General features: G+C 42.0%; 1 protein-coding gene across 6 annotated transcripts; it reads right to left on the bottom strand.

Annotated features, from left to right (window-relative positions):
- Positions 1-1,452: 1,452 nt before the first annotated feature.
- On the bottom strand, positions 1,453-74,504 carry EZH2 (enhancer of zeste 2 polycomb repressive complex 2 subunit). 6 transcript variants are annotated; one of them, XM_075921706.1, is made up of 21 exons: positions 73,965-74,501; positions 72,291-72,356; positions 56,046-56,169; positions 53,874-54,002; positions 47,372-47,488; positions 40,996-41,116; positions 33,047-33,190; positions 28,938-29,040; positions 27,865-28,028; positions 19,832-19,923; positions 18,299-18,539; positions 17,731-17,900; positions 17,258-17,352; positions 12,082-12,122; positions 10,433-10,558; positions 8,282-8,460; positions 7,558-7,653; positions 4,150-4,231; positions 2,816-2,896; positions 2,548-2,632; positions 1,453-1,764 (listed from the first exon to the last, which is right to left on the bottom strand). In XM_075921706.1, the coding sequence occupies exons 2-21, from the start codon at positions 72,326-72,328 to the stop codon at positions 1,704-1,706; spliced, it is 2,289 nt and encodes a 762-aa protein (XP_075777821.1). In that variant the 5' UTR covers positions 72,329-72,356; positions 73,965-74,501; the 3' UTR covers positions 1,453-1,703. The 6 variants fall into 6 exon arrangements, with proteins under 6 accessions (XP_075777821.1, XP_075777823.1, XP_075777820.1 ...); XM_075921708.1 differs by lacking the exon at positions 72,291-72,356 and having other exon boundaries at positions 73,965-74,504; XM_075921705.1 differs by lacking the exon at positions 73,965-74,501 and having other exon boundaries at positions 53,901-54,002.
- Between the last annotated feature and the right edge of the window lie 47,392 nt (positions 74,505-121,896).

The raw sequence follows: 121,896 nt of genomic DNA, 5'->3' as shown, positions 1-121,896 counted from the left end.
TCTATACTGGCATGATTTTCCACAAATGCTTTTAATGGAAAAGATTTTCCGTTAGAGCATTTGTGCAAAACTGCATCTAGATTGGCACGGACGCTTTTCCGCAAAAGCACTTCTTGCGGAAAAACGTCTGTGCCATTCTAGATGCGGTTTTGTGCAAGAAAGCCCTGATCGCCATTTTTGCGCAAAACAATACCGTGTTGTCTACACTGGCCCTCTTGCACAAAAGGGCTTTTGCCCGAACGGGAGCAGCATAGTATTTCCACAAGAACACTTACAATCTTACATGAGATCATCAGTGTTCTTGCAGAAATTCAAGCAGCCAGTGTAGACAGCTGGTACGTTTTTCCACAAAAGCAACTGCTTTTGCAGAAAAACTTGCTAGTCTAGATGTAGCCTGGATGTTTTCAGAAAACTATGCACACTGATTCCATGATCTGTTCCCCCCACATCATTTTATACCTATAGTTGGGATTGTTTGCCATGTTGTTGCCCTGTCAAGTTTCCAAGATCCTTCTGAAGCTCTTCTTACTTTGCACGTAACTGTCTTAAGCAATTCTCTCTCAGATGCAAGTTTGCCACCTCACTGTTTACCCCAACCATTTATAAATATGTTGAAGAGGACTGGTCCCAGGTACACTCCTGGGGGGCAATACTAGTTACCACTCTCCATTCTGAAAATTGACACTTTATATCAGGTACCAGTTCATGAGGATCTTCCTTCTTATCCCATGACAGCTTATTTTACTTAACAGTCTTTGGTAAGGGACCTTGTCAAAGGCTCTACAGGTAGATACAGTATATCAAGTGGATCCCCACTTGTCCACATGCTTGTTGACCCCAACAGAGTCCTGGTAGAGTGGTCAGACATAACTGCCCATTACAAATACCATGCTGACTCTTCTCTGACACATTATGTTCATCTATGTAGCTGAGAATTTTCGTCTTTACTGATGCTGGACTTGCCATCCTGTAACTGCTAAGCTCACCTTTTTAAAAATTGGTGTCACATTAGCTGTCGCCCCCAGTCATTTGGTACAGAAGATGTTTTAAAGGGTAGGTTACAAGCTACAGTTGTTCTGCAATTTTGAGTTTCCAGAACTCTTGGGTGAATACCACTTGGTTCTGGTGTCTTAGTACTATTTAGCAGTATTCAGAGAAAGTGGCCAATGGAAGCTCTGTGTTTAAATACACACCTTTATTTAACTTTGAGTGTCACTCAGAAGGCAAATAAGTTGCACATTGGAGGCAATAGATTAATAAAGGCAGACCATTTTTCCATTCTAAAGGCTTCCAACTTAATCAGTTTAAGTGACTACATAAGGTTCAGGTACTAACTTGTCCTTAAACCCCTGGTGCTGATTTACTTTTGCATTAATCCCACTGTATCCTCAAAAGCTTCACCACCAATATCACAGTTAGGTGAACTACCATAACTCAAATACACTCACAGTGAAGCAGTTCAAGTATCCTTTATTCAAGGTTGAAAAATGTACCACACCGCATTATTGCAAAAGTTCATTGGTACAAAACACTTTGCAGCTGGTGACAAGGCAATAAAAAGTTGATTTTGAAATTTACTATAAATTACTGTTACAGTACTTTGCAAATTCAGAATTTCAAATTGCATCATTTTTCTAAATTGCCCACAGTACTAGAAAATTCCTGGAGATAAGGCAGCTGTTCAGCAGTAGAGGTAGCTGGTATCAAGGGATTTCCATTTCTCTTTCAATGCCTACATATTTAAGTGCATCGGCCTGGCTATATCTGTGGGGGAGGGGAAAAGACATCCATATCAATACAAGATTAAAAAAAGTTGTAGCATGCTGTGCACCAGTTGATTTGGGGAGGCTCAGCCTCTCACAAAGATCCAATCACAGAAAAGGTTGAACACAATTCTATCACTTATGTGCCCTTGCATTTGAAGTTGTTTCTCTAGAAAAAAAAAACAACAGAAGCAACTTTGTTTTTTGTAGAAGTGTTGAGAGGCAAATTCACATGAAGAGACACTGGGGTAGAAATTGGTATGCATAAGGTCCAGTGGTTGGAAGTCCATTCAACTGATAATGCTTGTTTTGGAACATTTAGTTACGTAACATAAGTTTTCAGCTGTAGGAAATGAGGGGCAGACAGACAGTGTCTGCTTATCAAAGTAACTATCCTGAAATCAAACACGGTCTCAAACAGCCTTTTTTCTCTCTGAGCCTATCTGGGAATTTTTTCTCAACAGTTTGTGTATGGACATACAATGAAATACTTACTGAAATTTACCAATAAGTAATAGTTTCAAGCCTGAATATAAACTGATCATGAAATTTAGACTGGACATTAGATGTTTCTAAACATTAGAAGAGTGAAACAGCCCTGCACTAGCTTGATACATTTGTAAAAACAGGACAGATGATGGCATTCCCTATGTATAGCAGGATACAACTTGCTAACCAACATTGTTGTTGTTTTGTGTTCTTGTGACTGGCAGTCAGTGAGCCATAAAATCAGGCTTCTCCAATGTCCCTAGAATGAAAGAATATCTTGCTATACTCTACCAACCTGTAGTCAAAAAACAGCTCTTCACCCGTCTGAATGGCTCTCTTAGCAAATATACCTATTCTGTGATCTCCATTAACCATCATAACTGTTTTAAAAAGAGGAAAGAGAGAGAGTGTAAGTATACTGTCGGGGCCTTACGCTTACATTTGAATGACTTATTTGTATTTACACATTCTGCCACTACTTAAAAATGTGTCCGTAATCAGCATTTTACAGTAATGTTTCACATATTGTTTGACTAATCCTAGGTTTAACTGTCTGATATTACCTTTTGCATAGCAGTTCGGATTTACTGAATGGTTTGCAAATCGGATTTTGTTACCCTTGCGTGTTGCATCAACCACAAAATCTAGAAAAGAAAGCAAGCAGTTAGAACAGATTGCCTCTAAAGAGCTTTCTAAGCACCTCTGAGAAAATGCTATTTTACTTACCTGCCAAGTAACCACGTTAGTGTATTCAGTTTTACATGCGAATATCATTTTGGAAAAACCTCAGATGTTCATTTTTCCCTCAGAAAAGCCTAACAAGTTGCCATATCAAAACAGTTGGTTTTGCAGTTCTAAAATTGGTGTTTTCACTTGCTGAGAATGCTAATAATTGACATCATTTGGGCGGGAGATGGAGGTGGAATGTAACAATGATGTTTCTAAATTAGATGGAACTCTTTTCTTTCCAAGTACATAAGCTATCTAAAAATGTGCTGACCTTTATGTGAAAAAGGGTCCTGTATAAACTTTTTGTAGCACTTAAGACTAGATCCACAAAGGGACTGACGCAGTACAACAGTGAGAATTGTGAAAGCTAACATTTAAGCACCCTACTGTAGAATCTCCAGCCACGCTCCCTATGCGGTGCACAGGAATAGTAAGGCTCCTAATAGAATTTCTCAGAAGCCAGCAAGCTGAGCAGGGAGGGGCCTAAATTAGTAGGCAATTTTAAAGGAATAGCCCCACCTATCACAGGATTTTAGGCACCTGAGTCTTGGACAGACACTTGCACAAAAGACAGTTTCAGATGACTTTCTGCATGCATGTAAGGCCCAGCATTGTAGGCATGCTCTGAGAATGCCTACTGGATCAACGCCAGCAGGCAAGAATCACTTACTCAGAATCCCATATGGACAAAACAGTTAACTTCTGCACTCAGCTGTCACAGAACTTAGCAAGTTTTGTGTATGCCCGCCAACAAACTCAGGTGCCTGGAGGTTAGGTGGTAGCTAAGTGGAGATTTTGAAAACCTGTGGTGTCAAAATATTGGACTTAGGGGCCTATGCCCTTTTTTTGGATCCAGCCCACAGTGTACATAGATTTTAATAACTGAATGTTTTATTTCCCATGTGTAAGGAGAGCCCGAATTATCCCAATTTGCTTTCTCCTCAGCTACAGTACCTTCTCTGTGGACCCCAATGGGTGAAGGGAGCTGCATGCCATTATTTTCAATGTACTTCTTGTCAATTGATTTTGACAACCTTGTCCTTCATGCCTCATTGACACTGTTGTGTATGTGGAATCATGGGCCAACTGAAGCCAATATATTTAATGGCATCTACAGGCACTTCTTCTACAGTGGCAGTGTAAATTAAAAATAGCTAAACATACGTACCATTATTCAAATTGAATAAAAAACTGCACATGTACTTGTCATATACCTTCCCTCGCCTATCAGCCTCATCCTGGGAAATAATCTGAAAGAAAAATATTGCATCAGAAAAATTGACTTTCTTCTGGTAACAGACCCAGGCGATGTCTAGATTATGGGTGTTTTCCAGGATACCGAGAATATCCCGGAAAAACTCTACCACGTCCAGGGAACGCATCTGCTCTTCTGCCCCCCCCCCCTTTTTTTTTTTTTTTTTCAGAAGAGCAGATGCGCTCTTTCAGAAGCCCTGTCTTCCTTCCTCCTCCCATGAGGATAAAGGGCTCTTTCGAAAGAGGGGTTTTTCCAAAAATTAGCCCAGTGTAGACGAGCCAAATTTCAGAAAAGCCTCTTCCAAAAAAATATTGGAAAAAGGTACGCAAATTGCAGAGTGCTATTTGCGTACCTTTTTCCGATAAAGCCCCATAGTGTAGACATAGCCCCCAAGTATGCCCTTCTCTCATACCCACTCAGACATTGTCAAACTTGCTCCACATTTAAAGTCCTAACTTTTCGAAGACATATTCCATTCTGGAATGAAGTTTTATACTGTAAGGCTACGTCTACACTGCCATTCTTGTGCAAAAACTTACGGAGCGTCTTCACTGCATGCACGTTCTTGCGCAAGTAAATGTACAAGAGTTGTTCTTCTCCCCACAAGGAATAAGCCCTCTTGTGCAAGAAACCCCTATGGCTAAAATGGCCATTCGAGCTTTCTTGCACAAGAGAGCGTCCACACTGCCATGGACGCTCTTGCGCAAAAGCACATGGCAGTGTGGATGCACTCTTGCACAAGACCTCTTGTGCAAAACAGTTCTTGTGCAAAAAACTTGCAGTACAGACATAGCCCAAGTGAATTTTAAGCTTGGGAAAACTTTTTAACTATAGCTAAGGCTGACAAATGGTTATAGACAATGACTGCAAGACTAATACAAATCTACAGTTATCATCTTAGAGCTCTAGTTAATATAACTTTTTCTGAATTGGAAATGTCTCCCTCTTATTTAGTAGCCCAAACCAGTAAGTGACACTCACCACTCAGCCTAAAAGGGGAACAATTTCATTTAACTAAAGATATATAAAGTACTCCTGTCAAGTGATCAATTTTATAATCGCAGTTAATCATGTGACTTTTTTTTAAAATCACAATAATGCAATTAGTTGCACTGTTAAATAATAAAATGCCATTTATTTAAATATTTTGGATATTTTCTACATGTTCGGATATACTAATTTCAATTACAACATGAAATACCAAGTGCATATAGTGCTCATTTTTTATATTTGCACTGTAAAATAGTAGGTTTTTTCAATTCACATCATACAAGTACCTAAGTGCATTCTCTCTATATTGTGAAAGTTAAACTACATTTGTACATAACTGCACTCAAAACAATGCAAAACTTCAGAGCTACAAGTACTCTGTCCTATTTGTTCAGCAAATCACTAGACTAACAACTTTGTTTACATTTACAGGAGATAATACTGCCCACTTCCTATTTACAATATAATGGCAGCTACAATGGTTCCATTTTTGTTCTGATTTTTGGATGACAAAGTAATTTACATGCCAGGTGTTAAACCTTCGTATACCCCTTTATGCTCTGGCCACCATTCCAGAGGGCATGCTAATGACTCCTCTTAAAATAATTGTGTTAATTACATTTGTGACTGAACTCCTTGGGGGGAGAAGGGAGGGAATGTTATGTCTCCATCTACTTTACTTGTATTCTGATGACTCAGCATGTTTGTTTCAAGAGCTTTCATTGCAGATCTGACAAAACCCAAAGGTTGGTAATCCAAAACTCTTTAATACATTTCAGTTGGTTTTTATGGTTTAAGTGTGATTAATCATGATTTTTTTTTCAGTTAATTGACAGTCCTAATATAAACTTACAGGACCTTCATGTATAAAAAGTAAAGATTTTTAAATCACAAACCAAATTGTATTTAAACAGATTTTTCAATTCAACTCATTTAAAATTAATGTTGAAGTAGATATTTTATTAAAGTCTAAGCTTATAATTATTTAAATACATAAAATAATATTAAGCAGTACATGTTTGCTCTCACATGTAAGGAAGGTCAAATGACGGAACTGGCAGAAGTCCCTAGCTAAGTATTTGGAACCCGTTTATTGACCTGCTATTCTAGCTTTTATCCCTAATAGTATCTTCTACTATTGCAGTTTATTCAACTAATTTAGTTCAATGACAGGTTCATTCAAAGTTAAGCTTTTCTGCTGTTTCAGCTCCCAATAGGTTTCTTGTTTTCCTCTTCAAGTCTATGAATAAAATCTTAAGTGTGAGAGGATGTAATCTATTAAGTTCTGAAAGCTTAAAGGTCAGGGCCATCAATCAGTTTTAAATACAAAATATGTTTTGATACATTATGTGCACTTTCAATCAAATCAGAAAATAGAGCTAGATATAAAATTAATGATGTAGTAGAGCAGAAATGCATTTTTAACATTTTCTAAAAGTATTAAAAATCTAAATGCAAGTTAAGCTGCATAACTGCTAAATAAATGTGTACAGCTATAGTGTAATTTCCTAGGTAGCCAAAAAAGCACTAAACTGACAGATAAGATTTAGTTACAAATCAATACTTTACATTTACCAAAAAAGGAGAATCAACCTCTCTTTAAATCGTGTTGTACTTTAGTTTTTTTCCTAATCATATTGTGATTGAGAATGACAATTTAAATTGCTTTGATATAAATCCATTCACTCACTTCTGGTCCTTAGCTCTCCCTTTCACATAGTGGGATATCTGCATTCTGGCAATGTGTTATGCTGGAAGTCAAATGATTTTGCAGGACGCTCCAGATATGCTTGAACTGGGACTTGCTCCTTTGAGCCACCCTGTCTTCTAGCCTCATCCTCACAGGCACCCAAAAGTCAGGAAAATATCTTGCCAGTGGGAAAAGCCAGTATCAGCTGTGGATTCAGCTATGTATACTAGGTGCTAGGGAAACTTATTCACTTGGCACTATCAAGACCTTGACACCGGCTGTGAATTACTGTGTAACATTCCTTTATTCCAAAGAAGGCTGCTAAGTCTACAAACAAGCTAGTTCCCAAGCCTGGAGGCATTATTTAACCAATTTTGCTGTATAATTAGTCAAGGACACAAACTGATACATCGTTGAAGAAAGTAACCTTGAATACTTCAGACACACATGTATGTATAAACAAAATTTCTTCCTCTTTTACCAATGTACAGCTGTAACAATAAAACATACATTTGAAGCAGCAGTGTTCAACCTGTGGTCTGTGGATTATTTTAAAGATTTACCACATCTGAAATTTTGTATGGGTCTGCCAATAAAAAAGGTTGAAAACCACTGGGTTGAAGGATACGATCTTTCCTCACCTCACCACAGTACTCAGAGATAAATTCATTCTTCTGTACGGGATCTTTGATGAAAATTCCCCAGCCTGCCACATCAGAAGGTGCCAACAGCAAATGCTACAGGAGGAAGATATAAGAAACTTATCACCTGACCTGGGTTTTCGGGAATGCTCAGTTTAAATGATAAACATGCATAATGCCTAAGATGTGAGATGGGATACAAAAATATTTAAAAAAACTACAAGCTGCACACTATCATTTGGGAAGGAGGCAAGGAGGGAAAATATGTACATAAAGGAGGCCAGATACTTTGCTAATGAAAAAAATTGATCAGATATTTTAGACTGCACAATTCTGCTTGTACAAATGCAATTTTTACCATTTAAATTATATGATTAATTATCTGGCTTGTCAAGAGAGAGTATGGCAATTTTTTCCCCCTCAACCTACAAGACAAGGGGTGAGAGGCTCAGCTTAAATGAACATATTTTGCACACAATTTAGTATTGAAGAAAACAAGAGTTGTTCCATTCCATAGTAGTCAAGAGGAGTAAAGTGGTGCACAACTCAAAGGCAAAATTGGTGGAAACCACAGCAAAGAGAGAGATTAGTTTAAAAGGCAGAGTGCAAACTCCAGGTCATGGGATTTGTAGGCAAGAAAACAATAGTAGGCACCCTTCATCATTGCAGAAGGCAAAAAAAGTGGATCCAGGAAGAACTGTGTGTAGATGGTAAGCGCACACACCTTTTTCGATCCCCTCTGAATGCTGCAGTTCTTGCAAGAAACATTTTTGCTGTCCCAGTGATCAGCTGCTCCACATGTTAAACAGAGGTCTGGATCACATTCTCGTACAGCCAAATAGCAAGGACACTGCTTAGTATTGCACTGTGCTTTGCAACGGCATCCAGGAAACCTGTTTTGGCCTATGACGAGCAAAAATAAATAAGTAAACATGAAAAAAGACTCCATATACATCCTAAAATTTAGCAAATATACATTGATTCCTTTCTCCTGCTGTCAATTCCCCAATACTTACAGCGAACAGTTCAGGCCTGGGTACATCTACACAGCATGGAGCTGCAAGCCTCCCAGCCTAGGCTGACAGACTCATGCTAGCGCTCTGAAATTGCAGGATGGGCTCTAAAGCCAAGGGAAGGGAGTGCACTTCACAGCCTGATCTTGAGCCAATCAGCAACCTCAAAATACAGTCTCCCTAGCTATTTTTGAAGCAAAATGCTTTGTCCACATATTCATTCTGCTGATACCATTATTGGACCTAACCAAGTGAGTTATAAGATCAAGAACACATATTCCTGCGCATCCAGAAATATAATCTATGCTATCATGTGCCGAAAGTGTCCGTCTGCTATGTACATTGGACAAACATCTCAGACACTTCGCCAAAGGATTAATGCCCACAAAACAGATATCAGACAAGATCACAAAGAAAAAACAGTTTCTTGCCATTTTAACCAGAAAGGACACACTCTCAATGACTTAACCACCTGCATTCTGCTACAAAGACCTTTTACATCTGCACTTGAAAGGGAATCCTCTGAACTGTCATTCATGTTAAAATTCGACACTCTCCAAAAAGGAATGAACAAACACTCGAACTATCTTACCCATTACCAAGATAGCTTCCCCAATTATCACCTCTAATACCATTAACTCACAAACATCCCACTCTCCCCAGCTCTAATATCATCAATTCACAGACACTTTCCTTCCTTCCTCCCCCACCCCCCGCATCCCCCTCCTGTTCTGCAATGTGATTTGTCCTTTTCATGTGTGTTCATTTTTTTGAATTGTATCCTTTGGTATATATGGTTGTGACTATTTTCTTCCACTATTTGATCTGAGGAAGTGGGTCTGGCCCATGAAAGCTCATCATCTAATAAACCATCTTGTTAGTCTTTAAAGTGCTACATTGTCCTGCATTTTGCTTCAGCTATCCCAGACTAACACGGCTACATTTCTATAGCTATTTCTGGAGCACTAGCTTGAGTCAGTTAGCCTAGGTTGGGAGGCTCATTGCCATGGGCCAAATAGACATACCCTCTGGGGTTTTTCCCTTTGCAGTCTTCTACTAACTGAATTAATGCTCACTACATGTACTAGTTTAGAAACTTCTTTTAAATATAGATACGGTAAGTTACTTAGAGGTTTTACATGCAAGAATAACCAACTCACTGCTCCTTAGTGTCCCCATCCTCGATCATTTAAACAAGTTTCAGAGCATGCAGTTTCATTAAAGTCTACATCATAAATATGTATTTGAAAGATACTTTGATGTTGCAGTACTTGGTGCTGGTAACGCTTAACTCATTCAGAGTTTCTTGCATCTTTATAAATTCTGAGAAGGCTCAGAAAGCCAGGGTAGGGGTGTGTGCGCACTCTTGTTTCTTATCTTAGAAATATCAGTAAGGCAAAATCCGGTCTTTTCTGGTTTTGCTGGAGGACCACTTGGAGGCAGAATATTTATTGTGAGCTCTTACCTCCCTAGTTAAATGGGTGAGTGTGCTGAATTTCTAATAAATATTCAAAGTGTAATCAGTCATTAAAGTTAAAAACAAAAGTTAACATAACCAAATATGTTAACAGCCTAACTAAAAACCATTTTCACACCTTTCTTATAATGTCATTCATTCTAGCTAGCCTTCTGGTCACTTAGATGTAACCTCAAATAATTCTTTAAAAAGGGGGGGGAGGGAAGGCTCTCTGAAAAAACTTTCCAGGCCTTTTTTAAATGTCAAAAAAAAGCAAAAAAGGGCATACGCCTTTTTTTGACCCTGTTTAAGCCTTTTATTTAATATTAGCAGTAAATGTGTCTACAAATAAAATTAGTCTACAAAAAGACACTCAACTGCAGCACCTTCCAAAATTAGTACTTACATTCTGAGCTGCACTGACAAAACTTCTCACAGAAGTTCTGAGCAATTACACAAGGACATGAGCTGTCACAAGGCTGACGAGGATGATCACATGGCTGGTAGTTGTAAACATGATTAGATGACCCATCTGAATAAAAATAGTAATAAATTTGAAAAGATTTAATCAAAAATTTCAAAATTTCAAAAGGGAAGCCCTTTCTTAAAATTCACTTAAATGATAAAAAAACCTATCCAAGCCTACTCGTAAAGTATTAATCATAGAAAAGTACACTAACCAGAAATAGTGGCATTAACAAGATGCACTTTAGCTTTCTTTCTGAGTTGCTTTGCTCGTGTTGCACCTGACCCCTCATGTTACTCATCTGTTCAGTGTATTGAGAATTTAAGAACTTATCTACAGTGGAAAGTGACAAGCAAAACTATAGCAATATAATAGTATTGGCATAGGTGCTGAGACTGTGGGTGCTCCAGGGCTGTATCACTCGTGGAAAGATGCCACACTCCCCTTCCATGACCCCCCCATCAACCAACTTCTCCCCTCCCTCCTGCACACCTTGGAACAGCTGTTTAGTGGCATACAGGAGGCACTGGTAAGGAAGGGGAGGAGAAGAGACAGAGCACCCAGGAGCAGAAAGATGGGGGTGGGAAAAGGCAGGACAAGAGTGGGGGCACTAGTGAATGGGTGGAGTGGAGGTGGGGCAGAGCAGGAGTTGAACACTTCTGGGGAAAATTAAAACAGCAGCTTGTTAATACTATGTCGCTCTGTGTGGACTGTCTAAACTAAGGTAATTTTTATTCCACAAGGGGAATTATACTGCTTAGCAATATTATATTCCTATATTTCTGCTTGTCAATTTCCCTGTGTTAACAAGCCCTAAACTCTGAGGGCAGCTGGGTAGACTTTGGGTCCTATATAAATTAATACCTGCCTTCAATCCACTAGTATTTATGCTGGTTTAGATGCATTTGTATAATGTTATAGGCCATCCTTGTTATAAGTCCAAGATACGTCCCAAAAAACGGATAGAGAAACAACTTAAAGCAGGGATTTTTTTCCCATGGCTGACTTCCATTCATGCAAAATGGGGTTGGGTTTATTTATTTATTTGGCGCGACTTACAGGGGAATAGGAGGACTTATAATGCATCAGTTCTTACAAGCGTCCATGACATTAGTGCGGAATGGATATATACCAGGGCAACTGATAGCAGGGACACCCTGTACATTTGTTTCAGTTAACAACCAAGCAATAATAATACATTAAAAAATAATCTGTTCAGAGGTGGATTTATTTTATCACAGTATCTCCCATCCCCACAAAGAGAGCATATTTCAGAATTAAGAAAACAAAAAGGCTGCAAACATGCAGCTCATCACAGTAGGAGTTGTGCAGTGTTATTCCAAAGCCTTCCTAAAATGTTATGAATTCACAGCCTCCTTCCTATAATAAGCAATGTTTTTTTCTCAACAGCTGCATAAACAATGTGGAATATCCCCTATCCCTGCCGTATAACTAACTTATGGTTACTATTCTTCCGTCTCCTTGTGACTGCTGGCTCCCCACGAAAAGTATAAAATGGCCTAACTTCATTCAGAAAACAGTAGGATCTTAAAAATTCAGGACAGAAAGTTGAATGGAAAGATGCTAACCCTTTTTCAGCTGTATCTTTCTGCAATGAGCAGCCCATAACCTGCAAAAACACAAAAGAAACACAAGAAAGTTGACAGGAACTCCTCCTGTAATGGGCTGTGGAACTGGCTGCCGTTCTAGGCACCTACAAAATTACTTTTAACTGGGAAATTCTTCTGGAACAAGAATTCCTAAACCTTTTAAATCAAAGTTTTACAGACGAACCTCCACACTAGCCCAGGTTAGTAGTAACATTTGGCGATAACATGCTTCAGACAATTTACAACCTCCTAAAAATGATGTTAGAAACCAGTGTTTTTACTTTTGCTTTAAAGCTATAGTTCCAATATATAATTTTCTTTAGCAGTTAAAGCTAATTGAAATACCAGGTTTAATAAATCCTTTCCGGCCAAGATTTCCTAAATTTATGTTCCCACACAGGTAATTCGTAGATTTAATTACCAACATTCAATTTGTATTGTTTAACTATGGGACAGATTGTCAATTTGTTTCTGTACAGATGTCCATTTCTAATTACTGTAACCGGCTCAAATAATGCAGCATATACTATGTAGTAAGAAATTCTCATGTAAGGGTCAAATGTTTCAGAAACAGAACCACGTATCTGCATTTTTTTCCTAGTGACTACACCCAGAAGTTGTTCTTTAAAAACGTAGAAATATTTAAATATATGTTTAACCGAACAGGAATTTCTACACCTTTTTAATTTCCTTTCTGCATTAGGGATTTTAAAATGTGTTTATTTGTGTAAACATGTAACCACTGAAATTTTCAGCAGTTGCACATTTACATGCCTGGGCCAGGAGAGCAGGGAGAGAGGTGGGAGCTGGTGCTGCCCGTTCTCCTTGAGTGCCACTTCTTGTTCCCCTACCCTCTCCCTGTAATGGGAGAGGGGGGCTCCACAGGAGTTGGCATGTGTGGGGGCTTAAAAGCTGGCTCCCCACGTGTACCTGTCCCCCTGCTGATACAGAGGCAGCAGCGTGGGGTGGGGTAGAGGGAGCTGCATGTAACTGTGTACTTGGGTATTCGTTCACATCCCTATTCTGCACAGCATTACATCAAATTGGATTCTAGAGGATTCATATTTTTTCAAGTGTACCCAGCAGCTTTAAACAAACACAACACTATTCTCCGTACAACTAGCTCACATTAAATACATTTCTGAAGTTAATCTGTTCTCCATCCATTTAGACTTTTGTCAAGGTAACTTTATAACTAAAAGTTATCTTTTCTTCAAAAAGTATTATACAAAATAGATTCAATTCCTTTTCAAGGTGGAATACTCCAAGCAGGTATACAGTAATGCTGCAGCAAAAGGATACTAACAGGTAAAAATGCCTCCCTCTGCACTGTATTACTTAAATTCATAGGCATGAAACCTCTCTAGAAAACTACTTCTCCAACTACTTAAAGGGAGAAATAAGATTTCACTTCAGAAAAATGTAATATCCCTCATATGGTCACATTACATTCTCCAAACTCTCCAGACTAGTTAAAAGTAGAAAAGACTACATAGCTGAACAATACTTCCTCCACAGAAGCTATCCTTCCATACTGTCATCTTGGGCCAAAATAATAAATAAAACTCTTGAATGCACAACTTAAATCAGACCTTTGATCATCATGAAATGTCAAAGAATTAAGTAGTTCTCCAGTTTTAACATACTGCAGAAGTATGCCACCTTCTTTCTAAAGGTTAAGTCAATTGTACACCATTTGGCGAAGAGAATGGATTCAAATTAAAGATAACACTTTGGGCAAGAAAATCAGAACCAAAATAAACTGTATATGGTAGAAAATCAGATATAGTAGTCGTGATGAATTCTGCAAGTTGACTTTTCTCAAAGAGACTAGGGCCATCAAAAGAGCACTTGGAGAATAAAGGTATATCGTGACAATAAGTTCAGAGGGGGAATTAAAGATGACATTATGGACTGAGTGAATGCTTCAACGTTAGTCAACTGGGATAAATAGAAGTCTGATTAGTGCTCTTGGCTACTGGCAAGGTGGCAACATAAACTTTAAGATTAGCATGTGGCTTTCAGAAATTGTCTGACTAAGAGGTGGAAGGTTGCCTAGAAGCACTTTGCCTTTCCACTAATGACCTCAATGAGTGAGTGACTGATGCTAGGGGAAGTGGTGGGAGTAAGATTTCGCTCTTTTCCCATCCTACTTAGTAACACAACACAATGTTATAGTTTCAACGACTAGGAAGTAAAAAGGCAAATGCGTCAAATGGGAGAATTCCACAGCAATGTACTAGTAGGATAGTATAAAATAAAGAAATGTCAAGTGACATGGAATGGAATAAATATTGAACCATAATAAACACCCTATGTGCAATTTCCCTTACTATTCATGCCATTTCTCCTTTTCTCCCCAGTAATAGTCCAGAGATGTTGCAAACATCAAGCCAGAAGAGGTAGGTTTACCAAAAAGTGGTATTTGAAGAATCTTCCAGGCAAAAGCAATTTCAGTATATAAATACATGTTGGAAACATTCACAAGACTTGTTCCTGATACCTGGATTTAGGAACAATAGATCAGTTAATGATGACTAATCTCCCATAAAGTGGGAGATTAACTGACCTCTACATCTCATTCCTGCCTGCCTGTGCATTTAATAACTGACTGCTTCTGAATTACGTTCACTTCCAATAGCTGAAATTGTCTTACATATGTGTTGACCTTTCCTGCTAGAAATCCAGAAGTCAGATAGCAACGATAGGCATTTCTTAGGAAACTGCTACAATCTGTCCTTAGTAAAGGTTTGAGGATATCACGAGTATATGAATCTGTCTCTTGAATTTAGAAATGAAAATTCAACTGATGTATGCAGTTTGATCTGTTGGAAAAGCAGGTTTTTCCTACTGTTCTCATTAGACTCCTTAAAGATGCCTTGTCTAGGCTCTCTCTAGAGATGAGGCCTTTTACAGTGGAATGCGAGTAATTTATGTTAAGACTTCAGCCACTCTGCTTGCCATGCTATCATGATACTAAGATGCCTTTGAACCAAATCTTATATTATTTTGGACAGCATAATATAGAAAAGCTATAATTAGATGCTGTGAAGAACCAGTCCCTGAGGAATGAGGGCAGAAAGAAGAATTCAAATGAAGCTAACTCATAGGTGGATAAAAAAAATCATCAAGAATATTTCTCCCCTAAAGTGAAAACAAGTCAAAGGAATCAAGTCCCATTTAATGAGGAAAAACTCATTACAGCTGTAATTATTGATTCAGTGAGATCAGAGGGAGATAACTATCTCCTAGATATGAAAGACAAAAGTATCAATTTTTTCTCTTCTCCATTTGTGATCACATTTTTTTCAGAGCTGGCGGAATTGTTGCTCTTTAATTGTTGCAGTCTGGCTCAGTATGGTAGAGTCAGACTGTAAACAATGTAACACTTTTTGGTCTTCCCTCTGAGTGTTTCAGCCACTTGTAAACCTCTCGCTGCATCTCTCCCAAGGAGGCAAAGAAATAGAGAGACCCACAAGGAATAAGTGTTGACAATATTATTTTGTTTTACTCAAATGCTTCTTATATAGGTCAAAAAGTATTCCATTAGTCTGATCTGACAAAGTAAAATGCAGATTCCAGTGAGATGTTATAAAACTTTAAAGGCATCTTGCAATAATCTATTACTGACACAGTAACTTTGATATTGGCAACCTGTCAGAAAGAACACTTTGGTACATAGCACTTCCCTTCTCTCCCCTCTGTCTTTCCAAATTAACCAGAACATCACAGAAAACCATAACAATCTTCCTAGGTCTAGCTGCCAACAGGACAGTTTGGCTGGACAATTCCAGGTTTGGAAAATCTTGCCCAACAATTGCCCCAGGACAGCTGATAGCTATGCAGGAAAGAGGGAGCAACAGCACTACCGTGATTTGAACAAAGCAGGATTTCTTCCAGCAGCTCTGACTCCCTGTTCTACTCTGCACTGATTGTGTCTCTACACTATAAGCAGTCTATTCATTTTATCCCTGCAGCAGCTTCTGCACTAAGATCAATGGAAGGCTCTCCTTGAACAAGAAAATTATGACACAGATGGATAGGAACAAAAAAAGTTATACGAATTATTTGTTGGGAAAATGAGGGGGTGGGGAAAAGCAGGTGGCCATTTGGGAAAAAGAAGGAAAATATTTTCAAAGATTTCTTGATTACTTGTAGTAAATGAGAATTTTTCCCTTCCTTCATTCTCCTTCTGGGAATAAATACATTCACCAGAACACAGAGAACAGTCCCATGCTTGGGGTCCTACTGGACCCCAGATTTGAAGTTAAGATATTGTCCCTATAAAAAAATGTTCGTATGTTATAAAAGACATAGGGACTGGGCATTTTTTAAAATGTATAGAAAGTTAATTTTGGATGAGCTTTTTGCCCTCAGAAGGAGCCTTTTAACACTTTTCCTTGTCAAGAAATGTAGAAAAGCTGCCATATGATCTTTGCCTTGTACTGGAACTTTAGTAGCCTGACTCTTCAACTGAATAGCTTGTGGGTAAATAAGCTGTGATGTATGAATCTATGTAGGTGGTCAAGAATTGTTTGTTTTTTAAGGGAGGATGTCTTTCTCCTGAGTATTGTGGTTATTGCTTCCAGTGCTTCAACAAAGTCACACATTTTACTATATGGACATACTGTGCATAGTAATTTGCAAGAGTATCTTCTATTCACTACTGATTCAGTTTATTCTTAAGTCATCTATTGAAGTCACATGACTTCATTAGTGTTATTTCTAAAAAATTACCCATGGTATCCATTTTTGTGGAAAAGTAACCAAAATAAAATCTTAGTAGTAGTATCTCTTTTTGCCTCTTATTCAGCAAAACCTAACCTATTCTACACTAATGTGATTTTTTTAACATTATAACCAATTGTCTAGAGTAATGTGAATCTAACTAACTTGAATTTACTTGTTGCATTTAGCCTATAAGCAACTGTGAAGAAGTTGACTATTTTTAAAGGTGGAACAGATTTGTTTTTGAAGTGCTGTTTGAGGCCAAAACATTTGTTAAGTTGGGCAATTTTGTTTCATTGAAGCAGGTTTTGCTTCTTTGAAGAAGAGACAAGCAGCCTTTTCTTAAGTCCTTATTTTGCATTGCTGGTTCAATAAGTCTCCTATGGCTTATGTTTGGCTTCTAAAGGTTATTTAGTAACAGATTTACCTGTGTTTCCTCTTCTTCTTCCTTGGAGGGGTATCAACATCTTCAGCAGGAACTGGAGCAATAATACTAGATTCTTTTACTCTAAACTCATACACCTAGCAAGAGATACCATAACATACATCTCACTTACAGAAAATAAAGCTTTCTATTATGTTAGAATGATTTCCTCCAACACCTTACAGATTATAAGCCACAACACTCCTTCCCTTTACAGTTATTGCTCTTATCTTATTTGATCTTAAGTGAACAAAAACAGCTGTGCATTTTAAACTATATGTAAACTGAAATTTCAATGATACACTGAAAACACTAAACTCCATTACACAAATTTATAAAAATCAGAGAAGACAGCATTCTCAGAAAAACCAAGTTGGTTAACAACACTCATTTTAACATGACAATTTAATATATATTTTCTCTCCAGTTTTGAAAATAGCATCCTGCCACTTAAATAAGCACTTTTCACTTCTTACCTGCCTACATGTTTTGGTCCCAATTAATCTAGCAATTGCACAGAAATTATCATAGTAGGTGCCAATGAGAACTCTGAACATCGAAGCTTCTGCACCACTCCATTCCACGTTCTCAGGAGGCTCAATATTTGGCTTCATCTTTATTGGTGTCTGACACCTGGAATTTGCCTCTGCAACATCAAGAAGATCTATTAGGTTGAGATTTCTCTCTCAATTTACCTAAGTTCCCATGATCCTTAAAAGCACTCAGTTATGTGTGAAACTATAACAGAACAAAGTTCTGTTTTTTTTGGTGGGGAGGAAAGAACACCATTTACAGAAGTTTTTACACATCTATAGACAAGAAGCTATAATCAGTGGGAAGAATGCAGATAGTATAGTCTAGCTTCTGAAAGCATTCATGAAGTTTCATTATCATGCTCTGTGATAAAAGCACTACTCCATATAATCTAACTAGGTCCAAATACACTCAAAATATGTGCCTTCTAAAGTTGCTTGCTTAGACTTTGAGCCCTCTCTTTACAATCACTACAATTCATTTCTTATTTAAAGCAATGATTGGCCTCACCAGAAGAACTGGATGTTTCATCTTTCTTCTCCTCTTCCTCTTTATCATTATTTTCACCTCCAGTTTCTCCTCCTGCTTCCCTGTCACTATCTGTGTCCTTGGATTCCAACACATTTATTGTTGGTGTGCTTGGCCTGCTGGTGTTATTTGGAAGTCTTCCTCTTCGGCGGCCACCTGGGCGCTTTGGTGGTGTCTTTATTCTCTCAGCAGTCAGAGCAGCTGCAAACTCCTTTGCCCCTTCCTAAATAAAAAATACTAGCATCTTCAATATATGGGTTTGAAATGTTTTAATTTGGGTAGGTGAGAATGGATGCTCAGTCACTCGAAGCCAAACCTTGACATATGAAAAATGCATAATTTGCACAGCAGGTGTCCGATAAAATATCCTATTTACATATTTTAATTTTATCCATGATATTTTATGAGTCTTTTCACGCTCATGAATTTTACTATGTGCATCAGTAAAGTACACACAGTTTGAGATCAATTTATTTAGCTTTGATATTAGTACCCAAATTCTATTTCTCTTTGACTGAAAAGAAATGAAAAACTATTTTCATCTTCTTTGTTGATGGCAGAAATGCACAAAGTCCATTGCCAAAAAAAAAAAAAAAAAAAATGTTGGGAACCGTTAAGATGTAATAGAAAAGAGATTTAGTAGTTCAGGGAAAGATGAATACAGCATAGTATTTTCTCTCATTTTCTTTGAGACGGAGATGGTTGAGAGAACATATAGCAAAAAAATTTTTTATTGGAAACAGAGTTTGCTGTTCAAAGAACTGTTTCCACATCCCAACAACCACGGCTGCTGGATCCTACCCAACCAGGTCCCAGCTCCCAGCCCTGAGGAGGGAGAGAGGCAGGAAGATGCAGACAAAGTGCAGGTGCTGTGTCCCAAGCCTATGCCAGCTGACTGCCACCATTACAGGGAAAGACGCAGCTCCTCCCCTTCGCCGCCGCCCCCTCCCCCACACCTGGAGAGTGAGATCATAGGCATCCTCTCCTAGGACTCACACACCTGCACCCCCCAAATACCCATCTCTTAGTACACATACACCCCTACTGCATCCTCAAATACCCACTCTTAGTATACTCGCCCTTTCAACTCCCTCCTCCCCTTCAGTTCTGCCTCTAGTAGCGTCTTTTTCTGGGGAAACTGACATAGTGCAAGTACAGGGTTACCATGTTTGAGGTGCAAGCTTTCATATGAAATAATTCAACTTCCCAATTTGAACTTTTGCCTGGTCACTGGAGTCACTATCCCTACTTACTTTGTGAAAAGTACTATGAAAGTGTTGACTACAAGTTGCCAGTACCTAAATGTTACATTTTTAATAACACAAGATCTGTTAACATGATGTGGGACATTAATTACTAACAGAATTTCCTATAGTACTGCATAGTATAGCTTTAGTGAATTCATTTAACTATGGGTTTAACCTGTTTCAACACTTGATTTTTCTTTTTTGCTAAATAGAAAGAAGTACAAAAACTCTCAAATCTCCATCTACCTAATGAAAGAAATTATCTTACCAGATGCTGATAACAATGCTGCCCACAAGGCTTATTATCTATTGCTGTTTCTGTATTCTTCCGTTTGTAAGTGTTAGGAGTTGCATGGAATGCTGTGAAATAAAAATATTTTCCAAATAAGCATTTTAAAATGTGTTTCACAAACAAATACTTGCAAAATTAAAAACGTATCTGAATTTTACTAAAAATAGCCTGATGACAACCATAATAATAGCGAAAGAAAAACCTAATGACATTTTTGTCATTTAAAACATAACGGAAATAGAGTGTACAAGTAAGACTGTGCAAAACAGATAACTTATAGTTTCTGTTTCCACCTGTTCAGATAACTATCCTACGTAAAATGGATTAATTATCCTTTTCAGCCTATCATACCAGAGGCAATTTTCTGGGGGAGTTGTGTTTCTATCACACTCTTTCAGACGTAGCATTGGTACAACCAGTGGGATTAAAACTTCTTAAAATCAAGGACTCTGTACATCAAAAACATCTTACTTCAAGACCTCAACAAATAGTAACTGTTACCTAGTCTCATTTTGTCAACTGTAAGTCTAAATACAATAAGAAAGAAAACCCTTTCAAATCTGTCTGGATTCCTAGCTATCAAGTGTACTCGACACTTCAAAAGTTAATGATAATTTTTTTCTGGCATGCAGCTAGAAACTTTTTTTTTTTAAATATAAAACTTGAAACTATAAATAGTGATGCTAGCTTCAAAAAGAAGGCAGTCTGGACTAAAACAAGAGGATTAAAAAGAAAAACAAATCAAGCCGATAATTTGCATTCTCTTCTTGATTTTCTTGTGCCATTCCAGACATTTGGACTTCCCAAAGTAGCATTCTGATTACTATAGTGTGAAACTAGCTTCCAAAATAGGCTACTAGACGTTTCCTTCAAAAAACGCATCTACTGAAGCCTGGACCTCATCCTCTAGTTTTCAGCAAAGGTAATGAAGGTAGCACACAAGGCATTTTAACAAACTTATCAGAGATTCACCTGCTTTCTTTGAGAGGCAAATCATTCATATTGAGTGGACCCTAAACTCTGCCAACAATGTCTTCTCACTACTGAAGTAAACCTTGCCAATTAGCAGTTTATTCACAATTCAACAAGGCTAGGTGTCCTTTTTTACTACCTCCATATAAAACAAAAGATGTCTCAGACAATCTGAATTTCTGGATTCTTTGAAAATACATTTTCAAGTTTGTATTGTTTGCATAGAACTAATCTTTGTGGTGTTGTTGCTGGGGGTATAACAAGGAAAGTAGCAGTACATCCTGCTTCTAAGGGGGGGGGGGGGGGGAGAGACACTTCATTAAAAAACACGTGATACGATCATAAATGCTACCTTGTCCTGATAAACTGTGCAGGAAGGAAGCTTTCAAGGTAGGCTTTGAAGCTCTATGCTTTGCATAGTCAAATACACATCAACTAAAAACAGACCTTTGAGGGATAAGTGTCTTAGTAAAATCCTTCATAATGGCTCAAACTGATTTAAAGAGGTCAGGTAAGACCAAATTACACTTTCACAATGGCTTGATTAATGCCTCAATTTCTTCAGTCTTCTAAAAAAAATCCCAAAACTTTGTAACATGAGACTCCAGTGACATATCAGTATGAACCTGTAATATTACAGTTCCTGCTGAATTAACTTTCAGCAAGCCAGCATTCAATTCCATGTTCCAACTTTCCTGCAAAAATTCCAGAATATATGATCTTCCTAAACAGAAGACACATACCATTTGTATTGCCACACTGCCTTCCAAATTCTCATACTCTTACGTGATATATTGTTTATCAAGATTAAAATTGTATTACAGGATATTCTAAGGCTTACAGTCATGCCATATCCTTGAAATGAGTTTGATCACTATGGGTGACTGGAGATTTATTACTGGAAGCCAAAATGATAATTGCAGATTCATTCAGACTATGAACCAGTATCATTTTGGCCAGTCCTCACTTATGTGAATAATGCTGTGGTGTCCAACCAATTCTGAAGCAGTAGCCACTATAGCGGCTACTGCTATAGCAAACTAGACACACTGAAACAGCCAACTAGCCACATTGTTCAAGACAACTAGCCACATTCAACTGGCCAAACAGCCACACGTGGCTAGCAACTAGTGCACAGGTAGCCAACCCGTTAGAGACAAAGAACCAAAACAGCGGTGGATAGAGTGCAAAGACCCATGTACCCCAGGGCGGACAATCTGAGCAACAAAACAAAGCAAAAAAACCCACACTACCGCGCCAAGGGAAAATAGGTGCCGGTACACTGTCCCGGGGCATACCATCACAAAAAAAGTACTGGGAAGAGATGAGAAGTGCAAGCTCTGGGAGGGAATTTAGGTGCAGGAGGAAGTAGAGAAGAGGTTGCTGGATCAAGGAGGGGGCTCCCAGCTGGGGAGTGTTGGGATCAAATGGAGAGTTGGGGTGCTGAGCAAGCTGCAGGCTTGTGGCTGTGAGCGTGCAGAAGTTTGGTCTGGGGTGCATGAAGGGCTCAGGGCAGAGAGGCTGGGAGTACGATGGGCACAGATTTTCAGTGTGTGGATGGTGCAGGAGTGTTGTGGCAGGAGACTGGGGATGTGGGGGTGCAGGAGTTTGGGGACGTGAGACGCTCAGGACAGGGGGTTCCAATGTATGATAGGCCCAGGTTTGGGATCTTGGGGGGGGAGCGCAAGGGGTGCAGGAGTGTTATGATGCTGTGGCCAGATGGGGGCTTGTTGGCCAGGCTTCACTTTTAAATAAAGTATTATGTCAAACACAAAATGTTTCAGCGTTGTCTTTATTTATGAGAGGGGTGGGAAACCTGTTTGGAGTCAGGGGTCACTGACCCACAGAAAAGTCAGTTGGGGCCACACAAGTGAGATGCAAAAAAATAACTGCTCCAAAACCTCCCAAGCTTCACTAATGTGACCCCAACTGTGCTGGTGGGGGCAAAGGACAGGGTGCTGGGGCAGGGTACTCGGGGGCGGAAGGGGGGAAGGGAGAGGGGGGAGATCTGGCCAGGAGGAGGGGACAGAGACAGCTGGGGACAGTATCTGGCGATCCCGGGTCTCAGGGAGCGTGCTGGCTGCTCTTCCCCTCCCGTCCCAAGGGCATTCCCCCTGCTCTAACCCAATCCCCCTCCCCTTCCCCAGAAGCAGGCATATCCCCCAACCCAATCCCCCTCCCCTTCCCCAGAGCCAGACACCTCCCCTCCCCACTCTAATCCAATCCCCCACTCCCACTAACTTTATGCCCAAGTCCTGGAGCCACCGCTGGCACCATCACACCTTGAGCCCCTGCCGCTGCCTGCGCTCAGCAGCCGGCTGCTAGCACGTGCAGGCTGGGACACTGTGTGCAACCCAGCCTGCACATGCAGGATATGATGCAGTGTGCTGGGGGCCGTGAGCGGAATGGCGCGGGCCATGAGCACGCATGAGGCTCACAGTGCCCCGGCCGTGAGAGCAGCTGACCTGAGCAGTTCCGGGTTCTGTCCCAGTTCTGTCAGGAGCCACAATTTTATTTCTTCGCAAGCCGCATGCGAAGGTTGGCCACCTCGGACTAGTGTGTTGGACACCATGAGAATAATGTGTTCTATGCATCTGGCTCTCTCTTGAAGTACCTTCCTCACCAGGAGCAAGAGTGAGAATTCCTATGTCAAGGCAAACTCAACTTTTAGACATCTATTATTTCAAAACAGAATACGGAACAGCAAATCTCTTCTCAAAACTTCTGGAATACTCATGACATCCTGTTGCTCTGGTATTAATTAGATCAATATTTTGTTTTCCATATTGCCCTGAACAGCTTGTGGCTTATTCCTCATTCCACTAGACATATGTTTTCTGCTTAGCTAGTCTTTCATGTTGTTTCCATTCTCTGCGAGGAGAGTGTCTAACAGTTCTAGTGGGTGTTTTTCCCACATCAACACTATATTCAATTCTTTGGCCATCTTTTTGCTTCTTGTATCTCACCGCCTCTTTATGTATGCAACTGTGATTGTGCTATCAAACTGCACTCCAAATGGCTACTTGGCAAGGTTGTGTATCAGTAGTCTCACCAGCTTCATACTGAGGCAGTCTATTAACCACGTCTATCAACTTTCCCCTTGGAAAGATGGGCACAGTAGCACATTCCAATAGACTCAAGATATATTCAAAGGTCTCCCATGGGAATGAGCCAGACTACATCCCTTCCCTTCCCCTAAGTTAATGTTGTCAACCAGCACCTAAGAGAGCCACAGCCAGCATTTAAAAAAAAAAAAAAAAAAAAGTTACATTCTGCTCTCTTACAGGGAACCAGAAAGCACTACAGCACTTTTCTACAGAAGCAGGCTCAAGCACCACTTCCATCTTCACCACTATAGACCCCAGTATGTGCAATGCTACAACCAATGACTGAGGTTTAAAAAAAAAAAAACATGTATCTGAAACATGCCTATCCTGTGCTAAGAGAACACTTCCAGCTTCTGAGCTGACTTTGGTTCCCAGGCAGACTAACTGCTGAGATAAGGATAGGGGCCTCTTTGTTCAAATAATCCAATTATGTTTCTCTAGGAAGGTGTACAACCTGGCAATGACAATCTATTAGTTTCCTATCCTAATCTGGTCAGCTAGTCATCCCAGTATATGCTTTTCTTTCAAGGCTGCTACAAGTACCATCATCACCTTGGTAAATATCTGTATGATTGTTTACAATTTAGGAACATAAGTGACTTGAAAATTTTAGAAGTACAGGAATCGCTGAAAATGTAACAGAAGTTATTCTGAGTTGATTGAATGGGCCAGTGACTTCAGGAAAATTTGCTACATTGTGTATAAATTGTATTTTTCTGGAAACTAAAATGTTTGACTCCATACTGGGTTCCCCTTTGGTCTGGGAAAACAAGATTTCCAACAGGTGAGCCAAAGTGTTGTAGAAGTTCTGCCTTTCTGTGAGGCAACAGCAAGTGAACTCTGGATAAGGTATCTGGGTTTGGAACTACTACTACTACTACTTGCATATAAAAAATGTGCTGAGATAGTACATATCCAAGATTCATCACTTAATTTAGTCTGCTGGCTGGATCATCATCTTCTCTGGCCCAGGTGATAAGGAGTGTGATGTGAATGCTGATCCACTCCCTTCCTACCCCATTCAGAACTTATGTCTATTGAATAACCTATTTTAAAGACAAGAGAGGTCAAAAAAGTCATGTTGGCCAATCTGCTGAGGATGAGACAAAAGCTACCAACTATGGTATCTGGCACTGCATGGATCAGCATATTTTCATGCCAGTCTGACCGAAGGTAAACAAAGAGCTCCTTAAAGGCAAAAGGAATTGTCTTTACCCGGACTCCTTTTTTACTACATTGAGCTCCCTCCTCTGCATTGCCAACAACTACTTAAGTTTAGACTGAAAGAAGTAATGCCATTTCTGAAGCTTGTTTTGTAGGGAACCCAGATTTCATGTACCAGAGTTCTTTGTCAAATAGAAGTGGCCACTGAAGGGTAACAGGTAGATCACAGCTTCAGCCAAAGGAATTCCTTACAACTGATGTGGCCTCTGTGATAGAAACAAGTGATATCATACATAAATTGCACTGCTACATCTAAAAGAGCCTAGTGCACAACAACTTCAGTGTTCATCTTCAACCTTAGAGGTTTTGCAAGGTTCCACAGCCATCTAAGTGCTGCACTAGATAATTCTGCTTGAAGATGGGTAGCCAGAGTACCTTGATTTCTCAAACATCTATTGTCCCATCGAGAAAATAGCCATCTTTGAATGTCAACATGTACTTCGGGGGCTTCTCAGTGAAGACCTCTGTGTCCTCTCTAGGTAACACACAGTATTTTCATGAACCCATTCAGAAAAGACTTTGGGAATTCTCATTTCTGGTCTATCAGTTCTTCAACATGTAAGCGCAGAGCTAATGATTCCAGTGCTCATTATGGACTCAAAGAGGCACTGGATCTACTGAATTTCCTGCTTTAGTTTTTTCTGTTTTTAGTGATCAATCTGATCAGACAAATCTTTTTTTAAAAAAATATAATGGTCTCTTTTCCTGTGGGGTTAGAAAACTATTGGCCTAATCCTCCATGATTTCACCATCCTCAAGTGGGTCATGTCCTGAAGAGAGTTTCTCAAAGCTACTGGCTAATGAGTCTCTTTTCCTCAGTTGACTAATAAGTAGACTGTATATTGGAAGGCTGGACCAAAAGAAACCTGATGAGGTTCAACAAGGACAAGTGCAGAGTCCTGCACTTGGGATGGAAGAATCCTAAACATTGTTACAGGTTAGTGACCAACTGGCAAGTAGCAGTTCAGCAGAAAAGCACCTGGGGATTATAGTGGATGAGAAGCAGGATATGAATCAACAGTGTGCCCTTGTAGCCAAGAAGGCTAACAATATATTAGGGTGCATTAGGAGAATAATTTCCAGCAGATTAGAGAAATTATTATTCCCCTTTATTTGGCACTGGTGAGGCCACATCTGGAGTACTGTGTCCAGTTTTGGGCCCCCCATTATAAAAAGGATGTGGACTTACTGGAGAGGGTCCAGCGAAAGGCAACCAAAATGATTAGGGGACTGGAGCACATGACCTATGAGGAGAGACTGAAGGATTTGGGCTTATTTAGACTGCAGAAGAGAAGAGTGTGGGGAGGGAAGGGGGGTTTGCTAACAGCCTTCAACTTCCTGAAGGAAGGTTCCAAAGAGGAAGGAGAGAGGCTCATCTCAGTAGTGACAAATGGCAGAACAAGGACCAATGGTCTCAAGTTACAGTAGGGGGAAGTCTAGTTTGGATATTTGGAAATACTATTTCACTAGGAGGGTGGTGAAGTACTGGAATGGGTTACCTAGGGAACCGGTGGACTCTCCATCCCTAGAGGTTTTTAAGTCCTGGCTTGACAAAGCCCTGGCTGGGTTGATTTAGTTAGAGTTGGTCCTGCTTTGGACAGGGGGCTGGACTAGATGACTTCCTGAGAGCTCTTCCAACTCTATGATTCTATATTGTTCACCCGTCAGTGTCAAATTCAGACAGTCTAAAACGCTTTGCATTCATTCTCTAGTTGCTTCTTGCATTCTGAGCCCTTGACGTCAGGATGAAGAAATAGAACAGGGATGGCCAACCCATTCCGGACGAAGAGCCAAGATCCAGCGTGAAGAGCCGGGGCCAAAAAATGGTAGAGCAAAAAAAAACCAACCAACCAAAAAAACCCAATAGTGACTGGCCCTTTAAGAAGGCTTTTTGGCCTCAGCAGGCTTCCGTCCGCAGCCACCATTTTGGATCCAGACAGCTCCCCTGCCCCCGGTGAGCACAGGGGAGCCGGTGGAAGCGCCTGAAATAGAAGATGGTTCTCAGGAAAGTTCTTCATTGTTTCCACTTGAAAATGGAAATTAACTGTGTCTCAACACTTTACTTTTGAATAAACCTTTTACAACAGGCAATAGGAATTATAACTGAAGAGGACATTCTTTCTGAATGATTTCTAAGACACAACTGTTTAATTTCACTCCGTAGGACTAAGATGGCTAGGAGTACCATCTGGTGCATTCTCAGAAGGGGGGGGGGGGGGGGGGGAAGAGAAGCAGATACTTGTTTCCCTAACTAAGTATCAAAAAATCTTAACGGGAAAAGAACAAATTTCTCCAACACAAATCTGGTCAGTTTTCAATCTCTCCATGATTTAAAAAAAAAAGGGGGGGGGGGGGGATAATGTATGGAATAGTATTGAAAAACAAAACAGGGGTTTTTTTGTTTTGTTTTGAGGCTTTTTTAGAGAAAGTAAAAAATAAACAGTACTATAGGATGGTCCAGGTCAGGTACTCTATTTAAAAATGCAAATGGAAAAAAATAAATCAAACTACAGCAACAATATAGCCAATATTTTAAAAATCAGAAAATTTCTACACCACAATGATATTAGCATGTCTATTGTTAGCAGATGTTATTACATCTATTGTTCTCTTTTCTTATTCTGTATTGTACTCTGTGACTACTTTAAAGTTTCTTACAGTCTCCTAAAATGAAATGCAGATTTACAAAAAGGCTATTGAACTTACGATGTAAGAAGCAATCATATTTAAAACAGCGCCTACAGAAGAGTGTATGAAAGGAGTGTAGACTCTGCTCCCTCTGAACAGATTTTGCATTTGGTCCATCTATGTTTGGTGTGCACTCAGGAGGAAGAGCTCCAGGAAGCTGCTGCTCTGTGAGTTCTTTGTATCTTCAAAAGCAAAGTAAATAAAAAACATTGTTTATTCTATTCATAAAGGGTCACGTTTTGCTGTATCACCACTGTAAATCCAAAGTAACTCCTGATTTCAGTGCGTCTATTCTGGACTTACCGGTGTAACCAAGAAAAGTCTGACACCAGATACCTGCAATGAACTCTGCCTGCTTAAAAATATTGTATTACATGATTTTTCTTAACAAAAATGTGACGTTATCTTTGCTCTGTAATACTAAAGCAAACTACATAATATTTGATTTACATAATTTTGCTTTTAAAGTATATCAATAATGACAACATTAAAAGGCATGGAAGTAACTCTACTTATTAATCCTGGGAGAGGCAGGTGGAACACAGGAGAGGGATGTGTTTACTTTTCGATAGGGATGTTAAACATTTGTTTTTCTAAATGTGTAACCACTGAAAATTACATGCAGGGAATCAGGTGCAGAGGCAGCAGAACAGGAAGGAGGCAGCTCCGCAAAAGACAGTATGAGAGGGGAGTCTGCTGGAAAACCGGCTTCACGTGTGTACCAGGTCCCAACTGCCTCCACCCTGAAGCCTCTGTGGGAGGCAACTGGGGGAGAGGCCAGGGAGGAAAGCACACATGGGGAGCCGGCTTAAAAGCCAGTTCCTCGCACTACTGCTCCCCGGGGCCGGAGCGTGCAAGGGAAACCTTGGTGCTCTGAATTGCACGAGGGAGTTGCATCTCTTTTTTCTACTTCTTCCTTGGGAGCTAGGTCAGTGAGGGTTTTGGTTTGGGTTTTTTGGGGGGGGGGGGGGGGAATTCTCACTTCTGTATAGCTCCCAGCCCCTAAACTATATCTCTTTTCTAGATGATACAGAAATCCAACTCTGCACATTATGCAATGCACTAACACTTCTTAAGAAATTAAATCTTACTTCTCTTTCAATTCCTCTGCTGTACCCTTGTCCGGAAACATTGAGGAAATGGCTTCAAATATCTTGTCAGAAGGAAACTTTCGAGGTGGATGGCTCTCTTTGTCTGCAAAGAGAAGCAGAAAAATATGAAGATTAACAAGAAATATTTTCTGAATAATAGCTGCTTCTTTGGTATTTCGCACATAGATTAATAAATGTTAATCTACTTGTAAATGTATCAGTTATATAAATATTTAAGGATGAAAAAAGCTGACCAACAACCTAAATTACAAAGCAAATAATTTTAAAAAAATCTTAAGATTTTGGTTTATAATTTCAGAAAAGTTAGATTAAGAACTGTGGCAAATCTAGTATGCTTTTGGGATCAAGAAATAGCAGGTATAAAATCTCTATCCTCTGAAAATCTGAGAAACTTCCAACTAGAGTAGATCTTCTAAAGGAGAACTTCTTTGTAAGAGTGGTCCCTGAAAAAAAGGGACAGGAAAGATGGAGAGGGGAGCAACAGAAACATACTGAAACTTGTATCCTAATTCCACCATGCTTACAGCAAAGCAGTCCTTGACAAACAACAAAATGGTTGCTCAAAACTCCCAAGTTGTCTAGACAAACTGGGTGTTAGTGTAAAAGAAGGTGGAGAGGGTGGTCTCCTCCTATAACCTCCGCCCTTTTTCCTAAATAAATTCTGGTGTCAAGGTGTAAATGATGGAAAGTGGTGTGACTGCTGTTTTTTAGTACAGATGTATAAATGCCCTAACATCTGAGGGTAGTCCTGGAGTCCTTGAGGCTATTCAGCTTGTTATTAGTCTGCATGGAGAACAATGACAGCCCCTCAAAAAGGAAGATCATGAATGCTTGATTGGTTATCTTCAGGAAGACCTGATTAACTAGAGCCACTAATGTGTGCGTTGAAATGGTAACCACTAGTCAGAAGCAAAATTCATCTAAAGCAAGGTACTGAGCACCAACTTCCTTTCAACCACCATAGCAAGGAATTCTTCCCCTCTTGTCCTCTAGCAATCAGTCCTTAAAACTTTCAGCTATCACAGAGGTAGCACCCCAGCAATGCCTGGTGATTAGCAATCCTCAGCCGCAAGCCAACTATTCAATAACATTTTCTGACAAAGATCAAGGGTTATTATGTTATTTGTTACGGGATATATGTCTGCTGACCCTCGCAAACTCTGAATGGCAACCGAGAACACCACTGATGCCAGAAGGGAGTGAGTGAGTCAATGCTCCACACCTGTGAGGAAACATAAAACCTGCACTCAGCCTGTTTTGCAGTGAAAAAGGGAAGATGGAGTCTGTTAGTGCACTTTAGTGGTCTCCAGAATAGGTTAAGTAAACGGAAGCACCACTGGAGGAGGTCTACAGTGGCTAAAACATCAGTCGGTTGAAGCCTCTATTTCCACGTGGATAGCCAAAGTGTAAGTCATTCTCTTTAAACAGTCCCAAAGGGCTCGATAATCATCAGGGGAGTCAAGGGAGCACCTGCTCTGTCACGTAATGAAGAAGATGAAAACAAGGCTGCATGTGGTGGAGCCTCCTCTGATATCTCCAAAGGGAGATTCACCTGCTCGGTATCAAGCCCAATACCAGGAGCTGCACTTAGAGTGGGTCTCTGGCCAACTGGCCTAGGGCCAGACGGCCCGCCTGAAGCTGTCTAGACTGCAGGCTTCTTTTGGAAATACCTTTTTTCGGAAGAGATCTTTGGAAAAAACTTCTTCCGAAAGAGATCATCCACACAAAAAGCACATCGAAAAAAGCACATCGCTTTTTCAAAAGAGAGCATCCAGACTGCTTGGACTATCTCTTGCATAAAAGGCAACCCGGAATCACTTCAGGCAGGGCTTTGGGGTCACCAGTTTCTTCTGAGTGTTGGTGCAGAAGCCTTGCAGAGAAACTCACAAAGAGACACCTCACCCCCACCCCTCCACAAGATAGTCGTTTCTCTGCTTCTGCTGCATGCTTGCCTGCCTTTTCGAGGGACAGCAAAGCCTTGGTGTCAAGTGTATTTTACTCCCTTTCTCAGCATGCTTGCTAGACTTCGGTGCCAGGGAACTCAATCTTCCATATTCTGAATATTTCAAGACCACCTTCCAGTGCTTCTTCCTTGGTACCAGAAAGATGACAAGCATTGGGATACAGCCAAAATAGGAGAAGATATCATGTTTTTGATATCTGCTCCGAGCAGTGTGGTTCTGATGATAGGTACAAGGCCTCAATCAGAAGAAATTTACGTCCGGATTCCTTATCTTTCTTGGTTCTATATTTAAAGTCCCTGCAAATTTGGCATTAATTCCTGAAGCATGATTCAATGACACTTCATGAAACTGGAGGGCAGGTCGTTCGTTGGCATTGGTTTCTTGAGAGAACAGGAGGTTTTGAGATCCAGCGACCGAGGCATATACCAGCACCAGTACTGCTGCCCAGCAATGAGAACAAAAATATAAAGAAAACACTTTAAAAAAAAAAACCACTTTGACTAGAAGCACCTAACACTAAAACTATGGAGAAAACCAAGTATCTATAAAAATCGACAATTTAAGAAAAGCTTGCAATAGCAAGATAACACACTCAATAACCATCATGAGTAGTTAAGAACCATCAAGCGGAATCAGGAATGGCTCTGCCCTTTACACCACTGCACATTGGCACAAGACAGCATACAGCATATATGCTGCCTCAATGCACAACGTTGAGGAAAAGCCTCCCACAGTGCACTAGACATGCACCCCTGAAGCAGAATGGACACATGAAATCACTAGAAGAAATGATATTGTTAACTGCACTGAACACAAACAAAACAAAAACGGACTTCTCATCCATGTACAGACAGTCCCCTGGTTACGTACAAGATAGGGACTGTAGGTTTGTTCTTAAGTTGAATCTGTATGTAAGTTGGAACTGGTGTCCAGATTCAGCCGCTGCTGAAACTGACCAGCGGCTGACTACAGGAAGCCTGAGGCAGAGTTGCTCTGCCCCAGGCTTCCTGGAATCAGCCGCTGATCAGTTTCAACAGGCTGAATCTGGACGCCAGTTCCAACTTACATGCAGATTCAACTTAAGAACCTCAGGCGTCCCCCAAGTCAGCTGCTGCTGAAACTGATCAGCGGCTGATTCCAGGAAGCCCGGGGCAGAGCAACGCTGCCTCGGGCTTCCTGTAGTCAGTGCTGGTCAGTTTCAGCAGCGGCTGACTTGGGGACGCCTGAGGCAGAGCAGCTGGGGTGCTGCTGGGTTGCTCCAGTAGCGCCACTCCTCGGCACTACTGGACCAACCCAGCAGCACCCCAGCTGCTCTGCCCGAGGCGTCCTGATTCAGCCGCTGCTGAAACTGACCAGCAGCAGCTGAATCAGGACGCCTGGGGCAGAGCAGCTGGGGTGCTGCCGGGTTGGTCCAGTAGTGCCCAGAGCGGCGCTGCAGGACCAACCGGCAGTGCCCCAGCTGCTCTACCACAGGCGTCCTGAGAAAAGCCTGGTCTGCTGGGGGGGGGAGGGGGGAGGGCGGCGCACTAGCTGTGGCCCCCCCCCCCCCCCCAGCAGACCAGGGAGACGCGGGCGGCGGACCGAGACGCACCGTGGTCCCGCTGCCCGGGTCTTCCACGGCTTTGCTCCGCATGTCCCTGGTCTGCTGGTGCCGCTGTCCCGCTGCCGGCGTCCTCTGAGGCTTTGCTCCCTGTCTCCCTGGTCTGCTGGTCTCCAGCAGACCAGCAAGACGTGAAGCAAAGCCGCGGAGCACGCGGGCAGACCAGGAAGACTGAGAGCAAAGCCTCGGAGGATGCCGGAAGCGGGACAGCCGCAGCGCGTCTGGGCTGTCCCGCTGCCCGCGTGCTCCGCAGCTTTTCTCAGCATCTTCCTGGTCTGCTGGGTGGGGCTCCCCCCCCAGCAGACCAGGGAGACACGGAGCAGCTTTTCTCGCCCCGGAGGACGTGGGCGGCGGTACCGTGGCGCATCTGGGCGTCCCGCCGCTCCCATCCTCCAGGGCGAGAAAAACCCCATTCGTAACTGCGGATCCGACATAAGTCGGATCCGCGTAACTCGGGGACTGCCTGTACTGAGGAAATAAATACAGGAAAAACTGTTATAATAAAATCCACTGGACTGACATACCCATTCTGCTGCCTTCTCGGTCTTTCTGTTTTTCATCTTGCTCATCAGGATTGTCATCTCCATCATCATCGTCTTCATCGTCACTATATTGACCAAGTGCATTTACCAGCTCCACAAATATCTCATCATTGATAAAGCCGCATTCTGAAGTTCGGCAAGATTGGAAATGAACCAAAAAAGAAGGAAAGTGCACACAAAGTATTTATTTCTACCCATATTTCAGATTTTTAAAACAAACATGTTACATGTTTAGTTATTAGATGCTGTGCTCAGAGCACATGATAATCTACAAACTCAGTACAAGACAGGAGGTGCTCAGCAGGAGGATGAATGGGCATCAACAATTTCTTAATTGTTAATTTTGAGAGATTTTTTTCCCCAAATTTCTCTATACCATCCAAGAGAGAGAATATAAATCATTTTGCCAGCGAACAGGAACAGAAAAATAAAGTTCTAGTAAAGTCACACTTCCTACAAGATAAAAGGACCGAACTGGCTGGGTGATTCAAAGGGAAGTGGTTGGTAGTTCACTGTTATCCTCTCCCCAATCATCCACACCACCTACCAAAGAAGTATGCCAGAGTAATTTATCCTAAGCTCAGGCTATGAAGGTAGATATTTTCAAAGGGGAAACCATTATATGACATTCATCTGGGTTGTCAATATCTTGGTTTAGTGAGTTCTTTCCTCCCAAAAACAGCTACAGCTCTTAATGCCAACTGTATTTCTAAGCCTGTTGAAACATCCACAGAGAAAGAGCCACGGTCTTCTCTGCATAAGACAAAGAAAGAAGGTATCAACACAGGTATTCTGAAAAGGGCTTCCATACAGAAACAGCATCAAATACTCCTTTGTTGAACAAATATTTTATTTAATGAGTAGCACACTAAGTGCTTGTAAAAGTGGTGCTTACTTCCTCCTCAGAGTTCCAGCCAGAGGGCTTACCTTTCCCAGATATTTCAGTAGTCATAGAATCATAGAATACTAGGACTGGAAGAGCGGCAAGGAGTCCTGTGGCACCTTATAGACTAACTGCAGTGTAGGAGCATAAGCTTTCGTGGGCAAAGACCCACTTCGCCAGATGCATGTAGTGGAAATATCCAGAGGCAGGTACAAATATGCAGGCCAGAATCAGGCTGGAGATGACGAGGTGGATCCAATCAGGGAGGATGAGGCCCACTTCTAGTAGCTGATCTGGAGGTGTGAATTCCAAGAGAGCAGAAGCTGCTTTTGTAGTTAGCAAGCCATTCACAGTCTTTGTTTAATCCAGAATTGATTGTGTCAAACTTGAAGACGAACTGTAGCTCAGCAGTTTCTCTTTGAAGTCTGGTCCTGAAGTTTTTTTGCTGCAGGATGGCTACCTTTAGATCTGCAATTGTGTGTCCAGGGAGATTGAAGTGTTCCCAGGTTTTTGTATGTTGCCATTCCTAATATCAGATTTGTGTCCATTGATTCTTTTACGTAGGGACTGTCCAGTTTGGCCGATGTATATAGCAGTGGGGCATTGTTGGCACATGATGGCATATATTATGTTGGTAGATGTGCAGGAGAATGTACCAATGACAGTATGGCTGATCTGGTTAGGTCCTGTGATGGTGTTGCTGGTGTATATATGTGGGCAGAGTTGGCACCGAGGTTTGTTGCAAGGTAACCATCCGGCAGCAAAAAAACTTCAGGACCAGATTTCAAAGAGAAACTGCTGAGCTACAGTTCATCTTCAAGTTTGACACAATCAACTCTGGATTAAACAAAGACTGTGAATGGCTTGCTAACTACAAAAGCAGCTTCTGCTCTCTTGGAATTCACACCTCCAGATCAGCTACTAGAAGTGGGCCTCATCCTCCCTGATTGGATCCACCTCGTCATCTTGGGTTGATCGGGCAGAAGCGGGACAAGCAGCTCTTGTTGCTGCTAGGTCCGGTGATAAAAGCACAGCGGCAGCAGGGGACACGGGAGAGGGATCTTGGGTTGATCGGGCAGAAGCGGGACAAGCAGCTGTTGCTGCTGCTAGGTCCAGTGGTAAAAGCAGAGCGGCAGCGGGGGACGTGGGAGATGTCTGAAAGGGAAGCGGGGAAGGAGCCAGTGTCTTTGCGCGCCGGGCTCCTCTGTCTCTTTATGGGCGGGGGGAGGGGAGTGTTCGGGTTCTCGCGGAACCCTTACGTTCGCTTCACGGAACCCCAGGGTTCCGCGGAGCACCATTTGGGAAACACTGGTCTACACTACAAAGTTTATTTGAACTAACAGTCGTTAGTACGAATTAACTTTAATAGGGGCTACACATGCAAACCGCTATTTCAAATTTAATTCGAAATAGTGGAGCACTTAATTCGAACTAGGAAAACCTCATTCTATAAGGAGTAACGCCTAGTTCGAATTAAGGGCTGTGTAGCCACTCAATTCAAACTAGTTGGAGGCTAGCCCTTCCCAGGTTGCCCTAGTGGCCACTCTGGGCCAAACCAGGGAAACTCTTCTACCCCCCCTACCAGCCCCGGAGCGCTTAAAGGGGCACGGTGTGCCCACAGTGCCCATGCCAGTTGCAAGCCTGCCAGCATCCAGCCAGCAGACCCTGCACTTGGCACGGGATGAGCCAGCCACCCGCTGCCACCCAGCCCTCCACCTCTTCCTAGGACCAGGCTGGCAGCTCATAGGATCCTGCCCGGGGCCGCAAAAGGCGAGCGTCCGCCTGGTCTAGTGTGGAGATCGCGGACCTCATCAAGGTTTGGAGGGAGGTCTTCAGCATCCATGATCTCCACACTAGGCACGGGAAGGCGGACATCTACAGCCGCATGGCTGCCAGCCTGGCCACCAGAGGCCACATGCGGACCCAGGTGCAGGTCTGCATGAAAATCAAGTTGGAGAGCCTAATTCGAACTACAGTACCTACTCCGTGCCGCGTGTAGCCGCGGGCACAGAGTCCGCACTAAGGGGGATTTAAAAATGGCAGCACCCGGCAAGATGCAAATGAAGCCCAGGATATTTAAATCCCGGGCTTCATTTGCAACTTCGAATGCCTACATTAGCCACCCTAGTTCGAACTAGGGTGGCAGTGTAGACATACCCTCAGATTGGTTTGACTTGATTTCATAGAATCATAGGACTGGAAGGGACCTCGAGAGGTCATCGAGTCCAGCCCCCTGCCCTCAAGGCAGGACCAAACTCCGTCTACACCATCCCTGACAGATGTCTATCTAACCTGTTCTTAAATATCTCCAGAGAGGGAGATTCCACCACCTCCCTTGGCAATTTATTCCAATATTTGACCACCCTGACAGTTAGGAATTTTTTCCTAATGTCCAATCTAAACCTCCCTTGCTGCACTTTAAGCCCATTACTCCTTGTCCTGTCCTCAGAAACCAAGAGGAACAAATTTTCTCCTTCCTCCTTGTGACACCCTTTTAGATATTTGAAAACCGCTATCATGTCCCCCCTTAATCTTCTTTTTTCCCCAAACTAAACAAGCTCAGTTCATGAAGCCTGGCTTCGTAGGTCATGTTCTCTAGACCTTTAATCATTCTTGTCGCTCTTCTCTGTACCCTTTCCAATTTCTCCACATCTTTCTTGAAATGTGGCGCCCAGAACTGGACACAGTACTCCAGCTGAGGCCTAACTAGTGCAGAGTAGAGCGGCAGAATGACTTCACGAGTTTTGCTTACAACACACCTGTTGATACAACCTAGAATCATATTTGCTTTTTTTGCAACAGCATCACACTGTTGACTCATATTCAACTTGTGGTCCACTATGACCCCTAGATCCCTTTCCGCCATGCTCCTTCCTAGACAGTCGCTTCCCATCTTGTATGTATGGAACTGATTGTTCCTTTCTAAGTGGAGCACTTTGCATTTCTCTTTATTAAACTTCATCCTGTTTACCTCTGACCATTTCTCTAACTTGCTAAGGTCATTTTGAATTATGTCCTTATCCTCCAAAGAAGTTGCAACCCCACCCAGTTTGGTATCATCTGCAAACTTAATAAGCGTACTCTCTATCCCAAAATCTACATCATTCCCAAAACAGACCCTTGTGGAACTCCACTTGTTATCCCTTTCCAGCAGGATTTAGCACCGTTAAAAACAACTCTCTGACTACGGTTATCCAGCCAATTATGCACCCACCTTATCGTGGCCCTATCTAAGTTATATTTGCCTAGTTTATCAATAAGAATATCATGCGAGACCGTCTCAAATGCCTTACTAAAGTCTAGATACATGATATCCACCGCTTCTCCCTTATCCACAAGGCTCGTTATCCTATCAAAGAAAGCTATCAGATTAGTTTGGCATGACTTGTTCTTCACAAACCCATGCTGGCTATTCCCTATCACTTTATTACCTTCCAAGTGTTTGCATATGATTTTCTTAATTACTTGCTCCATTATCTTCCCTGGGACAGAAGTTAAACTAACTGGTCCGTAGTTTCCTGGGTTGTTATAATTCCCCTCTGTAAAAAGGGAAACAAGATTTGCCCTTTTCCAGTCTTCTGCAATCTCTTCGGTCTCCCATGATTTTCCACAGATGATAGCTAGAGGCTCAGATACCTCCTCTGTCAGCTCCTTGAGTATTCTAGGATGCATTTCATCAGGCTCTGGTGACTTTCAGGCATCTAACTTTTCTAGGTAATTTTTACTTGTTTTTTTTTTTTTACTGTATCGGCTAGTGGGAAGGGGGTAGGTTTAGAATTCACTATGCTAGGCATTCCTTCTTTGTTTCCGTCTTCACCGAGAAGTCTGAAGTCATTAAGCATCTCTGCCATTTCCAAGTTTCCTGTTACTGTTTCTCCTTCCTCACTGAGCAGTGGGCCTACCCTGTCCTTGATCTTCCTCTTGCTTCTAATGTATTTATAAAAAGTTGTCTTGTTTCCTTTTATTCCTGTAGCTAGTTTGAGATCATTTTGTACTGTTGCCTTTCTAATCTTTCCCCTGCATTCCTGTGTTGTTTGCCTATATTAATCCTTTTTAATTTGTCCTAGTTTCCATTTTTTAATATGACTCCTTTTTTATTTTTAGACCATGCAAGATCTCGTGGTCAAGCTAAGGCGGTCTTTTGCCATATTTTGTATCTTTCCTACGTTGCAGAATAGCTTGCTTTTGGGCCCTTAATGTCCCTTTGAAAAACTGCCAACTCTCCTCAGTTGTTTTTCCCCTCTCAGTCTTGATTCCCATGGGACCTTACCTATCAGCTCTCTGAGCTTACCAAAATCTGCCTTCCTGAAATCCACTGTCTCTATGCTGTTCTCCCTTCTACCCTTCCTTAGAATTGTGAACTCTATGGCTGCGTCTAGATTGGCAAGTTTTTCCGCAAAAGCAGCTGCTTTTGCAGAAAAACTTGCCAGCTGTCTACACTGGCCGCTTGAATTTCCGCAAGAACACGGACGATCTCATGTAAGATTGTCAGTGTTCTTGTGGAAATACTATGCTGCTCCCGTTTGGGCAAAAGCCCTCTTGTGCAAAATGCTTCTGCGCAAGAGAGCCAGTGTAGACAACGCGGTATTGTTTTGCGCAAAAAAGCCCCAATCGCGAAAATGGCGATCGGGGCTTTCTTGCGCAAAACTGCGTCTAGATTGGCACGGACGCTTTTCCGCAAAAAGTGCTTTTGCGGAAAAGCATCCGTGCCAATCTAGACGCTCTCTTCCGCAAATGCTTTTAATGGAAACACTTTTCCATTAAAAGCATTTGCGGAAAATCATGCCAGTCTTGATGTAGCCTATGGGGTGTGTCTAGACTACAGGGTTTTGTTGACAAAAGTCCACTTTTGTCAACAAAACTATACCTGCGTCTACACTGCCGCTGAGTTCTGTCAACATAACGTCGACAGAATTCAGCAGTTTTGTCGACGGCTGTAAACCTCATTCTACGAGGAATAACGCCTTTTGTCGACAGAGTTCTACCTACAGAAGGTGTTATTGCATCTACACTGTCCTTTGCGTCTACACTGTCATGTCGACAAAGCGGCTTGCTTTGTCAACAGAACTGGAAGTAGTCCAGACGCTCTTTGTCGACAGAAGCTTTGTCGACAGTATCTGTCAACAAAACTTCTGTCGACAAAAGCCTGTAGTCTAGACGTACCCTATGATTTCATGATCACTTTCACCCAAGCTGCCTTCCACTTTCAAATTCTTTGGTAGTACTTCAGTATTAACCTGAAGTACTACCAAAGAGCAGCTTTCAAGACATTACTGGGTAACAAAAAGAGGAAGGGAGAGAGAGAAAGAAGGCTTAACAGCTGTGAAACCAGTGGATCATACAAGGAATTTACTATGGGAGAAGAGCCACTGAATACATCTTTACCCCACAAGCTGAGGCTCTGCTCTTAGGATTTAGTAGAAATCAAATATGAAAGGAAACTTTGTTACAAGAATAGTAAAAAACTAAGAGAGGCAGAAGACATCACAGCTAATGGATCAACTCCCCAGCTAAATACTCCTGGAAGTGAAAGAAGAAAAATACTACAGTAACTTCTCGCTAAACTTAGTAATTATGTTCCTGAAAAATGCTACTTTAAGTGAAACAATGCTAAGCAAATCCAGTTTCCAAGAATTTATGTAAATAGGGAGGGTTAGGTTTCAGGGAAATGTTTTCTGCAGAGAAAATACAGTATATACATGTACAGTACAAGTTTTAAACAATTTTAAACAATTTAATACTGTACACAGAAATTATGATTGTGAAGCTTGGTTGAGTTCATAAAGCCAGAGGATGGAATATTTCCCAGGGAATGTCTTGCTACTAAATGACAAACTAGCACTATGTGAACCCTCAAAGATTAACACTTTGTTCTTAAAGTCGCCTTACACACTTACAAGGCAGCATGGCCGGGACAAGGAGGGAGGAAACAACAGACCTGTTTTGTGGAGATGAGGCATAAAGTAAGAGGGCTTGATCAGGTAAAGGGTGACATCCTCACATCAGCACCCCTCTCCACTTTCCCCTCCTCCAACACACAGCAAGCAGGGAGCTCCCACGAGCAGCTTGAAGGCAGAGGGCAAGGAGAAACACAGAAGTGGGGGGAGAGGCAACAGAACTGCTACTGGCAGCTGTCTAGCCACATATAGTACTTTACAGGGAACTTAGGGGAGCTGTTGGGAAGATAGGGGCGTTGCCAGCCTATTCTGGTTCCAAGCCCCAATAAAGGCAGCCTGCTTTTCCAGAAAATCCTGCAAGTAGTCGGCCAAACAACATAAGCAAGCATTACGTATCTTTAAATGAGTATGTGCTCTAACAGATAAGCCATGTAACAATGAAATAATAACCGAGCAACATTAAGCAAGGAGTTACTGAATTACAGAGCACTCTACACATTAAAACACTATGCAAAATACTGATAAAAGGACAGAACTAGGGACGGTTTTACCTAAAGGGAGACAAATGTTATTAGAAACCCAAACATCCACATTAGTCACAGAAAAAAGTCATTTCCTCCTTGCAGAAGAAAACATTTTAACTGCCTTGACCGCCCATCCTCATTTGCAAGTGTTATCACCACAGCTTTGCCTTTTTATTTGGTGGGGGGGGGGGGGGGGAGCTTCCATATGCTAGGAAAAGTGGACTTAAGAGATAGTATATTTTAGTGGCCTAACTGCAAGACCATGAACTTTCTTGCTTTCAACCCCAGCTTTTACAATAATTAACTGTATATATAGGCAACAAAGTCACCCTCACTATTTCACCTCTGTAGACTGGTGTGAAGATTAATTTTATATTTTCAAGCTACTGCAAACATATTAATCCATATACAAATACAAAAGTTAAGAACGATTGTTATACTCGCTATTTGGCATGGCACAGGGGGATAATAGAGAATACAGTAAATAGTATATCTTCAGGAATAAGACTTCAATTTTGATACTTAACTCAAACAAAAACGTACACTAAAACTAATTTCTACATAAGCAGCTGTTAATCATGTTTAGGTAGGAGGAAGTGACAGATATACATGGTGTGTTAGACTCACCTCTGTCTCCATGTACTTTTCCATCATAGTTTTTGATCAATTCTTCAATAAAGGTTCCATCCTGATCAAGAACTTCATCTCCCATGTAAGGAATGTTATGTAAAACCGTTTCATCCTCTACCTAAAAGTAACATGGGAAGGTTAAGGTTACAATAAAAGCAAAACCAAAAAAAGCAGTTATGTAGCACTTTAAAGACTAACAGGAGAGTTTATTAGGTGATGAGCTTTCAAGGGGCATCATAAAAGCAAAGACATTCTCTCAGGGAACACACAAGAAAAATTACTTGCAAAAATTACCAGTCCCCCGTTTCAGCAGTGTGACTATCCCAAACCTCTGATGACATGTGGCATTCCACATAAACATACAATTACTCTGAAATAAAGTCACTTTTTTCTGGACTACTATATTCACATGGGCTGTTATTATGGTTATTGTTATTTCACCATAACAATTTCCTTCTTCACCCCTCACAGAGACAAGCCCTTATCCTTGACAGAACACTCATGTTAACAGATTAAATATTTGTTGATAAGAATCCTTTTACAATAATTTAAATAAGATAGACCTATCTTACCTTTGGTTTTAAGGGATAGAGAAGTGAAAGCAAGTTCCTCACCCTGTGCAGTAATGATTATTCTTCAAGATGTATGTCCCTATGGATGCTCCACTGTTGGGTGACAGATCATCCCGGAGCCGGAAATTGGAGCTTTTCAAAGCAGTTGTCAGTTGGGCCACGCATGCGTGAAAGGTGCCTTACGCACGCAGCTCGATCTTCCTTCAGTTCCCTGTCTATGCCCAAGTAAACAGGTACTCCAAAGCAGAGGGGAAGAGGGTGAGTTGTAGAGGACCCATGGGGATAAACATCTCAAACAACAGTCAGTACTGCACAGGGTGAGGAACTTACTTTTCTTCTTCGAACGTGTCCCCATGGGTTCTCCATGGTTGGTAACTATAAAGCATTGACCGATCTGGGCGATGGGCTTCAGTCTCACCACTTGATGGCCGAGGATAGGACCGCTGTGGTCAATGCATCATGAGATGGTAATTGAAATAGGCATAATGTTTAGCAAAAGTATGCTTGGCTACCAGGTGGCTGCCTGGTAAATACCCTTGAGGGCAACATTATAAAGAAATACTGTGGATGCAGTAGCACAGATGAAATGTGCTCTTGGAGGAACTGGCAAAGTCTTCACAAAGCATACCATCTCACTATACATAAAGATATCCAATTGCAGATGCGTTGTATGGAGACTTGCATACCCTTCAAGTGTTCTGTGATAGAAACAAAAAGATGCTGAGACCTACAGAAATCTCACGTTCAGTCTACGTAAAAAGCAAGAGCTCAAACATCCAAAGTATGTAGAATAGCATCTGAGGGGAGACACATGGCTTTGGGTAGAAAGCAGGTAACACACTGGGTTCATTGATATGGAATGAAGTACATACTTTTGGTAGAAAAGTAGGATGAGGTCATAAAGTATCTCTGTCTTTTGCAAAATCTGTAAGGTGGGTCGACAATCAGAGCCCCGATCTCACTGACCCTCCTGGCAGAGGTAATTGTGACCAGAAATGTTACCCTGATAAAGAAAAATGGAAGGGAGTAAGTCTCCATAAGCTCAAAAGGAGACTGCATCAGGGAATCGAAGATTAGGTTTATATCCCATGCAGGCACTGGGACCCTCTAAGAGGAATAAGAGTTCTGAAAACCCTTAAGGAACCTTCTTGTAATCGGGTGCAGGAAGATAGAAACTCCTTCAACTGGTTCATGAAAGGCTGTAATTGTTGCCAAATGAACCCTTATAGATTAAATGGATAAGCTTCCAGTTTTTTGTTTGAAAATATAATTGAGGAGGATATGAAGTGGAGAGACGCAAGGGTCAATCTGTCTCTGCAGGCATCAGGAAGACAAACGTAGCCATTTGCAGAAGCAGGCTGTGTGAGTGGAGAGCCTCCTGCTATGTAGGAAAACATCCTCCTGTTTGAAACAGGAATCATGGAACCTGATAGAAGCCAGGTGTTTAGGTGAAGAGTATGGGGTTGGGGGTGCAGGATTGTCCTGTGACCCCAAGAGAATAGATTGTGGCAGTCTGGAAAAGGGTATGGCAGTAGAAGAGACGTGTGATGGAGGATGGAAACCAGGTCTGCCTGGATCACAAAGGAGCTATCAAGATGACTTGAGTGCCATCCAAATGGATCTTGTGCAGAACCCTCAGGTTAAGAGGGTCAAGGGGAAAGCCGTAGTGAAGTGGTGCATCCCATGTCACCAAGAAGGCATCCCCCATAGATCCTTTGCCCAGACTCCCACGAGAGCAAAACTGGGGGCACTTGGCATTGAGGTGTGATGCAAACAGATCTCTTGGTGGGAAACTCCATCGCCGGAAAATTGAAGTGAGGACCCGAGGATGAATTTCCCACTTGTGATCCGTGGAGAAATTGTGGCTGAGGGAATTGCCATAGTATTGTTCACCTCGGGTACGTACAATGCCACAAGGAGTGTGACCTGATATCAAATGCACCAGTTCCATAGGAGAATTGCCTCCGTATACAATGAGCAGGAACGTGTACTCCCCTGTCTCTTTATATAAAACATTGTGGTCATGTTGCCCGTGAGAACGTCCGCTTGCGGATGTTGGGAGTAAAGTGGATACAGGTGTTCCTTACAGCTCTGAGCTCGAGAAGGTTGAGATGCAATCTGGCCTCCTGTGGTGACCACCTACCTTGAACCACGTGAGGTTGTGGATGAGTTCCCCAAACCAATAGGGAAACAACAGTTGTGATCTGGCCTGAGGACTCAGGTTAGTGAAAAGGGACTCCAGCAAGGAGGTTGACTGGGGATGCCCACTACTGAAGTGAGGTGAGACGGTCTCAAGGAACAGTTATGGACTTGTGCAAAGGGTGGCAGGATGGGACAGACAGATACAAGCCAATGCTGGAGAGAATGGAAATGCAAGTGAGTGTGTTGAACTACATATGTAGTTACAGCCATATGACCCATGACCTGGAAACAGATAAGAACTGTAGTGGAAGGGCTTGAGGATAGAATCATGAAATGATGGTGAGATAAGTATGCTTGAGCTGATACTGAATCCAGGAGCTCCAAAGAACTCTATGGCTTGAGCAGGTTCGAATGTGGATTTCTGTTCATTTATGAGAAAGCCTAGCTGACTGAATAACTGTCTGGTTCTGTGAACCATGTTGGCAGGATTGTCCTTTTATAAGGCAATCATCTAAATAGGGAAAAGTGATAACTCCCTGCCTGCAGAGGTAGGCTGCAGCCACTGCAAGAACCTTTGAGAAAACCTTGGGGGCAAAGGATAGTCCAAAGGGCAGGACTGTACTAAGGATGTTAAAATACAGTTAATTGACTAGTCGATAGGTACTTGTACATGTCAAAGGAGGAATGCGAAAGAGCCCCTGTTGGGGCTCTTGTACATTTCAAAAGAGGAATGCAGAACTCAGTACAGCCCGGGGCCAACGGGAGGTCTTGCCGACTCTGGGCTGCACGCAGATGCCTTCTTTGAAATGCACAAGAGTCCTCACCATGCTGCTAGAAACCCGGGGTCAGCTGGGACTCCTCAGCTGATCCCAGGCTCCGCATGGCATTTTGGGTTCTGGGGAAATGCCACGGGAGCCCGGTGACTAGTGAGTGCCATAAGGGCAATTGTGTGGCCTTCATGACTGTTAGTTCTTAGGATCGGTCTTTTGCCATCAGTTCTGCCAGTTTGGAGTAACTGTCAAAATCATGATTAGCTAGTAAAGCTGAGTAGTTCACAATCCTCAGCTGGAAAGTGAAAGAGGAATAAATTTTCTGACCAAAAAGATCCAACCTTTGGTTCTTGTCATTAGCCGTTGCTTTGAACTGTGGAAACTTAGCCCTGTGCTGGGCTGCTTCAATGATGAGGGAGTTTGGCTGCAGGTGTGAGAACAGGAAGTACATATCCTTAGCAGGAACTAAATACTTCCTGTTTGCCCTCTCGGCTGGTTGGCTGAATGGAGGCAGGGGTTTGCTATGTCTTGTCTGATGCTTCCACTATCACCTCGTCAATAGATAGGGAGATTTTCCCACGAACCGTAGGCTGGAGTATTTTAAGGAGCATATGCTGCTTCTCCTGCACTTCCTGGAGGGGAACTTCTTGACTAGCGGCTACCGTTTAAAAAAGTTCTTGAAATTGTTTTGAGTCTCCTGCTGACCCATCCCCAGCAGATATCACCGCTTCATCAGGTGAAGAGGAGGAACTGTCAGCCAGCAAAGCTTGTGGGTCAGCGGCCTCCTCCTGGATTTGGCCTTCCTCTACCACTGAGTCCTTCGTGGGAGGAAGATAGTGGGGAGACAGCCCTCCTCTTAGATGTTTCAGACTGGGCTTGAGGCAGCTGTTGGGGCTCTGAAAATTGCATAGCCTTGCCCAACAGCATCATTCTGAGCTGTGACTCCCTGTCTCTCCTCACTCTGGCTGTTAGGCTGCAGCAGTGGTCACAGTTCTGAGAGACATGAGTGCCCCCCAGACATCATATACAGGAAGAATGGCTGTCCAAAATCGGCATGGAGTTGTAAAGTGTGTCACATTTCTTAAACCCGGTGAGCCTGGTATAACTGTGGGAAGGCTTCCAAGATCTTTGCTTTGCATTTCCTTCTGTTGCTCCACTCTTTGCTGTTTTTGTTGTAAATGTTGAATATTAACAAGATGATTGATTAGATGACAGATTGTCAAGAAAATGTTTTTGTTGTAGATTGAGTTTCTTGTTGATCAATGACTGATTGTTTTTTTCCCTAAAAATCACTTCTCATAATAGTAAATCACTTTGAGACACAAAGAGTTATTTGTAGATTTTGTACGTTTAGTGTAATCTAAATAAAAAAAGCTGCCTTCAGTATATTAAAAATTTTAAAAATAACTGTCGAAAGTGCAGTTCTGAAAGTAATTTAAATGTTTGTTTATAAGTAGTCAGGTGATACAATAAATCCTGGATCTCTGATGGAATTAACATATAATGGATACAATAAGAGCAGATTATGCAAGAATCATCACTAACTCATTAGAGCTTCCTTCGGGACACGTAAGGCATTAGTCCTAATTTCTAAAAATTTAGTTCAGATTTATTTAGATCACAAAAGAGATGTTCTGGTGAAAATTTAGACTTTACCTGACGTCTGTCCTCAACACTTAGCAATTGTACATAAATCAGGATTTCTTCATTGGTGAGGCAGAGGATTAGAATAACTTTTCACTTTGCAATACCCATGTTATGGAACACTGGAAGATTTAGGTGGGAAAAGATAAATCTATGAGCAGTGCTCGAGCATTAACACTCATCAAACGTAATGACAAATCTTTAAAATGTCTTCTTTCTAAAAATGAATCAGTACTAAAACTTTTGTCTGCTCAGAAAAATCTGTCATCCTATCACCTTTTTAATATTTACTTCATATGTTTTCCAAGTTCACGAAATAACTGGGAAAAATAAAAGAGGCAAATGGATACAGCAAGAAAACAAAACTGATGCAAAGTAGTACAAAAAGCAATGTTTCAGATATTTTATATAGATCAGAGTATTTAAAAAATCTGTTGCATTTGTTTTTTTCTTTTGGATATACTAGTTTACAGTTTAAGTGAAAATGAACATTTATCTCCTCAAATGTACACAGTTTCTATTTGTTTTAAACTTACTGTAACAGATATTGCAACTCCATGCATTATCTTTATTAAATTTATGAATGGTTAATGTATCGTTATGTTTTATTCCATGGGAGAAGGCTAAAAACTCCTCCATGAGCTAAAATACAGTGAGCACTAAGACTAACCAATTCCATGGAAGTTCCAACCCTCCAGGTAGATTGCATATTCTAGACCAGGGTGGGTTTTGCAATTACTAGGAAAGAGAAAAAAGGTTTTTGATATAAAAAGAATGAGCTTCAACTGGTTCAGCTGCTTCATTTTGATTGAGCATATGGACATAACTGTCCAAAGGGAAGCCTCAATTCTTGCTAAAGGGTTAGAAGGAATGCTAGCCTATCCCACTCTCCATATGGAAGATAGGTGGTATATTTAATGTGGATTTAAATCTGGTATTGTTTTATCTGTAATGCTTTTGCTCTTTGAATAAATGTGCTTGGTTAGAAGAACTATATAGTCACTGGGAAAAACACTATCAATTGTCATCTGAAAGAAAGCCATGCAGGAGCTGACCTTTAACTACACTGGCTTGCTAGAAGTATCACAGTGGATAGTAGAGATCTGTGTAGTCATAAAAACCCAGTCAGAAAGTGCAAGAAAGAGTCCTACCAATAAAAGGGAGATAGAGACCTGAGTGCCATTCCTGGAGTGGAATGCAGGAGCAGTAATACAGGTACACTTAACCTGAAACCATGACACTTACCATAAAATTTTGCTGAAGGGGAGACCAAGAATACATTATGGGTACTGAAGCAACAGCATTCAGAGTCTTGAGCGGGATGACTTGTTTTGGAAAATCTAAGTCACTGGTAACAGAGCACTGAAATGAGAGGTAGAAATTACACTTCTTTCCTGGTAGCAATTTCTGACAAAATACAAAAACATGTTGCAATGCACCAAATTTAAACAGCATAATTAGATAAGTCTGCCTTTGGAAAAATGCATCAGTTTTGGGTGGTGGTATCAGGAACAGGTTTAATAAGCAAGAGCCATATTTTATTTGCAGAATATTTGCTAATAGTTTCTATAACATGGTGTTTCTGTTTCCCATCAAATGCAACGATATCCAGGCTCTCATGTACCAGCCATATACTCAGCCTACTTAACCAAATACAATCATGTTTTTCTATCATCTAAAACAGATTTAATATTTGACGATAAATTGTCTTATCTCTCATTTACAGTGTATTAACTGCAGGTTGAGCCTCTCTAGTCTAGCACTCTCTGGTCTGGAACCATCCATGGTCCAGCATAATTTAATTAGCCAAAAGTCCACTTATGAGCATGGCCAATTTTCCCACAGTCCCATAAAGTTTGTTTACAGCCGCTAGTGTTCTGTGCTGTTATTTAGCTCTAATTTACTCCAAAATATCTTCTAAGAGCCAAGTATGCATGGAAACATAGGCAATGCTAGAAAATACTGACTTCCTGAGGTCCAACAAATCCTCTTGTTTGGCACCAGTCAGATCTGGAGGATGCCGGACTAGGAAGGTTCAACCTTTAGTTAATAAATTGTCTCATCTGGCATCTACAGCGCATCATCAAGTATTAAAGAGAAATCATCCGGGTTTCACACTAAAGCACAGCTGAAATCAAATAAGAATTGCTTTTTACAAATGTTGATATGTTGAGCTTTTAATATCAGAGAGCTTACTTCAGCAAGTTATCACTTCAACTTGTCTAAGTCTTGACCTGCATTAAATCTCGATCCTATCCCAAACACTTTGACTATTTGTATTGTGTGCAGGTCCACAGCAAAGTGAAATTTACTCTAATACTGAACTCTGGATTGACAAACAAGGTTTTTAAATGACATTCTTTTAAGATTCACTTTTCTGCAGAAAAGTATCTTTTCCCAAAACAGAAAAGAATAAATACTACAAAAAGGGTGAGAAAGGACAGAACATTCACAATGTGAAGTGAGAAATGGTTTTAAAAACTAAACCATTTGGATAATTAACAAATTTGGTTAGCCCTAGAATACATAATCATTCTAAGCCAGGGCCTGAAAAATGTATTAACTCTTTTAATCGGAGGCACCTACATAGACAATTTCTATAGGCTCTATTTTTAAAAAGTTTCTAGCCCTTATAATTGCAAAGGTACCCCAATTATAGGCAGAGATGGTAACACTTAAAGCTGCTCAACATTTCCCCTTTGGGAACCCTGTTTAGAACTGCTTATAACTTTACCAAACTTTAATCATTCAGGCTGAATTTTTTCATGCCAAGTATAAGCCTGGCTGAAGGGCTGCTGGTTTGTTTCAGCTCAAACAATTCAGCCATTTGTCAGAACACATTTAGAGAAAAACACAGAGTTTTGCCCATGTTAAATTACCCCCCCCTCCCCCCCCACACACACACACAAAAAAAGCTTCATTGAGAAGCTGTAAAACTTGATGCCACAAGCTGACATTCAGCAAGGATAGAAGGGAAGGGATTCCTGTGTGTCATCGTATACCATGTACATTCCAGATTGAATGTCCCAAATCTGGGACTCTGATCCAGCAGCATCCATGGTCCAGCAGGGCCAGGGATGTTGCTGGACCCAAGAGCCCTGCAGCAATGGAGCGGCTGGGCTAGGTGACATCTGGGGAGCCCCCGCCCTGACCTGGAACCTCCAGGATCATCAGGGCCAGGCAGTGACCAGGGAGCCCCATACCCCGGCCAGGGAACGCACAGCAACAGCAGGGCCAAGCAATGGTCGGGAAGCTCCTGCCCAGGCTAGGGAACCCCCAGTGTTAGTTGGGCCACATGGCTCAGGAGTCCTGACCCCAGCCGGGGAACGCCCAACTGCAGCTGGGCTGTCTGTGGCCTACCAGCCCTGGCCAGGAACCCCAGGAAATCCCCAGGGGCAACAGGGCTGGGATGGCCAGGCAGTTTCTGCTAGGAAACCCCAGGGCTGGTGGAGGCAGGCAGCTGTAATCCCCAGCAGCAACAGAGTGGCACTAGGATCAGGGTGGGGAACCTCCAGTGGCTGGGTGGCCTCCGACAGGAACCCCAGAGAACATCCTGTGGCAACAGTCCCCACCAGGAACCCCTGGAAACCCTGAGGCAGTGGGTGGACAGGAAGATGGGGAGCCCCGTGGCTGGCCAACCTTAGCATGGTCGGCGGCAGGGTAGGGAGACCGATGGAAAGGGGCTACTGACCTCCCCTGATCCAGGACAGCTCAAGTCCAGAGGATGCCGGACCAGGGAGGTCCAACCTGTACACAAAAGACTCTCCCCCCATTATATAAAAGCACACATAAAATAACTATGTTTAAAAATACCTGCCTTATTCAGTATACAGGACTGGCAATTCACCTGGAATGACTACCTATTCAATATTTTGTTTTATTTTCAGTGTCCCCGTGCCTTATTTACTGCACACTATTCAAACACTGCTTAAAAGACAGCAATGCTAATGTCCTCGCAGGCTTTCCTATGGCACTCCTCACTACATTATTTCAGTGCTTCACAAACATACTTTTTTCCCCAAAAAATACACATTGAGTCCAGTTGTAACTGCAAGTCCTCAGCACTTCTTCAAAATCAAACCCAAGATCTCAAGCTAGGAATCCAAAAAATGTGGAAAACTTCATCATCAGCCTCTTGTGAAGTGTAGCACCATACAGGAACTTTGCAGCACAGACAGGGACAGAGTCCAGTTTTTCAAAGGAGGAATGCAGAAGTGCCTATTGACTAGTCGAGAAGTTGATGGAAATTCCATCGACTACTCGACTAGTAAATTAACCGATATTTAACATACTTAGTCTGGGGCAAAGTGGCAGAGAATCATAAAGGGGATTTAAAAATTGACTTCATCCTCTGAGGCTCTTGTGGATTTCAAAGGAGGAATGAGGAACTCCACATGAAGCCCAAGGCCAGTGGGAAGTTCCGCTGATCCCGGGCTGCATACAGTTGTGCCAGCTTTGAAATGTACAAGAGTCCCTAGTGGAGGCCCTAGCGGGAGCCTGGGATCAACTCCTTGCAGCGCTGCTTTGAAATGCTGCAGCGGTGTTTCAAAAGGACAGCGCCAGACAGCTGAGCCCAGGATCAGCTGTGTGGTGCTGCTGCTTTGAAGTATCCCCTCTCCCCCCCCCCCTTGCCGCCGCTATCTGATTGAAGGGGTGGGGGGGAAAGGGGAGAGAGAAATCCACTAGAGAATCTCTTGTTAACATGAGTCATTATGCCGGGGTCAGAGAACCTAACCCATCAAGGGGCTGGGGCACACAGTCTACTAGCTGGGCCTCCTTAGGCTCAGTCAGGGGCCAAATCAGTGAAGGGTTTTTGAGGGGTTCCCCCCCCCCCCTTCTCACGTTTGTGCAGCCCCTGACGGATTTTTGTGGTCAAAAGCCCCCAACCCAAAAAAGATTCCCTACGCCTGCATTATTCAAACCAAGAACAAGGCAGCAGGGTCATATGGCATACGAGATGTACATGTTTGGAGGTAAAGAAATGGTAGAGGAAGCACGACAAACTTTTTTCTTCATATCTACTATAACAAGAAGATTTCAGAAGACTTGAGAAATGCTAACATTGTCGTATCTCCTTTCTTAAAGATTGTAACAGAGTGTGGAAACCACCATGTCATCAAAACTGGGACTACGCAAGGATATGTTACTGCCTCATTTTGTTCCTTGCTAAAGATCATCTCTCCAGTGGAGTTGACATCCAATATATAATGGATGGGCAGCTCTTTAATCTTAGAGGTCTTCACAGAAGTATAAAATCTTCAGGGCATCTTTTACTCATCTTCAGTATTCTGATGCATACTGCTCACACACACTGAGAATGAACTTTAGTCCATACTAGATTTCCTTACACAAGCTTACCAACATTTAGTAGTCTCAAAATTGAGAAGACTAAAGCGCTCTATTAAATCTGCTTTAGGCTTTGCACATGAGCCACCACAAATCACCATCAAGGGTCAGACTTTGGATACAGTTGAGTACTTTTGCTACCTCAGCACCCAAATTTCTCAAAATACAAGAAACAGCAGTGAGGTCCCTATGTGATTCCTTTCGAAATTACTCGGTCGTGTTTTCATGGACCGTGACCTATGGCAGAGCACCAACACAGAGGCTCTACAAGACAACTGTTGTTCCTATACTCCTGTTCAAAACTTGGGTGACTTATCAACAGCACCTCAAGAGTCTGAAAGGTACCATCAACTATGCCTCCAGAAAATCCTCCATCTCAAGTGGCAATAAGATGCACTAATGCCAGAATCCTCTCTGAAGCCAATATCATCAGAAATGAAGCAATGATCCTCATTCACCAACTACCTCTGAGCTACACATTTTGTGCAGATAACAGACTTTTAGCTCCCCAAAACAAATCCTCTCCTCTCAGCTTACCCATGGTCAGAGATCCAGTGGTGGTCAGAGGAAATACGACAAAGACACACACAAAATATCTGAAAAAAACCTGATGTGGACATCACCAACAAACCCCTGTGGGGAAGGGAGGGGACTTTCTCCAGTTGGCTGCTGGCCTGTCATGAAATGTCTAACTATTGCAGGCAGAACTGCCCCGACGCCATGCAGTACTTCTGCTTTGAAGATGGGGAGCCCCATGGCTGGCCATCCTTAGCATGGTTGGCGGCAGGGTAGGGAGCCCGATGGAGAGGAGCCACTGACCTCCCCTGATCCGGGACAGCTCAAGTCCAGAGGATGCCGGACCAGGGAGGTCCAACCTGTACACAAAAGACCCTCCCCCATTATATAAAAGCACACATAAAATAACTATGTTTAAAAATACCTGCCTTATTCAGTATACAGGACTGGCAATTCACCTGGAATGGCTAACTATTCAATATTTTGTTTTATTTTCAGTGTCCCCGTGCCTTATTTACTGCACACTATTCAAACACTGCTTAAAGGACAGCAATGCTAATGTCCTCGCAGGCTTTCCTATGGCACTCCTCACTATTATTTCAGTGCTTCACAAACATACACCCCAGCACCCTCACCACTCTCCCCCCACCTTGCTGCCTCTTTCTGATAGAGGCAGAAAGGAGTGGGGTGGAGCAACTAGTTGACTAGTGTGTCAACTATCTGATAAATTTTTGCTTATTGGATAGTCGACTAGTCGCTTACATCTCTACTCTCCTTTTCATCAAATCATTTCACACCATAAAGTCAGCATACTAGTAGGGATGTAAAATACCGTTTAACCAATTAAACTACATATTTAACAAGTTAACTGGCCCATGTGGCATATCATGAGCAGCTAGAGCACTCCCCACCCACGGCACCACATTATGGGCCCAGCTGGGCTGGAAGGCTCACTGCATTACAGGCAGTGGCTGTTTCAGCCTGGTCAAGCACAGGTTAACAGTTTACACTGATAAGCATGTCAGTAAGGCAATGATTACTGGGCAATCAGTTAATCAGTTACCCCTTTACATCCCTAACTACTATTTTAAGTACGCTGACATTATAGTTTTACAGTTCAAACTACACTCATTTTCAACTTACTTATGTCAGGTCTACACGAAAGGAGAAGTTTGAATCAAGATATGTAACTCCAACTACATTAATTATGTAGCTGGAGTCGACATACCTTGATTCGAGTTTCCCTGCTGTTTCTACAACAGGAGGCCGATGGGAGTAAACACTCCCGATGGCTTCCTTTACTCCTCATAGGAACACTAGCCACCAACTGGAGTGTCCTCTGAATTCGATTTAGTGGGTCTTAACCAGACCCACTAAGTCAAACTCCAGAAGATTGATTATGGCAGTGTCAATTTTCACTGAAGTGAAGCCATAGCCTTAGTTAAGCCAGTGCAAATACTGTAATAGAAGCAAGGGTTATACAAACTAATCTATTCACTATTTTCTTTTATTTTATGAAGCGTAGCCCTGATACAGTTCTCATTTAAGCCAACAGTTTTTCTACTGACGTTATTGACAGCTAGATCACATCCCAAGTGACCATGAGACAAGGCAGCCTGATTAAAGAATGGTAATATGTGGCCTAAGCATTTTAAGCAGCAAAACGAGTCTTAATTTTATGTATGTTAGGATCTTAACTAAGTAGCATTGTATTGATTCCCTCTCAGGAAGCATCTGATAGGAGTAATAATCAATAGTTCTTAGAAAGGAGCTAAGGTTTCATATGAAAAGAACATTAATGGCTACCACATGCTCTGCCAGCTGACTTTTCACCAGTAAAAGCTCACAACCTTGTAACTAGAATTACCACAACACGTTAACCAACCTCCCTGGTCCCACGCAATGAGCTCACAGAAGTCATGATGTGTACAGGCTGTATCCTACGTAGTTTCCATTCTTGATTTAAGATTTCTGTTCTTTCCAGTATCTTCTGACGATTAGAATTAAACATACTCTATTAATGAAAAAATTGTGAATGTTGTAAGCAAATTAAGAAAAAAGTCAAAATTCATTTAATAACCTCTTCAAGTAGTATCAAATCTGCTTTATTAAAAAAAAAATACATATTTGAAAACACTAAGAGTACATCTAATCAGCAGTGTTATTTCAGAATAACTGATGCTACAGGAATTCCTCATTTAACACTGGAGATATGTTTCAGAAAATGATCGTGTTAAGTGAAAATGTGTTATGCAGGGTCAATTTTTCCATTGAAAATAATGGAAAAGGTGGGGTTTGCGTTTTAAGCGGTGGTGTCTGTTAGGACCAGGACATAAGGTTGGGGGAGAAAGGGGACTGGGTTACAGCAGGGAGGGGAGGTGTTTGGCTCTGGGGAAGGAAAGGGGAGGGGAAGAGAAGGGAGGGGGATTGGGTTGGGCGTATGCCCCTGTGACAGGTCTGACGGGACCCGGACTGCGTCTGGCGACGGGGGGGGGGGGTTGCTGGGGAACGGCATGGTGAGCGGCGAACCCTCCTCTACTGTGCAGGGAGGCGGGGGAAGCCCCGCGCAGCTGCCGGCAAAGGGATGACTGGGGGTCACCCAGTCACCAGCCTGCAAGCGGGGGCGGAGGAGAGGGGACAAGGCGACCGGTGAGGGGGAGCAAGCGGCGAACACTCCACCGCTTTGCAGGGAGGTGGGGGAAGCCCCGCACCGCTGCCGGCAGCCCCGCACAGCCGCCAGCAATGGGCCAGCTGGGGAAATCGTGTTATTCCAGTGGCAGTCATGTAATTCAAAAAACGTTTCAAAAAAATCGTGCTATCGCAAAAACGTGTTAAGCGGGCACGTGTTAAATGAGGAATTACTCTATTTCAAAGTAACACAGACTACATCTACACTACAAGCAGTTATTTTCACATAATGTCAAGATAATGTCAAGCTGGAGGACTCATTTTATAACCCCCATTTTACGAGTAGTAAGGGACATAGGAGGAAGAGTGTTCTCTCAGACTTCTGCTGTGTAGACTGTGCCAAAATAAGCTATTGCAGCTTAAGCTATGAAACTGACATAACTCAAGTTGCATTGCTTATTTCAGCGTTAGCCCTGCTGTGTAGACATGCCCTAACTACACTAAGCAAGAATACATAAAATTAACACCACTCATTTTCAGCACTTCTATCTGTTTTGAGAAGTATTTTCCTCTAAAATATCTAAATAAAAAATTATTTAAGTTATTTTTCTTTAAAGTAGTCATGTTCACCAGCCTATATTCCCATTATTAAACAATACAAAACCACAGAGAAACTCAATTGTAAGTTATTCAGGCTTGATCTCAACCATGATATTGGGTTTGGGGTTTTGGGTTTTTTTTAATTGAAAAAGGATAGTCAGTCATTTCTGAATTATGGGAAAGTGTAAAAAAATTGAAAGCTTTTATTTATTTTATTTTTTTGTTAAAAGGCCAAGCCATCTCAGCCCTTTCCCCCTCTACATTAAAGGAATTAAACAAAAAATGGGGGGAGAAAGAGCATGGTACAAAAGCACCGAACCAGTTCAATGTTTTCTGTGGACAAGTACTGAAACTAACTGATGTTTATCCCTCTTTCCTTCTCTTCCATGCAAGCCATTTCTGAACGTTTGGAGATCTGGAGTTTCACAGTGGTGCTGGAGAGCAGGGAGGATATGGCAACTCTCCACAGAAACAACTCCCCTAAAACCTGCAAGAATTTTTCAAGCAAAAATGAATACTGATCTTTGGCATATCTAGATTAAATTCAATGTGTAACTAAATTTGTTATGTAATCATCTGCCTACAAATTCATAATTCTACACATTAACACAATTTTTGGTAGTAGCTAGTTCATGTTAATTGAGATGTGAAATACCTTTTATTTAAAAAAAGTGTTTAAATTTGGTTAAGAAAAATCATATTTTCCAAATATATACATATAATATATTGCTATGTGCACAAGTTTAATTCTAATTTATATTTCAGAAAAAAAATCCATTCCAATGCCTACCATATAAAGACTTCAATGAAGGTGATACCGTTGACATACCTTAACTTCATCTGCCCGGCGGAACCTCTTGAGCTGTCTCAGTCTCATGTATTCCGATTTTACACGCTTCCGCCAACAAATTGGTCCCTTTTCAGATTTCTTTCCTGTCTGACCCATGATTATCCTGTAACCAACGATGTCACATTAAGATTCACTGACCTAGACACTATAATTTCGATAGCGTCTTATAGATAATTTTAGAGTGATGAATAGATTGACAACAGTTAAGGGAAAAAAATCAGACATTTACAAAAAAGAGTTAACCTTTCAGGACTTGATCCTGTAACATGCTATACAGTCTGGCCCCAATGTAGCAAAGCAGTTAAGCATGTTTTTAATATTAAGCATGGGAGCAATTGCAAAGGAGTTACTAATGTGCTTACAGTTAAACACATGCTTAACTGCCACTCTGCTCAGCACCTTGCAGGATTGAGCCCTTATTCAGGAAATCAATGGGAAAGTACAGATGCTGAAAAAAAACTCTTCACACTATGAAGTAACTAAAGTTTTTGGAAGTTAAACTTTCTAGTTATAATTCATATTTTAGGTAAGCATGTCAGCAGTTAACCGGTAAGAATCTCCCCTATTAGGCAATGCTTAGCGGTGAACCCAACCAAGCCCACCATGGCTTGGGCTATAACGTTCCAGCCCAGCTACGCCCACTGCACTGCATCGCAGGCACTCCAGCAAAGCTGGAGCAGCCTCCTGCCTGCAGCAGGCCCAGACAGGCTGTAGTAGACCCCCGTCTGTGCTGCACCACAGGCAGGGACCCACCCCAGCCTAGTCCCTTACCCACAGGATCCAGTTTAACCGCTTAACTGATTAAACGAGTTTACATCCCTAATTTGAATATCAAGCTGGAAACCACGTTACTGCAAATATCACCAAAGACAGAGGAAACCAGAATAAGCTATTTAAACTACTTACCACTGCAAAATGTTTTAACTATAACAGCATTATTGTATAAACACGTATTATGGAAATAAGAGTTTAAAGGTGAATAAATCCACAAGATAGACAAGAAAAATTCTCCAGCTATAGTAAAGGAAGCTATTTACAACAGGAATGTAAAATCCTAGTTAATCAGTTAACAGATTAAATGTTATTTTTAACCAGTTAACTGCTTAAATAGGGTCAGAAAGGGCTGCTCTGGCAGGGCCGCCGGTTAACCGGAGCCAGTAAGTATCACCCAGTAAGAGTGATGCTTACCGGTTAACCATTCATGTCCCTAATTTTCAACTGGTCCTAAACAGTGTCCCCTGTAAGCTAGGCATTGTGTGGCCACTTAGGAAAGATTCAAATGCCACCGTGCTGATAAAAAGAGCTCCCACTGCTAGGTTTTTGTTTCTACTGGTGGTGCACATTCACACATGTCTAAGTGCACACAAAATATTTATTCTTCAAATGGGTGGAAAAGATTGAAGGGAACATTGGTTCTAAATCCTGGATAGAAAAAGTATCCCTTTAATTTATAAGATTTTTTCAAACAAATATTAACAAAACGAAAAAAAAATGAGATGTATGTGTGCTCTATTAAAACAAATGTGCACATTTTGCCAATATACCCTTGTAATGGTCTCATAATGCCAAATACAGCTGTCATCATTTAAAAGTACATTGCGCTTCCTGGCTACCAACAGTGCTAGAACTTCTAAAATAAAGCCATTCCCTCAAGACTTACATACACTAAAGAAATGAATTGCTACAACCTATTGTATTTTATTTGAAGTACTTTTTCTTGCAGCAGTCCATTATATTGACAATAGACACCCTGTCCAGCAGAGCTGAAAAAAAAAAAAAATCTACTGACCTGACAAAAATAGCAATCTCTTTGGCAAGTGTCATCAACTTCTGCAAAATCATTTCTAGCTTTTGTGGTTGTGAAGATAACCTTCTAAATGTAAACTAATGCCAGGTCTACATTAAAAAGTTAGGCTACCCTTGCAATGTCACAATGAGATGTGAAAAAAAAAAATTGACCACATTAGCTCAACGGAAGAATTCTTTCGCTGATCAAGGTATCGCTTCTCAGGGAGGTGGATTAACTAGAGCAGCGTGTCAACTTTTTTTTTTTTTTTAATAAAGTATCACTTAAAAAAAATATTATAAGTATCCCCAGTACCTACAGTTTTCAGAGACACAATTTTTTTTCTACCATTGCAACACATTTGTTTAAACAACTTAATCATAGCAAAGCAGGCGATGAAATTTTTGGGTGTAAAAAGTACAAAAATAAGAAAGCACTGTAAAACTTAAAACAAAAATTAAGTTTTCTTCAAATTTCAGTTGTGTTGATGTATCCCCCCAGACTTCTACTCTTATCACTGGTTGAGAAATACTGAACTAGAGGGATGAGATCTCTTTCCATTCCTTTAATGTGCAGCTGCACCAGGGGTCAGCAATCTTTCTGAAGTGGCAAGCCAAGACTTAACCCTCCTACCCTGGGCCATGTCCCTCTCCCAGGAGGGGTCCTCTCCATTACGCACCCCATGGACCACTTGGGTCAATGCAAACCTTTCCACAGACTACCAGTTGCTAATGGAAACACACTGTTAATTACATAATTATGCACAAGCAATTGCTAGTGTTGCATCTGGGGAGAACGGTTTAATTTAAATTATTAAACAGATTAAGCATTTTAGCTTTCTCATGTTAGTTTATTAAAATTCATTTTAAATAAAGTTAAATATGTCCAACACAAAAGATTTCAATGTTTTGTTTATGTCTGGCAGGGGCGGGGAAACCATTTTTGGGTAAAATTGTGTCCACCCCTCACATCTTCCCTCTGCTCCAGACTCACTATCCTCAGCCCTATGATCCCCCCGCCATCAGATCTTCTGCATCGCCCCATGCCCCTCAGTGCAACCCCTACCCCCTCCCATCCTGCCCCCGCATCCTTCTTCACCCCGCTCCTGCCCTCACAACCCTGGGTCCCCAGCATACTCACCAGCAGGCCAGCAACGCTGGATTGAGGAAGATATTGCATAAATGAATAGTAGTGCAACAGCATGAAATCTTAGCAGTTACACGACTATTCGATAGCCCCCGGGAGATAGCAGCGCGGGCTGTCTGGGGGCTCCCCAGGAGTGGGGCCAAGAGCGCACTGGCTGCCAGCCCCACTCCCGGGGGCTATCGAATAGTCGTGTAACTGCTAAGATTTCATGCCTCTGCTACGGAGGCAGCAGTGCGGGGTGGCAGCAGCCCCTACCAGCTGCCTCTGTCTGCGAGGAGTTTGGACACCCTGTGGACAGGGGCTGCTGTCGCAGACTATCCTCTGTCGCAGACTATCCTCTGTCCACAATGGGCCCAGGCTTACCATGGACAGAGGCTACTCCATGGGCTGCCTCTTATACCATGTAGTTAGCAAGATTAACCAATAATCCTAGACTTACCGGTTAATCATGTAGTCTATTACACGGTGACATTCCTAATGTCAAGTTTAAATTTGTCTCCCACTACCACATGCTACTTTAGTAATTTCCTAACCATCTCTTTTGTAAGACTATCACTTGACCCTCATTAAAACTTTAGATGAAATTGTATTCGTAACAGGAAACTAAAAATCGATTAAAGTGCAGTTACACCCATCCTTCTTCACAAACACACTGCAAAAATAGTATCCATGGTGAACTTCCAGTTAGTATCTAGAATAGTCTTTTGTTCATGGCCCTTGCCTTTACTTCAAGAATTTGGCAAGCTGCTCTCACAATATATGCAGCAGAGCATTGCCCAAGATGCTGAGATGTTATACATGTTATGCTGAAACATTCCCATGAGTATCAAAAAACTTCCCTCTGCTACATCCTCAAACAATTCAGATACTGGGAGAAACGGTGGGAAGACTGGGAGCACAGTTTCCCACTAGCATGTGGATAAAAGAGTTACAATAGAGCGGTCCAACGAATTATGCCAAAGCATACCTTTTCCTTGGCACATCTTTCTGGCCCCAAAACCGTTCAATTTTTATTTCCCTTCACCTTTTAATCTCTGCTGTGACTGTTAAAGCCATCGTACCTCTCCTCTGCCTTTCTTAATATCAGAAGTAAATTCCTTTCCCTCAGAATATGAAAATAACATGTCACACTCTAAATTTTCTTTTTTTTTTAAATTTAAAGGCAAATTTAAGACTCATACAATAGTAAAAAAAAATACACCTAAACAAACTAAAATTGTATGTATAAAACACTGAGACACTGTAATAGTAGAGTCCTCTCACCGCTCTGCAAGCTTGGAAAGTGTCTCTCCTCTCACAGGTTTCTCAATGTCTTTTCTCTTACCATAAACAAGTAAGAGAAAAATCCACGTTTGTTAAGCCAAACCCACACCTCTCTGGGTTGTCATTATGCTAGAATATGCTGTCAACCTGCATCTCTTTAAATGCACCTCCTTTCTGGCCCTTGGGTTATTGTCATAGTGAAATCCTTATTGTGACACTTTCTGGGATAAGAACCCTTTGGTCTGTGCACAAAACCTCAAACTATAGATAAGGCTCCAAACCAGGGATGTGACTGACTAGTCGACTATCCGATAAGCAAATGCTTATCAGATAGCTGACATACTAGTCGACTAGACACTTTCTCCACCCTTGTTGCCTCTATCAGAAAGAGGCAGCAAGTGGGAGGGAGGTAGCAAAGGAGGAGGTGCTTCAAAGCAACAGCACCATATGGAGCCCAGGTGCAGCTGGGGACTCCCCAGCTGACCCTGGTCTCCACCCAGGGCTGCCACTTTGAAACACCACAGGGAGCACAGGGCCGGGGGAAATGCTTAAGTCCCCCGCTGGCCCCATGCTCCCTGCAGCACTTTCGTCTTTGAAGAGTAGCAACAGCGCTGGGATTGTTGCTAAATTTCAAAGGCAGAGGCACCCTTATCGACTAATTGAATAGTAGATGCAAGTTGCATTGATATTCAATTAGCCAATTAATCTAAATTTAACACCCCTACCCCAAACACCATTTCCCCATCCCTGTAAGTCAAAAAAGATTTTCTCTGAGTAACATACATTTGGGGTAGCAAGAAAGATATTTCCTATGCATCATCTACTCTAACCCTTTTGTCAGAGACTAACTGTCAGGAATTAATTTCCCTCCCTTAACTTCAAGGGTCTCTCTAATTCCTCTTTCCTCCAGTCCATAGTCATATTTGCCTGTTTGACACTGTTCAAAGATGGCTTACCGAGTTCTGATTCATTATACTAAATTATCTTTCCTCTACAGTCGCTTATAGGCCACCAACTTTTATAGGTGATATCCATCACATTTTTTCTTATGCCCATTCTCCTGCTTAAATTGATTTAAGGAGACTTCTTGGTTCTCTGGTTCCTTTTCCAATGCTTATCAGAAGGGTCTAGTCACTACAGTATATACAGTCCATGTTTACCTCTTATCTCTTTCTCTGCGTGATTTTCTTCACCCTGTGTTTCAACAGTTATACAAATTCATTGTCTTACAAGAGACTTTTTTTCCACCTTTTAAACAAATCAAAGTTACTGATAATTATTGTCTGGTCTACGCTTACAAAATTAAATCAACCTGGGTGTAAAAATTTAAAAATGAAAAAATGAAAGACTGAGCCTTGAATGATAGACAGGTTGTCCAAACTCCCAATATAGTTATTTCTTCTACCTAGCTAGTGCTTCTGGAAGAAGTAGATTAAAAATAATAATGGAAAAAACACTTGTAGGAAGTATTTATACTATGGCACTACAGTTGCACAACCGCAGCTTCACCATTACAGGTTGCACCTCCCTAAACCAGAACTGACTGGTCCAGCAACATCCATGGAGGTGAGTCAGGCAGCAGAAGGGCTGGCAGCTGGGAGCCCTGCTGAGCTGGGAGCCCACTGCTGCCAGCAGCAGCAAGGCAGTCGGACAGGGGCCATCAATATGGGCAGGGTGACCAACCAGAGAGGAAGTGGATCTGGTGGCAGGGGACCTCCTCTAATCCAGCAAATTCCCTCATTCAGGACCAGTCAGGTCCTGAGGGTGCTGGACTAGGGAGATGCCACCAGTACCACCATTACACTAAAATCATTTACTGGAGAACAATATTAATTGAACCTTTGAAATGAAGAAGCATCTGAGCAATGCTCCTTTGAAATGAAGGAGCAAATGTCTGACATATTTACGAATATACTGTACCTTAGACAGTGGAACCAGCCAAAAAATGGTTATTTAGCCAAATCACAGCCTAAAGTTTTGAAACACAGACTAATACATGGCATTCTGTTCATACAAAGTATGGGTATAAGCCTGATGGATTAAATCCTTCTCCCTCCAAAATTCTATTCTCTCTCTCTCTCCCCCTCGTATGTTCAATATTTACATAGACAAATAAGGAAGAATTACTTTCCTCCAAAGGAAAAAAGAAACACTTTGCTCAAGATGCTCACTTTCTCAAGCTGCAAAACTAAATTACCAATAGTGGGAAATCCAGGTGAGCAATTATGTCCCAAAAGCATGGTGGAAGACAGCTAAACCCTGCTCCATTGTACTTAAAATAGATCTTTTTAGGCAGAAAGGCCAAAAGTGATTATATATACTATATTCAATAGTAGTACTGTATACAGAAGTTTTCATGTAGGAACAAATTCAGTCGTCATTAGTTTCCCTTTTGTTGACTGATCTAAGATTACAGGAGGCCCCCCCCCCCCCGACTCACGACTGCCTGAATTTCAACCCCCCACACTTACAACCATTTTTTAAGTGTGCAAGGGGCTGGAAACCCCCGACTTACGTCTTTGGCCCGCACCTATCATAAATGAGGGTTCGAGTTACAATGCCCCCGACTTGCGACGCTTCCTCTGAACCAATCGCATCGCAAGTTGGGGGCCTCCTGTACTTATGAATTTCCAGTTATTGCCTTTAGGATTGACAAGTCCTTTGTCCCAGGATCAGTCCTAGTATAAGTATTCTAGGATTGAAACCTTGATGTTTACAGTAGTGTAGTCAGTTTGCCTGTCCGGAGGGGTTCCTCCTCCTCCGGCTCAGTGGGCGGCCAGTCCGCCCCACTGCGCTGCCCCTTTAAGGCCGGCCCCGTTAGTTCACTGGGCACAGTCCAGCCCTTAGCTCAGGGGGTGACAGTCACAAACCACCATTGTCAGTTTATAAGGGGTGGTCAGACCCTTGGTGCTGGGTGGGGCAGTAACCCAACACAGTCAGTCATAAGCAGGGGCCAGGCCCTCAGTTCAGGGCGTGGCAACAAACACTCAGTCAGGTAGCTCCTTGTTCAGGAGGGGTGCAGACGGATCGCCTGTGGCAGTGGCGAAGGGGGAGGCTGCCACCCAATACATGGGTGGCGGGGGGGCGCAGGCCCACCCACTCCACTGCGCCCCGGCCCAGGGCCCTAGGGCAGCAGTGCTGGCTGCTTTGGCTCAGCGGGGGCTCCCGCCCGAAACGTGCAGGCCTAGGGGCCTTTAACAGCCCCTACTATCCTGGGCCACTTCTGTTCTCCCCCTCAGGCGGTACCTGGGTGTCAGGCGGTGGAGGCAGAGAGTCCAGGAGAGTCTCGTCCCACCGGGGCGGTCCGGTCCGGTCTGTGGCCGCTTGCAGGTCACCGGGACTCAGCTGGGCTCCAGATGCGGGCAGGGTCGGGCGGTTGAGCCAGGCCTCTCGGTCAGGGTCCGTGGAAATCCTCAGCGGCGCCTCCAGTCGAGGTAGCCGAGGCCGTGGCTGGTGCCGCTTCTCCCGGTCCCGGGGCCGGCACTGGGGCACAGGTTTGGGCTGGCCCTGTGGCTCCGCCGTGGCGTCCGGGCAGGTAGGCTGGCTGTGCTGGGCCTCCGCTTCCCAGGCAGGGAGCCAGTAGTCTGCCTCTGGGCCCCGGCAGGTAGGAGGCCCAGGCCAGGCCTCAGTCTCCACTCCCCAGGCTGGGAGTCCAGGAGAGGCCTCTAGCCGCTTGGCAGGCTCAGCCCTGACTGAGGCTGCTGTCTGGGCTTTTATAGTCCTGGGCCCGCCCCTTGGCTTCCGGTCAGGTGACAGGGCGGGGTTAGCCTCAGCCCAACATGGCATCCGGAGGGGTTCCTCCTCCTCCGGCTCAGTGGGCAGCCAGTCCGCCCCACTACAAGTAGCAACACACACTATAGGAACTACAGTATATTTACAAATATAGTGTATTGATACATTTAGCACAGTCACTAACACCCCAATTTCGTAAGATATATATAGGCAGGGCTCAACAAATCACATAATCTACTCGCCCATGACAAGTAGATTACAAGCCGGCACAGATCTGCGCATGCGCAGCTCGCAAAACCGCACGGCTGGTGAGCAGGGCTCGCCGCCGCTTGGCGAGCCCTGTATATAGGGACTGTATTTCCATACCATATACTGACACCATTCCTTCTAGAACAAGTTGAGGAATTAGCCATCGTCCTCACCACCTTCATCTTCCCCATTGCAACAAGTAGCCATCATTCTGGCACCTCTCAAGGACTTCTTCATCTTCTCCTATAGCCCCTAGGCTGGGATATCACTTTTGTAATATTGCACTGGCGTTATGTTTAATGCATATTCAGCAGAGGATATTTCCCTTTTCTCATTATTTGTAGTTTCTTACCTTACTAATGATAAACTTTTTTCTATAGGTCAATATATCACTGATCTAAATTTATTATCATATACATCAATTTGTTACTGTGGGCCTTTTGTGGTTGTCTATTACATTTGTTATTTCTCTCCTACCTGGTTATTCAGTCTGGTCTTAACCAATTATTTTGGATATTTCAAAGTAATGATGTACCTGCTAAATTTGAGGGTCCTCATGGAAACCTCTATGCCACTGAAGGCTGCTTTATCTAGATCAGTGTTTCCCAATTGGTGTGGCACTCTTAAAGTGACAGTCTATTTTGCGGGCCGTGGGATTGGGTTTTTTTTTGCGCTCAACCACCAATTCTGGCAGGGCTTTTTTTGTTTTCTCGATAAAAATTCTGAAGAGGGTTCCGTAGCCAAATAAAATTGAGAAACACTGATCTAGATGAAAGGTCCCAAATACATGTACACTGACTTTGCTATTTGGGTGAAAGGTCTCAGGTATGTGCATGCTAGCTTTGCTTTAACTCTGCATACAGGATGTGACCTGTAAGTCCCTTGTTATATCCAAACTGCCAATATAAACTTACTCTAACCTACTAAAATGAACATATCATCAAACCCATAAGGAAATAATAAATCTAAGTCCATATTTACAGCACAGTACAGTATGTATGTGTGTGTATATATGTATGTATATACAGAGAGAAAGAGACAAGCAAGCAGGTTAGCCTTCTAGGCTACACTTTCCCATGGTTATGGTTAAATCACGTTCTTCGGAAATGTTAATTTTGTCCTACTCTGACTATACCAGTCACATGCACCAGCCAAATACAGCTGGTTGACTTTCAGATAGAGGAAATTACCACACAGACTAGAAAAAAATAATTTTAAGCTGCACTTCAGAACCTGGAAGATATAATTGCTTCAAGCAATCTATTTTTTTGAAATTCAAACAAGACTACAGTACTTACTAACAATTGTGACTAACAATTTGTCTCAAAGTACAATTTTGTTTCTTTAAGTTATATCAAATAGTTTTGAGGGAAGAAAGATAATGAAAAGATGTACATTTTGAAGAGAGAGGTTGCAATGTACAGAAATTGTTCCAAACTTAGGAGAGACATCATGAGAAAAGGAAATAAAGGCAACACAAAGTGAAATTAACAGAGCAATGGTCTTAGATCGTAAATGAAGATGTAAACATATAAAGGAGAATAATCAACTCATGTGTTTCTGGTTTAACATTTTAATTTAACTCTAACAGATTTTTAAGTGGAGTTGGGAATCTCTGGCCCATGGGCCAAATCTGGCCCAATATTTCAATTCATCCAACCAACTGCAAATCTCTGTGCAGCAAACCAGAAGCTGTAAACCTGTCCCTGCAGTCCTTAGGCAGAGAAGTGATCACAGAAGTGTCTGTGCTGTCCCTTTCCCCACAGGACTAACTCCTCAGCCCATGACCCACTGTGAGTTAAGTGTCCTTTTGACTGGGCACTCAATCTGTGCTGGCTAACTTGTGACCATTACCCCAGGAGCAAATATCTAAAATATGCATAAAGAGCCAGTACTCACAATCTATTATATATTTGAGTTTGTCCGTCTGCCCATCTGTTTGTTCAAGTATGCCTCCTAGACACTAAGAGCTAGGACCACCACATTATGTATATAGTTTCCTCTTATCCAAATGTAAAGCAAGGTCAGGGTTTGGTTATGTCAGGCAAATGGAATGTACCTAAAATGGGATTGCTTCTCATAAAAATCATACAGAAAAAAGAAAGGCTCACCAAGCAGGTGAAAGAGGCTGGCTGGGGGCATGCCTTGCCTCTGTCCAGCACTTACTCAGGCATCCTTGGGGAGGGGGAAGAGGGGCGGTTAAATACAAATAGAATAATCATATTCATCAATAACAACCATTTAATAGACCCATTACTCAACAACTGTTACAAGATTGGTTGCACACTAGGGATGTTTAACTGATTAATCAACATTTATCTAGTAGTCGATGATGGAATTTCCATCAAGTAGTCGATAAGGGTATACATTTCAAAGATGAGCAGCAGGGAACCTGCACCAAGGGGGACCAAAGCAGTCCCTGCTCACACAGGGTCCTCTGCTGAACCTCTCCCTTTGAAATGTACAAGAGCTATGGGAAGCTCTTGTACATTTCAAAGGAAGAGGCGCAGCTGTGGGAACTGGTATAAGCAGGGACCACTCTCCACCCCCTCCCCTCCCGGCTCTCCCTGCCCTTGCTGCCTCTCTCTGATGGAGGCAACGGGGAGCAGGGGAGAGCAACTAGTCAAATCACTATTTGACTACATGATAAGGATATGCTTATCCAATAGTCGACTAGTCGCTTACATCCCTATTTGCAAACATATAACAGTGGCTACAGCAATGGTCTATCTAGTTATATTTTAATTTGATGTCACACGAATCCACATTTGACACCTCCTTATTTGGCTATATATTCTCTACCAGTCAGCCAGCCACACACTGAAATAAATTGCTCTAAGAACTGTTTAGAGAAGTGAAACAATAATTAATACTTTGCTGGATAGATTACATAAATTCAATTACATAAATTAAAAAATTCTTATCTACAGTATTTACAGCATTAGAGTAGGTTTCAGTGTGGAGTCCAGTCAAACTTGTAACATTAGAAGCACTGTTGACATTACCATTTAAGATCCAACATTACAAACATGGGTAAACTGACTAATCCTATGTGGGATGAACATGGAACTTTTTTATCTCATGAATGAAGACCTTTAATGTTTGACATATTATAAGTAAAGACCAGTAAGAAGAAGTTTGCTACAAAAAGTTCATATTTCTTGATCATTTGGCAATTCCATGGTGATTTTGCTCTCTAAGGAAAAGATGTATTTTTTTAGAATTGGCAACTGACACATTTACCATTAGATGTCCCCAATATGCTTTTCTCAGTCTCTCTTCTGTTTCTCACACAAAAAATCCTTAAGGCAGTGGTCCCCTAATCGTGGAACATTCCTCTGTGCCCTCATAGGGAGGTATGACAGGGGTGCACAGTGGGACGTAGACCACACCCACAATGGGGCAGAGAGAACACCGTTCAGTCATGTATCAGAGGGGTAGCCGTGTTAGTCTGAATCTGCAAAAGCGACAAGGAGTCCTGTGGCACCTTATAGACTAACAGATTTATTGGAGCATAAGCTTTCGTGGGCAAAGACCCACTTCATCAGATGCAGGTAGTGGAAATTACAGAGGCAGGTATAAATATAAGAAAAGAGTACCCATCAAGAGTAAGCCTAGCAATAACGAGGTCAATTCAGTCAGGGAGGATGAGGCCCACTTCTAGCAGCTGATGCGTCCACAAAAGCTTATGCTCCAATAAATCATTCAGTCATGTTCTGCCCCCATCTCCACCTTGACCCACCCTAAGCTGTAGCCTCTACACATGATTCTCACCACCTGCTCCCAGCCCCACTCCTCATTTGGTGGCTGTCTCAGTAGATTGATAGCAATTTGGTAAGATCTTATACTGAACTATTATCTAATCGGAGAATTAGGATCTTCACTTCTTGGTGGAATTACATGGGCAAGAAAATGTCCATGTGCACCTGTTGAGGATAATTAGAACATGAGTATCCTGGTCTGAAAGCCATTAAGATGAAACTTTCAACAAAGGTTTTTATTTTGTTTGGTTGATTTTTTATTTATTTTGTCTGTCTTGAAGTTTGACAAAAAAACCCATAGATTTTACAGAGGAGGAAAAAAAAACACCCACATTCCTCAGTCTGGATGCACAGTGATAAAATACAAGACCAGAGCGTCTAGACCCATCCCGCTAATCCATTAGTTCTGCCTCCACCGCACCACAGGAAGCATGGATATAGGATTCCTGGAAGGCTGAAGAGAAGATCTGAGTGTGACTGCCATTCATCACACTGCATATGCAGCCGCAGCATCTCAGAGGAGCTGTAGCCACCAATGCAAGAGACTGGGGGAGGTTTTGGACTGGCTTCTACATGCAGTCCTGACAGTGCATGGTACCCAAACACCCTGCACATGCAGACCCAGGGTGAGGAGGCGGGCCCAAAGAGCAAAGCAAGGACCATGTGGCTGCCCTGAAGGGAGGAGAAGCAACTGAGGTGTTTGGGGTCACTCAGCCACTCTGCCATTACCCTTCCCTGAAGGCCAGTCGATGAATCCACACTCCACTCTCTGGGCCTTACACTAGAATCTTGTGACTAAGCAGCAGCATTCTTTCAAAAACCTCTTATGATCATTCTCCTTTGAAATCTCGCAGGAACTCCAACGGCGTACTTGCAGACGGGTGTTCAGAAGACAATGTACTAACAGAGAGCCAAGCTGCTGCCATTTGCAAAGGGAGGTGTGGCTTCCGTTTGCAATAGTCTGCACCACAGATTGTCAGCATAGAGAGGACTAAGGAAATTACTAAAGAACTGTGGGATACATCTGGAAAACTTCTGGGACCCAAGCCAAGCTGGTGCCACGTGCACATAGGAATACAATAGGGTTTGTACCTTAATCCCATTTAACAGAAGCTTAGACCAATGTTCCCTCTAATTTTTTTCATCCATAAAGTAATTAGTTAACTGATTAAAAGATAAGTTTAACTGGTTATCTGATTAAATGGAGGCAGGTGGAAGAGCTAGAGCAGCAGGCCACAGGCAGAGGACTGCTCCCAGTAAAGGTTAACCATTACCTGGTAAAGCATCCCATTATGGGTGATACTCACCAGGTAACCAGTTACCTGTTACATCCCTAGTAGAAACACATTCTGCTGACTGTGGGTGCTCTGCTAATCAGCTGAGTGGCATTTGAATCTCTCCTGTGTGGTTGCCCAAGTACTCGGCTTACAGGGAACACTGGCTTGGACCCTCTTGCCCAGGGTCCGGTGACCCCAGGTTCAAATAATTGGTGAGTGGAGCCGGAGGAGAAGAAGGGCGAATTGGAGAGAGCTTCAACTTGAGCCTAGGATGAAGCCCAGGTTTTGGATACATCTATACAGCAATGCAAGAGACAGCTTCAGCTCCTCTTGCCTAGACCCCAATTGATCTCTCCTGTCCAGTCTCAACTATCCAAATTAATATATGCCTACACAGTGTAGCAATTCATTTTAAACCATTCACAGGAAGATAGTGCCACCTACAACCTCAAATCTTCAATAACGGTCCACGAGGACAGACAGAATATCTATTTCAGAAGCTAAAATAAAGTTTCCTTCTTGCACCCTGATTCAGCAAAACTCTTAAGCATGTACTTTAGCAAGTGTTATGCATATACTTAAATTATGGCCAGTGTCTTCAAATTCTTCCATAAACTTACCTCCTCTACCATCTTTCTATTCTTGCATCCATTTAACACTTTTCACATCAAACTTTTTTCCACATCAAGATTTTTTCTTTCTTGCATCTCTCTTCAAAACGTATAGTAAACCCTACTTGTACTGTCACCTCTCCTGCTCTTTTTTCTTCTTCTCTCCCTCACCCTATTATTTGGAATTATCTCTTGCACCCTTAACAAATTTAGAGTAACTCACCATTTCAAATAATCATTTGGTCTCCTAGAATAACTGTATGAGGATGTAAAGTTTTATAAATGTTCCAAATCACAAGGGTCCCATATATCATCGGTATTAGGATTACTGCATACATTAGTGGCATGGGGAACAGTGCCTACTAGCAAAAGTACAAATTGCTTAAATAATTCCTTGATAACTCTACAGAGAATTCACTACTTCTGGAAGCTATCCAAGGACCTCTAGGACAGGCACACAGTATACTAAACTTGAACATCACTAACATGGATTCAGGGCAAAACTGCAACTGATCAGAACCAGAATCAGAGAGGCTACTATACGCACACAATAATGTTTGAGACTTATAACTTAGTTCTTAGAACAACTTTTTGATATGTTGGAAAATCAATTTAGATCCAGCCATACTAGATAAGAACAACTTGCTTGGAAACTGCTGATGTGAACAAAATTAGTCTTCAAAGTTAGCACCTGTGTTTATTCAGCTACACGATGACTTAAGAACACAGTATTTTTATTTTATGTACAGGCAGTCCCCGGGTTACATGGATCCGACTTACATCGGATCCCTACTTACAAACGGGGTGAGGCAACCCCGCACTAGCTGCTTCCCCCCAGCAGACCAGAGAGACGCGAAGCTAGCACCCCCGCCCCCCAGCAGACCAGGGAGACGCGGAGCGGCTTTTCTCAGCAGACACCTCAGCTTGAGAATAAAGGACTGAGGGAAGTGAGGTGTGGGAGAATAAAACTGAGCTCTGGAGAAATGTTTGGCTAGAGTTTCCCCTACAATATGTACCAGTTCCGACTTACATACAAATTCAACTTAAGTACAAACCTACAGTCCCTATCTTGTACGTAACCCGGGGACTGCCTGTATTTATTTTACATTGAAGGTTATCTTCACAACTAAAAGCCTAAAGCTTCAGATGTTTCCAAATCAAATCTTAGGGCCTAACACATACTAATTATGACATCACCTTCAAATCCAAGAGATCTGCTGTCTCTTTACAGCAATTTGCCTAGATTGGGATTTAAAGGTTCCAACAGCCTCCTCACGGAACATCAGCTTCTGGAAGACTATGTAAGAGCAAATGAGACTGAAGCAGACCTGTGGCCCAAATGCCTAAACATCTCCCTGAAGAAGGGAGTCCCCCCACCCCGTTTGGGGAGTGTAATTTCAATTTTTTCCCGCCTCCTCCCGGGGAATGGAGGGTTTTGCTGTGCATTTTGATCAGGCGTTTTAAAACCTCTTGTGCCTTGTGATGGCGTGAGGGGACATCCCCACAGTCAAATTGCCCCTGCATCCACCACTAGCCTGAAGTTAATCAATGGGAGGTCAGGGGACTGGGTTTAAGGAAGGGACAAGCTGTACTCCAAATGCAACAGTAAGGGCCTTTAAATCCCATATATATGCTGATTATATGTAATGATTACTATATTTCAGTCCTCTGTTTCTTATTGAAGAGAACTATTTTCTATTGTCAACATTGCTAACTAAATTCCACTTGAAGTCTTCAGTAGTTCCAATGAGAAGCAGAAAAGAAAACAACTTAACCTTCAAATTCCCAGCTTCAATTTACAGGACTAAGTTAAAGATATATATAAAAATAACAGCTCATTTGATTTGCCTGTCAGTGACAAAGAGTTCCACAAAGTCACTTTTTGAAGCAGTTATCTTTTAATATCCCTGTGACAAACCCAAATCCTGCAGATTGCGGTCAACCTAAACTAGTGACTATTGAATATGGCATAGTTTTAAGACAAAATAATTGTTGACACCTCATGGGAAGCTTTAAAAAAATGTTTATGTAGACACTTCCACCACTGCCTTTCAATAACTAGGTACATTTTCATGAAAACAAGAGGTGTCTCCTAAGAATTTGTCTCATCGTTTAAAGATAACCCTTTATTTAATGTCTCAAACATCTTCAAAACAGCTAAGCAACAGAGGATTGTCTCTTTAGGTGAGTGAATAAAAAGTACATAGAATTAAAAAGTTAACATATTCTCTAATATCCTATTCACATGCAAGATTCCACACTAAAATAATAAAGAAAACAAAACCAAATAAGAGTGCTATATTGCAGGATTGCTCATGAGGTATCAACAGGTCTTGAATATTCACATTTTAAGAGACCAAATTGAAAGTACTTACAGTACAGTGCTTACAAGTACTCACCCTTCACAACATGCTTTCTGGTTACCACAAATAAACATTCCAGGGGCTCCCAATTTGATATGGACACTTAGAATAAACAGAAAGAGTGGCCTTTTAATTAACTCTTACAAATTGCATTCAGACTCTAGAGCATTACTCTCTAAAACTAGATAACGAAATCCCAGGTTAGAAATTCAATAGAATCCCCAATACATACTTCTGATCCCTTTACATTTGTATCCTGGTGTAAACCTATACAACTCCATTCAGTGGAATAGCACAAAAGGTGAATTTTGCAAACACAAATCTAAAAATGAAGTCTTTCAAGGTCTTCATTTCTGAGAGGGAAAAGAAAAGAAATCTGAACTCCCAACTTTCTAATGCTGTATGGTTTCCACTCCAGAACAATGTGGATAGTATTTCAGAACTAGAAAAGAAGCTACTTGAACAAAATCCAAATTAATTTACATAAACACACCTACAAGCTTCTTTTCTTCTTCTCACTCCCAATAACTTCTGAATCACCTGCAGGCAACTATTAAACATTGAACACTACAATAATACCAGATTACACATCAGTCTTACTGCATCATATTTACCAGCCACTCGTTGACTCTTACAGTGTGAATAAATAGGCAGCTTCCTCCAACACCACCCCCTTACACCTACCAAAAATGACTCAATAAAAAACATATTTTTTGAAGTGTGCTCATGTTCAATACACTTTGTTCTAGAATCACAGTCTTCAGCCTATCTGAACTTGGGAAAAGCCAGGCAATGCTGTGGAAGACAGGGACCCAGTACTGAACTTTAGAAATTCGGAAGTTCACTCGAGTTGCTTTCAGGTACGTTTGTCAGTAACACGCCCCCACTGCCTTTGCATTTAACACCTTTGCTGCTACACCCAAGATTTGCGTATACATAGAGAAGGGGAATGTAAGGGGAGACTCAAAACAGCAACTCGTATGAAACAGCAAAAGGAGGAACAACCCAGAGACAGCTCAACAGCCCCCGCACGGAACATCAGCTTCCGGGAGACTATGTAAGAACACATGAGACTGAAGCAGACCTGCCCAAGTGCCTAAACGTCTCCCCGCAGCAAGGAGCCCCCCGCCCCGCGTGGGGAGCGTAATTTCAATTTTTCCCGCCTCCTTCTCGGGGAACGAAGGGTTTTGCTGCGCGTTTCAATCAGGCGTTTTAAAACCTCGTTTGCCTTGTAACCGGGGGAAGGGAGGGAGGGGGGGAGGGGGTTCCCCACAGTCAAACTGCTCCTGCACCCGCCACTAGTCTGAAGTCAATCAATGGGGAGTGAGGGGACTGGGTTTAAGGAAGAGACAAGCTGCGCTCCTCCTCGCGCCCGCCCTCGTTAGGGGTCCCAAGCCCTCGGCTCTAGTCCCGTCTTTGTCTCAGTCGGGTCGGTCCAGGGGAGGGGATCCCCTCCGCCGGGGTGGGCAGAGCCAACTTAGACAAAGGGCGCTTCACGCTCCGTGTCTCTCTCCAGCTGTCACCGGCCGGCAGCGCGCGCCCCGCCACCGCCCGCTCCCCCGCGCGCCCCACCGCCCTCTCCCGCTGGGGGGGGGGAGTTTCCTCGCGGCTGCCCCCCCCCATTCAATCCCCCAATAATCCCCCCGCCACCTCCCCCCGGACAAAGGGCGCAGGTTAGAAATAGCCGTTCCCGCGCGCTCGCTCGCTCACCCCCGCTCCCCAACGCCCGCCGGTGCTGCTGCCGCTGCCGCCGCCGCCTCCGGGTCCCCGCTTCGCTCTGCCGCCGGATTCACCCTCCCGGACCGAGCGCCAAACCCGGCGGCCCAATCGGCATCACGCTCATTGGAGAGAACCAAGCACCGCCCCGATTGGACGGACGTGGAGGGGCCGCCTGAGCCAATCCGCCTCGGCCAGAGGCGGTGCCGGGGGCGGAGCGTTCGCGCCCCACGTGTGGGGGGGAGGAAAGAAGAAGGGGGTGGAAGGGCGCTCTTTGTTCTCGCGCTGGCTGGGGACCTGGCGAGTTCCGTGCTCCCCTCGCGCGCCCCTCAGCCCCCCCCCCCCCTGGGGCGCCCGTAGCGGCGCGCGCGGGCAATGGGGGGAGCCTTGAAGTCCCCGTCGGCTGCGGGCGGCGAAGTCTTTGGGGGTTGGTGGAAGAGGAAGCGCCCGCGGAGCCCGGGAAGGGAGGGGCCAGGCTGTTGGGCGCTGCTGAGTTTGAATCAGTTCGAAAGTGGGAGCGGTAACGGTTTTAACTGTCATGCGGCTCCAGCGCGCGCGGGCAGCTCTGGGCGGAGACTAAGGTTCAGCCGGCTCCACTCAATATCCCTCCCCTTTGCCTGTTGCTTCCCGCGGGCGGGCGGGCTGGCAAGCGGTCCGGACCTTGACCCGCTCCGCCCTGCCTCGTTCCCAGCCCCGCCCCCAGCCTTAGCTTCGCCGAACGAGTTCCCAAACCGGCTCTGCTAAACCGGTTGTAGCGCCGCCCGGGACCTGCCACCTTCCCCACGCAGCTTGCGTCAGTAACTGCATCGCTGCCCTGACTCCCGGGGCACGGAAATTGCCAGGCGGATCAGAAACGTGCCCGGCGTGGAGGGGCCCTTCTCCCTCCCCACCATGCGTGCTCTGTGCTTCGCCTCCGCCATACAGAGAACTGCCCCCTCTCTGGCTTCAGGGTCCGTCCACATCCCTTTCCTCTGCTGCGGGCTAGGCGTGTGGAACCGCAGCCCTAACACAGCCCACCCACTCCTCTCGTACAACCACGGAAATCAGAGCACCAGCAAGATGTGCTCTGTCTCACCGGTCAATCGTGTCTTTTAGGTCTATCTCCTTCATGCTATTGCCGACCCATAGTCAAGTTGCTATTGTCCCTACCAGATTTTTAATCTGGCCGTCTGATTTAATTTGCCATCTCTATAGTCTCACATCTAGGCTGTGAGAATCTAGAGAGGGCAGGTTAAGGCTGATGACCAGATTATTGATCACCAGTTTATTGATGACCAAATTATTTAAATCTAGCTGATTTTTTTTTTCTGCATCATATCTGCAAGATAAGACCTTTAGTTTCAATCCATCCTGACATGCTCTTTGGAGAAGGGTCTGGTCCATGATTATCATAAACTCTATGATAATTTTAAAAAAGTCTAGGTTCCCATCAACTTCTGTCTCAATTACTGCAACATCTTGTCTCTGGCTTTGACAAATACAATCTTGCCCCATTACTGAGTGAAGATTATTTTCCTAAATAGGCACTTTGCCACTGCCAGCCCTGCCTTTTTTTGTGTCCCTCTACTATAATCCAGTGGTGGGCATATGTGTGGCCTATGGGGTAAGCCACTAGCAGGCTGCCAAAAAGGCTGGTTAACCTTGCACCCCCAGATATTACCATCCAGAGCTCTCATTGGCTACAGCTCCTCTTTTGTCATTGCAACAAACTTAAGCTTCTTGATTTCATTTTGTAGGCCTTTCATAACTAAGATGAACAGATGTCCCATTTTCAAAGAGACAGTCCTCTAAAAGCCCCCTTGAAGGTGTTCCTACTTTTTCTTTAAAATTGGCAAATTGTCCCATATTTTCAGTTTCTCCCCTCCCATCAGTACTAGTTGGTCTTACTGCTGATCAGATACTTGCTCGTCAGCTGCCCATCTGCCAACAATGAGTAGTTTTTTAAACTTTTTGAGCTGAGCCCCCCACCTCATTGAGTTATAAGTTTGGGCTCCCCCATTATTTGCAAAAAACAAACAAACCCTAGAATGTTCAGGTACCTCGTCATTTTCCTTTAAAGAAGGACATTAATAAACTGGACAAGGTTCAGAGGAGAGATGAGAATGATTAACGGATCAGAAAACATGACTTAAAATGATTGCTATCCTTGAATCTATCTGTGTAGTTTAACAAAGAGAAGAGTAAGGGGTGACTTGGTTACAATCTATAAATAGCTACACAGGGAACAACAAATATTTGATAATGGGCTATTCAAATGAGTAGAGAATGGTATAACATGATCCAAGGGCTGGACGTTAAAGCTAGACAAATTCATACTAGAAATTTTTAACAGTGAAGGTAATTAACCATTAGAACAATTTACCAAGGCTCTTGGTAGATTCTGTATCACTGGCAATTTTAAAACCAAGATTGAATGTTTCTCTAAAAGATGGTAAGTATGCTCCAGGAATTATTTTGGGAAAGTTCTATGGCCTGGACACCTGCGGCCTTGCAATCTGTGAAACTAGAAATCCTTTTTTAACACCCTCCTTTAAGATATAATAAATAGAATTAGGTAGTTGGTATGCTGATATCACAGCCAGTCATATTAACCAGCACTGTCTCATTGTTTTCTTGTGTTCCATTGTTTGTTTATCTCAGTGGTCACCAACTTGGAGATCGGGATCTACCTGTAGATCTTGGAGCCTCTGACATGTGACCCTGACTGGTTTGGCCAAGAGGCTATCAAGTGCTGGCACTTCAGCTGCTCCTCCCCTCACTGCTGCTCATCTCCTGCCCTTTGCCTTAGAGCTGCCTCTCCCCCTGGGGAGCCTCCTGCTTTCTGTGCAGAGAAGGGGTGCAGATGTCAAGCTACCCCCTGCCAATCTGTATCCTTTCTCCACAAAGCAGAGAGGGGGCACAACAGGACTTGGAATGCAGTTTGTTGGCTGCTTTAGGGAGTAGGCCAGGGCAAGGGTGAGCCTGCTTTAGCCCCACTGCACCATGAACCAGGAGCCACCTGAGGTAAGCAGTGCTCAGCTGGAGCCCACATCCCGAAACCCTATCCCAGTCATGAATCTCCTACACCCCAAGCTCCTGCCCCAGCCCCGAGCACTCCTGCATCCAAACATCCTCTGAGAGTGAGGTGTCATTTTCTAGGATAGGCTGTAGACTGTTGATGCTGTGTTGGAAGGGTTTAAGTTGAGGACTGTAGGTGATAAGTGGAATGCTGTTGTTTTCTCTTCTGGGCCTGTCTTGAAGTAGTTCATGTCTGGGTACTTTTTTGGCTCTGTTGATCTGTTTTTTTCACTTCACCAGTTGGGTATGTCAGTTTTAAGAATGCTGTATATAGATCCTCTAGGTGTTTGTCTCTGTCTGTGGGATTGGAGGGCTTGGCTGTATACGGTTGTATCGGAGGGCTTGGCTGTATACAATACATGGATGAGTAGAGGCATGAAGGTAAGTGTAGCGGTCAGTAGGTTTCCGATATAGGGTGGTGGAAATTTGTCCATCATTTAATAGTACTGTTGTGTCAAGGAACTGCATTTCTTGTGTGGACTGATCCAGGCTAAGGTTGATAGTGGGATGGAAGCTGTTGAAATCTCTGTGAAATTCTTCAAGGGTTTCTTTCCCATGGGTCCATATGATGAAGATGTTATCAATGTAGCATAAGTAGAGTAAGGGTCTTGGGGGGGCAAGAGCAAAGGAAATGTTCAAGGTCAGCCATAAAGACATTGGCATATTGTGGTGCCATCGGGTGCCCATGTTTGTACCTCTGACTTGAAGATACAAATTGTCTCCAAACTGGAAGTAGTTGTGGGTGAGGACAAAATTGCAGAGCTCTGTAACCAGGTGTGCAATGTTGCAATCAGGGAATATAGCCTATAATCCATCTTCATGTGGAATGTTGGTGTAAAGAGCTTCTATGTCCATGGTGGCCAGGATGGTATTTTCAGGTAGATGACTGATGTTTTGTAGTTTCCTCAGGAAGTCAGTGGTGTCTCAAAGATAGCTAGGAAGTGCTGGTAGCACAGGGTCTGTTGTAAGTGTACCAATGCTTAAGATGATGGGTCGTCTGGGATTTCCAGGCTTGTGTATCTTGGGTAGCAGATAGAAGACTCTTGGTCAGGGATTGGGGGGGTTGTTAGTATAAATTTGGTCATAAGGGAGTCTCATGAGCAGCTGTTTCAGGTTTTTTTGGAATTCTTTAGTGAGACACAGGAGAGAGGCTTGTAGAATTTGGTGCTGATGAGTTGTCTGGTCACCTCCTGTTCAGTTCATGATGACTACAGGGCCCCCTTTGTCAGCCTCTTTGATTATGATGTTAGAATTATTTTTGAGGTTGTGTATAGCATTGCTTTCTGCATGGCTGTGGTTATATGTTGTTTGCTGACAATGTCAGCTCAAGCACGTTTGCGAAAGCAGTCAGTGTAGAAATCAAGATTATCGTTGTGACCATTAGTAAGGGTCCACATAGAAGCCTTCCTCAATCCACTAAGAAACTTGTTACATGCAGACTCTTTCCCTAACAGTTGTTTTCTTATCTCAGGTAAAATGTGCAAGCCAGAATTGATCTTTACTCTGGCCTAGGACTACAGCAGGGCTACTCAACACATGGCCTGCATGCGGCCCATAGTCTGTTTGTTTGCAGCCTGTGGTGTGGTTTGGGTTTATGTGGGGCTCAACATGTGGCCCACAGGTGGGATCCTTTGAACACAGCCTCCACTGGGAACACTCTCCACAATGGCGAGGTGCCTTCCAAGTGGGGTGAGCATTGAAAGAAGCAAACAGACAGGCTGGCTGGAACAGATGGGTACAAGGTTTCGGTGTTTCTAGCCCCCAAGGAGGAGGTGCCGGGAGCACTAGGGCATTGTGGGAAGTGCTTTGTATTCATGCCCATTAGTCTGATAGAAGCTATTTGCACGTTTGCATATATATTTGCATGTATATGCAACCACACTTAAATTGCGGCTCTCGGCATGTGCTGTGAGTATCATTGTGGCTCCTGGGCTTCCAAAGTTGAGTATCCCTGGTCTACAGCTTCTTAGAGTTCTTGAGAATTCTTTGTTTTCAGATTTCTTCATGTGTGTCCCCTCTCGTGGATGAGGCAGTTTCAAAGGCCAGCCAAAGACCAATAGCTTTCCTTTCCTTAAATAGACTTTCCCCAAGGCAGAAACCTTTTGTTTAGCACTCCCCATTCCCAGGGATTCCAGTACGAAGTGGTATGGTCATATGTCTTTCTAGGAGAAACCACAGTTTGAGTTTACAGGACAAATAAAACCATTCATGGATCATTGTTTTGAATACTGAACCAATAAGTTCCCAAAGTATAACTTATGTCCTTCATTAGCACATTTAGAATTAAAAACAGACGCAAACTTCAAATTCCTAACTTCACATACAAAAATGCTACATGCACAAAAATAGGATATAGAGATTCAATAGATTGGAACTTTAAAAATTATATGTTACATGACCTGGTTTGCAGATAGCATCTTCAAATTATGCATACTTATATTTATAAACCAATTTTATAAAACATGATGGTATGACAGTTTGCATATCTGAGAATAAAATATTGCTGCTGAATGCTGGATTATTAGATATGAGGAATAAGAGAGGCCTCTCAACAATGCACATAGCCATAAAACACAACTGTTTTTAAAACAAGAAAAAAATCCTATATATGATAATTTATACAGTAAAATACAGATATCATATCTTCACTTTTTTTTTTTTTAAAGCAGCACATACTTCATTCTAGAGGATTACCATCTTGTAAAGGATGTTACAATCTGGAGGTACTTTCATGAAGAAATTCTGTAAAGTCTAAGTAAATCAACATTTTTAAAACCCATAGATTGTTTTCTATAGAAATATATTTATAATTATTCACCTAATAATTTCACTACTGATCTCTGCACAGAGGGCCCTAGGTAATGTCTCTGCCTGTCTGGGGTAACTCAGGGATAGCCTTACCTTGAAAGAGCCACAGTTTATTGAGGGTGGGGCAAGAACACTGTTTGTGTGGACCTCACAATTCATATAGTGCTTGGTGCCTGGCTAACAGGGAGCACATGAGGGCTACCTTGATGCCTGATGTGATGAATGACAGTAGGAGTATTCATAGCTTATGTTATTGCTCTTATGAAAAAGCACAAACTGTTTAAATGATTGCCGGGTGAATTGTATCACAGCCCTTCTGTCTGCTTTGAGACCTGGTTGCATGTTGTTACAAAGTTGAGTTTATTTAGTTTCTTTTTCTGATGGGTCTATAACAAGGTGGAACCTAGTGGACTTGAAACACACTAGGTCAAGTTCTTCTTTTGAAGTTGATTGCAAAGTTTCTATTAATTCAACTGGAATAGGATCAGATCCACATGAACACCAGCTACTTTGGCTCATCTAAACTGTCTCTCATTATTTTGTACAGTAAGCAACCAATGGGTGTAGCTATCTAAATAAATTGTGCTGTGTATTTGTACTGGTGAATGTATCCCAGACACACCAACCATTCATTTCATAGTACTGTTCTACACATTTTCTGACATGCTGGATTTAAATATGCCAATTTATAGCTCAGGCTGAAAAAGTGAATCTTCCCTGTGAAGTTATTGGTCACATTTTCAGAAATTGATGTTTTGTATTAAATCAATCACTGAAACTGTGCACTTGTGGATGTGTTTGTATAGAACCAATGGCAGGATTGGGACTTAAACCAGTAACCGCATTATCTTAATCCAATCCACCACTATTCTATGTTTACAAGGTAAAATGCAGTGTACATTTCCCCCCTCTCACACAACTGCAACCTGCAGTTGTTTTTATAATCTTCAAATCATTTGACAATTAATCTTTATTTCATTAAGTGTACTAACTTTAGTAATCAAGTTAGTATTATACATTTAATAAGTAAAAGTTTTTTTTTTAAATTACCCATTTCAAAATCAATTGTTTTACAAAATAATATTCCTGTTTCAAATATTTTTCTATTCAAACTCTTATGTTACTAGGTATTATTTTCCCTAAAGGAAATCCAATCTTATACATAGTTTCAAAAATTAATTCTGCAATTTCTATATTTTCACATACTGTATGTTTTTCTTTAGAAGTTAATTTAATACTGATAATGACAGTTATGTTTTTCGAGACACAAAGTACAATCATAGTTTTAGTCACAGTGACATTTAGTTTAGATTAAGAGAACATGAAACCAAGACAACTAAAGTCTCCATGTGAGGATACAATGTGTGTTCACTGACTTAATCATCAAACTAGGAAAGTAAAACAGAGCTAAAAAAATCAAGCATAGACATACCCACTAGTTTTGTGAGCCAACTCCAGAATACTCAAGGACTTAAGGATGTAGTACACAGGGGAAGAAGAAAAAACATGTCATGATTACATAACTAATGCACCACTAGGGTTGCCAGGACAGTCCAGTATTTGAGATTTCTGTCCAGGAAACAAATTGAGAAAATACTGGACATATAAATCTACGGTATTTTCTAATTAAGTGAGGTTTATTATTATCATGAGTATCAGTACGTAGTTGCGTACTGCGTGAGTGTGTCTACCAGCCAAGCAGTACACAACTACGCAGTAGAGGGTAGGGGCAGGGCTGGGGCGGGATGGACTCACCCATGCACCCTGCCGGAACCGTGTGCAGGACAGGCAGCACTCTGGGATCTGTGTGCACCCAGGCCAGCCCCGCTTCCCACCGGCAGGCTCTCCCCCCACTCCCTCCGACCACCTCCCAGCCAGCCCTGCTTCCCACTGGCCTGTTCCTCCCTCCCCGATCTCCCCTGGTCAGCCCCGCTCCCCCCAACCCCTTCCCAGCCAGCCTCACTCCCCTCCCAGCCAGTCCTGTCCACTCCCGATCTGAAATCAAGTGTGTCCGGTATTTTTTTCAAACCATCTGGTAACCCTGTGTACTATAGGTTAGCGTTGGGGTGCTACATCAGAATGCATACCTGTCCGTGCAATTTGAGGGCCTGAGTCTCATACTGTAGCTGACATCACAGACATCTAGTTTTCAGTTTTTCAGTGGCATTAATTTTATTCCTTAGTGATATACAAACTATCGGGTCTCTAAATGATTACGTATCTTATAGTAAATTGAGTGGTACTGTGGTACCATAGGGTATGTCTAGACTACCAAATAGGCTACCCAACATAGTCAGTGAAGCGGGGATTTAAATATCCCCGGCTTCATTAAAATAAAAATGGCCACCGCGCTGTGCCAGCTCAGCTGATCGTCGGCACAGCGCGCGAGTCAAGATGCAGATAAGTCAACAAGGGAAGCCTTTGTCGACTGCTCCCTTATGCCTTGTGAAACGAGATTTACAGGAATGGTCAACAAAGGCTTCGCTTGTCGGCCCATCCACGTCTTGACTCGCGCGCTGTGCCGAAGATCATCTGAGCTGGTACAGCGCGGCGGCCATTTTTATATTAATGAAGCCAGGGATATTTAAATCCCCGCTTCATTGACTATGTTGGGTAGCCTATTTTACATGCCTCTGTTGGCAGAGGCATGTAGTCTAGACCAGGGCCAGACTGAGCCATTCCAGCACCCCGGGCAGACAGTTTAATTGTGCCCAGAGTTGGGGGAGGGCACATGCGCGGCCCCACCCCAGTCCGATGCGTGGGGGAGGGCACGTGGAGCTGATGGTGGCAGGATGCACGTGCCCAGCCCGGCCCCACCCAGTTACCGCCGCTGGTGCGTAGCCGGGGCCACCCGGGGCGGGCCGGGCCAAGCCAAGCCTGGCCATGCAGGGCCCCACAACCGCAGGGGGAAAGGCGCTGCTGGCCGGCACTGTGGGGGTAAACGTGGCCCCCGCCCCGGGTGGCCACTGCAGGGTGGCCGCTGGGAGCTGCTGCAGCCCGGGAGCTGGGCACACGGTGCCTGATGGCAGCTATAAGGGGCATTGCATGTCCCTACAGCTGCCATCAGGCGCCCCCAATAGGTTGGTGCCCCAGGCAGCTGCCCAGCTAGCCCATGCCTTAATCCGGCCCTGGTCTAGACGTACCATAGAGACTAACTAAAATATATAGAATCATGAGCTTTTGTGGGCAAAAGCTCAAGATTCTGTATATTTTGGTTCATTTCTAAGGAGCCACAGGACCTCTCGTTTTTAACATGACTAACATGGCTACTGCTCTGAGATTTTTTATCTCATGATAATAAAACATATTTTATACAGAGAATTTAGCTGGTAAGCCAAGATGCTTTCAGTATCCTGGGCCAGTTCACATCTAGGCACATATACAGAGAAGTCAGAGAAAATGTACCAACAAAACATCCTGTTGCAGGAAAAGAGTTGTACAGCAAAGGTGGAACTAAGCAATACAAAAAAATCACTCTAAGTTACGGCATTACCACAAATCGAGGATAATAGATTCTTGGTTTAAAATTGTGGAATTTAAAAGAAAATTCCAGTATTTTTCCTTCTGATTTCAGAATCATTTTAATTTGTAACACAAACAATGGATCTGAATTCCCTTAAAAATTGACATTGTTAATACCCTCAGTGTTCCCTCAACATTTTAATTGTTAAATGGCATTTGCCCTCCCCACACCTCTTCCCCATTTCTCTCGCAGGTGTCAGGCACCAATGGAAAGAGGTAAAGCTTGCTGCATGGGATCATGCATTTCCAGGTGTGAAGTCAGCTGTGAAAGGGGAAAACTCACTCTCATCGATTTCAATTAGGAGATTATTTTGATTTTAAAAGCTGGCTGTAGGTAATTTTCTAAAGTGTATTAAATAAGCTTTTTAAAGTATGTATAATTTTATTTTGAAAGGATCACTTGCAATTTGTTTTACAGTCTCATGGACTCATAAATATGTAGAACAAAAATAACCCTTCATTCTTTTGAAAACTAACCTTCATCTCATTCCTTGTCCTGCAGTTTGCAGACTCAGACTAGCAACCAGTGTATTTTGTGAATTGCCTCTATTATTTCAGTGGTATATATCGGATGGTTGACTAGTCATTTACATCCCTAACCTGCGGATATAAAGCAGATGTCCACACATTTGCAGGGGTCTAGGAATAAAGGTGCAGTTGCCCTGAATAGTGAGAGGGGCCACAAAGGGGTCAGAAGTGCAGTGATCTCGGGAACTGAGACACTACATCTTTATGGATTTCCTCACTATGGGACATACTTCACTTTTGTCCCTCACATGCCTTCTCTGCACTTATCCTTTCTCTGAAAAAAACATTCCCGCTGTTGAGAATACTAGTTTAGACAAGACATTGGTTCCTAAAGCTTTTTAATTACCATATTGTCTAGACCTTCTCTAACGAGAGTTTTTATTATTGTAAACTATTCTAGATTGACATTACGGGAAACATATTTATGTTAAAAGTTTAACCTCTGCTTCCTTTCAGATTTTCTCCTCTTAAGCTAAATACGCCACTTTAGCATTTTTCTGATCCTAAGCCAAAATCTTTCCTCTGATCTACTTCAAAATATTTCAGTAAATTGAGAAACTGGCAGTGTTTTTTGCCCCTGCATCTTATGATCTGACAACATTTTGCCATTCGTAGAAAAGCAGGGATTTTCAACTTTGCACCTCCTCCAGGTTTGGGATGGCAGATCTCCAGAAAAGGGACAGGACTTGCTCCCCTTCCCCTGCCAAAAATGTGATTAGCAAAATGCTGATGTTCTTGATATGCTACCATTTGCCCATTTGGATTTAGTCTTGATTTTGAATGCTTTAATTTATGTTGGTAACTTTGGAGAGAGGAACTCTTTTGAATCTTCTTAGATATATGTGTAGCTGAAATGCCTATCTGATTATATAGGCAAAATTTATCCTTAGGTTATGTTTTAAAACTTCATGGCTTGCGCTCTCATCTCTTCTGATGAATATGTTAGTTTCCTAATTACTGCTAAACACAGTCTAGACTGGCATGATTTTGCGGAAATACTTTTAACGGAAAAGTTTTTCCATTAAAAGTATTTCCGCAAAAGAGCGTCTAGATTGGCAAGGATGCTTTTGCGCAAAAGCATCCGTGGCCAGTCTAGACGCGATATTGCACAAGAAAGCCACGATCGCCATTTTAGCCATCGGGGCTTTTTTGCGCAAAACAATTCTTCCCTGTCTACACTGGCCCTCTTGCGCAAGTATTCTTGCCCTCTTGTGCAAGAAGACTTTTTCCCGAGTGGGAGCGTGAAAGTATTTGCACAAGAACCACTGATTTTGTACATTACAAAGTCAGTGCTCTTGCGCAAATTCAAGCGGCCAGTGTAGACAGCTGGGAAGTTTTTGCGCAAAATCTTGCCAGTCTAGACGCACCCAGGGTGAGATTTCATTAATATAAAAAGGAAAAAAATTATCAGGGCCATAGATAAACAAAGTACATTTTGAGAATATTCCCTTAAAATGTATTTCCACTGATTTTAGAGATGTAGGGATTATGGGTGTCTGTATTATATTGATTGGTAAACAAGAGGAAATGTTCTCACCATTATTTTCAAAGTAAAGAAGTATGTATTTTGCTATTATCTCTCACATAGAAATGTATGTGTTACTATTATATAGGATGCATATTTACCTGTCATAGCATTGGCTATCTAAAGCTATGTCTACACTGCAGAGCTATTTTGGGACACCAGAAGTATCCCGAAATAGCTATTCTGTGTCTTTTGAGCAAACCTGTTATTTCAAAATATAATGGGCTCACTCTTTCGATATCCCTGTAAACCACGAGGAGTAAAGGACATTTTGGAATAACACTACTTCCAAATTAACTCAAAATTATTTTGAGCTCCGGGTGCAGTAGACACCTTTTATGACCTGTTGCTGAGATCGTGGAGTGTGAGATAAACATGATATAGTGATTACAGAACAGGACTGGGTCTTTTGGTTCTTCTTCTAACTTGCTATGTGACATCTGGGAACTGCACTTCCCAGTGCCTCAATTTCCTCATTTTTAAAATGAGGATCATAATTACAGATAAGAATTTAGGCTTAATGAATGTTTGTAAAGTTCTTTGAGATCCTTAGAATTGCAAGATATCATCATTTGAGAGATAACTGCTGTCACTATAAATTGTAAATGTTATTACATGTAAAATGATGTGACTAATAAGACCATTCTGTAACCGAAAGTTTAAAAAACACATTGGAGTAGAGTGACAGGGGACATAGTAACAGTTAAAAGCATGCCATATTGGTCCTGTATGTTTAAATATGTGGACAGAGTAACTCTCCCCACAGCTGGATCAACAAAAATAGCTCTTCAGATAACAAAGGGCACGCCGCCATGTCAATACAACTACAAAGCAAGCAAATGTTTGTGTAATTCTTGCAGATCTAGCTGTGAGTGATGCTAGAAATACATCATAGATCAGTGCCTAGGCTAGTGAGTGGGCCTCAAGATTTTGTAACCAAGACAGTTTCATGGGATAGGGTAATTTTGCTCACTATGCTTGTGTACCTGGAATTTGCAGGGTGTACCAACTGAAGATAGCGGCATTTTGTTTGGCTGCAGAGGAAGCACTTAGCTCTCACAATGCTGTGTTCAGTCAGCACGCACCTCACTTCACTTCACATGCCCTTGCTTTAAATTCATGTCACTTTTGTAATACCAATAGGAAAAAACTACATGGATGAAACCCAGCAGAATCTGGCAACCCTGTGCATGGGCAATGATAAACAAAATGTCTTGTGGGCCACACATAAAACACAATGAGCTACATGGGGCCCTGGGTCTCAGGCTGCCCACCAATATTATGGATGGTGTAATTTGCTTACATGCACCCAATGTGTGCCACGACTACATTGCAGTCAATTTCTTGAAATACTCATTTCCAACCAACAAAAGTAAGTAAAAATATGAACAGTTTATAAATGCCAATGTGGTCAAATTTTCTGTCTGAATTTTTCCTCACTGCTGTTTTTAAAAGGATAAGAGAATCTATTAATTTTCTGTGTCTTGACTACTTGATTGTTTGGGGGTTTGGTAGTTCATTAGTGTGACTACAGACAAGATTGATAATAAGGAAGAAGTGCTAGCATATGACAGCAGTCCATTGTCCTATATGATATATCAGGCCAATCCTACCTCAATTGCAATAAACTAGCACTCTTGTTGGAGTTCCCAAAAGAGAGGCCCAAAGAGCCCGGAAACTTACTTTCTCGCCATCAAAGTTGCATCTTTAAAACTCAGTTGAAACATTGGTGTGGCAGTATTCAGTATAGAGGAGTCTTGTATTGATGATGTTTATACTGTGAATGAATAGAACACCCTTTTGGCACAGTGGATCACTTACCTTTCCTGTGTTCTGTAATATGGGTTGCTGAGAAATCACATGGAGGCATATCTGTAGGCAAATAGAGACTATATTAAAACTTTAAACTCAAGTTACACATCAAGGACTGTTGCAGCTCACAGATACTTCATAAGCCATAGTGGAAGAACATATAATTATTCCTATGTGCCCAAACTACCAAATGGAGGGTGCCACATAAAACACACAACGTTTACTTAATTATACTTGATAAACTGAGGACTTCGTTTTTGTCTAAAAAAAACACACACTAGGAAATTACATCCAAAATAAAGGGGCAAAATCCTATATTCATACAAAGTTACAGTCAGGAAATGCAAAAGTTAATGTTATTGTGTCAGCTCTATTGGATTGCACAGATATAATCTTTTCAATTCCTGTATTTCTTTTTTTTTATTTCAAATTCCAGGTGCTCCTATTTTTAAACAATATTTTAACGTTTATCACAAACTTATTGAGCTGCAGGCTCTTTCTGTAAGATCTAGAATCGGAACCCTACATAATAGTAAACTAAACCCCATTAAATCACTTGCTATCTTTGTATAGCTCAATGTGTACCATAAAACATACTAAATATACATTGTGGCCAAGTTAATGTTACTGTAGAGACTTAATATTTACATTTCCTGGCTGATTACATTGTTGAATTCCAGACTTAGTGGAATCTATAGGCTTTGTTTCAAATATATCTGACATTGATTAATAGTCCCAAATGAACAATTCCCAGGAAGTTATTAATATAAATTCCCTGTGCCTCTGTCATTAAGTAGCTGGTATAGTGATACTTTTCTAAAAGTTACTAAAATATCTGACTTAATTAACATTCAGTTCTTCATTAAATATTCATTGGCATTTCATATGCTATAATCTGTACACGTTTGCATATAAGGGAAGATACAAATAAAAGTTTTAGGGCCATATTTACCTTTGATTTAAGGGGTAAAACCAGTGTAGTTTCACTAAGGTAGAATTTGGTTCCTGGCATTTTATACTTTGCCTAGGATATAACTTAGGACTGAACTCATTTGATTCTGTAAGTAATAATCAAAGGACCTTCAACTAAATGTTTTTTATCATGGTGAAATACTTAAACAACATTTATTTTTATACTTCTGCATTCAAGAGAGGATAGTAAATTAGATTGCATAAAAATATTGTATTATGATAAATGTATAAAAATAAGTGTTGGTAAGTTACTCCATTTTATTTCCTGGTCTTGCTCACCTGACTCAAGTCAGGGTTACAAATGTGGTTACTATTATATTTAAAATTTTAAAAAAAGTAAATAATTTCAATAGCTATAATAGTCCTTAAGCTAATTGACAGTTTTTTACTGACACTACAATAATAAATATGGCCTTAGAATCTGAATAATAAGAAAAGTGATTTGTGACTATAAGTAGTGAACTTGATTAGCTGTTATTTGTAGGTGTATAATCACTGCTTATGTGTCATTCTTTTGTTTAAAATGATTCAGTCATTCCAATCAGGGAACATAAACTCTGTCGTGATTACCTTTTGGGATCACAACTCTCACTGGTTCTGCTCTCAGGAACCAGTGACGTATCTATCTAAAAGGCAAAGTTTGTATGGAGATAAGGCTTTGTTAGGGGATGGTTTGGGAGTAGACTGGAATCATCTCTCACATGAACTGCTACAAGCCAATTCATAATGATGCATTTCTCAATCATATTTTCCCTATTATAAATATAATTTTCTCTGGAGAAGAGGGGATTATAGGGGAATGGAGATCAATCTTTGTCCCTTTGTTGAGTTTCCTGATTCTGGAATGTGCTCAGATACCGTGCTGATGAGGACAATATAAGAAACTGTCTGTGGTGAACTGAGAAAACACTCACCCCTGGATAAGTGTTGTCGGAATAAAGAGAATAAAAAATAGTTATAGTTTATTAATGTGAACAAGAATAATTAAGTATGCAACATAATTAGGTCAATAAAAATGTTAAATATAGACCAGGACTCAGACACAGCACTGAGCTGTGATCCTACCTCTCAACCTAACAATTTCCAAGTGTGAGATGCAACATATGGAAAAGATCCTGTTTGAGGAAAATGCAAAACTTTAGTCAATGCCTAGAAAATAATGATAGAAATGTAGCCGTATTATTCTGGTGTAGCTGAATCAAAATACAGGACTACGTAGCACTTTAAAGACTAACAAGATGGTTTATTAGATGATGAGCTTTCGTGGGCCAGACCCACTTCCTCAGATCAAATAGCGGAAGAAAATAGTCATAACCATATATACCAAAAGATACAATTTAAAAAATGAACACATATGAAAAGGACAAATCACATTTCAGAACAGAAGGAGGATGCGGGGGAGGGAGAGGTAAATGTCTGTGAGCTAATGGTATTAGAGGTGATAATTGGGGAAGCTATCTTTGTAATGGGTAAGATAGTTAGTGTCTTTGTTGAGACCGACATGTAGAGTGTCAAATTTTAGCATGAATGACAGTTCAGAGGATTCCCTTTCAAGTGAAGATTTAAAAGGCTTCTGAAGCAGGATGCAGGTAATTAAGTCGTTGAGACAGTGTCCTTTCTGGTTGAAATGGCAAGAAAATGTTTTTTCTTTGTGATCCTGTCTAATATCTGTTTTGTGGGTGATCCTTTGGTGAAGTGTCTGAGATATTTGTCCAATGTACAAAGCAGACAGACACTTTCGGCACATGATAGCATAAATGATATTTCTGGATGCGCAGGAATATGTGTTCTTGATCTTATAACTCACTTGGTTAGGTCCAATAATGGTATCAGCAGAGTGAATATGTGGACAAAGCTGGCAACGGGGTTTGTTGCAAGGGAAAGTTCCAGGGTTGGTATTAGTGTGGTATGTCCTGTGGTTGTTGGTAAGAATCATCTTGAGGTTAGGTGGTTGTCTATAGGAGACTATGGGTCTGTCTCCCGTGATTCCCTCTCTTAAGTGTAAGTGACTCTTTTTGTAACCTTCATTAAATGATTTCTCCTTCTGATGTAAAAATAATTTTCATGAATAAAAGTTAAAAGACACCAAATATATTTGATATGGAGCTGATTTTGTGACTGAGTGATTTCCCTTGAAACAAAAGTCATTTGAGGTTGTGACAGGGCCTAGAAAAGCTGTACACTCTGCGTTCCTTCTTACTCTTCAGTTCAGAGTAAGGAATCTGGCTTGTCCCAATGACTGGTCAGTGCCAAAGAGCAGGGACCGAGGCATCAATGAGATTACTATGTATTGTTGGTTGAGGAACTGCGCCAGTGCCAGTCTGGTTGGTGCTGTAGCAATGCCACATTTCACTTCATTCAGCACAGTTGGCACCGTGCCAGGACTGGTTCCTGGTGCCGAATGGTGAGTAAGTGCTGGTGCAGGTGGCATTGGAGTTGGTGGTGTTGTCAGGGCCAAGCTCCATACCATATTGGTCAGTGCTACAGAGGTGACTGAGCATCTTGACTCTGATTTGGTACTGTCCAAAGCCAGTACCGGAGTGGTTCTGGGGGTGTCCCATTAGTTCTGGAGCAGTTCAGCACTGCAGGTAGCAATTTTGCCGGGGATGCTCTTTTTTTTGAGACTCCCTGGCTGGAAGTATGCTAGCCCACTTCCTAGCAATTTTGGAAGTCGGGGCTTTGTCTTTAGCTGATGTATGCCTGGCCTGGTGTATATGCTGAGGCAGTTGAGGAGACTTCTCCGTTAACATCATTTTGAGGTAAAATTCCTGTTGAGCCTGGCTCTCACTTTGAAGTTGGTACAGGGAGAGCACTTGTGGGGAATGTGTGTTTCCCCCAGGCCACGGACACAGAACAAATGGCCTTCAGAGACTGGCATGAACAAATATCAATTATCTTTGTTACCAAACAATCAATACCTGCCTAAAAATGCAATTAAATACTTAATATATCATAATGGTTTGGAAGAGTTACAGTTACAGCTGCTGTCAATTAATTTTTCTGGTGATTTTTTTTTAAAATATGCTATAATAAAACAAAGTTGCATTCCAATATATTACACTGGAATGCTATCTAGAACAATTAATGGGTGATAAATGTAATTTTAGGATTAAACAGATTTATGGTGCCCTTCTGAATATATTTTCCTTTGTTTTTGTGGGCTTAAATCAGAACCATCCAGTTATTTTCATGCACTTTTTTGTGACTATCACATAGTCCACCAATATGATAAGGATGTATTTAAGCTTTGCAGGCTAGATTCAGATGTTACTTAAACTGGCTAAAATCTTCTCCTCTTCAGTGGCCCTAAAATGTTTAGTACTAGTTGTTTAGTGTTAAATACTAGTACAGAGCAAGTAATTTTGCAATAGATTTGTGTGTGGATCCAATTCCTATTTATGTTAAGCCAAATTATATACAAGACACACACTATCATGTCTTAAAGCTTTAGTTTACACCTTGATTCAGCAAAGTACTTAAGTAAAGCCCTTAAGAATAGAACAAAACGTGTGTGTGTCTGGCCTCTGGAGTTTTGTCACTCAGTTCAGAGCACATGGCTAGGATTGGTTGATCTATTCAATCAGGCCTTAATCTTTCTCTGCTAAGAGAGGCTACTTTCCTATATAAAACTAATGAAAATGTAACCTTCTCCTTCCCACTCCTTATGCATATATGTCAATGGAACCTGAAATTATCCACCCTATGTTGTTAAAATTACTAGAACCAGACAAAACCACAATGAAGTAGAGTACAAAATGTTGCATTTGCGGCTGTATGTTACTGGGTTTTTCATTTTAAATACTGCAAAAATTAAAATGTTTTTTCATTATACTCACAAGGTAGGCAGTTGATAATGTATTTGTTTAGTTATTGAAACGTTTCTTAAAGTTACTTAAACATAAGAGTATATACACAATCATATTTAGCTACATTATCAATATGACTTCCAATTTAATATAAGTGCATATTTGTTGCAATCCTTTCATTGACAGAAATGGACTTTTTGGCTTACGTGGCCAGTAAATTTGGTCCTCTGAAAATAGGAAAGGACTTGTGTGTATTTTAAGTGTGAAATTCATGCTAACGCACAGGCCCATACAAGACCTAGCGACCATCAAAGTTCACAGAATCTTCTGCAACCATCTGAGGAGAATTTTACCCCTGCAAACAGAGATTAAGCAATGAACTGCTGTAATTTGAGGTTGCAAACTTCAGATTTGTGTGGGTTTTTAAAGTCAATATAGTATACTTGGAAGATGCTAGAGGGTGAATGTTCTATCCACAGAACAAATACATGAGAGATACCTCTGTCCTGGCTTCACCAATGTGCCTCAGTTATGGAGAGGCTTCTCTATGGCTTTGATGCTAATTTCATTTATACCTATTCATTCTTATTTCACTCACTTCGCTTACTGAAAGGGCCAACATTTGTGAACGGTGTGGTGGTCTTCTTTCTTTTTCTTTTGTGATGTGGATCACTTCCTATTATGAGTTAAATGGAGATCATCAAGTTGTTTTTCATAGATTAGCGATCAATTATATAATAGGTAACAACCTTCAATCACTGCCAAGCTGCATTCAAACCAATTTATGGTAGTGAGAGAGCCACAGTTCAATTACAGTTCTCCCTTAATATTTGTAAAGCTTGATGATACAACAGGAGACCTGGATTTTGTTCTTCACTTTCCCAGTCACTGTGTGATAGTGGGGACAACTCACTTCACCCCTCCTATGTCTCAGTTTCTCCATTTATTGAGATTAATGATACTTATATGTCTTTTTAAAGCACTTAGAAACCTTTGTATGATGCCACTCTATTTAAGTGAGAAGTATTATTATTATCAACCTATTAGGACTCCTTTATATTTCTTTAAAGCAATACCACAACCCTGTTCCACACACACCAATGTAAAAAAACCAAACATACACGTATACCACACATCTTGGTTGCTCAGTTACTCTTATTACAGGCAGGAAATATCTAATTCCAGTAATTTCTTCTGATCAAAATCAGCACATAAGTAAACTTCAGAAAAATCACTCTTGTTTCATATTAGATGGGCCTCATCAGTTTCCTGTAATTGTCATCTACAGGAAGGTAAAGTCATGTTTTAAAGTGGTCTGGATTATGTGGAATTTTAAATGAGTGAAGGAAGTCAATGAAAGTTATACAATAGGAATAATATAACAAGGACAAATAAACATAAAATATTGCTAGGGTCAAAATACTGGGTTAAATTTATGTTGTTATTTTATATTCTGAATTCCCATAAAACAGGCACAAACATTACTGATGAAAACATAGGTTTTTGTGTTGAAAAATTATAGTTACGAAACACCTAAATTAAAAATACTGCTATTATTAATGAAAATATTAATAAAGATTATAAATAGATAATGTTTTACTTGTGCTTATAAAAATGTTACCTTCCTACACAACACATTTGCTCTATCACTGACTCTCACACTCTTGCTTTGCTGACTAAAACAAATTCTTCCTGTTGGCACTTCAAAACCAGCCCAGTTAATTTCTATTCAGGCTTGTGAATCATCAACAGAATTGTCATCTAAATTATAATTACAGAATCTTTATTACTAATGAGGGGGTCTGAGGCAGAAAAAAATCCAGTTTCATTATCAGATCACGATTTGCATTGCTAGGTGGTGACAGGGTAGCTTTAGAGATGGACTTAAGATACTTGACTCATTTTGGAAGAAGAAAAACTTTGGATATAGCTTTCAGCATTTTCTGTCCCATAATGATGGAGAGTGGAGCACCATTGTAATTTGCTTACAGAGTTTCTTGCCCTCTTGTACAACACAAAAAACATATGCAGTTGCTGTGAAGGAAGACATTGCATAAAGGCCATCCAAAATCCCAAAGTGAGGGAAAGCCTTGTCAATCCTATTTTGGCCTGAAGAAAACCAAAGTCATTGTCTTCAGGGGGTTAAGAGAGTCCACCTGGCATAAATCCAGGGGAGAAGAAGATTAAAAGGGCCAATGGGCACTGGGGCAGGGCACCCAAGTGGCACCCAAATCTCTAATGCCCCCATATAGAAAATCCCAAACCTTCTGTACCCTTAGTCCTTGTTGATTTCACTGGAATTAAGTACTGAACTGTAATTAGTATCTATACAGAAACTCAACTCTCAAAAATAAAAGGTCCCAAACTTTTAAGTGACTTTGTTCTCCATGCTGAAAAGTGTTAAGATTCCATCCTGGTGTATTGAGGCTCAGCCTTGACTTTCAATACTATTTAATGTACTTATATAATGTGCTGTCTTTTCAAGTAACTGTTGTATACTACATTAGTACTGTGTACTAACATAACATAGCAATACTGTAGCTATCGTCTTATTATTTATTTATTCAATTGTTTTAAATATTGTTACTCTGCCTCTCTATTTAAAATATTCAAGGTGGCTTACAATTTTTTTAAAAGACTGTGTGTGTGTGTGTGTGTGTGTGTGTGTGTGTGTGTGTGTGTGTGTGTGTGTGTGTGTGTGTGTGTGTGTGTGTGTGTGAGAGAGAGAGAGAGAGAGAGGGAGGGAGAGGGAGAGAGTGTGTGTATGTATAAAATACAGAACCCCAAAGGGGACAACGACATAAAACTTGTTTATAAATACCTCAAGTCACACACCTAAGATACTCTTGGAATCCACAGAGCAAACTAAAGATTTTATTTCATTGTAATCCAGTGAAAAGACCAATGTTACATTTTTCCCTACTCCCTATCAAATACGAATATATAAGCCTGTTTGAAAATTGTGTATCTAGAAATACACAGGACTGAAGCTAGAGCAACCTTTAATGAAGCTGCTATCTTTTCTTCCTTTTCCGCATTTTTATCCTTCATGACTCTTTTGCACTCTCCTCTCTTCAGCTGCTATCTTACCCTTTTGTTTCTTTTCATTTTGTCTTCTTTCCTAATTTTCTTCTATTGCATGATTCACCATTTCTTTTTAATCATTCCTCCTCTTGTAGTGTCACGCCTGCAATAATAGGGAAATTGAGTAATGCCTTGTTCTCTACTCACAAAAGCTTGACCCAAAGAGCTGGCAGGCCATCTCTATTTTACCATATTTACAGACAGAATTAAACTGCCAGGTTTGGATTTCAAATATTCAAAAGTTGCAGATACCTTGGATCCTAGGTTTCAGTTTAGGCCTCTCTCTAATTTGTTTTGCATTTTAGAAAACATTGTGTAATAAATTATTTAAAAAAAAAAAAGTAGGAGATATACTATAAGAAGACATTAAAAAATGTTGCAGTTCGAGTTTAAAATTAAAAAGCCATAATATACAATAATCATTATTAAGATCTTTTCTTAACACACCTGGTGTCATGTTTTATGCTTTTTAGAAGCCTGCAGGCAATGGGAGATTATTCTCTATGTTCTTCAAAGCCTAGGCAAAAATGGGTGGAGGAGGAAGTAAAGTTTTTGCAGTTTCATACTCCAAACACGATTTCTCACTTATATTTAAAGAAAATTAAGCTGGAGCATTCATCTTTATTTATCTTCTCTGAATTGGTGTGGCTCATATAATAGTCTCTCTGGCAGAACAGCTAGTGTCCAAAGTCTTCACTATTGTGAAACTTGTAGCTGGTTTTGCTTTCATGTTTAAATATTCATTATCCATAATTCACTAGTAGATAAATAAAGCTCAAAATATGGTCAGAACCTTATATAATTTTAACTAATATAATTTTAGAGGCAGCAGCATGCCCTTCTTTCCATTACATTGTTGATGGAAATCACTGTTGTTTTTTCTCTCATGAGTGGAAGCAGCATTGCAAAATATCTCTAACTATAAAATATTGGTAAAGTGAGTGACATGTATAGACATTAAATCAGTTTTAAATGTGTTTTGTCAGCTACTTGTGGATTATAGTCCCAATGCCAGCATCCCTTCCACCACTGTTATCGACTACTTTATTTTAAAAGTTTTTCTGTGTGAGCAATGTTAATATGTGAAATATGGTGTCATTTAAAACAAACCAGCTGTTTATATTATTAAAAAAAGAAAAGATTGACTTGCTTTTATGAAAATACCTACTAGCAATCTGAACAAAGGGAAAAGAGACAGAAGAAAATACTCAAGCATTGTCTTCAGAGGGGTGCATTGAAGCAGATATGTTAAGATCTCGCTCATCTGTAATAATGACAACTGCTGTATCTCGGGGCATACATTACAACACTCTTGCTAAGTTGGTATATATATTGCTAAGTTATCTCACTGTAAGTAACTGATTCATACATACAGCCTTAATGTCACTTTCACAATATTTTTTCCCTTAATAGTTCATCTAGACTATGTATACACTAAAGAGTTTCTGTGGGAAAACGGCTGTTTTTCCACAAAAACTCTCAGAGCGTCCACACCTCAAGCGCGTTTTTGCACAAGTAAATTGAAAGATCAGAGGGGTTTTTGCACAATTGGTAATCCTCATTCTACAAGGAAGAATGCCTTTTTGCACAAGAGTTCTTGCGTAAAAAGGTGTGTGTGGATGGGGAAAAGGGGGTTTTGCACAAGAAAAGGGAAGAGGAAAAAGCACAGGTGCCCTGGTGGCCATTCTGTCCATAGCAATCACTGCTTACTTTCGAGAGAGCATCCAGGCAGTCTCTTGCACAAAGGCACATGGCTTTTTCGATGAGCTTTTGCAGTGTGGACACTCTCCTGTGCAAGAAGTTTTTCCTGTGGAAGATCTCTTCCAAAAAAAGCTTCTTGCTCAAGAAGCCTTCAGTCTAGACGTAGCCCTAGTCGTCATCTTGATCTGATGGCTGTGGACTCTTCATTGATAAAACATAGCCGTGGTTGAGACTAGTGTCTGTTCATGTGCACATTCCAACCACTGGTTTTTTTAATTATTTATACCATAGGAACAAATAATTTGTTTGTTTGGAATAGGACTGATTGTGACAGTGATTTTACAAAAAATGTAGATTTAATTTTAAAATAAATGTTACCGTCTTCCATTTATAAGTGAATGTTGGCAAGGTTAGATAGTTTTGGAGTGGGTGATTGATATAGGTAGTTGGGAAATATTACCATATCTTTTAATATAGCTCAAAGATGTTTGAAGAAATTACTGTTAGGGATTGAAGGGAGTCTAGTATTGTTTCCAGTCCAGTGTAGTTAATTACCTTTGTCAAATACTGGCTCATTGATGGTATTCTTAAAAAATACAGCAGCCTAAAGAAAATCTTACAACTGAAGTCTCTGACAAGAGAGGCTAGACTTTTCTAGTTCTCAATTCCTTAGCTAAAATAACACAAGAAAATACTTTGAGATGATGTGATCACAGGAGAATCTCAGATTCCTTTTTAGAAAAAATAAGTTTCGATCCCTCTTGGTTGCAAACAAACAAATGAACAAAAAACATGTATCCAAAAGGCTCAAAACCCAAAAGGTACATCAAAAGAAACCATCTTGTTTAACTGTTGAAATCTCATGATTTTGTGGTGCCTGACTCATGATATTTGAATCTTTGCATTTGACAGTTCTGGCTTTGTCTCTAGTGTGATTCCAGCCATCAATATAGCTGTATCTGTACAAAATCGCTACTGTATCATGGTTCAGACTAGTTCAGAATGATTTACAAAGATGGAAATCAAGTGTTTTCTAGAGTTTTGCCCTTGTGGAGCTATAACAATAGCTCAAATTCTGGTGTAGCTAAGGCCATAGTTACATGTTTGCTGTAAAAGGGTATAATGATAGAAACTAGGTCAGGTATTTTTAACTATTTTTAATAGCATAAAAACCATTGTAAATAGCTATAAATATAGCATAAAAATTCAATTTGGACGTTTAAAGAAATAATATAAGAATATATTTGTTCATGAGCCACTGCAGTTTTAAAAATTAAACCATTATCTCTTGAAACTTTACATAAAGATTAAGCATCTTTCTAGAAGGTATGCTCTAGTTCTGCCACAAGTTATTAGACTTAGTGCAAGAATTACTGGGTGGAAATTCCATGGCCTGCATTATACAGCAGGTCGGAGAGGATCACAGTGATCCTTCTTGTTATAGTATTGATGAATCCATGAAACAACTGAACTGTCAAAAAATTGAAATTGGAAATGTTTTACTGAATCCCTTATCTCTAGAGCATGTATTGTAGGAAGTGCCTAAAATTTAGTTAAATTGACATTCTTATTCTGAGTAGGTATTTATTTAATAATAAATATATATTTATTTAAAAATAAGACATTGTGATAGTATCTAAAATATGTCTTTTTGAGCTAGATAGAAGCATGTGGCTTTGGATCTCTGAGCTTAAGACACTTGCTGATAATATACTGAAACAGATAAAAACCTAAACAATAAAATGGAGACTTCACCTGCTCTGTGTGAAGAGCTGTAAAATCCATATGCTTGCATAATCCTAAACTAAGAAACACATCATGTTTTCTTTGTACATTACTGCCATCTGCTGTATTTTCTCAAACCAGAATTTTTCAAAATGATAGCCAGGAGCAATGGAGAAAAAGACAAGAAGCCCTTCAAAAAATGTTTTGGCGTCAAATCCAGATGCTCATTAACTTTGTTATTAAATCACTGAAAAATAACGCACAGTGATCTATCAACTGAAACAATATTTTAATACAAGGGAATAGGAAGAGACTACTGCTTAGTAATTTGCTTATATTTCCCATCATGCATATTTGTTGTAATGCGAGATCTCATTCTGGCTTCTAAATTTTCAAAGAAATGAAGGCAGATGATGTTATAAATGTCTATTGCTATTTGTGACACAAAATGCATAATATGTGATGATAATTTGCTTTGGTTATGTTATTTAAAAATCATGCTAAGTGAATTGACATTGTGGTTTGAGAGATTTATATATAAGCAGAGAAAGGTAAAACTTTGGCTGGTCCGATGGTAGTGGGTTATCAGAAATTATTACTGTTAGTGTAACTAACCTTTCTATATTCCACCCCACTGCTAACTTTGACTGGTCTTTTTCAGTCCAAGAAAAAAGAGACCCAATGCAGTATAGCAGGGGTGGGGAACCTTTTTGGGGTTAGGGGCCACTGACCCAAGAAAAATTGGTCAGGGGGCAGCACACAAGTAAGACGTACAAATCATCAGTGACATGGTCTCTGACTGAGAAGTAGGATTGCCAGGTGTCCGGTATTGGGCCGGTTTCTATCCAGTATTGCGGCCTCTGTCCGGTAAAAAAGAAAAACACATGTCCGTTATTTTCTGTTTTTCTCAGACAGAAGCCCGCCTGGGACTTTTTTCACTGCTGCGTCTGGTGGGGGCGAGGAAGCAGGAAGCGTGGGGATTTTTTTGGTGTGGTTTGGTTTTTTTGCTCAACAACTTTGGTCCCCCGTTTTTTTTCTCAACCAATTTTTTCCTTACCATGTTCTGAATTTTTTGTGAAACTATCTGGCAACCCTACAAGAAGCAGAAAGACATTCCTACATTTCCCTTGCACACAAGAGCCTACGGGGTCCCAAGCTAGTAGATTTTGTGTGCTCCAGTCCCCCGGTAAGATGGCGGTGGGGGAGAGAGGACTGGGGCACCAGCACAGGCTTCCCTATGCTGGTGGTGGGGCTCTGAGCCTCAGGGGCTGGATCCAGGCAAGCCAGGGGCCGCATCTGGCACCCATAGGCCTTAGGTTCCCTACTCCTGCTTTGTTGCCTACATCTAGTGGTCTGCAGTCATGCTTTGCGCTGCAAGCTTGTTAGAGCTCACTTTGGGCTCATTTGGGGAACTCTCACAGTAGGTACTAGAGGATGGTTAGCTGTGATTCAGTAGTTGGCATTTTCCCCTATGAACCAGCAGTGAATCATTACCCTCCATATGATTTTTAGGTGGCCACTGAGTTGCACAAATTTCATCTTTTGAAAGAGACAAAAAACCCAGATCCTGATCAGTTGAAATAGTAAATCATAACACAGAAGACTTCATGAAAACTGGAACAATAAACCTGGTTGTGTGGTCAAATTCTAATCTAGATAATTATATCCTATTCACTCAGTTTCTCTTTGCTTTAAAACAGATATAAGTGGCGAGGAGTCCTGTGGCACCTTATAGACTAGACTAACAGAAGTGTTGGAGCATAAGCTTTCGTGGGCAAAGACCCACTTTGTCAGATGCATGTAGTGGAAATTTCTAAAGGTAGGTATAAATATGCAGGCCAGAATCAGGCTACAGATAACGAGATGAATCCAATCAGGGAGGATGAGGCCCACTTCTAGTAGCTGATCTGGAGGTGTGAATACCAAGAGAGGAGAAGCTGCTTTTGTAGTTAGCTAGCCATTCACAGTCTTTGTTTAATCCTTAGTTGATGGTGTCAAACTTGAAGATGAACTGTAGCTCAGCAGTTTCTCTTTGAAGTCTGGTCTTGAAGTTTTTTTTGCTGCAGGATGGCTACCTTTAGATCTGCAATTGTGTGTCCAGGGAGATTGAAGTGTTCTCCTACAGGTTTTTGAATATTGCCATTCCTAATATCTGGAATAATTGAGCAAAATCAATTCAACTGTTTTTGAGTTTGATAAACGTGAAAAACAAAGACTCTAGTCTCATATGTTCCAACCAAAAAGTTTGCCTCAATGAAAATAAAAAGCTCATATTAGAAACAAAAAAGACCACATTGAAACTATCCAAGTTTGAAAAAAGTAGGTATTTTAAAATTATGAATGTTTAACATCAGTCATTTAATGCATGAATGTTAGAAAAGCCCTTTGATTTTTGTCGTTAACATGCAACTTCTATTGACTTCAATAGGATTCAAGTGGATCCAGAGCCTTCAAATCTCTGCACAGGGGCCATGACAGGTCTGTGGTAACTACTATAATTCATAGACTGGAACTGATGCTACAGCATACAGCCTGGGGATGAGGAGTAATGGATTATATTCCTCCAATCCCCAGAGAGTTGGTTCACTTGCACAATATCTCATTACAAAGGCATTGTGCAGGGCAGGTAAGTGCATGTGCATAGTTCCCAAATGTTGATATTAAGTAATACAGGAAGTGGCAAATGTTATTTTGCCATCTTGTTGGTGATCATAAATTGCACAACATCATCTGCTTCTGTGTGTTCTCTGGACTCTTTATATGTATCTCTCTACTAAGAAAGTGTCTGGTGCCATGTTGCTTTCTGAAAGCAAATTACAGAAAATGGCCAATAGAAAAGGCATTTATAGATGTATTTGTTATTGTGATGTTGCATCTCATATTCTTTATGGAAATATGCATAGGAATATGATATAACTTGAATATGCTTTATGCAAAATCCTTCATGTAACATATTTTAAAATATATTATTTTTAAAAGATGTGGACTTTCTACTTGTGCGAATGTACCATTCCTGTATTTTAAGTTAGAAATATGAAGTATAAACTGCCGAACAGCCGGCTTCAGCTCTGGCAGCTGCTGCAGCCTGGCAGCCAGAGGTTTGTGGACCGGCACCAGTCTGCGGATCAGCGGTTGGGAACCGCTGCACTAACCCACTCACCCACTGATCCCACCTTATCATTGCACAGCCATCTACCTCCAACCCCAGAACACTCTGACCCCGTCCAGCCACTGGTCCACAGCCTGGCAGCTGGAAACCACTGCTCTTATAGATAAGCAACGTAACAAAAAAACAATGTTAACTGGGACAATGTTAAGTGAGGAGTTACTGTAAATTTAAAACCCAAACCATTATTTCAGAAAATTATTGTCTTTATGGATATAAATATCTCATCAGCACTTGCTAGTCCTACTAAACAGAAATGTAATTCCTATTTTGGAAAGTACTTTTGCTCACATTCAATAAATTGGGAAATAAAATTTACTGAACATCCAGCCACTTCTAATCTAGGTAAGAAAATATCGCCGGGCCTAGAGTCAACCAGTGACAATTCCAAATGAGCTCATCTCTCAATTAGGTTTCAGTGAGTGGAGAGAAGGGCAGGAGGTCAGTATCTATTTTCTCCCCTACCTTATATTTCCTAATATCAACACATAGGTTATTTTTGTTAGGGTGGCTTCTAAAGTATGCTGGGTTGGGTGTATGTATTAGAAGGAGTCTGTATCACTGCCAAAGACAGCATTAAAACACAGGGTACACTTACAGTGTCTAACAGGTTTTTTAAAATTTAAATCTCTTCCTTATGGATACACTTCCAATTTAAAAAATCACCCCCCCCCCCCCCAAAAAAAACCTCCTTTGCAAAATCTCTCTTATTCATGAATTGACTCAAGAGCCACTCTCTGATGATATAAAGGGTCTAAGTTTATATTACCCGGGGTGTAGGCTATATGTTGCCTGTGTTTTCTTCCTATGAACTTTAATCCCAATAACTACATAATGTGCTAGACGTGTCAAAATTAAGTACAGAAGGAGGGAGTACAAGCAGCAGAACAGCTGCATTTATAAATGGAGCTAGACCTAACCCTGAATTTCGCTGCATGTCTGGACATGAAGTCATAAAGGGCAGCATTTTCTAGAGGTTGAAATTGATCAGGTGTACTCTCAGGACATAGTTAGGTGAAAGGTCTTTCGGTTTTTTTTGGTTTTTTGTTTTGTTTTTTGAAGGAAAGTCTACACATTGGCATTGTGTAATTGGAAATTTGAACAGAAATATAGTATTATTATTATTACCTTTTAGACTTTTAATTATGAGTTTAAGGTTTACAAAGGTGTGACAGCAGAGGCCATGTGGGTTTGTGAATAACTACGAACCAGAGGGGAAGAGGGCATGGTGCTTCATGTGCTGCCTGTTTTTCAAACAAGTACCTCCTATTGGTCTAAAACTGGCCAGTGGGATTGTGCTGTGGGCGAAGCAGCTCATGAAGCCTCCCCCACTTTTGGGTTCACTGCTGTGAAAGAGAAATGGCCTAGCAGTCGCTTTTCTGAGCGGTGTGCAGATGCAGTGAGACAAGCAGGGAGCCTGCCTGGGGCTCCCCTCTGCGTCTGCAGGCTGGATCCTGTGGCTTGGCAAGCTGGATCCAGCCTATGGGCCATATTTTGCCCAGCCCTGGTATAGTGTAACGTACTGAGATTAGCGAATCTAGCCAGCTGTACCATCGAAAGCAAAAGACCATGGTGTGAATATTTAAAGACTTTTGATTTTCCATGTTCATAGTATCAGCATATAATCATAGGCTAAAGTCAGGGTTTTTTTCTTTCTGTCTAGCCAGCCTTAGCAAATATTTTTCTGAAAAATTAAGTTCTAACAACAAAAACAAGAAAACTCTTTGGCTATGTCTACACTACCATGTTATTTCAAAATACGTTATTTTGAAATAATAACTCCCAAAGTAACTATTTTGAAATAAGCTTATTCCTCTTCACAAGCAGGAGTTATTATTTTGAAATAACAATAACAGACTTGGTAGTGTGGGCACTTGCCTTGTTATTTTGAAATAAGGGGAGAAACATACCCTCTTTCTATATACAGTGACCTGACAGCTGTGACTGCTTGCATTTACAAAACTTTGATTTCAGCAGAAATACTCTGAAAGAGCCTAACAATAAATGTACCACTATCTCCCTCCCCACTGCATTTTTCTAAATTGACATGTTTCTGTAGAAGTAGGTTAATGTTTAACTTTCCCTAATTTATGAGCAGTTGTCATATGTTTTTCTTTGACATTTTTCATTCCTCCTCTTTTCTTCCACCCTCTTCTTTTTATTTCACACAATGGACACGTTTAAGACTGCTAGTAATACCCAAAGCAAATGCTTCACTAACTATAATATACTAAAAATATTTTTCCCAACTTCCAAAATGTACAGCCTAATAAATGAAGTGTATTATATACACCTTGTCACTGGGGATTTGCAACAGTTAAACAAAACAGAGTGTACTAATTTCCTTTTTAAAATGAAATTCAATTTACCGTCACATTTTGGAACTTATGGATGATTACACAGTGATAAGCTGTGCCTTATATCAGTTCTTGTATATCAGTTCAATTTGCCATCTGGAACATCTATTTTGACCTGTTCATGATAGACCTGATCAGGGAATGGAATTTCATCATGGCGAGGCCAAGGTTCTAAATATAAAAATATATATGAGGGCCATGAGTGTTAGCAGGAACATAAACTAAAAATACTTCTCTTCTGATTAATAATGATTTAGAACCACTCCTGAGAGATGCTGAACATATCCTATTAATTATAATGGATATTTTTACATGTGCTTTGTAGAACCAGGACTTGATCTTTAGTGTGACCTTTTTTTTAATTTACATACTCTGTGCAAGTGATTTAAGCCTTGTCCACACGACAACTTTCACCTAAATTATTGTATAGTGGATTTATAGCCACACATAGTATGAAACTGTATCAACTGATCTAAAAAAATTATAAACTCTTGTATACCTATAAGCGGGGCTCGCCAAGCTGTGGGGAGCCCCGCTGCCATCCGCGCGGTTCTGTGAGCTGCACATGCGCAGATTGCATGGCGCTGGCTATGCCGGCTTGTAATCTACTCGTCATGGGTGAGTAGATTACATGATTTGTCGAGCCCTACCTATAAATACATGATTAATCAAAATTACTGTACACGTGCTTTAAGTTTTGCAGATGTCATGGTTTTCTGGATCAGGGCCTTATCATGTCTCACCCATGCCAGTAAACTAAGCTGGCCTATAGGTGTGGTGTGTGGGTGTGGGTGTGTGTGGGTGTGTGTTAAGCACACACTATATCGTATGTCTACACTACACACTTATTTCAAAATAAGTTATTTTGAAATAATAACTCCCAAAATAGCTATTTCTAAATAGCACGTCCACACTACAAATGCCCATCAAAATAGCACAGAGCTATATCAAAATAGCATGTCCACACTAACTGGAGCATGAATTGAATTTAAGGCCCCGTGGAAGCTCTCCAGGTAGGGCATCAGATCAGCAGTCACTGGGCCTCCAATTATATCAAGTGGAAGGGGTACTTTTCAATGGTCCTGCAGACCCTCATGGACCACTGAGGCCGGTTCACCAACATCAATGTCGGGGGGTTGGGGAAGGCGCACAATGCTTGCATCTGCAGGAACTCCAGCCTGTTCCAGAAGATGCATACCAGCACTTTTTTCCCCAACCGCACTATCAGGGTCGAGGACATAGACATGCCGATGTGCATCATGGGGGATGCAGCCTACCCTTTGCTCCCATGGCTGATGAATTCCTACATGGGAACGTGTGTGTGAGCGGCAGATGCCGCTTGCTGGGGACGATGCTTCTGGGGTCCACTCCACTTCCTCTCCCATGCAGCGGTTCAGTGTCGTCCGCCTTGCCATGCTTGCATGGGAGCAGGTGCTGCCCTAGGAGTGTGGGCATGACCGCATCACCCACATCCCCGTCAGGGTCCCCAACCATTGGGCATCTCTCTACATCCGTGGTCCCCAACACGGTGCCCGCGGATGCCATGGCGCCCGCCAGGTGCTCGGGGCTGGCCTGGCCCCGGGCACATGGCGCACACGTGCTTGGCGGGGGGAGCGCCGGGCGCGCGGCACTCAGCGGGAGGGGGAGGGGGGGAGCGCCGGACCCCGGGCGCGCGGCGCTCGGCGGGGGGGGAGCGCCGGCCCCGGGCGCGCGGCACTCGGCGGGGGGGGGGGGAGCGCTGGCCCCGGGCACGCGGCACTCGGCAGGAGGGGGGGAGCGCCGGCCCCGGGCGTGCGGCACTCGGCGGGGGGGGGGGGGCGGGGAGCGCCGGCCCTTGGAGGGGGCCCTGCCCCCGGGCGCGCAGCTATGGGGGGGCCCTGCTCCCGGGCACGCGGCTGGGGGGGACCGCCCCCGGGCGCGCAAGTGTCCCCGCCCCCTGGCGCCCGGCGGGCAAACGGCCACGCCCCCTGGCGCCCGACAACCTCAAAAGGTTGGGGACCACTGCTCTACATTAACAGAAAGGGCTACTTTTCCATGGTCCTGCAGGCCCTGGTTGACCACTGCAGGCAGTTTACTGACACCTACGTCGGGTGCTTGGGGAAGGCGCATGACCCCCGCATGTTCCGCAATTCCAGCCTATTCCACAAGATGGAGGCTGGCACTTTCTTCCCCGAGCACACCATCAGGGTTGGGGATGTAGACATGCAACTGTACATTGTGGGGGACACGGCCTACCTTCTCATGCCATGGATCATGAAGCCCTACGCTAGACACCTTCACCCTAGCAAGGACCAGTTTAATGTCCAGCTGGGTAGAGCCCGCATGCAGGCGGAGTGCGCCTTTGGGCGTCTTAAGGCTCATATCCAATGCCTCCTGACCAGGCTGGATGTAAGGGAGCAGAACATGTGCTGCTGGCTGGACCCGCCTGCTCACAGCATTTGGGGGCATGTGACCCCGCTCTTGCGCCTCCTACACATTGCCCCGTGACACAGAGACTGTCATGCTGATTGTGTGTGTGTGTGAGGCACAGAGACTGGGAGACAGTGCGTGGCACTGTGTGTGTGTGTGTGTGTGTGTGTGTGTGTGTGTGTGTGTGTGCATTGAATGTGTACGTGTACGTGAGGCAGAGCAACAATGTGTGTGACAGACTGTATGCGGCACAGACACTGGAAGAGTGTGTGTATGTGCATGCGCATGTGAGTGCAAGTGAGGCAGAGAAACTATGTGGCACAGAGACTGGGTGTGTAACAAACTGTGTGTGTGAGTGTATGACAGAGTGTGTGTGAGTGAGAGCTAGCTCTCCACTCTCTCTTCCCTCCCCATAGCTAGCAGGAGGGCCCGGGAAATAGCTCATCTGCAGAAGGAAGAAAGAGCTTTGATTGTCCTGTGAGGGGCAGCTGAACACATGGTGTGGCTGCTGCTGCAGGCTGTAAGTATGCACACTCAGCTAATCTGCTGGAAAGGCAGGATAGAAATCTTGGGCCAGTTGGATCAAGTCTGCGGGACATATTTTGCCCACACCTGCTTTTGAAATTGGATTGCTTAACTGAATGCATTAATCTGAGTCCATCTTTTGCAATCTGACATTAGCAGAGTGCTTATTTGCATATCACTTACCCATAATGCAGCACTGCCAGTTATCTGAAATGTAGGCATTCACATGAAAATAAATATATTTACATTTTAAACATATTTATTTTATTATGCTAGAAATGAATGGTATAAAAATATTATTAGCTAAATTGGACCTTTGAAAAACCACTATAAGCTAAAAATATAACAATTTCTGGACTATATATACTTACTGTGACCCTTTTAGTTTCTGGCTGGTCCGATTGCAGTGGAATTTACAATTAATTGATCACAGTCAGTTACAGATTTCTTTGTTCTTTCTCCACTCCCACTGCTTCACTTGACTAGTCTTTTGCTTCTGAAGCTTGATATTTTCAATGATATGATGTATTTTGAAAGCATAAGGTCAGATGATCACAGAAAAAGTAATAATTAAACATTAGAATGCAGCAATATATCTATGCAGTGACTGTCATTTTTACCAAATTGATTATCTTAAATGATCAGTGCTTTTGAATTACCACATTTTCTGATGGCTCCTCTTCTTTTTTTTCTTTTTTTCTAGCTCCTGATGGCCCAGAATCAACATCCACTCATGTATGTAAGGTAACTTAAAATGTATTCAAAGGGTGCGGGGGTGGGGGAAATGTTCCTTGCCTTAGTGTGGGCTATGACTCCCTATTCTGAACCCTGTACCATCTGTCATTGTCTTTAGACTATGTATATAAAGGCAGCAGGCAGGGGAAGAAGGAGAGGTAGTGAAAGATTATGTCCTGTTCTAAAATATTCTCTAACTGCTGTGTTCTTACTGCAAAATACACAGTATTTGTGTTTAAGAAGGCTGTTTGGTCACTCTCTTTGCCACTCTCCACATGATTCTGAGAGAACAACTGCAGGCACCCAATACCATAGCAACTCTGTGGTGGCTCTGGGGCTGGAGCACCAATTGGGAAAAAAATAGTGGGTGCTCAGAATGCACCAGCCATATCCCAAACGGCTGTTAAGTGGGTCCTGCCAATCAGCTCATCTCCTTCTCACTCCCTCCCCCACTGCATCTCCTGCTCACTGCTGATCAGAAGTTTGGTGGTGGGAGAGAGCAGTTAGGGGAAGGGGAGGAACAGGAAGAGGTGGGAAAATTGTGGAATTCCACCCCAGCTGATTAAAAGGCCAAAGATGCCTGAGACTTGAAGGGGTGTGGGAGATACCAAGGAGACAACAGTGCAGTTAGCCCTGTGACTGTGACAGAGTCTCTTTCAGTGACTTACATGTGATGATTCTGTATGTATCAGTGGTTGTCAGACTTTTTGGCTGATGGCCCACCTGGCTAAATGCAAACTTTTCTTCAGACCACCAGTTGCTAATGGGAACTCACTGTTAATTACATAATTAAGCCTCAGTCATTTTGCTAGTGCTGCAGCTGGAGAGAATGGGTTAATTTAAATGATTAAACAGATTGTTTTAACTTTTTCATGTTACTTTATCAAACTTCATTTTAAATAAAGTAAAATATTAATTTATATCCAACACAAAAGGTTTCAATGTTTTCTTTATTTATGGCAGGGGTGGGGAACCTTTTTTGGGCTGGGGTACACTGACCCACAGAAAAATCAGTTGGGGAGCACACAAGTGAGAAGCAAAACACTCCTCCAAAACCCCTTAACTCTCACTGATGTGACCCCCAACTGGGACACCTCCTTCCTCTGGCACTCCAGCCCCATGGGTGGAAGGGAAGGGACAGAGAGGACTGAGGCTCAGGGCTTCCCATGGGCCAGATTTACTTTTCTGTGGTTCTGGAGTTAGTGGATTTTGTGGACCCTTCTTAGGCTCTGGGGTGGGGACAAAAATGAGGGGTTCAGTTTTCAGGACAGGGATGCCAGTGATTGAGGAAGGGATGGAGGTGCAGGATCTGGGCAGGAGGTGCGGTGCAGGAGGGGGTGAGGGTGCAAGGTCTGGGTGGAAGGTAGAGTCGAGAAGCAGGGTGTCTGGCTGGGGGGAGGGAGCAAAAGCAAGGCAGGGTACAGAGTGTGGCCCTGAGGGAGGGTGCAGGAACAATGGTGGATGTAGGAGCAGGGTGGAGATGGGGTGTCTGGCCAGGCAGGAGGGTGCAGGAGCAAGGGACAGTACAGGAGGGGACTTGGAGTAGGGTGTCTGGCTAGGAGGGAGGGTGCAGGAGCAAGGGAGAGTATAGGAGCAAGTTAGGGGTATGGAATCTTGGCAGGGGGATGAGTGAGGCTGATTGGGCTGCAGGGGTCTGAGCAGGAGGGGGGCGCTTATCAGGCTTCATGCCCCCGTCGCTCCCAATCATGGCCTCCCACTGCTTTCATTGGCTGGCCTATGGAAGCAGTGGGGAAAGCCTCCAGACAGCACATCACTGCACTGCTGGTTCCCCCTGTATGGGGGGTGTGTGGCAAATTATATAGTTTGATTACTACACATGTGTGTTTTGTTTTCTGTTGGTCTAAGTGTCCTTCTGGAAATTACAATGCCAATTTTCAGCTCTCAGAAGCCCAAGTTAATTTTGGAGCAGCATTTATTTATTTGTAGTTCTTCTAGCTGAAACAGATGGGCACCATCAGAGCAAGAGAGATATGGGAAAATATTCTAAGAAAGAGGAGATCCATTCCCTAAGACGTTACTCCACATTCCTGGTAGGCCACTGTAAAGATCCATGAGCAATGAGAGCAATCTACCCATCAAGATAGTGGACTGTAGCATATCATCAGAGCCCAGTGGGTGCTATTCGTATGTAGGAACCTCTGTGGTCCTGATGCTGCCCTACCTGGGGAAAGAAGCAAAGCATCAGCATAATAATAGAATCTCAACTTCCAGGCCAAAAGCCTCTTTGCTTGGTTTGTCCCAACCCTCTATATACAGCTAATCCCTGTTAATACCCAAGCTGACATGTATACATGCTGGTTGTGGCCTCCCCAACCTGTACCATGGAACTGCAACCATTCTTCTACCAGGTCTTTTACATCAGTGGATTTACATCAGACAGGATTGGGTCCATAATGAGGTACAGACAGAATATTGGTTTCTTGTCTACCTCCACATGATTCATACGCTCATAGCATAACTACTGGTGCATTGTCCATAATGCACACAGTAGTTTGGAATGAAATGTATACGTACTTGAGCCAAAAACAATGAACATTTATTGAAACAAACAGGAAACCTTTTGTTAAGAGAAGAAGAAACATTTAAATATGATACACTTTCAGATACTTTACTTATTCACTAGTGCTTTTTTAAAAAATTAGTTTAATACTACATTATTTGCTTGATTGTTTATTGTTACAAATAATAATGGTAGCTAAAAACTGTAGTCATCTCTATTTCAAAGACCTGAGGTACTTCTTCAGGATGAGATTCCTAAAGAGAAAAAAAGATTAGAGCTGTTCAACTATAGAAATAATCCACAGAGAATAAAGTCATTTTATTTCATTCTCAATAGGGAAAAAAAATCAAACTAAAATCTCTGGAAAGTGGTTTCAGCACAACAGGCAAAAGAAAAACAGATTACTGTAGTAATGGTTGATGTGTTCACTCTTCTTTCTCCTACCAAAAATTAGATTTCAATAACAATATGAAAACAAATACCAAAAGGTTACCTCTCTTAAGATTAACAGTCAAACTTAGTACATCAAAAATTTGAGCCTGATCATTATATGTAATGTATACAAAAGCCAGGGCTGTGATCAGTAATAAATGAAATATAATCATCAGTTGTTTATAGAATAAAAATCCATATTAAAAATATTCTCTTGCCGTTAAAAAATAAAAGAAAATACATACCTCTATCTCTCAGACTCCCTGCCCAAACAGGATATTTTAAAAATGAACCTCAGTGAGTATATATCACTCCGTACAGAAAATCCACATTTCAACCTTGTATATAACCTAAGGGCCTCCTCTGATGTAAATAATCATCATTTCATTGACTGTAAACTCTTCAGGTCATAGACTGTCACTTGTTATATATTTGTCCTTTGCATAGTACAATGAGGTCCTGATCTTGGTTGAGGTCTCTATTGGGAAAAAAAACAGATAATAATTGAAGTTAACAGAGCTATGAAATTTACAATAGCTGAAGATCTGGACCCAACTATCCAAAGATACCAAGATACTATAAGGTGGGTGCATAACTGGCTGGATAACTGTACTCAGAGAGTAGTTATTAATGGTTCACAATCCTGCTGGAAAGATATAACAAGGAGGGTTCTGCAGGGGTCTGTTTTGGGACCGGTTCAATATCTTCATCAACGATTTAGATATTGCCATAGAATATCTTATTAAGTTTGCAGTTGATACCAAGCTGGGATGGGTTGCGACTGCTCTGGAGGATAGGGTCAAAATTCAAAATGATCTGGACAAATTGGAGAAATGGTCTGAGGTAAACAGGATGAAGTTTAATAAAGACAAATGCAAAGTGCTCCACTTAGGAACGAACAATCAGTTTCACACATACAGAATGGGAAGTGACTGTCTAGAAAGGAATCTAGGGGTTATAGTGGACCACAAGCTGAATATGAGTCTGCAGTGTGATGCTGTTGCAAAAAAAGCAAACATGATTCTGGGATGCATTAACAGGTGTGGTGTGAGCAAGACACGAGAAGTCATTCTTCCGCTCTACTCTGCGCTGGTTAGGCCTCAGTTGGAGTATTGTGTCCAGTTCTGGGCACTGCATTTAAAAAAAGATGTGGAGAAATTGGACAGGGTCCAGAGAAGAGCAACAAGACTGATGAAAGGTCTAGAGAACATGACCTATGAAGGAAGGCTGAAAGAATTGGCGCTGTTTAGTTTAGAAAAGAGAAGATTGAGGGGGAACATGATAGCAGTTTTCAGGTATCTAAAAGGGTGTCATAAGGAGGAGGGAGAAAACTTGTTCATCTTGGCCTCTGAGGATAGAACAAGAAGCAATGGGCTTAAACTGCAGCAAGGGGGGTTTAGGTTGGACATTAGGAAAAAGTTCCTAACTGTCCGTGTAGTCAAACACTGGAATAAATTGCCCAAGGAGGTTGTGGAATCTCCATCTCTAGAGATACTTAAGAGTAGGTTAGATAAATGTCTATCGGGGATGGTCTAGTCAGTATTTGGTCCTGCCATGAGGGCAGGGGACTAGACTCGATGACCTCTCGAGGTCCCTTCCAGTCCTAGTATTCTATGATTCTATAAGATGTAAAAGTTTAAATGGAGATTTACTGCACATTCTGGCTGAAATTAAACTGCTACTAAAACAGTAAAGTAAAACATTACTCACAGAAATGCAAACCACATCCACTGGAACCTCATCCTTATAAAATAATCAAATAGAACTTAACTGGGGTGAACTCAGTTCATTTGCAAAACTTTCCTTTGTTATGGAAATCTCCACAGTCACCAGTAACAGAACAGAAGACTCTAGTAGTCAATAAATTCTGTCATGAGATAGGGCTATTGTATAGCAGAGCCAGGCTACACACTGGCTGTGTCTACACTGGCATGAATTTCCGGAACTGCTTAAAATGGAATACTATTCCGTTTTCAGTTTTTCCGGAAAAGGAGCGTCTACATTGGCAGGCTGCTTTTCCGGAAAAGCCCTTTTTCCGGAAAAGCATCTGTGGCCAATGTAGACGCGCTTTTCCGGAAAAGAGCCCCGATCGCCATTTTCGCGATCGGGGCTTTTTTCCGGAAAAGACTACTGGGCTGTTTCACTGGCCCTTTTCCGGAACAGTGTTCCGGAATAAGGACTTATGCCCGAGCAGGAGCAGAATAGTTTTTCCGGAATAGCGTCTGATTTTGTACAGTACAGCGTCGTTGCTTTTCCGGAAATTCAAGGGCCAGTGTAGACAGCTCGCAGCTTATTCCGGAAAAGCGGCTGATTTTCCGGAATAAGTGGCCCAGTGTAGATATAGCCACTCTGACCATATTTGGTTTTCGTTAAGTGATTCCAGGAAAGAAAAAACATCTGGCGTTTACATCCACTGCCTTCTCATAAACAAGTTAAAAATAAACACTACCTCCAAACTTAAAGCTTATTGAGTATGTAGTAAAGAACAACAAAGACAATAACAATGATTGTCTTGCAATACATCAATACCTTTCATAAGAGAAAGGGAGAATAAGAGATACCAAATCTTGTTTAGGAGATCAGTGCCTTGATTATTTAGGATTATCTAGGGACAATCTTTTACTGCAAACTACTGTCTGGAAATCATGATAAAGATCTATCATAAATATTTACATTTTGGAGGTTTAAAGGCACTACAGTTCCTTCTCCAAAATGAAGTCAACCATCACTGACAGTAGCCCACCAAAACTATCTGGCATTCATCTTTAAGCCTTACTAATTTATTATGGTATCTAGCAAAATTTACTCTTAGGATTCTTTAGCCTGAGAAAAAAACTTTGCAACATGGACGCATGAATCATCCACATATTGCCATCTGCCCCTAACAGCTGGAACCTCTGGCTGACTCTTTTCTGCACTTTTCTTAAGGCTGTTGGTGGAAGAAGGAGGTACCACCCGCAAATCCTAATGCCAGATCCACAGTGTTTGTATGAGTCAGGTATTTTCTGCATAGTTCTGGGCCTAGGGAATGCTGGAGGATATGTGGTCCCAGCTGGACCCTGTTTTATTCCCAGCCCTAAGTGTAGCAGTCCCTGCATAGGGGATATGTGTAGTTGGCTGAGTGAGTCTGAGGTGTACATTCTATTTTGTATGTTGATTTTGAGTTGAAGTGGCTGGACAAAGTGCTCAGGAAACATGCTTAGACTTTGCTTTTGCTGTGGCTAATACAAATTTAGTTCTTGGAAAAAGAAAATTTTGGTTTGAAACCAACAGCCTGGTGTGACTCTCACAATTTGTCTAGGGTTGCCAAGTGTCTGATTTTCAACTGGCTGAAAAGGGAAACTGGTGGCTCTGATACTGCACCATTAAGTCTCATTGATGGAGGTGGCAGGCCCCTCAGAAGGGGCGATATCCCTCATCTTTTAGGTGGAAGAACAGACGAGAGGCTCTGCATGCTCTGAGTACTAGCTCCTTAGCTTCCATCAGTTGGAAACTGAGGCCAATGGAAGCTGCAGAGATGGCATCGGGGGACTGGGGAGAGGGTGGCAGCATGCATAGTCGCCTGGCCACACCTTCACCTAAGAGCCATGGGATGTGACACGGCTTCTGGGAAACTGCTAGTGGTTCCCAGGAGCAATGTCCTGTGCCCCAACCTCCTGCCCCATATCTGGGAACCTCCTGCACTCCAAACCCCTTGGCTCCAGCCTGAAGCCACCTCTTGCACCTTAAACCCCTCATCTCTGGATCACAGAGCAGGGCCAGCCTTAGGGGAAATCGTGCCCTGGGGGAACTTGTATTTGGCACCCCTTGAGTTTAAATATATAGTAGTGCTAATGAATATTTCAGAAATAAATTGGTAATCTCAAGTTTTCATAAATTTGATTCAATTTGATTCAATTTTATTAAAATAATAATGTGTCAATAACTAAACATTAAACTAATAAATAAGAACAAATACAAAATGTTGTTCATCGGGACGCTAAGATTCAGAAGGCAGCGCTGCCTTTGCTGCTGCAAACTGTGATACTGCTTATGACAGGCAAGATTGTGAGCCAAAGCCTTCTCCATTGACAGTGGGTAGAATTGGAGTCTCAGGAGATTAAGGGACAAGGCACGTCCTTGGGACACATGAAAGAAGCGCTTAGTCCTTTGGTCCTCTGGGTCCAGGGCCTGCTATTCTCTCTGCCCCTTGCAAAGGGAATTGTTATTTTCTGTGCTTCTTGGTCAGACCCTTCCTTTAAGAGCTACACGGAGAATTGATTATTTTAGATTAAATATTTACCCTAAGATACGAGGCACGGCGGGCAGGCTGCTATTTTTGAATGGCATCAGATTGTGAAATGAAACACTGGGTGAAAAACCTGAGTGTGTCACTCACCCGTCAGTGAGTAACTCACCCACAGTTTGAGCTGCTCTGCAGCTGCCCTGTCAGCTCCCTTGCTGCAGCTGCACTTGCCCCTTTTGCCCAGTGCTTGGCCTGCAGCTCAAGATGAGCTTCATGCTGTGAAACGGGGACTGCATCTTGCCTCAGCCCATGGCCCTCCTGCAGTTCTCTGGCCACCAGGGTGCCAGGCAGGGAGGCAACTTTAATTGTGATTCCAGAGGATACTTAGGTACCTGAAATCTCTAGGATTTTTTGTGTGTGAAAATAATTTAGAAAGTAGCTGTTGATTTCACAGTACACACAAACCCTGAAATATTTCCATCAGTAATAATTAAATTATTTGCCAATAGGGAAAGCAAGAAAAATGCTGCTGGAGAACTTGTTAGAATTAAAATTAAGTGATGTAACCTTCTGAACTGGGCTTGTCACAAATGGACAAGCGAATGAATAGTTAAATCAACAAGTCATGTCTGGTATGAAAATATTTATTTTTTATATCTTGACATGTGATATTGACATTTAGATGGTTTTGCTGTTTTGTTGTAGACATGTTGGTACCAGGATGAGACCCACAAGGTGAGTGAAGTAATATCTTTAACTGGACCAAATATGGTTGGTGAAAGAGACAATTTTTGGCACCCCAGAGAGTTCTTCTCCAAGTCTGTGGAGCTCAACGGGGCTAATCTCTCAACAACCAAAGTTGATCCAAAATCAAAAAAGATATTACCTCACCCACCTTCTCTCTGTTTGTATTTTAACAGCTGTAAAGCTTTAACTCTTTGAATTTCAACTACTGACATTAAAAAATTATCTGACCTCCCCCATAATTTCCCACCACTGTGAAAATTATAAGAAGACAAAAGGCTTAAAACATATATTACACAAATTTATATTGTAAAAAAACTGCATTCTACCAAGCATCTTTATAAACCAGAGCAGCAGGAGTGAAGCATTGCAGAGGGGGTGGTAGGATGGGACAGAGCCTATGTTCCCATTGAGTTCTCTCTGTCTATGTCTACACTATAGCCTTTTCTGCAAAAACATATGCAAATGAGGTGGTGTGGAATATTGCCACACCTCATTTGCATAATTAATGAGGCTCCATTTTTGCTCAAGAAGCTTTTACGCAAGAGCCGTTCTTCCGCATTTTTTCAGAAAGAATAGCTCTTGCACAAGAAGGGGGTCTTGCGCAAAAAGGAGCCGTATACACGGCTCCTTTTTGTCCTCTTGCGCAAAAACGGAGCCTCATTAATTATTCAAATGAGGCATGACGATATTGCACACTTTGCCTCATTTGCATATTTTTTGCACAAAACGGGGGCAGCGTAAACAGAGCCTCTGAGTTTAAGGGCCTGATTGAAACTGCAAGTCACAACAACCACTCCTTATCCTCAGAGTCTCACACTAGGAACCTCAGTGAAGAAGATGTGCAGGTTAAGATGGGGGCAAAGAAAATTTCCTTATTCTTAATCCTGATGCAAGATCAACCCTGTGTCCAACAACAGTTTTGACAAGGCCTACTGCCCTGAGAAATTTCAGTATACTGATAAGTACAACGTATAGTGAAAACATAAACAAAACCTGAGGGTGTGAATAGTGATCAAGAGTTAAGTGAAAGGTATGTGTTACAGGCAGGCAGGCAGACAGACATCACCTACTGTGACCCATTTCCCTCTCCTGTTAGTTTAGTAGGGGGTACATATGAGAGCTGATTTCAGTAACACCCACTTATCTCCTCTGCACCCACTCATCTGCCTCACATTGGGGAACCAGCTGCCCCCCCCCAAAAAAAGAAAGTGAGTGAAGCTTCTGAGCCAGCCAGAGAAGCTGGAGAACAGGACCAACTACTGATGAGGGGGCACAATTTAAAGGTTCCCCCAACAATTCAAGTGTCACCCCCCCAGCCAGTAGCCCAGCTCTCCCCATCAATTTCCCTATGTTAAAGCAACTGTGCCTTCCTCCCTTACCTAACCTCTCCCTGCACAACTGAAGCAGCAGCCTTCCCTCCTCCCTAATACTCCACTGTCTGCTTTTTGGTGCACGTGCTACTTGTTTCTCTCTCCTCTCCTGGCCCCAGGCTGCTTTCAGCAAGCAGGAGAGGGAGGAGGAAAGAGCTGGGCAGGCAGACCTTATCAGAAAACTGGGTGGGGATAATGAGAGCCAGTGCAATGCACTGCTCCCTCCTCCTCCCCGCCCCGTGTCACCTTTCTGCAGGGAAGGGATGGGATGGGAGCACAAATATGTGCACAGTGCACAACTCCCTGCTGGCAGAGCCAGGGGAAAGCCAGGGGAAAGTGGGGCTTTTAGGGGGGGAAGATGAAGAAAAGTGGGGGGACCTGCTCTACATTAACATACACTCAGATAGCAAGGCTGCTCCAAACCCCAGCCAGTCAGAACACAGAGAGAAGCTGCATGCACATACACAAACACACACATTCCTTCAACCCCCCCACCAAACTCACTCGACCACCCCGGGCCTTTTTCAGCACAGCCTGCCCCGCCCTCTCCCCACATGGCTCCTACAAGGGGCCCTCTGTCTCAAGGAGAATAGGGAGCACTCACCCTGCTGCTGCTCCCACCAGAGCAGAAGAGTTACCTGAGACAAGTGAGTGAGGGCCTCTGTCCTCCCTGACCCTGGCTGAGCTGGCTGCTGGGTTTCCCCTCCTGATTAGCTGGCTGGACCCAGGTAAGGTCACATGAGACTATTCATATGCGCACCCATCAGCACATTGCCCTGGACAGCTACCCTGGTTCCCCAGTCTAAGGGTACGTCTAGACTACATGCCTCTGTCGCCAGAGGCATGTAGATTAGGCTACCAGACATAGTAAAATGAAGCAGCGATTTAAATAATCGCCGCTTCATTTAAATTTACATGGCTGCCGCGCTGAGCCGACAAACAGCTGATCAGCTGTTTGTCGGCTCAGCACGATAGTCTGGATGCGCGGGTGTCGACACAAAGGTATTTGTCGACCACCCAGGTATGCCTCCTGGGATGAGGTTTACCTGGGTGGTCGACAAATACCTTTGATGTTGACACCCGCGCGTCCAGCGCGTCCAGACTATCGCACTGAGCCGACAAACAGCTGATCAGTTGTTTGTCGGCTCAGCGCGGCAGCCATGTAAATTTAAATGAAGCGGCGATTATTTAAATCGCCGCTTCATTTTACTATGTCGGGTAGCCTGATATACATGCCTCTGGCGACAGAGGCATGTAGTCTAGACGTACCCCAAGCAACATGAGGAGGATGGAGTGAGTGGGATGCGAGGACCTCGGAAAAGGGGTGGAGCAGGGCCAGGCCTCGGGGAGAAGGCAGGGGGTGGCGGTTCAGTTTTGTGCAATTAGGAAGTTGGAACCCTACATTTGACTGAGCCCATAATAGGGCCTACTGCATTTCTATTAGGTGGAAATAAGAATTTTGTGGAGATTGGTTTCAGAATAGGGTTTCTTTTGTGTACGCAAGTATCTGGTTTGGCACAAAAGACCACAGTGCCAAACAGATGATATAGGAGCTGTTACTGTCTGTCTGCAGGATAATTCTTGATTAAAGAATACTATCATGTGTCCTATTGTTTCAAAATCCACTTGAAATATTTGATGAGTTATGTCATAGATAATTTGCATTGAAAGTTATTTAGAATAATACAGTTTAAAAATATTGGTTGGCTTTCACATTATATTTTGCCATCTTTCCATGTTGGACAGACTATCACAAATTTAATTTCCTGCTAGCTAACCACAAGCTATGATTGCTCTATTACATACATTTCCTGTGAATTAAGGTAATTACAAATAGCATGTATTCTTGCCAATCATGTGAAAGAACAATATAGGAAAAATACTTGCAGAGAAATATTAATTCATTATCCAGCATCTATCCTCTAAAGGCCCGGAAGGATTACATTATGTTGAATCACATCTCATATTTTTAATAATATCTTTTATTCTTCCTTTTTATTTTGAATTTCAAGCTCCTGTTTTGTATTGTCAGCTTCAAGTTTAGAGCTGGTATCTCTTATAAAAGTCACTCAAGCTCATCTGAGGAAGTGGCATTTAGCCATGAAAGTTTATGATACTATATATATATATATATTTGTAAGGTATGTCTACACTGCACAGATATTTGTTAGGATACGTCTACACTTCACGCTGCCCTGCATCTACACAAGTCCCTCATTATTTCAAAATATTTTTCAAAATAACAGGCATGCTATTTCTCATCCCGGTAATTCTTCTTCCACGAGAGTTAAGGGATGTCTCGAAATAGCATATTATATCAAAATTTGGCACTGTATAAACATGCCAAATTTCAAAATAATCTATTTCAAGATAGACTCGAAATAAGATATGCAATATGCTTAGTGCAAATTGTGCATCTTATTTTGAGTTTAGGGTGCTGTGTAGATGAACCCTTAGTCTCCAAAACTACGTCTAGACAGCGGCTTTGTTTCGGGAAACTGGAAGTATCCTGAAATAGCAATTCCATGTCTTTAAATATGCCTGTTATTTCTAAATATATTTCGAAATAACAGGCACACTATTCTGGCATCTCTGTAACACTCATTCCACAAGGTTAAGGGACTTTTTGGAATAGCACTTTATTTCAAAATAACCTCGAATAAGCTACGCAATTTGCGTTGAGCAAATTGTGTAGCTTATTTCAAGATAAAGGTGCACTGTAGACACACCCTAAAGTGCCACAGGACTACTCATTGTCACTAAATTATTGTTATTGCTTGTGTCCTTTTTATATCACATTGAGCTGTCTTTGATGCTTCTCCTACCAATGTATTTTTAAGCGTACTGTCTACTAGCCCTATATATACAGCATATGAAGCAGCAGCTCATTGGAGTGTAGGGATGTAAGCGAGTAATCAGATAGTCTTGTCAGGTAATCTAGTGAGGTAATCAATGTCAGAATAAACAAAACCTCTCTCCAACAAACATGTCTTGCTAGTATTTGAACGGGGGTAGGGAAATGTGGTACATTGTCATGTTGGAATACAGAGATGCACTATGACCAACTTCAAAATACTCACAAATCATAAATCATCCCCTCCAAAAGAGGTAAGAGTGTCTTAAATATCAGGGGTTTTTATTTACTTTCTATTATTGACTCATTAGCATGTACTCAAATCACGTTTTTAAGTTTTTCTCTGCAACTGTAACAGCTAGAAACTTTTTTCGTATTTAAGCAGAAATTCTTTCATCTTTGGCTTTGGAAGGATTAGATTTTTATTTATAAATGTGAATGTTAATTTCCCTGTATGCACAAAAACAATGAAAAAGATTCTGTTGATAAGAATGGAAATTTACAAATAGGCAAAGTAAGAAACACAAACTTTAAGATTATATACTTTGCATATTTTGACATGTTATGTTGATAATTTGATTTACTGGTCACAAAGCTTTAGCTTGTTGAATCTCAAGTTCTACTATAAGTAATTTTTTGCCTCCTCTTCTTCCCCCAAATTCTGAAACTATGAAAATTTAAATTTTAAAAATGCTTAAAATGAAATGTGGATGTTATTAATTGAAATTATATACAAATAATTTCTGCCACATCTACATTTATTGACATGACTACTAGAGATGAAGCTTTAGGGAAAATGCTCAAATATCATGAGGCATAGACTTAAGGGAGAAGCAGAAGACCGCAACCTTCCACTATCCCGAGCAAAGATAAAGAGTGGAAAAGTCACAAGCTGCCTAATGCAGAGAGGGAAGCTAGGAGCCCTTTGCCATATGCCCTAAAAAGAAAGGGGAAAGATGTCCCCTGAATACACAGTCTTACCGAAGTCCAGGAAGTGGTAGTAGGCTATGGGTACTCTACACAGCAAGGCTAAAGTCGAATTAAGCTCTGCAACTTCAGCTATGTCAATTGTGTAGCTGAAGTCCAACTATCTTAATTTGGCTTTCGGTGTTGTCTACACAGCAGGGAAGTAGAAGGAAGAGCACGCTTCCTCCGATTTCCCTTATGCCTTGTAAAATGAGGGTTACAGAAGTCCTCCAGCTCGCCATTATTTCAAAATAATGGCTTACTGTGTAGACGTGTTCTTTGTTATTCCGAAATAACGCTGCTGTGTAGACATAGCCTAGCAGTCCAATTGAGTCCTTATTCAGTAAACACTGCAGCTGTGGTGAGCAAGCCACCTGTTGAAGGGGGAGCTGAGTCAACGTAGACTGTCTCTAGTTTTTGGGCATGGATCTGCAGCCAAGTCCTGACTCCTCTGGGCTCCTGATAATAGAGATGTTCTCCTTAACATGCCCCCAAATTCACCCCAATGTCCCTCTGATGCCCCTCCAGTTTATTTGAAGTCCCCCCCCCCCTTGCTTCAGAGCTGGGAGCCAGCAGCTTGCTCAGGGCAATCGCTCTCCTGGGAGAGCAGTGCCACCTAGCGGCGACGGGCAGTAGGACACATGGTCTCAGCCCTAAGCTAACTCGTGCACCGCAGCAGCATTGCATCCGCGCTGACGTACGCAGTAAGTGATCTGATTGGGCAGCAGGCACAAATCCCATTCCGGCGTGTCTGCCTTTCCTGACACTCAGCCTCTTGAGCGTAGTTGCTTAGTTTGCATACCGCTTTCCCAGCATGCAGCCCTGAAGAGCTGATGCACAAAAGATCCTGTTTTTTCTTCCTGCAGTTTTCCCTTTGCTCGGATGTTCTTCTCACCTATGGCATTGAGGAGAACATGAATGGTATTATAAGCATAATGCAACACAAATATAATTTTATTATAGCCATAAGTAAAAAGAAAAGAAAATCTGTAAGATTTAAATATCTGATGAAGCAGCATTTTCTTCTGGCTGGTCCGAAGGTAGTGGGTTATCTCAATTGATTGTTCACAGTCAGTTAC

This window comes from Pelodiscus sinensis, chromosome 2, assembly GCF_049634645.1.
Source record: "Pelodiscus sinensis isolate JC-2024 chromosome 2, ASM4963464v1, whole genome shotgun sequence".
NCBI classification, from domain to species: domain Eukaryota; kingdom Metazoa; phylum Chordata; order Testudines; family Trionychidae; genus Pelodiscus; species Pelodiscus sinensis.
The sequence above is the reverse complement of the archived record's forward strand: the minus strand, read 5'-3'. Positions and strand labels throughout refer to the sequence as shown.

Excerpts from the sequence above, each read along its gene's own strand:
- EZH2 (XM_075921706.1), bottom strand. The coding sequence starts at position 72,328 with ATGTTTATTTGTGGTAACCAGAAAGCATGTTGTGAAGG. Across the intron at positions 7,654-8,281 it reads TTCAGAGGGGATCGAAAAAG|CATTTGCTGTTGGCACCTTC; the intron begins GTGTGTGCGCTT and ends TTCCTCCTGTAG. Across the intron at positions 1,765-2,547 it reads GAGCTGTTTTTTGACTACAG|ATATAGCCAGGCCGATGCAC; the intron begins GTTGGTAGAGTA and ends CCTCCCCCACAG.